The 144179-nt window shown below is 36.3% G+C and overlaps 2 protein-coding genes across 3 annotated transcripts; both read left to right on the forward strand.

Annotated features, from left to right (window-relative positions):
* The first annotated feature begins 3340 nt into the window (after positions 1 to 3340).
* On the forward strand, positions 3341 to 78636 carry LOC134653565 (connectin-like). 2 transcript variants are annotated; one of them, XM_063508949.1, is made up of 3 exons: positions 3341 to 3547; positions 65348 to 66403; positions 78198 to 78636. In XM_063508949.1, exons 2-3 carry the CDS (start codon positions 65371 to 65373, stop codon positions 78602 to 78604), a joined length of 1440 nt encoding a protein of 479 aa, XP_063365019.1. In that variant the 5' UTR covers positions 3341 to 3547; positions 65348 to 65370; the 3' UTR covers positions 78605 to 78636. The 2 variants fall into 2 exon arrangements, with proteins under 2 accessions (XP_063365019.1, XP_063365020.1); XM_063508950.1 differs by lacking the exon at positions 3341 to 3547 and having other exon boundaries at positions 65285 to 66403.
* LOC134653655 (uncharacterized) lies at positions 49244 to 52293 on the forward strand. Its single transcript, XM_063509049.1, has 2 exons — positions 49244 to 50132; positions 50561 to 52293. Coding segments are annotated over exons 1-2 (891 nt in total). The 3' UTR covers positions 50563 to 52293.
* Positions 78637 to 144179: the final 65543 nt, after the last annotated feature.

Here is a 144179-nt window from a genome sequence, read left to right on the forward strand (position 1 = left end):
TTTCGCGCTGTAATACTGCTGCAGTGGACTGTATTACTGTTGGAAACGTCCAATTCAATATAAATTTCTCGATAAAATGATTTTATTCACGTTTTCTGCAGCAATCCAGCCGACTGCCGCAGTAAATGCAGCGTGACATTACTGCCACAAATGTCAAAATCGATGTTGCTGCCCGGATTTATAACATTTGCGGCAGCAATGCAGTTGGCAGTAATGTCTCGCTGAAATACTGGTGTAGTCTAAATCTGAACGGTGCCTTAATGCGTATGCTGTCCCAATCCCCGGAATACAGAGTGCCGGAAATTAAATTAGAATAAATATAATTAAACAGTTGGGGCATTTGCTTCGACTTGCAAAATTACGGGATTTAAGGATTAAACGACGCCCTGATGTCGAGCCGCCCCGAAAATATATAATGCTTACGCATCTGAGTTATTTTTTTAATTAATTCATTTGCATAGGAACGGGCTACGTTCACACGGAATAAAAAATGATACATTAGGATTCCGGCGGAGAATTTGCTGGAGTGTTAGGCGAAATGAGGGGCGTGTTTATAGTAAAATATGAGGCTATTTTAATATAAATTCCAGTATTTCCAGTACCGTTTCTATGGAAAAATAGTAGGTATGAAATACGCATTATCCTTTTGATTTATATGTAGTTATACAAACTGATTTTATTGTGTCTGATCGTATGACCTGAGGGATGAATATATGCAGATTATATTAAATAAATTTTACTATGGAGCCAAACCTGAAATCGTGAAAAAAAAACTGGTGTTCCAGAGAAAATACTGACATCATTATATGATTCGCCGAAATGTATGAGACAGCAAGTTTATTTTTGTGTTTTCATTGTTGGCTCCATAGTTAAAGTTGTTTATTATGAACCACATATTGTGACCCCTCAAGGTATGGTCAAGTATAACAAAATCGCTTAAGGTTCATTCAAAGCGTCTAGAATTTTTGTGGGACTATATATGTATAGATTAAGACAAATCCATTAGTTATCTTACTAGATAAAATCTCTCATCCACAAACACCGTTGTTAACACATTCGCTGCGTTACGGGAAGCATTTGGCCGTATTAGATTTTCCGCCGGTGCGGCAGCTATCTGCGCTTGTCTTACCCCCGTTGCGGCGGTGGTTAAAATTCCCGTAAAATTAAGGATTTTGAAAAATGCCTATATCTTTTGGAATTTTATACAGATCCGCGGGCGACGGCAGCTGTATATACACAAGGATATAGTCTATTGATCAGAATGACTTTTAGTCCAAATCGATAACATTCCAGGTCTGTAGGGACCTTTAAAGTCAGAACATGGTACGGGAAAATGTAGGTCGTGCCGCAAATTTGGCTTTCTCAATACGGGAAGTATATGACTCGTAACGCACTGGCAGTAAGTTTGGGTTTCGCGCTGCCGTACCGAATGTGATAAACTGTGGCAACTAGATAGATGACTTTTTCGCCATTAGGCGGAAAAGAATCGCCTCCATGCTGAGACGGGTGCGCGGCAGCAGCAACAGTCTTCTCAGGGTGTTGGCCGAGCGCCTCGACTGCCCGGTTACAAAGTTTTGGGTGGAGGTGGCAATTGGGAGAGCTAAATAGAGCATGGCAACCTGTGCTCCTCGTCTCGCAATGGCCACGCATCTGCCAAATACGTGGCTTTTAGTTTTTAGTCATTAGTTTTTATTTTTATATTATATTATTAATTCGTTCTTTTATTTTTAGTAATTTATTTTATTTATTTATTTATGCGAGCCGAACCTAATTCTAGTAGACAGATATCATTAAGTTTCGAGATCTGTCCCCTGCTTGGAGTTTTGACATTTTCAGGCTGCAAGTGTAGATAATATATTCTCATTATTATTTCTTACTTGAACGAACACAATTGTGAATAAACCAACTGGGAAATAGGAATATAATTACTTGTCTAAATATGGCAACGGCTCGGCTGCTTAAATTATTAACGGCCCTAGAAATATTATATGTTTAGAATGTTTGAATTTCAGATTTCAGATATCATGTAACAGTTCATAATTGTGTATTGTTGCTGCTACCATGGAACAAGTTACATCATTTTACTTTAGTGTACTGATTATTGATTCTTGTAATGTGGTATTAGCTACAATAACATGTAGGCTGAATTGAAAGTTCCTGCTAGTATCTTATTGTAGGGCTTGATTAAAAAAAATGAATATAATATTGTCTTCGGTTACCGCGATTATAGTTACTCATGAAATAAAACTATTAAAACGGATTATATCGGGATGTAGAATCGATTCAATATACGCGATATAATACGTTTTAATAGTTTTATTTTAAAAAAATTGAAGAAATATATTTTACCGTTGATTTTTATTACTGAAATGTAGTAATTATTTCTTAAAAATGAAATAAAAAATGTAATGTGCTAAACTTCCAAAAATATATAATTACAAACATTTTACGTGACAGCCATTTCATATGAAAATGAATTGTCATAGGGTACACCATTCGACACGAGAATAATAGTTTTTTTGATCAGTCAAATAAAAATCACAAAGCTGCTCTCAAGCTATGCCCCTACGCACAAATGAAAAAAGTAATCGGAGTAAACAACTCGAATACGATTCGTAGAGATTTACTTGAAATAAAAAGTTGATCCCAATACATGACAGTTGTTTGACTTAAATGTCAATGCGTCCCACTCGCATATTTTTGCAAACATTTATTTCAATCGGTTTTGGTGTGAACCGCAGACAAACAAGTCGTAAAAACTGTCAGTTACGTATATTATTTTGTAAGGCTTTTTAGAATCTAACCTAAAATTAACACCTGTTAATTATTTTATTAATTTGTAGGAAATAATAACCGCCTAAATACACAATGAACTTTTACATTTTAAATTATAGGTAGGTACATACATAGTCATTTACACCAATAACCAACGGTAATTTTCTAACGAACATCTTCTAGGTTAAATAGACAATAATAACAATTTAAGCTACTATTCATTTATATTCACGGAGCGGGAATATTAAAATTTAACAACTAATCAGTCGTTAACTTACATACATATTTAAAGATACCGTGACCCTATAATTATTTCATTAAGTATAAGCTAACATTTACATCGAAAGTAATACTTTGTAATACTCGTTACATTACCGTTCATGCCTCCTTAGTTTTATCGTCAGGCGCAAAATAAAGAGCAATGTACTTCAAACATTACGATTTGCACGTTTCCGTGCGTTGCTAGGTTGCTACCCTGTTAGCTAGGGGTGAACGATGCAGACTAACCAGCTTACACTCGCTCTCATATTACTGATAATTGTTACTGATCTAAGGCCAAGATACGCTGGTTTTTAAGAGAATTCTATTGGAGTTTCCAATGGGAACAGTGGCCAGGGTTGACTCTAGTCAGTTGATCGCGAACTGTGTTTGGGCGAGCCCGCGCCCCTCGCTTCCAGTAACGGTATAAAGTTTCGCCAGTTCAGTTCAAGTCCAAATAGGCCCCAGTGAGTTGTCATACATCTTGGATATTTGTTCTGCAGCCATTTTTGTGGTAAGTTATTTAACTTTTGTATGTTGTTTTGCGCCAACTTTGAAATTGTGGTTGTGTTAAACTTTGAAACTGTTCTTTTTAACTTTTTGGAAGTATTGTCGGTGTTAGTAATATTTTATGGTGCGGTCGCGATTATTAAATTCTAATGTCTATTTGAAAGTATGTATGGTTGAAATATTATGTATACAGTAGGGCCTTGATAATCGTAGGTAGGCTAATCCGAACGTCGCTGTAATCCGAACTGCCGAGTGACCCCTTTCTCTGAACTGACGATGAGATTATAGCCCAACTTTCGCAAGAGACTGACGAATCTGGATGTGGCGAGTCTTTTATTGATGATTCTTCGGCTCTTAATGTAAAAAAAAATCCCCACTTGCAAGCTATATCGGCATTGACCACTTGTTTGGACTGGGCTGACGAATGATGCTACGTCATTTGAGGGACAAAGCCTATGCTCTGTAAATAAATAGAACCCGGACGACTACATTAGATGAGTTCTTAAAATGATTTGTTCACGATTATTTTGTGTAAAGGTACTTTATTGATTATGAAATATGTTTTTGTGGTATCATCTTGGGTCGTCCCATTCGTTTTTCGTCAAGTTTTTTAAATTAGTCCTATTCTGCTTTCGTCACTCATTCTACATTGAAAGCCACCGACGATTGTGACGAATGTAGAATGAGTGACGAAAGCAGAATAGGACTAATTTAAGAACTTGACGAAAAACGAATGGGACGACTCAAGATGATACCGTTTTTTTTAGAATATACCATTATTTTCTTTATAACATACTATAATCCGAACGCTTCGCCAGTCCGTACAGGGGGTATTTTTTTGAAGTTCGGATTATCGAGGCCCTACTTTATTATGATACGCTATAGCTAAAATGCAGTAAGAAAAAAAACGTTATAGTTCTTTATTGTATGTTTATTGTTTATCATTAGTTTAGTGTTCGATTCTGCGAAAAATTAGAAGTACCTAGGTAGATATCAGTCGTCAAGGTATTTTCATAGTAATGTTTTTATAGACTCGAATGATTTTCCTTTGAGTACCAAGTAAGAGTGGTTATTTTTGTTATAAATAATCTGATAATTTTTGACAGGTGTGTTGAGACTGTTATGTAAAAACATGATAAATTATGTAAACATTCTCTTTATCACGCGAGCAAACACCATTCTAAAAACATATGTTTAACGTATTTTTTTGTTGACATTGATGTACCAAGTTTTATGTAATATGTAAAAAATGTTAAAAAATAGAACGTAGGTACTACAAACTTTCTTATAGGGTCATCTACATTTCCCGAAATGTGAACACTTGCTGTTGGGCTGCTCCAACGGTTTACAATCTCCAAGGGAGCTATGCAAAAGGCTATAGGTACCGGGAGTCTCTAAAAGGCAGAATCCATAATGAGATGACCCTCGAAGCCTATTGGATTAGCGAGCTAAAGTGCCAGAGGGCCGGCCATCTTTGCCCCAGAATATAACCTGCGGTCAACGTGTACTTGGGTGGAAACGAATACGCAAGTGATGTTTTTCACCAGGTTTTTGTGTAATACGTCGCTGGTAAGGATAGCTAATTTAACTCAATAGATCTAGCAGAGCAGAGAAAGACTAATAATACTAGTCCCTCTCTTTTTAATATATAGAGAAAAGGACGAGTATTCCATCTCACGGGCGAGATACTGTCGCGCTTCTCTTGTGCTAGCCCTACGGCGGTTGGTAAAGAAGTAAAAAAGTTGCGCGGGGATTTTCTAGTACGTACAAGATAACTGAGTTTGAGACATAAACTAGTTTTTATAAATACTACATTGTTAACTACTAAACACAGTACAAAATCATCTTCAGCGAGTAAGAAGCTGCCCATAACAACTTATTACTAACCGCCTCAGTTAAACGGCAGATCTATAGTAAAATATCCTATAGGTATCATTTTAATGTCACAATGTAAGTGCGAATAGTCTTTTTAAAATCAATATTAGCTTCATCAATATAATTTAACCCGAAAATTTACATTTCAGCCGGGCTTTTTAAAATTCACGATTACCGGTCTGGTGAACAAGCTAATCAAAAACAATAAATAACGAGCGATGTACAATGCTAAATATTTTTTTGATGACAATGTATACCGGTGCTAACAAAGAATATGAATATTAATATGCCTGTCAGAGGGATTTAGGTCAGAGCTGATTCAGGCCAGCCAGAATTAATGCTTTATTGTTTTCTGAATTAGATTATCGTGTGATAAAATACGATTTTTAGTAAATGTCATCGTAAAATTTATCATGCTGAAGTGGGTATACGATATGACCCCCTAGCATGACTAACGTTGCGTTGTCTCGCGACTACTGCATACTTATAATCGTGCTTGACCTATGCTAATAACAATGAGTTACAGGTATGGAGTGTAGAGATAACGAAGATACTCTCAGTTAATGATAATGTGTCCGTCAAAAAACCCACAATACCTAGAATATTTGATAAAAAAAACTCAACTCTTTGACAGTGCACTTTACTCTATTAATAACAGCTAAGTTCATAGCTACTCTAGCGCCACTCTGGAGAGATTTGGAACTGTTATTTATAGCTGATAGCTGAACTTTTCTCCCATAAGAGAGTTTTCTCCTAACGTCTACCCTCCACAGTTGTATTAGGCCTGTTAACATGCCTAGTGCTAAGTCTTGTATGGCCCCTGCATCCATTGCCACCACCGAGCCGGTGAAAATTTTGCCAGTAGCCACTCGTAGCCAGCGTGTCGCCGCATTTCTCACTTTCATCAACCTTCCACTTATGTTTTGAAGAACCTTACACTTAATTCGCTCCAGAAAGCCTCGGCATCTAACAATGTAAAGCAAAGAATGCTTAAAAAATAGTCTGTCGTGCTAAGAGGACACACAATTAAGCGTGGAAGTAAGTACTATTCAGGTTTTTTACTGAGCGCTCACGGGCAACCAACTAATATAAAATGGTATTCGAGTTCGCAAAGTTATTACTGATATCGAGGTCAAGTTATACCTGGGGGATTACAATCGAGGCTAAAACGTTTTGTGAATTAATCTGGATTTTATACTGAATGCAATGAATGAATGTAAAAAGCTCTCCGAAAAAAGGTATTAGGTAAGCGTAATTTTATCTATAGCCCAGTCATATTACGGTCTCCAGAAATATTTAATGAGAATGTAGTTATACTAGAACAAAGGTAATCTGTTACATTATAAATTATTCTTAAACACTGCTTTACATATTTCTATCTTTGGGCCCGATTCGGATTTTGAATTAGATGTATTTATTAGACATCACCAAGATACGACAACGCCATTTTTAAGATGTAAGTACCCGGTCAAATTTGACATTTTCGCGATTCCGGAGATACTCTTGAACGATTTCCACAATGTCTAAAACGTCTCGTTATGTACTTATTTTTAAATCTCAGAACGATTTTCAAACGATCTTAGTACGATAATTTTACGTAAAAGTGGCATTGGTTGCCCGAATTGAGCTGCAAAAGATATTTAGTTGAAATCTAATATACCAGGTATCTAGTACCTATATATGGTATCGTTCTCTTCTCTAGAACGGATCTTGTTTTCCGAATACCGCGGTTTATACTGGTACCTACGACCAGTATAGACCCATAGACTAGGAATCCTCTAGACTGAGTTTAGAGCAATTATTTCATGAAACCGATGCTGCCAAAATACTGGGGTGCGGGGGACGAGGTGAGCGAGTCCCGTGCCGTGATTGGTCCATTCAAAGACACGGACGTCACACAAAGACACTTTGACTCGAAAATGTAGTTAAACTACCGTATATTTGTGGCAGACGGGGTAGCGCTACTATGCTCAGTCTGGAGGATGTCTTGTCTGTGTAGGTAGGTACCTATATAATAAAATAGTTTTCTGTCTCTAAAAGAATCTCCTTAAAAAGATTAGGCTTCTTTTTTATACTCTTTTTCCCTGTCTCATAATTACCTACAGCAGAGAATAGTTCGCAACAATTTCACCGGCGTCCTTAAAGCTGCGAACTGTCAAGCTGTCAGCGCCGCCTCGCGGATATAAGATTAAAACTCGGAGCTCAACGCCAGAGCTTCAGGCCGTGTACTTTAATATACACTGAAAAGATTTTCCGGCTAATATTACGAATGTACACTGAAATCAGAATGATAAGTAAGTACCTGAATTATGTGATTAAGTAATCGTGCGTCAGGCTCGCACCAACAATACAAGTATTTGGGTAAATCAACTTTTTGGGTGTTGTTTTCCTGTACCGGTGTCCAAGGGACAACACTGACACACTTTGTTAGAAGAGATGCTGCTGATGATGATGATCCTATTAACATATGCTTAATAGTAATGTAACATTAGCAATTTTGTTAATAAATTATTCTTATTCTTAGTGATGGCCCATTATGGAAATTGGTTATAGGTAATTATAATTATAACTACCACAAAAATGCAGATCGTAAAATGTTTATTTAACGTAAATAATACAAACTGAATACTTAAATACCTTATAAAATAAAATAACTAAAACTAAACCTAACAAAAATAATATAAAACCCTAAAACCTACCTTCTAAGCCTTGGCCCCTCGGCAAGGTGCCCATCGCGCAGGCAAAATGCATGTTTTATTCATTTACAGGATTTCAAGTCTTTTGTGCCCTGTACGGATATGATGGTCGTTCTTGTCTACGTGACAGCGTGATAAAACGGTGTCCGTCACTTTCTTTCCCACGGTGTTAAACAGTGACAGTTATTTTATCACGTGGATAAAGATGGATAAAGCTATCCATAATAGGCTGGCTGGAGAACTAATCGTAACCATGGCAACGCGTGAAGCTAAAAAGTTGATTCACCCATTTTCGTCAACATAAGTAGTTGACGAGTTTCCTAATTATTTGAAAGCGCGTAGGTAGTATCGGTAAACACCTAACTAGTTCCTCCTACAACCATTTCAGTATTCAAAAAGTTACGGATATATTATGGAAATGAGAATTTCACTACCCTGTAATACCAAACTTGAGATGATACGTACATATTACGTTACTGAAGTTTTTCGTACGAAACGAGACTCCAGCCAGCCTATTATGGATAGCTTTATCCATCTTTATCCACGTGATAAAATAACTGTCACTGTTTAACACCGTGGGATAGAAAGTGACGGACACCGTTTTATCACGCTGTCACGTAGACAAGAACGACCATCATATCCGTACAGTACGGATATGATGGTCGTTCTTGTCTACGTGACAGCGTGATAAAACGGTGTCCGTCACTTTCTTTCCCACGGTGTTAAACAGTGACAGTTATTTTATCACGTGGATAAAGATGGATAAAGCTATCCATAATAGGCTGGCTGGTATGCTCATTATTTTCCTGAGTAGAGCATGCACTGTCGAAATATTTCTCAAATTGCGAAACTTTCGTATGGAACGTTACAAAACAATAAAGGCGAATGCTTATCTCTTGCAATTCTTCGTTCAAATTAATGGGTTTTATACATGTACTTAAATAAGTCAACTTTTTTATGTTTCATTAAATGCATGTTTATAAAGATAAGTAAATATTACAAAGTAAAGTAAACGTGTCATTCTTCGAGAGTGTAAAAAGCGTGTGATATTTAATTTATTAACGCTTCATGAGCATAACCGCACTTATTTATTTCTGCAGTTTAATAATAATACTTAAATTTTAGATGCTTTTGGCTTTTAAAGCGATATTTATCAATGAAAAACTCAAATTAAAGCCCCTCAACTTATTCACAACCTCTATTGTCTTACGAGAAACAAAAAATACAAATCGCCGCGGAATCATGTCGCTGCTGCTACAAAATCGTCGTTAGCAACACTTTTTTCTATACAGATACGTCTTTTTGGAATCAGGATCAGAATCTGAGGGAGAATTTCGTTTAATCTTGTATACAATTGTCTAATACCGCCTTCCTTATAAATCAGACTGAGCTTAGCTGGACCTTTCGTGTCGTTGGCGGCCGTTTGGCCTGTACGTTTTAATGGCGGCTTATGGTTACGACGTACGTATTAGCAGAGGCATTGTGTGGAAAATATGCTGTAATTTGAGGAACAATATGGATGTTTATGGAATATGGAAATTGGGTAAACGTGTAGTCGAGGGCATTATATTTTAGTCATTAAATTATGAGCAGGCCCGATCAAGAGGTTATTGAGCTAGAAGAGCTTAGAAGGCCAAAAAGCTGTTTGTGAGAGGTCTTGCTATTCTGGTCATTTTTTTGCAAAAAACATGGTCGAGTTTAGTATCAAATGAAAGTGCTCGACTTACACTTTTATAATATCCTTTTTAAATTTACCATTTTGAAATAATTAGCAAGATAAAAATAAAATAGAATAAACATAATATATGTATTTGACATTTGAGAGGAAATATTTCGGCTTAGCACAGATACAGTTTATTTTAATCTCTATGGTGGTGACTTAAATCCAGGGGAGGGACAGCCGTATACGAATTCCTTTATTCGAAAAAATAGCGCCATCTATATTACTTAACGCTAAACTTGTAAATGGCGCTTCAAAATTGATGCAAAAAAGCAAATCTTGTCAGTAGAAAAAGGCGCGAAACTCAAATTTTCTATGAGACCATATCCCTTCGCGCCTACATTTTTTCTACTGACAAGATCTGCTTGGCCAACTATATTATACATACTACTCTTTGCTTAAATCAATCAGTTAAGGGCTCCACAGACCTTGCAATAAATCCACGCGATCTTTAATCCATTGCCGCGACATAAAATAGTAGAAATTAAATAAAATGGAACTCAAAAATGTCCATACTAAATTGTTGCCATGTGTAAGCATTTTACGTCAAAAATGTGACAGTTACGTAGAAAGTGGCGCCCTCATTTATTTTCTATTATTTTATGTCGCACTATACGAGTACCTAAGTAAGTAGGTGCAACAAAGTCAATCGCTATATAATTTTTGGTTAACCGCGAGTTCTCAGTTCGGGGCGAACTACTAGTATTTGAGTCAGGTTTAAGTATTCGGCCGTCATTGCGTGATTGAGTTATAAACATCCAAACATCAATAAACTGAGCAATCATATATTTTATTATTAATTTACTAGAATTCTTTATGGAAATACGCAGCGCCAGACACTTCTATTTTATTATTTACTCGATTCAATAAACAAACAAAAAATATTATTGCTTGCCATTAGGTAGGCTCAGGTGGGGTAAATATTATAAGACACGGGTAAAAATAAGACTAAGTTTTTACCACACAAAAACTTATTATATTTCATTCCTATTCCATTTAAAAAAAAACCTACACACAAGGCTTCTTTTTAAATGGAATAGGAATGATGTAGAATACGTTTTTGAGTGTTTAAAACTTAGTCTTATTTTTAACCGTGTCTATAACCTAATATATTAAGCCCCTTTTCCGTAGAGGAGAACAGCCGTACATACGATGGTAAGGTATCTGCGTTCTATTTTAAATGACTGCATTGCTGCAGATAACGTCAAAAAAAAGGTATTTTATCGTTTTTATTAAATTTCAATGCAGACAGTACCAATGTCGCGTCGCAACTGCAGCAGTAATGCTGATGTAGTCTGTATCCTTATGCTACACAGTCCGAGATAAAAGATAAAACTCGGCAAGCACTGTGTTAGACATCACTAAAACTGTTTCACAACTGGTAAAACTCAAGTCGCCAGGCGGTAAATAAAATGGCCGAGGCGTGGTACTTGTGGAGCAGTTTAAAAATGCAGACAAGACAAACATGTGCTCAGACTAGAGGCCAATTGTGTTAAAATATTTTTTTACATGGTACTTATTTTGACACGACCTACAGTAGAGCGACGCCATAATTGTGGTTCTACATGAGAATTTTCTGTTCACGACGATAACTTTTTATAATATTGTCCTATCAAAAATATATGAAAAGTAAGGATCTTGGGAATCTGTTTAAGACATCCCTCCCAAATGTTACGATTCTTTGTCAACACCATAAAAAGTTATCATTAAGAAACAGAAAATTGTCATGTCCGACCACAAGTATAGGTGGTGTTCCACGGTGCGACTTTAACTGCAGTCAGCGTTCGGCTCACGTTGATTGGTCCTCCCGAAATACAGGAGATCATTATATATGCAATGACTGAAGGAAGTCATTTCAAACTTACATTCTTCTTCCTCGCGTTGTCCCGGCATTTTTGCCACGGCTCATGGGAGCCTGGGGTCCACTTGGCAACTAATTCCAAGAATCAATTCTTGGAATTAGTTGTCAAGCGGACAACACATTATGATATTATCTAAATGATGTCAGTTCCGTGCGATGTGCATTTCGACGACGACTGAGATCATTTAGATATCATTTTGATGCCACAATGTAAGTTTTAATTTGTCTCAAGATCTTATCCAAATACGATCAAAACCGTTATTAATTTGTTGAAACAGAATTGGCCTCCTTGATAACATTACGTGGGTTATGCCTTGTTTAGAAAACTTATACGGATCTGAATTGAAAATTTAATACGTTTCGTGTTGGTCCATAGATTATTGTCTATTGATGGAAGATTCGTATCAGCTTAAGTACTTGTGACCATCGAGTCACTATCGAGTAACAGTAAAGGGTAAGTGTGGCTGGTTTTCACATAGGTTTACATAATTGATTAGGTACTGTTATTGCGAGTTCCTGCATTCGCCACTAAACTCAAGATGCAAGTAGCAGAGCGTTTTTTTTTTTTTGCCATTTAAATTTATTGTGACTTTTTTGCCACTTTTGTGTTATTTCTACTCAGAATCACCAGCTCTTTCGATCCTGGGATAGGATAAAAAATGTTCCAGAGTTTTTTTCCTAATGTGTTACCATTTCCCCATATACTTTTTATGGTGGTAACAAAAAGGAAAGTTTGAAAAATCTATGGATATTATATTCTATAAGGATATTAAGGATGAATAGGGCTCGCGATCCTGACTAGAAATAACACAAAAGTGGCAAAAAAGTTCACAATAATATTACACTTAGGTGCTCGTATGCCACACTTACCCGTATTGAACCTCTTTGAATTCTTACTCCATTTAACTCAAAATAGTTACCTTCCTTTTACGACAAAGTTAATAAATACCTACCTACTTAAGTGAATGTCATTGATAATAGATACTTTCTCATTTAATGACTCGCCGGTACCGTAAAATGGGGTGAGTAGGGTCAAAACTGAAATTCAAACCTCGATAACATTTTATTTTTACATATGAAAACTGAATGGTGTATATAATAAGTGTTCCGGACGTTTGTATTTTAGTTTTTATTTTATTTTGGGTAGTTCCATTTCATAACTTTGACGATAAAGAGGAAAACCCACCTCACCCCGTAGTCCCTGGTATTTGAGGTGAGAGGGGTTTTCATACAAAGGTGATTTTGGAAGATTGTTGGATCGATTTTTTTTATTATGCGTATTACTGTAGCTCCATTTTAAATTGGAATACATTATTTTTGTAGCAGTAGCCTTAAAATCCCTTCTCACCCCCCTCTCAAACCTTCTCTCCCCATTCATAACCCACCTCTCCCCGCGAAACCTACTCACCCCGTTTTACAGTACAGTACCTAGTACTTATTGCATCGGAGGCGTATGAGAAATCCAATGAAAGAAAATGGTACCGTATATTGCTACTTCTAGCATTACCAATGGACTTCCAATAAGCTTTTATTACAGAACTCGTTGCCTTTGATACTACCTTGGTATTTTGAAGCAAGACTTATTAACTTATAACGTTGAACTATTAAATAAAACAGAACTTAGATAAAGTTACCGGAAATATGTATACAGATATGCCGATTTAAAGTAGACCATCATTACTATCATGTTGTAATACTCAAATGTAATTGCGATATAGTTTTTTTTGACTCCAGCACTTCTCTATTCTGTCCTTTAAATGAAGCGCGTCGCGTGGGTTCAAATCAATAAAGTTCAATTGTTGTAATTGTTTTGCAAATTAAACTAATTTTAAAACCTAAATTTATTTAATCTTGTACCTATACTTAGGCATTTACTTTGATTTAATTCATGGTGTTTGCTGCTGCGGTCTTAGAAAAAATATTTTGTGCAAAGTTACATGCGAGTAATTAGGTCTTAAACCTTTTATTATGTAGGTACATACTAGGGCTCCCGGTATCCGTGTTACACGCCGAAACGAATACCCGTGTTCTTAAGCCCGGCGGTGCTAAGAACACGGTTTACACGGAACCGCCGGGATCCGGATACGTCTCCAATAAACGTTCCCAAGACACGTTTCTCAGATACGTATCTCCGTTTACACGGGTACTTAACACCGGCCCGAACGGATCCGAAACAGGTTGACCCAATCAATGCTCTAGGTCTGGGTATGTAAGGTCTAATATTGAATGTTGACTTCAGATCAGGGATGTTGCGAATATCCGCATCCGCATCCGCAACCGCGGAACTTCCGCATTATTTTCAACATCCGCATCTGCATCCGCATCCGCATAAAATCGATGCGGATTTAATGCGGATGCGGATGTGGAACAGGTTGGTACAGGAACGTCTTAGCATCGACGCAAGTGCTAGACTGCTAGGTAATTTAGTGATTAGCCAAAAAAACCTATTAGAAATGAGCAGTCAAGCGTGAGTGGGACTTAATGTACGGAACCCAGGAACGTGAGTCCGACTCGCACTTGTCCGGTTTTTTTAAATAAAAATTACTAAAATGTAATATTTGGCGTTTTTTATGTACCTATCTTGACATCCGCATCCGCGGATGTGAGCCATTAAAAATCCGCATCCGCGGATGTCAAAAAATCGGCATCCGCAACATCCCTGCTTCAGATGAACTCGTTTGGCGTACGATTTTTTTTTTAATTATTTGTGACGTTCCACGGCAAAAGGTACCTTATGGCAGTTGGCGCTTACGTCGCATAGCGCTGAAATAATAATAGCGCGCGGCGGCGGAGCGGCGTTAATAATAGCGTAAGCACCAACGGCCATAAGGTACCTTTACCCGTGGGACGTCACATTTATAACTGTGTTGATATAACATATTTAGCCAACTATACAATATATTAATCGAAGTAGGTGTCCCTATCCTATATTGTCTACTATTTTTAATTTTAAACCTACTCGTCCCTAGTTTAAAATAAAACCTTCATTTACTATTATTGCTTTTAAGCTAACATATTCATCATTAATTACATAATTAATATAATTCTATTTCAATCAAAGAAATACATTTTATACATGTATAATTGTGTAAGTAATTAAGTAATATAGTTTCGTGAAGAATAGATGTGCAGACAAATACTACCTATATTAGTTAAAAATAACAGATAATAACAGGTAATAAGTATGGATTACTTCGTGGTTATTTCTTATTATTATCAATTTACTGCTGAGCGAAAACAGCAAATCTGCCAACGACGCAAAAAAAGTACACACAAGCGGCATTCGAAACGAAAGATTTCAGACGAGAACCTTAAAAAAATAAAAACCCATGCTACTTTGGTTACCTAGCGATTATATTGTTAAGAACATTAAGATAGATCTCAAAATTGGTAATCATTCATGTTCACTTGGGTCACTTTCACACGAGTGTTCAGGTAATAAATGCCGGCCCTGGTGTTCCATTCATTAGAACGTGTTGTTTTCCAATACCCTTTTGTCTGATATCGCCGAAAACAAGTAGGTTCCCAAACCATTATCAGAACTGCCACAACCAATTATAAGCTTTATGTCGGTGTAATAAGGTGAACACGTCTACACAAGAAATTGTAACAAATGCAGTGGCACATGGTTTACTATAATACTTAATACCTAGATGCCTGGCTTACGTAAGTTAAAAAATAATACGATAAAAAAATATACATTTCTTATTGACAGAATATTTATTCGATAAAATATACCTGTTCGAGAAAACTCACACATAAATTGTAGGTAATATCAGTAATATGATTGATAATTGATTGAATTTTAATTATAATTATACTTATAGGACTTATATCTACAGATTATTAAAAATATAAGAGCTGTTTAATAATGTGCAATTGGTAAGAATATTGTATGTATACCTACCAGATCATGCATGGCCAGTTTTTATCGTACAGTCTTCTCTTTATACTCTTTATTGCTTTTATTTTTTATTACTAGCACTTTATATTTATTGCTATCAAATTATATAATAAACCATAAAGTATTAGTATTTGAAGTCTTATACAAAATACTATTTTGATAGTAGCATGTAGGTATACCTACTGTATTTCTAATTTTCTACTCGTATTGCAACATTGCAAGCAAAAACTACCTGCTCAGAAAAGGGTTTTGTAAACCGTTTAATGAATTTCGACTCTATGAACCACGAAATAAGGTTAAATATGACAGAAACTCCTCATGAATCTTTTCTCTATTCATTTGTAGCTCTTAAGTACCTACGCCGATTCGTTCCTTCGCTACTCGTCAAGGACGTCTCCGGAGCCACGGGTAAATAAGATCCGTTTCTTCGAATACCCGTTTATCCGTGGGAACGGATCTTAATTACACGTTTCTTAATTACACGTGCGGAACGGGCCAGAAAACCGTGTACGTGTTATTCGGAAACGGGTATTCGAAACGTGTAAACGAAACACGGACTCGACCGCGAGCCCTAGTACATACCTGTTGCATAAAATACAACAATATGTACACAAAAACTGTTGGTGCACAATTACTCAGTGGGGAGCAAACTAGGCACATTTTACGGTATCAATTCAGTTTCCGTCCGCACGGATCGAATCTATCAAACACCCGCAAACTACAGGCCGATTTGAACGTACACTGACATCGGAATGATATTTGAATCATGTTATTCAGCTATCGTTCATTTCGCTCGCGCATTACAAGTACGGACAAGAACGAGGGAAATGCATGCATCAGTTAGATGTCATTCTAATATCAATGTACGTTCGAATCGGCCTGCCTAGTCTATGAAATCTATTTATTTTGTCGCCCCTCTTTGATTGATAGCTCAATCCCAAATATATAGACCTATATTCAGTAAAGGGTAAAGATACTTAAAATAGGGTTTGCAAGCCTCTGGAGATAATTTATATCCGTGACAAGGTGTGTAATTTGGAGTGCTCACAAATCTGGGAGGTTGCTAATGATTTAACGCGTTAACCCACTTAATGCTTAGGCTATTTTAGAAGGACAGGTACCTACTTCACCTTCACTTCAACAAGACGCAGCAGGACGAAGAAAGGTTCGGAAGGGTTGTTGACAAAGCAAAGAAAAACAGCCATATTCTAACTTCGAACTTTAAGATCAAAAGAACGTTTTTGTTTGAAGAAACGTCACTTTTGACACTTGTTTGACACTGACATATCCAATCCATATCGTTTATATATCTAATATTTGACGTATCTTCGTATATAGCTGAAAGAGCCTTACCACGAGTATGACACTGGCTTGATACTGATATATTAGCTAGTTTTTCTCAGCAACCGAGAAATATTCCTATAATACCCAAACCCGGATCCCTTTGTTTGACATAATTATTGCAAGTCATAATATAATGATTGTCAGATTATCATTAGTCATAATTCTGGAATTAACTTTTCAGGATTCTCATAAAGTTACCCTTTGGATAGTTTAGGTTAGGTTAGGTTTGTTTTATGGCAATCCTGAAAAGTTACGCGTTTCTGAGACGAAATTAGGTAACGAAAATGCGGACAAAAAATACATTATGACTAAAAACTTTATGGGAAACAATAGAGACCCCCTCAAACCAAACTGAATACTCTACTAAGCCGGTATAAAGTTTTACATCCTTTTAAAATTGCTCAAAGACAATCCTCAAAGTAGGTAAGATTCTAGTCTACATTGTGTCTTAGCTGAAAGAGAGACTACCGAAATCCTATTTAAAAATCTCTCTTGCCTCGGCTTACGGTATAGTAAAATTTAGTTGGCCAATCTCATAAAAGAAGTAATAAAATAAGAAGAAGTAAAAACATAACCATCTTTGATTGATTAGGTTAAAACATTCTCAATTTTATTATTCAACGTGCGACAAATTTAAACATCAATGTCATTCAATGTAGGAGCCGAAATAAAGATGTAGGAACAAATTACTCATTTAGACATAAATAGCCCCAAAATTTAAATAAAGTTAGAACAGAAAATTAATACAATCGTTTTCATAAATTCTTTATGAATAGCCATTCAAATAGCACAAAGATACTGTAAAAACACTTCGCAACAAAGTAAGCACCAGAACAGTTGAATTCAGGTATTGAAATAAAGTTAAGAAAACTTCACCAAGTTGGGTCACGAACGCTGTAAATCCTAAACCGTCTGCGTCGGACCGAGGCATGTACTGTTGCGAGTTAAAATGGGTCACAAATTCAAAGTAGTTTTACAGGCGAATTCCGATTTTAATAACAGGTTATGAATTAGATCTAGATTAGTAAAGTTATAGATCTGATCTGTTAGTGTCAAAACTGACATAATGGTTGAAAAAATGTTAGTAATAATAGTTCAATGCTTTTAAAATGGCATTTAATTTTCTAATGTCAAAAAAGTATAAATCACAAAAACGAAGGAAAAGAAGATGCTATTTAAGATGCAATCTCGTATTATTGGACATGGAAAGCTCAGTGCCTTTGTGCCGGCAAGCAACATTATATATCCAATTGTTCCAATAGCTGCAACGATCGTAATCATGCCGTGCAATAACACTATTAGAACATAGTTGCAATGAATACCACTGGGACCATTCGACGGTCCACGGTGGGTGAAACTGTAAGTAACTTCGTGTAGCACATTATTATAGCTATAATGGACTTTTTATTGGAAAATAAATGTTAGGTACTATTTATCAATATACGTACAAATATTATAAAGTAAGAATGAAAACTTTTCACATTAAGAGGATAAGCCATTCTCCACACAAACGTAGTCCTCATTTTCCTCTCTGGATAATTGACATAATTAGAAATATTTTGACACAGTTGGTTGTATATCATCGACAGCTATGCCTCTATGTTTTTTTTTAAATCTTTAGGAGTCTTTGTTCGTCTCTAGGAGTCCTTTTAATCTCGTTGCCTTCCTTCAATCTTTACCAGGTTTAACAGAATTACTCTCAACAGAATCTTGAATTTTTCTTCAAACTTTATTTTTACTATGTCCTCAATTTCAGACACGGTCATAAAGTTCGTAAAACGGGGAGACTCGTACATTTTTCTTGCGGACTTGGTGAAATTAAGTACTCGGAAACAAAGAGAATTTGTTGTGTAAAGTTTTTGAGTGCTGTGAGTGCTTTAAAACTTCTTAAGATCATGCGGGCGATTGATATTTTAAGCTTTTTTAGGCCTTACTTTATTTAGGTTTAGTTTATTTTTAGGCCTTATTTGTAGTACCTATGTAACATTGCAGAATAGTTATTAAGTTTTTATTTGTCGGATCTTTTTAGGGTTCCGTACCCAAAGGGTAATAAAAAGCGGCCAAGTGCGAGTCGGACTCGCCCATGAAGGGTTCCGTATTTAGGCGATTTATGACGTATAAAAGAAAAACTACTTACTAGATCTCGTTCAAACCAATTTTCGGTGGAAGTTTACATGGTAATGTACATCATATATTTTTTTTAGTTTTATCATTCTCTTATTTTAGAAGTTACAGGGGGATCCCCAAGATTTAAGATAGGCCTAATTAAACAAGCCACCAAAATAATTGTTGCTGTGCGCTTAAATGTAAAGTGCTCGTCTAACTCAACTACACCAACTAGGTGAAGCAACTGTAACTAGTTTAGCTCGTCGTCTCGGTGAATAATGTATGAAGAGGTTTGATGGACGACATACGGAACTTACCTAGTTGATTCTAATTACTATACTTTAGAATAACATTTGATTACGGAATATTTACCTACTTATCATGGTAGATTATACCAGAAGGGCATACATTAACTCAATTTTCTGACGCAATTAATACCTATGTCTCCATACCCGTATATTTATGCTCATTATATATCTCGCCAGATATACCCTCAAATTTCAAAGAAAATAAACATTTCAAAAAGCTATGTATCAAATTTTATTGAAGAAACATACAGTTTGTCTTAGATTTTGTAATAGCGCACTAACCCTATGTAGCGAGCCGAAAGCGAAACTATCAAGGCTTAAAATAATTAATACAGTTATATAGGTATAAGTACTTACACATAGAAAACATCTATAACTCAGGAACAAATATTTGTAGGAACAAATAAACACAAAAAGAATCCCCTTACCAGGATTCGAATCCGGGAACCCCTGCTTCGTAGGCAGTCACTAACGACTAGGCTAGGAGGCCATTGAAACGTTAAGAGGCTTACGCCCGTTTTTATCCGACTGCCAAAAGGGAGTTATGTTTTTCAAGCGTATATTTCTATTTGACGTATGTCTAATTTTAATACGGGATACAGTCTAAAGTGTCATTCTGTGGAACTTGCTAACTATGTAAACAAAAATTCATCATTCAGAGACAATTCCAATATGGCGGTTTGTTCACATAGTTGGGCGATTCTCAGAGATGACGTTCGGTGCCTGACTTCGGTGCCGAATTTTATTTTTTACTTATTTGATACACGACTTCATTTCCTAAAATCTAGCCTTAATATAAAAAATATTGGTAGTGGAGGCCTCCATTAGAACCTTATAGTTTTTTTGATATTTGAGATTTAAAAAACACCGAAATCATGTGCAGGCACTGAAATCAATTTGCCTCACCGAATTCAAAAACGCTTACACAGAAATCACACTTCAATATTATATCTAAATTATATTATAATCTATTCATATTTTTCATTATTATTTGATGATAAGTGATGTATGGGGTTCTTCAAAAAAGGAGTGTACAGGTTTTTAAAAAAAGGTCGGCAACGCGCATGTAACACCTCTGGAGTTGCAGGCGTCCATAGGCTACGGTGACTGCTTACCATCAGGCGGCCCGTATGCTTGTTTGCCACCTATGTGGTATAAAAAAAATGTAGCGAGGCTAATGATATCGCATAGCTTACATAAATTTAATAGATAGTACCTTTGTTTACTCGAGATTTTAAAATAACCAAGTTGCGGCTTATGAAACAACATCTCTAGAAGATATCCCACACTAATTGACTATCCTCATACAATAGGGCGAAGTACGTATGGTCCCGAAATGAGTTTTAGACATGTCGACCACAAATTCGCACATACTTAAGTGCCATGAAAAAGAAAATGTTTGTTTCACACAATCCAACGGCACACTCATCAAAAAGAAACTTATGTTACCTACACCCGATAAACAAGATACTTTTGAGTGGTGTTCAATGCTCAAATTTTTTTAATGCACTTATAAAACAATGTAAACAATACGGAAAACAAGTATTTTGCTAGACTTAAAAATATGTAGTATTTTTGAATGACAGAGTTTTAAAGTGTGTATTCCCTCAATTTAAAACTATTTAAAGTTGTTGACTAATGCTTAAAGATCTAATCACCTATTCATTATGATCTCCTGCACCGTCAAACACTTGAGCTAAATTGTAACTCCGATATTTAGACATAAATACATCAGACATTGAGGATTGTTAAAACATTGGCTATGTTGAATTTGTGTTCATGGCTATGCTTTAGAAATATTGATCAGTACCTACCTACGTTCAGTGCCTTTGAAGCGATCTCGACATTCGAAGGCGACTTTATTTTTAATCCCTTGTTTTGTGGGTGCACCTTGCATAGTATGTAACTACACAAGTTATTTTAAACGAAGTGGGATCTAATTAACTACATTTATTTAAATTGGCTCAAGTTCAAGGTATCGTGGTGTAGGAGGGCCACAAGTGATACAGAGGACAAATTCACATAATATACTCCATTGGTTTGAAGAGAAATTAAGACAACAGCGGATAGAGAGAAAGAGACATTGGGTCTACGATTTTCAACATACGTCTTGTGAAAAAAAAAACTACTCATTGTAAACTAGTGATTTTGTTTACCTATACTATGATTTAATTTAAGTACATAGTTTTACGTTTATAAAACATATCTTATACTTTTTAGGTGTGATAAGTTGGAAAATAAAGTACAACAAACTAGTTTACAAAGCAGGATTTGAATTCGGTGATCACTTTCTTGATATCGGTGGTCAAAAAATCCACTGAAACCAAGGAAATCAACACCAGTGATGTCAAAATTAATCGCTTTTTAGCAATTACAGAAATAGTATGAATAATACAGAGGAGATGTAATAATGATGGGTTTACGTACTTTCGAGGATTTCTTAATCACTTGCGTAACGATAAAGACACTAAAACTGTGGGAGAAAATTGCACCACCGTTCTCAAAATAACATAGAACTAAACCCACCGAATGACAGAGAAACATTTAAAAAACTACCTTAGTATACTGTGACTGCACCTCTACTTTATTCAACGGTTAAGGCACAACTAAAGCATACTTTGTTTGAGCCACTGAGTTCCTGGTCTACAACTTTGTAAGTGTACCGACATGGTTTGTAAATTACACCGAAATCAGTCAGTAGCCCGGGACACATCGTAAATTTGGTTTTATTCAATGTGTTGAGCTAACACATTATTTTGATTTATAGAATATGATCATTTAACTAATACCTTATGCGTGAATACCGATAATAACTTCGATATAATTCCCCATCTTGAGTAATAATTTTTTGTTTCAAAAAATCTGGGCGCGGGACACGCCCACCGAACATCATTTTTCGCATTTGGATATTTTTTTCATGTATTATATAAATAACAAATAATTAGTTTGATAGTGTTCCAGACAGAATATATGCTGAAGATCATGCCTGAATTAATTCAGATTTATTAAACAGTAAATTCAATAACTTTTTGCCCCGGACACGTAAAAATGGCCCTCCTGAGAAATGCCCAGTTAGCAAGTTCCATAGAATTACACTTTACACCGTTTGACGAATTACAGTGTATGAGGTATTTGATTAGTTTCAGACGTGGGTGTGACGTAGGCATTACTAAAACTGCGATGCCTAACTACAGTCAAGTAATATAATTGCTTAAATTCGATTTGTTTCGTAACCTCTACATGTCAGACATTAATGTTATATAGTGCTTTAATTTAACTTGTTGTACACTTCGGGCCCGATTCGGATTTTGTAATAGATATCTATTAGACATCGCCAAGATACGATAATGATATGTTTAAGATCTAACCTGTCAAATTTGACATTTCCGTGATTCTGGAGATACTTTTGAACGATTTCCACAAGATATTACTTAGAGATCTAATAGATATCTAACACAATCTATCGTAAAAGTGATATTGGTTGCCCGAATTGCGCTGCAAAAGAGAACTAGTTGAAATCTAAACTATAACGTATCTAGAATGGATCTAGTACGTGTCGTCTCTTGTGAATATCTTGAAGTTCGAATACGGCAGTTCAAGTCCTTAGGCCGCAGACTGGATACAAGCCTTAGTTAACTAAGTTGGGCGGTACTACGAGAAGCATAACTAACGATATACGAGGTGTCCAACTAAGCACCGACTAAGTATATAAACGGGAAAAATATAAAAAAAGTTATTAAAATGCACTTGTTGCAATCTAACGACCTTAGTTACATATAATAATAATTTTAGTTATAAGATAGATATATGTATCATGATTTCTTTTTCTTGAACTCCCCATCGGCACACAAACCTCCTCAAGGTTTTGCCCACGATGGGTCCTGTAATATTAACATGCATGTAACTTGTATTATTCAATAAATTAAAAAAAAAAAAAAAGTAACATACTGGACGTCGTCGGTCAGTGAATAATGTATGCCCGGGTACAGAACTGAGCTAACCAAAGTACTTACAGCTTCAGATGTCCTACCGCCGACGAGAAAACAACTAGGGATCGATTTTCTAGCGCAAGAAAGGAATTCGTAGATGTATTATTCTGTGAAAGTAAAAATAAGGATAAAAGTTTTTATTGTTCTATCAATATTATAGTGCATTTATGAATGTCGCAAACTTACGACGGTTCTAACCCTATACCGTAAAAACGGGGTGAGTAGGTTTCGCGGGGAGAGGTGGGTTATGAATGGGGAGAGAAGGTTTGAGAGGGGGGTGAGAAGGGATTTTAAGGCTACTGCTACAAAAATAATGTATTCCAATTGAAAATGGAGCTATAGTAATAAGCATAATAAAAAAAAATCGATCCAACAATCTTCCAAAATCACCTTTGTATGAAAACCCCTCTCACCCCAAATACGAGGCACTACGGGGTGAGGTGGGTTTTCCTCTTTATCGTCAAAGTTATGAAATGAAACTACCCAAAATAAAATACAAACGTCCGGAACACTTATTATATACACCATTCAGTTTTCATATGTAAAAATAAAATGTTATCGAGGTTTGAATTTCAGTTTTGACCCTACTCGCCCCATTTTACAGTACCATAGACTCGAGAAGATAGCCGCAATAAACTCGGAGAGACACATTAAAAAAAAAAGATTATCCACAAGTCATATCAAAAATTATATGAAAAAATTACAGATGATTGATTATGACATTCATATTTACAAAATATTTTTTATAAGCCTGATTGATTGCCACGAAAGACCTACTTATACATAAAATATTTGATACGCTGCCTACCTGAACTGGGTCACCTATTTTTGTCTTCGCGACACAACACAATACATTGGATTTAATTGTTCCTCGATTGTGTTAACTATGATTAAAACGTTTAATTATCAAAAATGAGTAATTATAAAAAAACCGAAATGAGCAACAATAAAAACATGGTGCTAGTGCAGGGTAGAGGTAGACGAGTTAGGTCGGGTTGCACCGTCATTGAGACCAAAGAAATGTTGGATGGATTCTAATCTGTGCCATGTCCCACGGATACACATGCTGGTGGCTCGGATTATCAAAATCATAAATTTGAATCTTAGCCACCCCATTACTACACTAAGGGATCTGTCCCAACGGTCAGCGATGGCTTCACCGATTCTGTTATGTTTTCTGGTTGCGCAAAGTTGTGTGAGCTTAATCTTCCGAATGTCCGTGAAATATTTTTCTAAGACTGGATAAACACTTACCCGCAAGGAGAATACTTTTGCTCTGCTACCCTGCTTCACCCCGCTGTTACGTCTGTTTTTATGGCGTGCCGTACGCTTGTTTAAAATTATTTCAGGTGTTTTGAAAAGTTCAGTTTTAAGGTGAACATTTTTTAGAAAACTTGTGATAAATTGGAATTTTTGACCAAGTTTTAAAGTTTTGTTTCCTCCAATCATATTGCATAGCCTTCTTATGCCCATTGAAGCGTATTTTTCACATATAACGAAAGGGAAACCATTATTATTATGTAATAGTAGACGAGGACTCCATACTGACTCTTAATTTTTTGAAGAAAAGAAAAACTATCGACGTATCACTTGAAATACTTATATAATATATTATAAGTAATAATAAATTATTACTTTTAATGTGATTCGAGATGTGTTTTTTCCACTGTCGATATGATTGCGGTATAAGCACTCCTTTTAATTATGTTACAAGCTTTTATTTCACTTACAATGTATCTAATATGTTCGGGTCAAATTTTGCAAGGTAAATTAGACACTAGAAACCAGAAACACTTCCTATTATTCGATTGAGCGGAAAGTTCGCTGACGTATGTAAGTTGGGTGACAATGCAATATTAGGTTACCATTGAGCTGATCTGATGATAGACACAGGAGGTGGTGGATAGGGACTCTGTGATAAAACAACGCAACCTTTGTGTTTGGGTTTGTAAAAAAATTCTCGATGAGTAGTAATCCTGTTGAAAGAAAAGTACATTCAGTAATAAAATCTATCAAAATGAAATTTTTGACAAAGAACTTTTACATCTCTATAAAATCGTTTCTATGCCGCTACCCTTTAACACTTTGTTACACGTAAATAAAAGCGCAACTCGTCGTAAAATAATACGTGGAAAAACGGTAAAGGTAAAAAGCTGGCTTTTTTGCTAAACGTTTACTGTCATATGCAAATATCCTTTGATGCGAGGCGAGACGACAAACAACCGATGCGTGTGCCAACGGTCTGTTTGCACGGCACACACGTGGTACATCCGAGGTATACGCGGTGTATATTTGACACGGTGGAGTCACAGATTGTGGTGTAGGTACATAAAACCGGATAATACTGTCAGTTCTGTGACATGTGATTGTTAATCAAAAACCCTATGATATTTCATTTTTATATGACGTAGCAGTCAGCTTCAAAGCGCCAAAAGTACCTATCTGCCATCTGCTATTCCGGGAATACTTTTCCAAATATTGATAAGATAATTTTTAAATTAAATAAAAACAATCGCTCAATAGAAAAATATCACAAACATAAGTCTAAAACGAGAACCATTAAAAGTTGGGAACTATTTACCTATGTACATAAAATAAATTAATTAAAAATTAAAAAACACGACTGCAGTTTAAAAGCGAACTGAAAAGCTAAAAATAATTTTTAGTTATGTTAGTTACTCAACTTAATGAATGTAAAATATAATATATAAGTGTTCTGTCAGGGTCGTAAACAGCAAACGGAAAAGCTTAGGCTCATTTAGGATCGTGACTGTACCTGTATATTTTATTTCGATGCAGTCGGGGACCTTGATATATTGAATTTTTCCCATTCACAGGTCCCCGACTGCATCGAAATAAAATATACAGGTACAGTCACAATCCTAAATGAGCCTCAGCTTTTTCCGTTTGCTGTTTACGACCCTGACAGAACACTTATATATTATATTTTACATTCATTAAGTTGAGTAACTAACATAACTAAAAATTATTTTTAGCTTTTCAGTTCGCTTTTAAACTGCAGTCGTGTTTTTTAATTTTTAATTAATTTATTTTATTTTATACATTTTAGTGACCATACAAACCAATCACATTTTTTATATGATTTAAGGCACTTAAGTTGCTTCAAGGAGCTTTCATCATGTTGATATTTGATATGTTAGCATAAAACGTGCTTAAAAACCTAAATAGGCCGGACCCAAAAACCAGACGTATTGAAAAGTGCTATGGCTTAATATCTCTGCAACTACATAATTATTTCCCATTAGTTGGCTTTCAGCCTTCGCAATTAAGATACTTAGGGAAGCTGCAGAAAGCATGCACCTATCTTACGTTCCGGGCCTTCGGCCCTACGCGAAGCTCGGCCTTCGGCCTTTGCAATTAAGAATCTTGGGGAAGCTACAGAAAGCGCGCACCTTTCTTACGCTCTGGGCCTTCGGCCCTACGCGAAGGTCGGCCTTCGGCCTTCGCAATTAAGAAACTTGGAAAAGCTGCAGAAAGCGTGCACCTTCCTTACGCTCCGGGCTTTCGGCTCTGCACGAAGCTCGGCCTTCGGCCTTCGCAATTAAGATACTTCGAGCTGCAGAAAGCGTGCACCTTTCTTAAGCTCCGGGCCTTCGGCCCTACGCGAAGCTCGGCCTTCGGCCTTCGCAATTGAGATTCTTGGGGAAGCTACAGAAAGCGTGCACCTTTCTTACGCTCTGGGCCTTCGGCCCTACGCGAAGGTCGGCCTTCGGCCTTCGCAATTAAGAAACTTGGAAAAGCTGCAGAAAGCGTGCACCTTTCTCAAATAATTTGTACATTTCGATCACATCTTAGATTAATTCTTCTAATTCTATAAAAATTGGTATGCTGGTAAAGTACATGAAGCTGAACAATTTCCACCATATTTCCCAAAATGTCCAAGAAAGTTTGTATGAAACATTCCTTTTTGTTACCAAATGTGTAAGGAAATCTGGTAACAAAAAAGGATGTTTCATACAAACTTACTTGGACATTTTGGGAAATATGGTGGAAATTGTTCAGCTTCATGTACTTTACCATACCAGCATACCAATTTTTATAGAAATCTAAGATGTGATCGAAATGTACAATTTTTTTGAGAAATGCTCACCTAGTCAATCGTTCAAACCCATAGAATTAATATGACTAGAACAACTGTCAATCTTCAAAAGTGCGACCAAAAATGAAATGCAAGTGTGTGCGTAAATTGTCTATGTGAGATCAAAAATAGTGATGTCATGTTACAACATATTAACAATCTGTCGATGTTTGATTGCTTTATCGACTACTTCTTCAAATGTGTTATTTTAAACGTTAAAATGCTACGACATTATGACGTATAAATAACACTTGCACTGCGTGTGCTATCAAAATCGTTGCAGACTTATCTTAATGTAACTCTTACTGTGTTGGAAAGTGAAGTTTAAATTTACCGCTAAACATGAGCACCTTCAAAAAGGTATAACAATCGTTATTGTTTGAAGTCGGTTATAAAAGCTAATATCTTAATGATGTCTTGTGAAGAAATAATTATATATAGCTATTAATATACCGACAAGTTATCGATACTGTCATATGAACATTTTGTTAAGCCCTAGCGTAAAGTAACAGGTTATGTTTTTACACAAAATATTTTAAATTATAGACTAATATGATAAAATATTAGCACACAAAGGAAGAAAAACTTATAATGAACTTTATAAACCGTTTTCTTACACTTTTTACGCTGTTAATTTGACAAAATATCGTTATGAAAATTTCGCTCGGAATATCATAAATCCTCTGAAATGAGTATTTGCTTGGATTATTTGGCACTGTAACACTGAAATCCGGCACACTACAAGACACCATCTTCACTGAATTACTTTATTTAATACTTTTCGTCCTAATCCGTGTATATTTTTCAATTTGAAAATTACCGTGATACGCTCTTGGCCGTCCGCGGCCGTCGTCAAACTCAAAAGTGGTTACGTTTTCTCATTGGTAGTCTGACTTATTCGCACTCATGGGATGTTCATATACGTGATGGCTTCCCTTTCGCACACTTAAGCTGTCTGTCAAGCGCGAGCGCGAATTGTATGTCTGTGTTCAAACCGTTGCTTTCGTATTTGACACTTTCGCAATTGAAAATAACGTAAGCGCCACGTATGACGTTGTCGTATATAGCTGCAAAGAGAAATGTCATTAGCGCGATGTAGAACATTTCGTATTTTCTCTCCAACGATACAATTAAACATATAACTTATATATATTCGTATGATCGCCTTAAAAAATCCTTTCTTCTAATATCCCATTCAATAGATTTAGACAATTCATTTATCTTTGCGTTATACTTACATTTTGTAAAATCTAGTCCTACCAAATGAATAGTTTAAACCATATTTTGTGTACAGTTTTAGAATCGTCTTTCAAAATCCTTTATTTTAATACCCAACTCGATAGGTTTATAAGTTTTATTTTTGTTTCGGTTGCACAATTTGCAGTGCATAATCCGCCATATTGGTTTTGTGATGACGTCACATAGCCTATGTTACTCGGGATGACGTAAGGATTCCAATGACATCTCAAACACCTAAATCGGTTCAGGCACTTAGCTGTTACGGTGTAATAAAGAAACTTACATACCCACATACAAACATGAACCCTGAAAACAATACACTCTTTTTTTGGGGCAGTCGTGTAAAAAATGAAAATATAATTGCTTCTAAAAATATGTTATTTTTGATCGAACTCATTGATTACGTGACAGGGTTTTTTGTTACAAAATAACCAACAATATCAATCCAATAATAATGATGTCGGTGCCGGGCCCGGGCCCGGGCACGCCCGGCTTGCTCAGAGCTCAGCGAGCTGCGTTCGGAGAAGGACCAGCCGGCCTAGCCAACCTGACAATCGCTATCGCTTCGACAACGAAACGCTTTATCAGCCATATTCGAACTTTAAGATACGTCAAATACAAGATTTATTGAAACTACATGGATCGAATATGTCAGTGTCAAACAAGAGTTTGCATTTGTTTGAAGAGACGTCACTTTAGACACTTGTTTGACACTGACATATCCGATCCATATCGTTTCAATATCTTATATTTGACATATCTTAAAGTTCGTATATGGCTGTATGTCTCTCTATCATTCTTCCATATTAGTGCGACAGTGACAGTTGCGTTTTGATCGCTACGGAGCGTAAGCATTGGCATGTTGTCTACGTGTCCTGTGGGCCTAGCCAAGTGGTCAATCGTTTGCGCTGTAGCGAACGAAACGCTAATGTCTTTTTGTCGCTCTAATATAGAAGAGTTATAGCTGGTTCGTTCGCTTCGGCGCAAATGATTGGCATATTGGCAGGGCCCTCTGAACTCACTGCACCTTAATTGGATTGCTCTTGACACCAATCACGTTTTAATCGATCATAACCTGGTTTCTCTCAGCAAAAACTATCAAACGACACAACAGGCATATGATGGATGGCGTTAGACCTCGTTAGACAGACACGTGATAAAATATTACGTCTATTTTTAACATCTTACTATGGGACTAGGTCGGTCGGTATAATTGTCCTAATTTTGATTACTTATTTATTTATTTAATGATAAAGCAAATACCTACACCAAATCCTAATATTAGACTTATATCGACCGGGATATGAACCGTGATTAACTTCATGGTAATCACGGTTCATATCCCGGTCGATATAAGTCTAGTGAAACCACAGACAAGACATCCTCTAGACTGAGCATAGTAACACTACCCCTCTGCCACTATATACGGTAGTTTTACTCCATCTTCGAGTCAAAGTGTCAGAATCCCGTGCCGTGATTGGTCCGTGTCTTTGAACGGACCAATCACGGCACTGGATTCGCTCACCTCGTACCCCCGCACCCCCGTATTTTTGGCAGCATGGGTTTCATGAAATAACTGCTCTAAACTCCGTCTAGAGGATTCCTAGTCTATGAGTGAAACTAGCCATGAATCATTCAAAACTGTTAAATCTTAATATTATAAATGCGATAGTGTGTCTGTCTGTTGTATTTCTTCACGCTGAATGGATTTAGTTTAAATTTGGCATAGAGATAGTTTGAATCCTGGGGAAGGACATAGGATTATTTTTTATGTCGGAAGTCATCGCTTAAGAGGGTGAAAAGGGGGGTGGAAATGAGAAAGTTAATGAATTGCCTGTTAATTGGTGTAAGCAATTAAGCATATTATGCTCAAAATTATTGCCATTAGATTGTATCCAGGCACTGTACTTACTCTAACTGCTGGTATTAATTCCACGCAGACAAAATCGGTATCAAATACAGCGATGTAAATCAAATCAAGAATGCTCTGTCTCTGTTTACACACAACAAATTTGGCAGAGTGGGGATAGAATGAAAATTCACTCGTTTGGTTTAAACCAGGGATGTTGCGAATATCCGCATCCGCATCCGCAACCGCGGAACTTCCGCGTTATTTTCAACATCCGCATCTGCATCCGCATTAAATCGATGCGGAGTTTAATGCGGATGCGGATGTGGAACAGGTCAGTACTGCTAGGTAATTTAGTAATTGACCAAAAAAACCTATTAGAAATGAGCAGTCAAGCGTGAGTGGGACTTATTGTACGGAACCCTTGGAACGCGAGTCCGACTCGAACTTGGCCGGTTTTTTGAAATAAAAATTACTAAAATGTAATATTTGACGCTTTTTATGTACCTATCTTGACATCCGCATCCGCATCCACATCCGCGGATGTGAGCCTTTAAAAATCCGCATCTGCATCCGCATCCGCGGATGTCAAAAATCTGCATCCGCAACATCCCTGGTCTAAACCCGCCTTAAAACAAATTCTGTTTCGCTGTTTCATGCCGAGAATTAAAGGATTGCTCCAGTAATGTAACTTGTTCCAACAAAAAGTTTATTAAGCTTCCCTCAACTCAAAGCTTCGCAAGATTTAAAGTTAATTATTTACATAGAACCAAGGAACTTTGGCTGCAAAAGGTACATATTTAGTAGCGAGAAAGCTACATTTTGTTTATCAATTAATTATAGAATGGGAGGGCAAATCTTAAACGAAAACTCGTATTTAGTACCTAGTACTTATTCAAATTGGATTAGATTGTGCGCTTTCGCTGCGCGTACCATCGTCTGGTGCTATGAGAAAGATAACATTTCCAGAATAAGTGTATTTACTTTTTTTACAAGTCATAGTTCATTTTGGGTTAGTTCTACCTTGGGTTACTTTTTATAAATATCCAAAGTATCATATATAAAGAATTACGAGCACTATTGAATTATTGATTTGAAAAAAGAAATAGTCCTTGTCAATTAAATATTTAAAAAAGGTAAATATACTCCAACCACGCTAACTTTGCACAAACTTGGCAGTAAGAACGTATACGAGTATCCCTATAGCTCCATTGACGTAACACTCGGCACGAAAACATAAGGCGGTCCGAATCTACAAAGCTTTTTTTGAAAACCTGGGTGCTGTGGCCCATCTGGTCACTGGAAATAGTCACAAGATAGCAATAATTAGATCTCGTGTTAAAAGAGTGAAGAAATCTTTTCTAGGACAGTGTATACAGTTTTACAATAAGTTACCAAAGGAAGCACTGGATTTAGCATTTCCTAGACTAAAAAAATATGTCAAATCTAGTCTACTGCAAAAGGCATATTACACAGTCGAAGATTATATTAACGACAGAGATGCATGGCCGTCTATTAATAAATGAATTAATTATTATGAAATGTATTTGTATCGCTAGTAAATTGTAATTGTTGAATTTTGTATTTTGTAAGCTGTTATTTATTTTTTAATTTATTTATAATGTAATTTGACAATGCAAAAGAGATCGTAAAATCCTACTTGATTAAATGAGATTCTATTCTATTCTATTCTATCTACCGACGACATTAAATATAAAATTTTAGGCAAAAAAAAAACAGTAAAATTAAACGGTTTTCCTCCTTTTCCTTAGTGAATAATAAAATCACTCCAGAAAAGTAGGCTTAGGTACACGCATCTTCATTATTTGCCCAGTGTCCAAGGACGCTCAGTATAATAAGTAGAAGGCATTTTTTCCAGTCAGCAGTACATGTTTTTACCCCAACGTTAATTTTCATTTAGCAAACATCCGCTTCCGGCAAAAAAATATTAAATATTACTGCGCAAATTTATAAAATTATAAAAAGTCCGCTCGCTAAGTAATCTAATACTTTTGGAAGTGCTTTCGAAATGGAACTAGAATATGGTAATAGAGTGTTTTAGCAGTGCGCCCGATACATCTGGAACACGATTCTGATTTAAAAACTGGTTACGGTTTTGATCTTATTTTGATACGGCCTTGCAGATCGATCACGCTGATCGGTGCATGCGAAATGGAAGTGCGTGAGATGCGCGTCAAACACCAAACGGTCGTCAAGGTCGTGTCAAAACCAGTTCAAAACCTATCTATATCTAGATCTCCCTTTTGCACTCTGTAAAGGTCAAGTTTCAATTCCGACTGCAAGCAGAATTTCATATTAACTATACGAGTTTACATGTCTGAGTGTTATAACAATAGGACTCAGGGGAACGTAAACCATACCTCGTCGACTGTAATCGATACATCATAACTTTGTATAAATGGTGCTGTAAACTTACCGGTCTCCTTCGAAATATATGTTGCTCCAGGCTGTTGGCCTTACGCGGTGCTAGTGGTACTACGTACATGCATCCGGTGTACACAGGCCTTTACGGTACCGCTCCTTTCTACAATGCTGCGCCCGTAGCGTTACGTGGTAGCTTAGTACAACTTTCCCGCGTAGCGCAATTGTTTCGTAGAGTGTAAAGATAACGCGTGATAATGTAAGGCCAATTCGAATGTATCCTATGATATTTGAATGATGTAATTTAGGTATCGTGCGTCTCGCAAACGCCAATGTACGGAGTAGTACGAGCGAAATGCACGATGTCGATAACTGAATGACATATCATTTAGATGTCATTTTTCATATCAGGGTACGTTCAAATTGGGCTGTTTGTAGTTGAAATAAAATTACAAACTTGGCGTATCTTAACACCATAATAAGTGTAACAACATAATTATATAATGCCGGCGCAAAATTTTATAAACGATTTTTTTTAACCAGTTTAATCCGTAACTCATGATTTCCATTTAATAATTCAGAAATACGAACGACATACTGTCTAATAGAAGCTCGTACCCACTAGTGTCGGCCATTATTCCCACCGGCTGCGCAATACGCTATGCATTTCATTTCATTTAAAAAGCTGTGTAATATTATGCGCTTGAACATCCAACGCTTTAAAACTCCAGTTAGAGTGTTCATTTTGTGAAATTTTAGCTTGTGTTAAAAGTTTTTATTATTTTCCTTTTTTTTACATGCATTGTTCCCTTGCTTGCTTTGCTTAGCATGGAGCATAAGCAGAAGGACCCGAGTTCGAATCCTGATAAGGGCATTAATTTGTGTATTTACTCGTATTACAATTATTTTTATTTATTTACCTACCGATTTTAGTTTGTGTTTGTTATGTTACGAGTAAAACTTTAACAGGTTTTAAATGAGACACTGGTTCATATTTAGAACCATCTTAAGAAGTAGTAAATAGATGACCATCTAAACTATCTAAAGAAAAGTACAATTTTAAGGTGAATAAAAAAAACATTAATTAAATTAATTCGCATGTCCTCACGACTATTAATTACATTTACTTCAAATACGCCGTAAAGGTATTACATTTTTTCAAAAGTTACCTTCAAGATAATTAATTGCCTTTTAGTACAATGGAAATTTTCTTTCGAGAACAATGCCACCAGGAGGTGACAACCCTGGATCCGGATATTAAGCATTGTTAAAAAATGTTCATAACTTCTGAATAACACCAAATTGGGTTACGGAAACCACTGCACAAAAGAGCTGTGTTATTAACTACATTTTAGTAGCACACAATTTTTAGTGTTCCGTACAATAACTTTTTTCACGGAAGACTTATGCGATCACTTCGGTCTTGCAAATCGGTTTAATAAGAGCTGTGTTATTAACTACTTTTTATTAGTAGGTACACAATAGTATTCCGTACAAAAAATTTGTTCACGGAACACTTATGGGATCACTTCGGTCTTGCAAATCGGTTTAAAAAGAGCTGTGTTATTAACTACTTTTTAGTAGCACACACAGTAATATGGCAATTAGCCACTTTACGTGTTTAGCAGTAACACTATGGATTACTGCGACATAAACGCATATTGCTTGTGTCAGCGCAACCTACGTGTATACATATATAGGCAGGGATTTAAAGAATAAACGTTCTTAATGTTCTTAGACTATCAATATAAGGTGTTTCAATACATACTCCCTGCCTCTACTGGAAACATATATAAATATAACAAGTATAAATCTTATTTGAGTGACTGCTATTATTGCCCACTCTTAACAATAAGACTCCTATTGAGTTGTTTCTTTCTGATTTGTTAGGAGTGCCCTCTTATCTATCGAGGAGTAGATATATTTTTATTTTTCTTTGACTTAAATAATCAAGAAAAACAAGTGAAGAGCTCTTTCCATGAATTTGTATCGACCGGATGGACGTGTAAACAACACTGAAATAAATGTTTGCATAACAGTAACAATAGTAGTTTGTGTTACAAGGGATCAAAATGACATATTTCCGTCAAGGGCGTACATTGAATCCTGAGCGTAATGAGGGATTCAAGTGTTAACGCCCAAAACGAAATAATTATGATACCGTGTGACACATACTGCTTTTCACATCAACAATAAGGTAAATAAAAAAAAGTTAGTGTTGACACAATCTGATGCTTAAACAGATTATTTAAGCTAAAAAAATTATGTGCAAAAAATGTAAAAATAGTGTGCTAGAATAGAAAAGTGTTACTTTGATCCCTCCTAGCAGGGAGGAAAAGTGGCACTTTTCCTCCCTCCTAGCAGGGAAGAAAAAGCTCTTTTCTGAATAGGAGGTGTGAAAGATATATGGTGTAAACATAGGTAGGTACTTCCAACTTATATCCTTTCCCTAGCTAAACATTTATGTACCTAAACCTAAATATCCCTTTCCTTGAGCCCCGCACCAAATCTGTTTTCCGCGCCAGTTGTCCGCGTACGTAATCCAGGGGTTAACGAAACTACTGATTATTCCTACCAGAGGACCTAGCCAAGATACCAATGCCAGTGCAAACGGCACCGTACGCCAATGCCAATCGCTTGCACCGTACGAAGCGGATTGCATTCTACGTACACCAATAAGGATTAAAATTACATTGTGATATCTAAATTATGATGTTTTGTCCTTCTCCGTACATATATTGGCAAGAGTTACAAAATACATTACCAATCTAATCTCATGTAGGCACAATCGCAAAGCTCGAGAATAGACGCTGTCCGAAAACTTGTAATTACTGCTTTAGTTTGGAAAACGTTTTTGCTGTTCTGGTTTTGAGCAAAGTTTCCGATGTGGGCGGTTGCTTGTTTTTGAACAAACTTGTTTAGGTACCTTAGTTAGTTAGCTGTTTTTATTTACCTACCTATGTAGTTAATTTTGTATATCAACACTCGAAATTCTTAAAGAATTTTATTGTGTATTTAATATTGGATATCGTTCCGAAGATTCGTTTACAAGCAAAATCTAATTGTGCAAGCGGAAAGATAAGAATATTTTTCAAACGATAATTTTTTCACGTTCAAGCGGACCCCAGGCCTCCATGAGCCGTGGCAAAATGCCGGGACAGCGCGAGGAAGATGATGATGATGATAATTTTCACGTAATATTATCCTTACAACCATACCTACTTTGTAACAATACATAATTTAAATTTATGGCAGTACTGTTTAGCGACCTTGTACCTACATCCAGTCCCTAATAAACGTCAAGAAACAGACAGACCTCTATCTGTTGCTACATATATTCCAAAACTTTGCCGCCATAATGAAAACGGGGAATATTTTAATTAAGTTGAAAGGGCTCGCGTTAAATTAGTTTTCAACGTGAACCAAAGCAAAATAGTAATTATAGTGTGTTGGGTTAGTGTTATAGTCCTATATTTAGTGTAATAGTTTTATATAGTGACTAATACACGGCGCAGGGAAAGTCTAACCAAAATTGGAAAGTTAATTAGGCCCACTTCTACCATCACTAACCCGGGGTTAAGCGGTCAAATCGTTAACCTCGTGTCAAATTGTACTGGTAACCATGGTAACATCAGGTTTAATCGGTTAACTCGGGTTAGTAGAATGGTGTAAGTGGGCCTTAATGAACAAACCTTCCTTTTTAGGGTTCCGTAGCCAAATGGCAAAAAACGGAACCCTTATAGATTCGTCATGTCTGTCTGTCTGTCTGTCCGTCTGTCCGTCTGTCCGTCTGTCCGTCTGTCCGTCTGTCTGTCCGTCCGTATGTCACAGCCACTTTTCTCCGAAACTATAAGAACTATACTGTTGAAACTTGGTAAGTAGATGTATTCTGTGAACCGCATTAAGATTTTCACACAATAATAGAAAAAAAAACAATACATTTTTGGGGTTCCCCATACTTTGAACTGAAACTCAAAAATTTTTTTTTCATCAAACCCATACGTGTGGGGTATCTATGGATAGGTCTTCAAAAATGATATTGAGGTTTCTAATATCATTTTTTTCTAAACTGAATAGTTTGCGCGAGAGACACTTCCAAAGTGGTAAAATGTGTGTGTGTCCCCCCTGTAACTTCTAAAATAAGAGAATGATAAAACTAAAAAAAATATATGATGTACATTACCATGTAAACTTCCACCGAAAATTGGTTTGAACGAGATCTAGTAAGTAGTTTTTTTTTATACGTCATAAATCGCCTAAATACGGAACCCTTCATGGGCGAGTCCGACTCGCACTTGGCCGCTTTTTTATTTATTTACAATATCCAGTAACGAAAATGAGGACTACATTTGTATGGAGATGTGCTCGACCACAATCCTCTCCACATAATGACAGCATGAAATTAACTCCAATATTGCATTGTTTGTTCGATTGTACTAAAAGCCAGGTTCAAATAGTGCTAGTAAATGCAAATAGTGCTAAAAGTATATCCGTTACAGTCATATAGCTGATCAAATACTTTTCACTTGTTAGAGTTACAAGCGACGAAATAGCGTCAGCTTGTAGACGGTCTTACCAAATAGACGGTTTTCGCCACATTTTAAGTATCTATCGAGCTGCAAAATTTAAACGACTAAATGCATTCTCCATTCTGATTCTGATTTTGCAATCTAAACTGTGACTTCACTGTAATTAAAAACTGCCGAATTTACAAATGGCGATCCACAAACATGCCTACACAGAGAACAATGGCGATGAAACCGACGCGAGTAAATACACGACACAGACGGTTTATGATGCTTTTGGGCTGTGTTCGGAAACGAAAGCACAAGTGATCCCAAACAAATTATCAATCCAATATTTTATGCCAAAAATTTCATTTTGTTACATGCTTTTATCGCTGAATGTACTTTTCTTTTAACAAACAAGTAAAAGTCGAGACAATTTTAACAAATCCAAACACAAATCTGCCCTCCTAAGGTAAACGGCCGTATTTTCATATAGTGTTCTTTGAAAATACGGCCTTTTACCTTAGGAGGGCAGAAATAGGTTGCGTTGTTTTATCACAAAAGTTCCTATGGCTACTCAGGCTACTTAAGTCCATCATCAGACCAGCTCGATGGTACCATTTAATTGCATTGTCACCCAACTTACATAATATGTATAGGTAGGTATGTGAAGTTTCAGCTCAATCGAATAATGGGAAGTGGGTCGAATTTAGCTTGCAAGATTTGACCCGCACATATATACATAGAAACGTTGTAAGTTAAATAAAAGCTTGTAAAACAGAGAAACATATTTTTATATTCAGTGGGATGCTTGATATACCTATTCCAGTAACTCAACATTAGAGCAAGTCATCTACGTAGGTACGAAAGGTATTTGTTACACACTCGCATACATCATTTTCAGAAACGTATGAATATGTGTAGAAAATGTAGTTTACTTATATTGGTCAGTTATGATTCCGAAAAAAGCTGGGGGAACCTTACATGATTTTTCTACATGAACTCATATGAAAGATTGCCTACCGGGAGTAACGTAGAATGGGAATGTAATTCTGTGAACAGTGTGCAGTGTGAACACTACTATGAATAATGACAGAAATAATGATATCAATACTTACCAAAAATCCGCATAATTTAGGCAAGTAGCTGCGCTAGAGTGAGCATCCGCATCCAATACGTTTTCGATATAATTGTGATTCGATATACACATTCGAGAATAACTCCCCACTTTATGATGCTGTGCAGGCCGCATGCGAAAATAAATACTGCACCAAACGGCGAACATATTCTGGGCGTTTTATGACACGGCCAGCCGCAACTGACCACTTGATGGTCGTTTTTAGGGTTCCGTACCTCAAAGATAAAGATAGTTTATTCAAGTAGGCATAATTACAATGCGCTTATGAACGTCAAATAAAGCTAGGTAGACCGGCTCCAACCCTACACCTTTGCCCCGAGAGGATTTAAATCCACCCTCAATTGGAGGAGGGACAAACCCTCAAAAGGAACAAAGGATCACTTTGTTGTGCGTCCGTCCGTCTGTCTGTCTAGACCCTTTATCTCGGGACCGCGTGTAGGTAAGTATCGAGTTGAAATTAAAACCGTATACTAAGTTCTAGTCCCTTTAAGCTGTGAAAAATCAAGTGTATGCCGCAAAAAACGTATACTTTTACACTCAAGGAAATCAAAATTTATCGGGTAGCGTACTTCCCGTTGTTGACCTAGTACTATGAAATTTGAAAATATGAGTATTAGTGCACGGAAAGATCTGAAAAGTAATAAGTTTTTGGCAAAAATTCATTTTTGGTACACGCTTTTATCGCTGACTGTACTTTTCTTACGACAGACAACTAATACTCATAGAGACAATTCTAAAAACCCCTAACACAATTAGGTTGTTGTTATTGTTGTTTCATCACAGAGTTCCTATGGCCACCTCCTGTCTCCTTCATCAGATCAGCTCGATGGTACCATAATATTTGCATTGTCACCCGACTTACATTTTGTGTATGCACGATTTCAGCTCAATCGGAAATCGGGAACTGGATCAAATTTAACTTGCAAGATTCCATTACATAGTTACATACAGGTCGACCTAATAAAAGCGTATTAAAAATAAGTTAAAGTGGTGCCGCAGCCTCAGTTTCAGTTTCTTGTCCGGTTTTTCTTCTTGAACCTGTAAAACTTCGGTGCAGAAATTGAATCGATTCGTTGTGGAAAATCAATCAAGGGCAAACGCTGTTGTTTTCTTCGCGAGTATTTTACGATGCGATTTTCGCTCCAACAATAAAAAATAAATCATATATTAATAAAGGGCCAATTTTATTAATACTCGATTGAAAAAACTCCGTTGTCACAAACTCTTGCAATAAATTGCTTAATCCATAGATTAGTATATGTTATGCTTAATCCACCAAAATCGTACAATCGTACGAATGTATGAATCGATTTATTTAAAGTTTATGTTGTTTGTTATATAACACTTTAAACTCTCGCGTTTTGTACACATATTTAATTACACAAACGGGTCTAACGCGATATAATTTCATTGTTTTTACCTTTAATTCCGACGTTTCAGCTGAGTTGCACCAGCTGTGGTCACGGAAAGACTGACGTCTCAACAAATGTCAACGGAGATATTAATAAAACACCACTAAACTACCCGAAATTAGTTAATAAAAATGTTCGGGGTAGACAAAGAAATTGCAGCTACCCGTCAAAGTTTAATGCAACTGCAACTGGTGCAACTCAGCTGAAACGTCGGAATTAAAGGTAAAAACAATGAAATTATATCGCGTTAGACCCGTTTGTGTAATTAAATATAATTAAACTGTTTGTTGTTGAAAAATTTCCTTTTGTTCTTTAAGAAAATGGGTAAAAAAGGTAGGTTCTAAGAATGAATTCGTATTAATGTGATTTAATTGTATTTATAAGAGTCTGTGCGGGAAGAGAAGAGTCGTGCAATATCAGAGAACCAATACATTATATGACTCTTTTCTTTCCGCCCATACTCTAATAAATTTAAAATATCAGTAAACTTATTTTTAATTTCCAAAAATTAAATTATATCTATTAATCAACAGTCAATATTCCTGTTTTACACACGTTTACCTTAATTTACTATAAACCTTTTATTGAAACACAGCCTATAAATAAATCAATAACACCCACGCCACACCCACTCCCATTTTAACTTCCAAACGCTTTGATATGGGCTTTAGTTGTAAATTTCACAAACAGCACATAAGATCCTCATCAGCCTCCCGAGTCAACTAATCATTCAAATGTAAACTCTAACACCTGGATACAAAGCCCACTGGAAATGCAAAGTTATTTTTGTTTCTCTCTAGGGTTGCGATATCTGAGTATAAATCACACATATTAAATTTTGTGAGCCGGGCCAGTTGACAAGGAATTAGGACCCTTATTTTGGGCACATGTGCGTTCAAGGTCACTTCGGAAAACACGTGTGTAATACAATAAGGTACATGTTATTATTTGTTTTCCGTCTAAAAGTTATGCTATAGTTATTTGTTTTAAAAGGGAGTAAAGTTTTTGTTTAAGCCCGCCTCGTGCTAATATTAATACCCAGCAAAAATATTCCAACAGAAAAGTGGAATTTTGTGTGTTGCGAGGGTTAAACAACTTTGCTTTTGCTACCGAGTGAAACACAATATTTTCCACTACACTATCGCGAGGAAAATACTAACTATAAAACATTACACATTAAATCCCATGAACTCTTTAAAAAAAACTTTATCAATTTCGAGATCTTTAGCTTGATCGATTATCAAAAGGAGTTAAACAACAACTTTACCCAATTGCAAAACAAAAAACAATTTGACTATCGCGGACGTTTTCTATACCTACCTATACCTACTGTTTAGGTACCTGCATAATATAATGGGTAAATACTGTACAACACAGAGCTCTTTCAGCAAGTTTCCAGACATAAAAAGATACATTATACCTCAATGCTAGTAGAGTACAAGTAAAGTTCTAACACGTAGGCATGATGCGAGGCAATAATGTGGTGCTAATGCGAAACTTTCTATTACCTAACTCCTTTCAACTTTTATTTCATTCTTAAAAGCTTTGCAACTTTAAGCACCTAAACACTTAGACGTGAATATCTACGTTTATTATATTTATGGTTTATTTTATTAGGTAAGTATAAGTACTTAAATTTTGATGTAATGGAAATATTAAAATTAAAACTAAATTTTATAGGCTTAACTAAAAGTGAAGTTTTAAATAGGTAAGTACTTATCTACTTTGTAATAAATAATTTAGGCATTGTTTTTATTTCTTTGTTATATCGTAACGTTTTTTCATCATTGTGATATCTTAAAGACAGGGTAAATTAAAAGTAGAAGGTAAAAAACAAGTAAACAACAATTTAACCTACAATAGCGATGAGAACGGACGGGACGGAACTCCGAGACATATGACTCGCGCTTGGCCAAATTTTTGAAGTGAAAACTTCTTTAACGGCGCTGGGCACTTTTTGAGTTGGGAAAAAATTATAAACTCGAGACAGCGTAAGGCGATCACGTGACCGTAAGGGGCGTAAGGCGATCACGTGACCGTAAGCCCCGTAAGGTGGCCATTAATAATTTAAATGGCATTTAAATCAATAAGGAAAAACTCAATGTTATTTGACATTTATGTTGCGGACTCCTTTTCAAGACTCTTTACCTATGTTCAAATAATTTGTCGTTGTCATGGCAGTATGTAAATAAACATGTCAATGAAAAAATGTGATCTTATTTGAGTATGTATCGTGTTACCGGACGTCGATAACATAGTGAGGTGAGTTTTGACTTCTATCGGCACGCCCGGAGTGCAACCGTTGTTGTTTGTTTTACGTATAATCATATCAGTTCAAGTTTATTATTGATATGTTTTTTAGACAATACACAAACATCATTTAACCTGTCCGGAAACCGGTAAAGAGACTGAATGTAGGTATATTATAAGTAAAAATTAGTTAACGTAGTTTTTAAATGATGACTTAGATAGATAAGTACGTAAAGTTCGGACGGTGTAGATAATGTAGATTTAGTAGAGTAGACCATTGAGACAATTCGGGTACGGAGACTTAAAAAGGTGTTAATATCGATTTTCCTTACAATCCCAATTCCAAAGAGATATTATATTACCAGCCATAATATAATAAAGACGCGACTTTAACTTATTATTCATCGCTATCCCAAATTCCTTGTAAACGCCACAGCCGTAATCCAGCTAATGAAAATATTACCCCCCACGTCTCGAGGCAATTGTACAATCCACGTCAAAAACATATACACATTTCATGCCTTATGACAACGGCTTAAGGTGCAAATTCGTAGAGATATATTTGACGGCGTGCACATTTAGTCTAATAAAGGGAACAGCCTCTGTAGGTAATCTCCAAACATTACTATATTACGTTAAGTGAGGCTTAGACGTCGACGTAGACAAATATACTTTGCTCTCGAATTTGTAGAAACGGAGCGAAATTACAGTAAAATGTGCCAACTTTGCTCCCCACTGGGTAATTCTGCTACAACAATATATTTGTATATGTACAGGAAAACTATATTGCATCAAAATCTCATTTTAGTGTTACATCATAATAGTAGTGATGGTCTACTTTAAATCGGCGTAACTTAGTATAAACCAAAGCAAAGTAGGCACATTTTACTTACGGTAAGTATTTAAAATTCCTATTTTGCTGATTAGGTATACTAATAAAGGTAATTACCAGTGTAATTACCATGTAACAAGAACAAGACCGCTCTTTAACATGACAGCTAAAAAGGTCTGAAATAATAAAACAAAACATACTATGGTTTGGGCCTTCTCATGTGTATAAAAAAAATTAAACTTTATTTTTCTATAGAACATAAAATTACACTATATTAACTTATATGTTTAAGGATATCCTTCATTACAATTATTACCCCCGCGACGGTTTTCCGTCGCATGTTTCGGACGCCGCGCCATATCTTTTGACCCCTTCTAATTTCATAGCTTTACGCCTTCCCTTAAGTAAATGGATATACTAAGTACATGCAAAAGTGAATAACAGGCTCTTTAAACGACAAAGTTGTATATAAAGAGCTAAAGCGACTGTTTTCAACTCAAAGAACTAGTTAAGCCTAAAAGTTAAGACTCCGTGATAAAGCACAGCGTTGAGATGCGCAAAATGACTTGAATAATATTTCTTAGGTTACTTTTAACTTCAGCAGTTGTGTAGAAGTTGTGTAGATAAAGTAAATGCCGTTATTCATAAAGGCATATTAACTCTAACAAGCCCTTCATAATCGTTTTTCCTTATCATTTTGACATATGTGACAGAATTTAACAAAGGCTGACTAAGTTGTATGAATACGGGCTAAGATTATAAAAAAATACGGGTAGGTACTGTTACATGGCCGGTGCCTCACAGTCACTAAGTACATAATACCATACTACTTTTATATTTACAAATATATATATTAATACATTTCATACGAAATCGATATCGAGTTTAATTATTGATGTCGTACATTTTTTAAATACCTTACGTGAATTCAGTAAATTTGTCGAATTTTGTAACGTGGCTCACCTGCGTCAAATCCGGTAGTTCTGATTTTTTTGCAGACTTATTTATGATGTTGGCCCAATTAATAATCCAGGTTTGTGACCTCGAGCGCCGAACGCAACTTTGTCAAAAATCGAAAAAACCGGGAAAATTTCGGTTTTCTTTTAGATTTAGGCGATAAACCTAAAATACTAGTTTTTGATAGTACCTTTTCAGGGCGTTTTTAAAGAAGACTAAATTTGCTACAATACGACACTATAATTATCTCTATAGATTGAATAGTTTTCGAAATTAAGCCTTTCAAAATAAGTGAGTGCAGTGAGTATGTGCCAAGCGGTATGGCCTGAGACAAAAGTCTCAGGCGATGCCGCTTGGCACGATTGTTCCTAAGGTCAAACAAAGCTGATTTGGCCCGGTAGCCACGAGATCGTACCGTGCCTACCCACCAAAAAGGGAGGGGAAAGGGTTGGATCCCCAGGTCTAATCTACCTATGCTATATTCCTTCCTGCTCTTAGCAACTAGGGCACGTTATATATCATTTTCGTATAATTAAGGGATTCATTTCAATTAAGGGATTTCAGAGACGACCTCCTGAACTCATGGTTAATGTAGCCTTAGCGATACCTACGACGATGCGAGGAAGCAGGAGACCACCTGCCACTTGGTTGACGACGGTGGAGAAAAGCCTGAGGGAGCAAGGCATAAATGACGCACACCTGGCACTAAATCGTGCAGAATGGAAGAAGAGGACAGGGAAGGCCGACCCCAAGTAAATGGGATAAGGTCTGGGAAGAAGAAGTATAATTAAGGGATTCCTTATTCTATAAATAATAATAAATAATAAATAAATAAATATTAATGGACATTTTTTTACACAAATTGACTAAGCCCCACAAAAGTATTACTTTAAAGCAGGCAGTCATACATTTTTTTGTAAAAATATGTACCGGATTGAGTGACGATTTCCATAGAAATGTAATTATAGCCAAAGTCAAAGATTATTAAAAATCTTAAAAAAAAATACTTAACGTTGCGTTTTAAAAGTGTGAATATAATGTTTTCATCCCTAAGTTATATGAATATGATATATAACTAACCCTAGTTCCTAAGTTTTTGTTTGAAGAAACGTCACTTTAGACACTTGTTTGACACTGACACATCCGATCCATATCGTTTAGATATCTAATATTTGACGTATCTTAAAGTTCGAATATGGCTGTCAGGCCGTGAGTCCAACCCAACTACGATCTCAGCCTGCCGTCGAACTGTCATCATCATCATCATCATCATTTATTTATTGCACCATGGTTACAACAAGAGATGTTACAACATTTATACAAGTAAGTACCTCATGGACCCTAAAAGGGTATGACAAACATTTCCTTAAACTAAGATTTATAATATTTACATATGTCATGCAATAAAGCACAAAAAGTAGCATCGTATTAAATTATATAAATAGAACTAATAAATTACATATTAAAGCTATCTGCGAAGAAATCATTAATAGAATAATACACTTTTCTCGCAAGGAACCATTTCAATCTTTTTGCGTATGTTGTATGTTATAAAGGCAGAGGAAAGCCTCTGCCTTTATAAAGTCTGGAATATGATTGTAGCATTTAGCTGCTGCATAAAGAGGGCTTTTCCTATATATTTGTAATTTAGGCGCGGGTAGCTCAAGTTTGTATTTTAGCCTTCGATTTGGCAGCTGTTTGAACAAGTGTATGTTTTTTTTGACATAAATACATAACTCTAAAATATAAAGACATGGTAGCGTAAGTATGCCGTGCTCAAAAAAATGTGGCTTGCAGCTATCGGGTTCTTGGATACCCACCAATGCACGAACGCATTTTTTCTGCATAACAAATATGTCGTGGGCATCTGTACTGTCGCCCCATATTACAATCCCGTAACGTAGCCAAGACTGTGTAAAGGCATAGTAAGCTGACAGTGCTGTACCAAAGTTTGTTGTCTTTCGGAGCGTAAAGAGTCCGTACAGAAACTGAGATATTTTCGTTTTAACGCATGCGATGTGAGTTTTCCAGTTGATATTGTTATTTAAAGTAACACCTAGGAGTTTTAAATGCTCTACTTCTTCAATTTCCGTGTTATCTAGTGATCATTCTAACTGTAGAGGCGTTCTTTGATGAGGATAAAATTGTATTAATTTAGTTTTATTTGTATTTATTGTTAAATTATGGTCGCGCATCCATTCATTTATATTATTTAAGGTTTGTGTTAGTTTTACATTGAAATTTTCCGTATTCCCATTCCCTGTTCGAACTTGTCTACCCCTTGACGGGCCTATTTTAAACCGTGCCTTAAGTTCTCCGGTTATCTGCGAAACGGGGGTATTTTGAATTATTAAGCCGCACTCGCCGCTAAGCTGGCTTATCTCTGTTATGGCCGCTCTGATTTTTAGGGGCTTTCGGCCTGCCGCAGACCCGGAGTTTTAATCTGTCGCGGAGTATTGACAGAGGTCGCGTACATGTGTAGGGTCAGGTGGGGTAAATATAACACACGGGAAAAAATGAGACACGGGAAAACTAAGACGGGAAAGCTTTTAGCACTTAAAAACTTGGATATGTCAGTGTCAAAAGTGAGGTTTCTTCAAACGAAAACATCACTTTTGACACTGACATACCCGATCCATATCGTATCTAGAGCTAATTTTGAATCATGTCTGTAAATATGTGCGTGCGTAAACATCTATGTGCGTGGTGACCGTAAGTCTTCTTAAATGCTTCATGCTTTGTGTTTGTAATCAAAATTATTTTTATTTATTTTACAAAATCAATATTCGCTTGTAAAAACGCTATTTTGCAATCGCTCTTATCCGCTGATATTGGCGCACTGGTACGCTACAAAAAACGGACAGGCGTGGCTCGTCACCGCTGATAAAACCACCCATGTTTGTGTTGCGTTGCGAATTCGTTGATGGACTCCGCTAAAAATAAAGCCTTATTTGAACATCTGTGGATTCCGACACTCAAATATTTAATTGCTGTAGAGCCTGTTAACGGCAATCAATGCAATCTGGTTATTGCAAGCCCTCTTTGGCACTTTTCCATTTCCAATTTTCAATAGAGTAGATTATTTCATTTATTGCTGATTCCGGAGGCGAGTAAGAAGTTTAAATCGAAGGCCTAATAACCTTCAGAAGGCCTTATTCTGGCCGTAATTTGTGTCAGATTAAAAAATATTTATGAAAATTTGGTAGGTGGAATTGGGGGAAATATTTATCAGATCTGTTGCTGTTTCGAAGTTTGCTGGTACTCACATTGCCCGAGCTCCAAATGTCTGAATAAACATACGTTGATAGAAGACGCGTCTAAATATATTATTAAGGAACATGGCCTAATCAAATTTTGTTAAAATTGACTCAATTTTAAAGATTTTTTGAAAAGCACTGCTCAAAATATTACTGGAATGAAAAAATTATTTCGTGTACCCTATTCACATATGACACACCTTAATATATTTCTTGTTTAATAAAGAAAGGTATACTAAAGTGGGCGAAAGTAAATATAAGTGAAGATTTCACTTACCTGACAGTAAAAAAGTGCTTCCTTTCTACATCGTCATCATAAAACTTGGCCGATTCCTTATTCTGTAGTGTTGGAGGGATGAATGCTTTATGAGAGTAATAAGCGCTGGATAGGGTCTGGATAGCCGGCAAAGTGGGCAAAAAATAGAATCCAGCCGCGCGCTTTTATCGGGGACGAGTCCTTCGGATCGCTGAGTCCGCGGAAGTAAATGAGGTTCTGCCACCTAAAATATAAGGGATTGTGCGATTAGTTAGGTTCTCTTATTTTAGAATATGCTACGTTGAAAGAGAGTGCGAATAGTAGATTATACAACAAGGCCGCAAGGGCGTAAAGTAATGGGCATTATGCCCGTGTTATACTCCGCTTTTCACTTGGGTTGCGATGAAATTATATATTTTCATCAAATATCAAATGGTTTTAATGAGTGTTGTTAAAATACGTAGATATTTTAAATTTTAGGGCGCATTGCACTGCACAATAATTAAACCAGTGCCCTGCTATCATCCCATACCTAGCGAACTATCTAGACAGTGGAAGTTTGCATGGTAATGTACATTATATATTTTTTTTAGTTTTATCATTCTCTTATTTTAGAAGTTACAGGGGGGGGACACATTTTACCACTTTGGAAGTGTCTCTCGCGCAAACTATTCAGTTTAGAAAAAAATGATATTAGAAACCTCAATATCATTTTTGAAGACCTATCCTAATTTTTTTGAGTTTCAGTTCTAAGTATGGGGAACCCCCAAAATTTACTGTTTTTTTTTTCTATTTTTGTGTGAAAATCTTAATGCGGTTCACAGAATACATCTACTTACCAAGTTTCAACAGTATAGTTCTTATAGTTTCGAAAAAAAGTGGCTGTGACATACGGACGGACAGACAGACGGACAGACAGACAGACAGTCAGACATGACGAATCCATAAGGGTTCCGTTTTTTGCCATTTGGCTACGGAACCCTAAAAAAGGAACTGGCTAAGGAACTAAAATTATCCGGTCAGGTTATTTGAACGATAATACCATAACTAATGATTTATTTAGTGCAACCGGCACCTAAGAATTTGATCTGAACTGATTAAATGAACGGCGATGGCACGATCATTATTTTTACAGATGTAGTGCATAATTATTTTCCATCGTATTTTCACGGATATTTACGAACGTGTATTTCTAATTCAGTCAGTCACGGTACAAAAGGTTCTGACTTTGGCTGAACTAGCATGACAAATAGGAACGTTGCCTATAAAATACGATGAAAAACAATTATGCACTACATCTGTACACGACATCTTATTATATCTGTAAAAATGACATTTAGAACCGATCTTCAAAAAACGTCTAAACTTATCCCTTCACAGTCGTCAATATCTAACACAATCACTTCAAATCAAATATTCCGCCAGCCTTCTAACAAGGCCTCGCAAACGCAGTTAAATTCAGAAGTGGGGAGTTGCGAAGTGTCTGTCCGCTGAGCAGCGTCGACGATATTTAACGGTTCCGGGTGAGGCGTCTGTCGGCTAGTGATGTACCTGTTACGTTATGGTAATAGTTTATGGTTTGAGTTTATGGTGGGTTTTTCATATTTGGAACTGGACGAATAAAGATGGCTTCCAATAATGTTGTCTTGTAATTTACGAATCTCTAAATTAACAAACATGGTGTCAGAAGTATAAAATAATACATGTGAAATACGAAAATGGGTGAGTCAAATCCGGCAAATTCGCCGGCATTACAATGTCCACAAAACAAGCAAGGATATGCCTACTCTTACGTACGACCATTAGAATTCACGGATTCTATGGAAGAGAATTGGAAATTGTGGGTCCAAAAATTTAAAATATTTCTTCTTGCCGAGGACCTTGAAGCAGTTTCCGATGACCGTAAAATAGCTCTGCTGCTCCATAACATGGGTGACAAGGGTGTAGAAATATACAATTCGTTTAATTTAGAGCCAAAGCAAACCTTTGAAGAAGTCCTAAAGAAATTTAATGCATATTTCATTCCAAAAGTTAACATCACGATGCAACGCCATAAATTTTTTACAAGGGCACAAGGACCTAAAGAGTCCTTCGACGATTTCCTTACTGACCTTCAGAACAGAAGTATGACATGCAACTTCAGTGACAAGAGAGAGGAACTCGTGAGAGACGTTATCGTCATAGGTCTAGCTAATACCGCTATGAAGGAGAGGCTTCTGCGCACGGAGGATCTGACTCTGCAGAAGACCATCACCATGTGCAGAGCTGCGGAATTGTCTCAAAAACAAGTTACGGAACTAACGAATGAGATAGCTGCGACCTCCGTGCTCAACGTCAGCACTGTGCCAGTACATAACGTCAACAATGTCAATACTTCAAGAACAAGAAGCGTCAAGACAAGAAAATGCTATCGCTGCGGAAATAACTGGGATCGCACGCATCAATGCCCAGCTATAGGTTGCAAGTGCCAGAAGTGTGGTATTCCTAATCATTTTGCGAAGGTTTGCAGAAACAAACAGGTTGCAGCCATAACAGAGAAGCAGGTTGAAGACGACAGCGAGGAGTCCTTCTTCGTTGGCTGTATCAACAGTGAGTGTGAATGCGAATGTGAGTGGATTGAGTCTATGATTATAAATAATAAGTCTATAAACGTCAAACTAGACACTGGTGCTCAGGTAAACTGCATGTCCTTAGCTACTTATAAGTCATTGAACCTTGATGAGAGATTTATAGTTACTAAGCGCATTAAATTAGTGACACTTCATGATAAGTGCATACCTGTCAAAGGTGTGTGCACCATTAAATCCTACCTCAAGAATGGAAAGTGTGATAACATTGAATTTGTTATTGTGAGCACAGATTGTATGACAATTTTAGGCCTAAGATCTTGCATGAAACTAAAATTAGTTACCAGAAACATGGTTCATACTATAAATGTCTCAAATAACTCTGACACAAATAAAATCATGGCATAGTATACTAATTTGTTCAATGGTATAGGCTGTTTTAAAAAACCCTATAAAATTGTTTTACAGGAAAATGCAATTCCCAGAGCCGATCCACCTCGTCGGGTCCCTATAGCACTAAGACAGAGCCTTAAGGACGAGTTGGACAATATGGTGAGACAGCAAATAATCACCAAAAATGAGGATCCGATGGAGTGGGTCAACTCAACTGTTGTAACCAAAAAGAAAAACAATAAAATACGCGTATGTATTGACCCTCGGTACTTAAATAAATTCATTATTAGAAAACACAAGCAATTGCCAACGGTTGATGACATACTAGATAAGTTATCAGGCTCTAAGTATTTTTCTAAATTTGACTGTAGCAGTGGGTTTTGGACAGTACAGCTTGACTCAGAAAGTTCAAAGTTATGCACGTTTTCTACTCCATTTGGTAACTACTCCTATAAACGATTGCCATTTGGACTTTCTGTGTCAACAGAAGCATTTCAGGAACGCATGGAAGAGACTTTTAGTGATATTGATAATGTACAATTTTATGTCGATGATTTAATAATTTATGCCAGCACCGTGGAAGAACATAATAAAGTGTTACTAAATGTATTGAAAAGAGCTCAAGAATGTAATGTCAAATTCAATAGGGAGAAGTCCCAAGTTCTGTGTAAAGAAATTTAATTTCTTGGCATGATTGTAAGTGACCAAGGGGTTAAACCTGATCCAATTAAAGTAATGGCCATTTCCGAATTAAAATGCATTCATGATAAGAAAAAACTTGAACGATTTCTAGGAATGACAAATTACCTGTCAAAATTTATCAACAATTACTCGACTATTACAAGCCCGTTGCGCGAGCTTCTTAAAAAAGACATATTATTTCAATGGCTTCCTTCTCATGAAAATGCTTTTAATAAACTTAAGGAGGCATTAACGAACGCTCCCACGCTTAAATTATTTGACAGCAATAAAGATGTAGTCGTTTCGGTAGATTGCAGCTCGGAAGGAGTAGGCGCTTGTCTTTTACAAGACAGACAGCCTATTGCATATGCTTCTAAGGCGCTAACTGAATGTCAGAAAGGTTATGCCCAGGTTGAACGCGAGATGTTTGCTATTGTATTTGGATGCATCAAATTCCATAAGTATATTTTAGGAAAACATACCCTAGTTGAAACTGATCATTCGGCATTAGAAATTTTATTTAAAAAACCCCTGTCTTTAGTACCTGCAAGACTACAAAGAATGATGCTTAAAATACAAGGGTATGACATTACTGTTAAGTATGTACCTGGAAAACAAATGTATATATCAGATTTTCTCAGTCGCTCTTTCCTAGTTGACAAGAATGATGAGACAAAGGAATTTGATGAAGAGTTTAACAAAGAAATTATTTGTCATGTTGAGGTCATGATAGATTCGTTGCCTATTTCAAGTGACAAGCGACAACTCATTGCCATGAAAACGAACGAGGATGCCACATTGTCCTGTTTATAAGATTATATTCATAATGGTTGGCCAAATTCTAAGAACAATCTAAATGAATTAGTAAAACCTTTCTGGAATTTTCGCAATGAATTGTCCCTAGTCGACCAAATAATTTTAAGAAATAATCTTATTGTGATACCAGTAGCATTACAAAAAATGATGTTAGAAATTATTCATGAAGGTCACTTAGGATTAAATACATGTCTTCGTAGAGCTAAAAACGTTCTATTTTGGCCTGGATTGACAAGTCAAATTAAAGAACTCTGCAACAACTGTCAAACATGTGCCTTATTTAGGAAAAACAATACTAAAGAACCAATTCAATTTCAGGACATACCTAGACTACCATGGCTAAAGTTAGGCACTGATCTTTTTGAATTTAATAAACAATACTATCTGGTTGTTGTAGACTATTACAGTAAATTTTTTGAAGTTGCTCGATTAAATGACTTGTCTTCAGGAACCATCATCAATCATATTAAGTCTATGATAGCTAGACATGGTTGTCCTTTAGAGATTATAAGTGACAATGGTCCACAGTATTCCTGTAAAGAGTTTAAAGAATTTGCGGATGCATATGGATTTAAGCATATTACTTCGTCTCCTGACTACCCAAAGTCGAACGGGTTAGCGGAATCTTCTGTCAAAATTGTCAAATCCATATTTAAAAAATGTAAAGAGGATAACACAGACCCTTATATAGCGTTATTAAATTTCAGAAATAGTCCCAAGGAAAATAGCCCTTCTCCAGCTAACCTTTTGTTCAATCGAAACTTAAATAAGACTTAAACTATTATTACCTACTTTAAATAGAGATCTTTGTAGTGGTTTTTTGTTTAGAATTTTTTTTTTTTAACCCGCATAAATGTCAATGTGGTTCAGTGAAGGGGACGGACTGAAAATCAGCGCTGCGCAGGCAATTTGTAATGAAATGACTGACGCAGCGTATGCTGAGCCCGTTCCTTTTGCCGCACAATTATTCTTATTTTTTCAATCCTTATGTTTTGTAACCTGTATGCTTTTTGTGTTGCAATAAATGGTTTCTTATTCTTATTCTATTCTTATAAATAACCGTTGTCCTGTGTCTGCAAATTATTTAAAGCCTAAAATATATACTAGAAACTATTTCTTAGATAAAGAGTTGCAACATAAGGTAGAAAACCACTACAATAAAACTGCTAGGCCTCTAAGACAATTAGAGATAGGTCAGGGTATCATGTTTAAGAAAAGGATGTCTGATGATCGCTGGCAAAAAGGAAGTGTTGTAAATAAGGCTGACTTCCCTCGTTCCTACATTGTAAAGGATGAACAAGGTCGCCAATATAGGAGAAACAGACAACATTTGCGTAACATAAATGAATATGAGTCAACTAATTGTACTGAAAATGAGTCTGTTAATCCTAACTCTTATGTTATAAACTATGATAGTAATGATAGCGACTGTGAATCCTTTTATGAAGCAGAAGAAAGTGATGATCAGGAGCTCATTGATACAAGTGAAGTGAGTCAAAGCAATACTGGAATCAATGATACTCCGGAACCAAATTTTGACTTGTATAAGACGAGGTCTGGACGAATAGTCAAGGCTCCGTCGAGACTAATTGAATCTTAGTTATAGTTGTTAGTTATAATTTTATTAAGGAGAGGAATGTTACGTTATGGTAATAGTTTATGGTTTGAGTTTATGGTGGGTTTTTCATATTTGGAACTGGACGAATAAAGATGGCTTCCAATAATGTTGTCTTGTAATTTACGAATCTCTAAATTAACAAACAGTACCTACTGCTGGCTTTGGATTGGTCTTTTTCTTGGCCAAGATTTTTGAAGTGAAAACTTCTTTAGCGGCGCTGGGCAATTTTTGAGGTGGGGAAAAAATGATAAACTCGAGACAGCGTAAGGCGATCACGTGACCGTAAGATTTAGAAGGCCACTCATTTAAATGGCATTTAAATCAATAAAGAAAAACTCAATGACATTACATGAAAAAGGTTCTAATCAGTATAAATACCTAAATAAAATGTAAGCTTTTTTCGACATACCTAATCATAATTTTGACATAGAAACAATGCAATGTAATATTAAAACTAACTAGCTAAGATTATAAAATTGATGTACCTTAATTTTTTTTTTCCAATGACTAGAAAAAAAGGCTTTTTTATTTATTTTATTTATTATTAGGATTTAGAATACTAATTTAAGGTCTAAAATCTTACTGCAGATATTAAGGCGTGGCGCAAGCTTATGAAGGGCAAAACCTCTGGGGAGCCTCAAGACAACAAAAACAACAAAGTTTTATCTTTTAAGGAAACTTTTAAACATTTAGATACAACAGGGTAATTGAAAACCCTCCAACATTCCCCTGAGCCTGAAATATTCTAACGGGACATCACTACCAGTAGACATTGTGTGGCCTAAGCCAGGAGATTTACGACCAGTTGCATGACTTGTGTTTACTTGTGCTTAAACTAGCTATAGATAAGTACTGCGAGAGCTGGCTGTGTTAGATTTCACAATTTTGTTCAACGTCTATATTTAAATAGGTATTCATACAGCCATGACTAAAGGCAGGTTGTCTTTAGTTAGCATCCATATTTTTCCGTACAAAACCGTCCTTTTTAGGATTCCGTAGCCAAATGGCAAAAACGGAACCCTTATAGATTCGTCATGTCTGTCTGTCTGTCTGTCTGTCTGTCTGTCTGTCTGTCTGTCTGTCTGTCTGTCTGTCTGTCTGTCTGTCTGTCTGTCTGTCCGTCCGTATGTCACAGCCACTTATACTGTTGAAACTTGGTCAGTAGATGTATTCTGTGAACTGCATTAAGATTTTCACACAAAAATAGAAAAAAATATTTTTTGGTGGTTCCCCATACTTAGAACTGAAACTCAAAAAAAAATTTTTCGTCATACCCATACGTGTGTGGTATCTCTATGGATAGGTCTTCAAAAATGATATTGAGGTTTCTAATATCATTTTTTTCTAAACTGAATAGTTTGCGCGAGAGACGCTTCCAAAGTGGTAAAATGTGTCCGTCCCCCCCCCCCGCCCTGTAACTTCTAAAATAAGAGAATGATAAAACTAAAAAAAATATATGAAATATATGAAATATATGATTACCATGCAAACTTCCACCGAAAATTAGTTTGAACGAGATCTAGTAAGTAGTTTTTTTTAATACGTCATAAATCCCCTAAATACGGAACCCTTCATGGGCGAGTCCGACTCGCACTTGGCCGCTTTTATTACCATGGCTCAGCTGTATTTCTCATTATATAATTATATATTTTACACGCACGTGCTTCGGCCAGTTTTAATGAAAACTTCACTCTGACATGATATAAAAGGGTAAACCGGGTGACTTTGAAAGACAGGGGGGACTTTAAAATTTCAGTTTTTAAGCCATAACATATTTTTATACGGGATCTTTTTGGTAGTACAACAATTCATATTAATCTAACTTGTTACAAAAACATATATAGTTTTAAAAGTATGTAAGTATTAAGTAACCCCAACCACTCCTAAAGTCGCCCCGCTTTACGTAACTTTTTCCTGACATTCAGGTATTAAACTCCTAAAAGAGATATTTTTATCCACATTAAATAACAACACAACTTTTCATAGAGCTAACTGAAAATAAACCCCGCTTAAGGTAAAATAAATACTACTATTACTCAGTGGTCTACACGAGTGCTTTATTAAATGCACTGCACCAACGGGCTACACATAAAATGCGAGTACTACATGACAATGACATTCTTTTGTCCCGGACCACAGAATAAATAATAGTACTAAGTACAGAAGTCTCACTCTCTAACAAAACGCGTCTGTTACGATCAGCACAGATATGGCCGCTAGGTGGCGACAGCGCCACGCGCGGCTTATGGCTTTCCCCAAAATTGGGGCCGAACGGATGTACTTTTAGCTACCTGTAGCAAAGCGACGACATCGCGGAGTGAGACACGCCTGCCCTGACCCGCTTTTCTTGGATGTTGTTCCAGCCTATATGTATTTATGTAGTAGGTACTTAGGTAGTATGTTTAGTTTGTTGTCTAAATTACCTCAAAGATGTCGTTGTTCTCGGCACAAAATAGATAAGCTAGTCTTTCATAGAGCCTATATAAGAAACTGTCACATATCGGAAAAAATGATTGGTGACGTAGCAACTTGTTTAAACAGATTTTGTTTGTTGTTCTGTATTAATTTATTTTAAAACTAATGTAAGTTTTATATCTGAGCAGGTATAGTTTTTATGAATCTTGGGCTCATAATATATTGGTTTGTTTGAGACAAGTGGTAGGTAAGTGATGGATTTAACGCCAGTTGTCTAGGATGTTTAGTTGCCCGCTATATGTTATAACGTATAAGCATTTATTTAATCCTTTCACTGAGAGTAAGTATACATTATATTCTTGACTTGTTTACGATATTATTTATCTAAATGTAAATATTATGAATATTGTGAATATTATGAAGATAGAGCGACAGAGATAATACGTATTTTTAAATAGGACTTGAGAAGCTGAATCCTAGTAGGATAGTTTGTTTATCTCTAGTCTACTGCCTTGACTGCGACATAATATTTATTACGCTATATTATACTTTGATACATAGATTTTCTCTACTCGAAATTAAAGTTTTTATATACATATATGATATTGTTGCCTGTCTATAGCCCGGATGGACGTGTTAACAATACTAAAAGAAAAGTTTGCATAATAGTAACAGTAACAAAATATTTTGTTATTACTTACAGAAAAAGCGGCCAAGTGCGAGTCGGACTCGCCCGTGAAGGGTTCCGTATTTAGGAGATTTATGACGTATTAAAAAAAAACTACTTGCTAGATCTCGTTCAAACCAATTTTCGGTGGAAGTTTACATGGTAATGTACATCATATATTTTTTTTAGTTTTATCATTCTCTTATTTTAGAAGTTAGGGGGGGGGGACACACATTTTACCACTTTGGAAGTGTCTCTCGCGCAAACTATTCAGTTTAGAAAAAAATTATATTAGAAACCTCAATATCATTTTTGAAGACCTATCCATAGATACCCTACACGTATGGGTTTGATGAAAAAAAAAATTTGAGTTTCAGTTCGAAGTATGGGGAACCCCAAAAATTTATTGTTTTTTTTCTATTTTTGTGTGAAAATCTTAATGCGGTTCACAGAATACATCTACTTACCAAGTTTCAACAGTATAGTTCTTATAGTTTCGGAGAAAAGTGGCTGTGACATACGGACGGACAGACAGACGGACAGACAGACAGACAGACAGACATGACGAATCTATAAGGGTTCCATTTTTTGCCATTTGGCTACGGAACCCTAAAAATGGGACTTGCGAACTATGCATGTATGTATTTACCTATTACAAAATGTGTTTGGTTTTTTTAACAATATCTGTGAGGTTAAGGCCGCGTTTTGGACTGCCCGTGTATTTAAAAATACTGCCCCTCCGCTTTTAACGCAGTAAAGACTTGCACTCTGAAATGTAATGTAACAATGGAAAGCTGACTTACAAGGTAAATAATATAGTAGACTAAACCAATTACGCGCTAGGATTACACAAAAAATGCATTTTTCACTTCTGTTGCCGGTTTTTTTTTTAATTTAACAACCTGGCTACAGCGTTGTCGGCTTAAAGGATTTAAAAATAGAAGTTCAGAGTGTTCAGACCCGCCTCGGGATTATAACTAGTGCATGGTGAAACAATTTTAAAGCAGAACATTATACAAGTTTTTATCCGCGTTTTTTAAAACTTTCTAAGTCTTAAAACTACAGTTCAGAATTTCTTTTTCATTTAGCTATACGTTCTAGTTACTGAAAGTTTTCATAAGCTACGCTTTTTAGAAAGAAAAATGACGTCATAAAGGCGTGTTATTAAAATAAGCGTGTCGAAATTTTAACACTTAAAATTGGAAAGGCCATATATCAGGGTTAAAATTTATAAATTGTTAGTTACCGCGTAAAGTTGCGGTTAGTGTTCATATTTTTATAGTTTCTGGTGAGTTTCTGAATATTAGAGACTATATTTGGACCGTCGTCGATCATTTTCATTTAAGTCGTTCTTTAAATCGCGACTTAAGTTGTGTTCAGGTCACGTCTGTCATTTTTCTGACAAAATGTACGGCGTTTGACATTGACCAGTTTTGTGACGATTACTAACAGGCAGACTATGTTTAACCGGTTTATATAAATATGTAGTTCCAGGCGAACCATACCGTTTAGTTTCCTCTTCTTACCGGTAAGGAAAGAAAAGTATTTTTTTGTTCACGTACCAATTAAACGGTTTCTGAATGGACGAAATAATATAACGGTTTTATTGGAACGATTATTAACAAAGTACTCTCATTTCAATACCGGTTCCGAGCCCTGATTGGTATAATATTATTCACGAAAACGACGACTTAGAAGGAAAAAAGTCAAATATGTAACGCAAAAGTAATATTTGTAATCATTTTATTTTCCTTATACAGGCAAATAAGGTTACTAAAGTAAGTATAATTATATTTTCTTATTACTTTTCTGTTTGACTGGAGTTGTTAGCTCTCCCATTTAAAAAAGTAGTATCTCAGGACATATCTTTAGTCACATACGACCTTATTGTACGTGAAACAGATTTAAGGGCCTCACGGACCGGGATTATGCCATCTGATTCATTACAGGAGCTCATCTGGTGTAAAATACGGGAAACGTAATTAATTATCTAATATATTTCAGTCAATGTACAATATTTTTAAAGAAATGTATTTAATAAACAATAAATTAAGGTTCCTTCGCTAAAGAACGCCCGGTTCTTAAGTTGACCTACTTTCAATATTTCATACTTTTATAAACGTAAAGGGATTCAAATTTTACATCCATATTCGCTAGCACCATAGACAAAAATGCAAGTTCATATTAAACATTACCGGGGATTGGATGTTTTTATTTTTACCGGGAAATCCATGCTAGCCATGTTATCGGCTACGACGTAGCGTTACGACCGTAGCTCAGCAGTGAATGTGACAGCGAATGCCTTGCATCTATCCCTTTTAGTTATGTAACCACTAACATAACCGTCACTCTAATTCTCCCAAGCCTTTCGCATTTTGTTGAAACTTAGGCCCGTAAGCACCTTAATGTTTCTGCTAATGCTTCTACTTCTACACACAAGTTTTATTGTGTAAGTTGTGTAAAGCGGCCATTCCGAGTCGAAACCAAAATGCTGCGGTGTTGGCAATTCCAGTTGCTGACCGAGTCCTACGCTTGAAATCCACATTTACACGTGTTCTTCTCTCTCACTGAGCGTAAGCGTGAGCGAGATGGATGTGCGTGCTCGAGATATCATGTTTTTGAATTTTAATTTGTTTAAAGTTTAACGAAAAAAGTAATAGATGAGTTTGAGAGAAAAAAAATTGCGCATTTTTAGAAGCTTATTTAATTGTTACAAACTAGTTTTAAAGTGCGTGTTAGACCTATGTTCGTCGTATTTTTTTTCTATAGAGCGAAAGTCAAATAATCAGGATTCGAACTCTTTATTCAGTGTATCAGAGAATCCATTGTTACCGGTTCATATTAGCGACCGACTCGCCAGCACGACTCTAACCGGTTGGAATTAGATACCCAAGCTAGAAACTTGTCTCCATGCTGGTGCAGTGACATATGTGCAGTTTTACTTGTTTCTCACGTGACATGGAAACGAGGGCCCTGTTTCATGAAAAATCTCATAAAATAAGAAACTGACATCATTTTAATTATAGTAGTTTATGTGTCTGGTGCATAATGAAAGGCATTAAAATACGAATGATGGTTTATGAAACGGCCTGAAAGAGTGAATGAGTTTACACGCCGGTGAGTGTTTTTTAATGCCTAATTATACCGTTACATCTATTGAGTTACACTACACAAAGAAAAAAAGTGTCCCAAGTTTTTCATAAAAAATTTGGGTGCCAGTTTTGTGACTCTCCATACAAAAAGTATGTGAAAATGCGTCACAAATCTGTCATTTGTATTTGACACTTTTTTCTCCTTTTTAAATCGAAAATGTTCGTGCTTCTCAGTAGCAATAACCCAAAAGTAAAAAAAAAATGTTAAATTTTTAACCGAAAATGCTCTTCAATCATCTCACGGAAGTAACAGGTACCTCATTACTATTTCGGAACTATATAAGTTATACATTTTATACATTACATAATGCATAAAGTTTTCGATGCATGCTCCCTACATCGATTACCTATCGATAAAGTTTGACTCGATAAGTTATGCCGCCCGAGGCAAACCTGGTTAGCGACATCAAAGGCGCAGGGAATTTAGTTCCGAGGCTACATTTTGGTGGCGTTCTCCTTTACTTGTGGAAGTGTTACAATGTGGTTAGCGTGCTCTTAAAAATATAAGATGATTGCGGACAGAGTTGATGGGCTGTATTTAAATAACTGCTGCATGACTCATATTGTGCGCAAGAATAGGTGAGTGGGCGGATTTTTTTTATACTGCTCGTTGAGAGAATCTGCCTATTCATATATTTATTTATGAGAAACAATTTTGTAAATAGTTAGTTGTAGATCATTTTGTATATTATACTAACATTAGCCTTAAGATAGATACTGTCACTAACACATTGAATTGATCCAAGTTGGTCGCAAATAAATGAATTTATTATTATTATTTATAAGCCGATTTTTATTTCCTTGTCCTTTCTTTTTAATTAGACGAGCTCCTAATTTTGGGTCAAAGAAAATGTATACCTATTGTTATTTTCATTGCATTGACATACGGTGACATTGCATTTATATTGTACAGAATAGGTTGTCTCAAAGAGATCGCTTTTTAGCGATAAGACCTCCTGTTGTTGCCTGTCTTTATATACATATTATGTATCTCTCTGTATTTTTTTAGGTTAATAAATAGGATTGTATTTCATTTCACTTCATTTCACTTCATTTCACTTCATTTCACTTCATTTCACTTCATTTCACTTCATTTCACTTCATTTCACTTCATTTCACTTCATTTCACTTCATTTCACTTCATTTCACTTCATTTCACTTCATTTCACTTCATTTCACTTCATTTCACTTCATTTCACTTCATTTCACTTCATTTCACTTCATTTCACTTCATTTCACTTCATTTCACTTCATTTCACTTCATTTCACTTCATTTCACTTCATTTCACTTCATTTCACTTCATTTCACTTCATTTCACTTCATTTCACTTCATTTCACTTCATTTCACTTCATTTCAATTCATTTCACTTCATTTCACTTCATTTCACTTCATTTCACTTCATTTCATTTCATTTCATTTCATTTCATTGTATTGTATTGTATTGTATTGCATTGCATTGCATTGGAACTCTATTTATTCACCAAATTTCCGAATTTCATCTTATTACCGATAAGTTACCCATTGCCCGAGGCAAGCAAACACATTTAGAGACACCAAAGGCTCAGGGAATTTAGTTATGACTATCACGTTGTAAGTTATGATACAGATATACATATATGTAAATATAAAGCTACGGAGCACAATTTTATTACCCAGTGGGGAGCAAAGTAGCCACATTTTACGGAACCTACTTATTTATAAATACAAATATTATACATAATATAAACGCTCGAATGCCCTATCGTATCTATCAATTTGCTCAAGTTACGATAAGATACGAGTTAGTTACGTAACCCGAGGCAGGCCAACCAGTATAGTAACATCAAAGGCTCGGTTTAGTTTTCTGGTTACATTTTGGCGGAAATGGTACAATGCGGTTTGATGGATGACAAGACAGTGTTATTTTTAGCTTGTAAATGAAGTAGCTAAATTGCTTTGTCACTAAAGACGGGGATTGTTAAAAGCGTTGGTTTAATTTTCAAAACCAGCGTCCCTGTTGGGTTGTTCCGTACCCAAAGGGTAAAAACGGGACCCTATTACTAAGCCTCCGCTGTCCGTCTGTCTGTCACCAGGCTGTACATGAACCTTGATAGCTAGGCAGTTGAAATTAGGCAGGCAGATGATGTATTTCTGTTGCCGCTATGACAACAAATACTAAAAACAGAATATAATCAATATTTAAGTGGGGCTCCCATACAACAAACGTGATTTTTGCCGTTTTTTGCGAAATGATACGGAACCCTTCGTACGCGAGTCCGACTCGCACTTGGCCGTTTTTTTTTAAATATAAATTTAGTTACATACCAAAGTACCTATGTCTTATATTTTCTGACAGCCTAGCATGACTTGCGCGAGTTACTTTTACTCACTACTTGAAGTTGCGAAAGACAACGCAAGGCAAGCATGACGAAGCATGATGAAGTGAGGCATGAAAACCGTCAGATATTTAGTATTACACCCTGTTTATACACATATATTTTGTACACTTTGTCATGATCATGAAAAATACTTATTTGGTGTAAAACATGAAACTTAATCTGTAAAACATCTTATTCTAACACCAAAATTACCTAATGCCGTTGCTCGTTTTACATTTTTAAAGCTTAATAAGGTTATTGTGAGGTCTATAGCTCACCGAACCACTAGTATTTAATACATCTATAGTGTAAGCAGGCTAGATTATAAACACTAAGAGGTTATCTGCTATCGAAGGTTCTAAGAACAACACAACGCAAACAAATTAATTTTGCTAAAATCACTCTCAGAACAAATATACCTAATTAAAAAAATTTAGAACAAATTTTTATAGCAACAAGACGAATTTAAGCAAAAACAAACATTATAGGTAACCTCGTTCTAAAAGAAAAACAAACAATAGGTACGGCGAAAACAAATACTGAAATGGAAAATTTACTAAAGAAAGGCTGAAGATTTTTGTTTGATCTATACTAAGCGGAATACCTAAACTTTCCAGATGGGGAACACAAGGTCGAACGTTTGCTCGTTTTTTGCAAAAAACGCCGAATCACTTCCGCCGTAAAAGCCTCAAGGTTGTATAAAAAATGGAAAGAAAAACGTTTAAGTTTAGGACAATGACAATATAGGTAAAGAACTGGTAAATAATGGTTGTAGGTTTGGTGATAAACGCCGTTTCAAGTAATTTACCTTCCTAATGAATACCTATTATTATATAGTCGATGGAGAGTTAGTCGTAAAAAGGTAGGTTTTTTTTCTTTAATAAATGTAACACCTTGAATACTCGTATCGTGGACAAAGAGACACCGGTAACCAATAATTTAGAAAGCCACAAAATGCGTTTAGTTAACTATTTCTACCATTATCAATTGATCCCAAGGATCTGCTCGCAGCTATTTATTGCTGCAGATGAAACTAGCAGGCCAGCAAAAGGCTTTCTAAAACTACCGATAAATACTCGCCATGAAGACGAATTGATGGGTACCTACCTAATATGCGAGTACAACAGCCATATTCGAACTTTAATATACGTTAAATATTAGATATCTATTAGACATCACCAAGATATGTCAGTGTCAAACAAGTGTCAAAAGTGACGTTTCTTCAAACAGAAACTGATAGATATCTAGTTCAAAATCCGAATCGGGCCCCTGGCGAGATGCATATAGAAAGTAAGTTACGTAGACATGAGCGAACATGTCAATGGGCCGTATTCGGATTTTGAACTAGATATCTATTAGATATCTATTAGACATCATCAAGATATGTCAGTGTCAAACAAGTGTCAAAATTTACGTTTTTGTTTGAAGAAATGTCACTTTTGACACTTGTTTGACACTGACATATCTTGATGATGTCTAATAGATATCTAATATTTGACGTATCTTAAAGTCCGAATATGGCTGAATGTCAAAACAAAATTGGTAGGCAGGTGTCTCTCGTAATAAAGTCAATTCGTCTCATTTTTACCATGCATTCATTAAATTCCATAGCGTATGTTGAATCAGTTAAGGGCTTCATATGAAGCGAGCTCCCTAGGGCGAAAGTAATTTGATTGACTGACAGTCGAAATGTCGGTAAATGATTTCACTTTGCCCCGGCTCCAAATGTCGAGAGTATTATCTTGCCTCCATCAGAATTGGAAGGGTGTTGACAGTTTTTGTCATACGTTGCTTTGACAGTTATCTAATTTTCAGATTTTCGATATCCGGTTGAACTTCAAAATGGCGAAGTCGTCTGGAGAATGTTTTTCTTTTGTTTTTTTTTCTAGCTTTGATAGCTAACATTGATAGCTTATGCAGTAAACTAATGTGGAAGTGTGCAGCTAATGAAAAATTTATGTTGTAACGCGTTTAATAATTGTTTAGTCAACACCTGGCAAACCATCGTGGATATTTGTAAAGTCCAGGGGCCCGTTTCTTAAAAGCTTGTAACTCGTAATACAAGTGGAAGTCCCTTTCTAACAAAATCTGTCAAAAAGTGACATCCCCACAAAGTGACGGGCCCCAGTTATCACTGTACACAACGTCATGTTCAATGAGCACACTTTTGATATTGGCGAAATCGTTATATAAAAAAAAACATACAACCGAATTGATAACCTCCTCCTTTTAGATTTGGAAGTCGGTTAATAAAATTGATCTTTCAACCTGAACGCTGGCAAAATTGTTCCACTAGACCATAAAGAAAAAAATACATAGAGTGCTCACTCCATACATCAGTTTTAGTACCAAAAAGACTATTAGCATCTAGCATCGAGTAGCGGAACTATCAGTACTGATAGTTCCGCTACTCGATGCTAGATGTAGACACTGAAATTAATAGTCTGAACTGATGTATGGAGTGAGCACTCTTGTCTTATTTATTTCTCTATGACTAGACAGATGCCTTTATTTCTAATTGAACTGTTGTTGATCTCATATTCACTTGGTATTATGAACCTACTCTTTTTGCCTCGCGCAGGTATAAAATTAGACTGATAAAATAATTCGCCCAACTCTTTTGAGTAATTAAAAAAAGAACTGAACTTAAGTAATACTTAAAACAATAAAATTTGATTCGTATTCTAAAACCGATTTTGTTGTTACCAACACCTGTTAGCCGGTGTAACACATAGTTTGGAAGTTCCAGTTTTTGTATAAGTATTAGTAACAAAACATTCTAGTACTGTTACAAAAACATAACTTTCAGTGTAGGCAGACAAGCGAAACCGATATGCCAATTAGAGTAATATCATAACATTATATTATTTTTAACTGAATGCCGCTGCTGTTTTTTTATTTATTTAGGTAAACTAACAATCACTGCAGCAGATACAACAATATATACAAGTAGCCAACGCTATTTGCCACTAAACGTACATACAACATATTAAGGCATTTACAATGATGCCTACATTTTAGTATTTTTTTTCAAACACCTTCCCTCAATTACTTATTTTCCTTTAACGGAACAATACAATAATTGCCTCACATAAAAACCTCAGCCCTTCGTCTTCACGGTTATTATGCAATTAACAATAATTCATTGTTACAGGTAACAATAAAACCGGTATCGAAATGGAGCAGATAACAAAACACCTCGTAATTATGGCGGCGCTAACGATAGCCCAGCCCGCCATCACCGCCAAGGACGACCACAGCATAGAGTATTACCACATGCCAGTGTTCACCAACATCTGTGACATCGTCGACAGGAGATCCCTAGTCCACTGCTACTGTGACAGCACCAAACCAAAGATGGCCACCCGAGCAGACTGCTGGATATTCACCGGAGGAATCGCCCCAGAAGACCCCATCTGGCCAAACTTCTCCTCCCAGTCTGAATTAGAACACTTGATGTTCAACGTTCGATCAGATGAAGCTCTAACCTTCATACCCGCCAAAGCCATCGTTAGACTCGAAAGACTCAAACACATATCTATACAATTTGGAACGATACAAAGTATACCACCTTATGCGTTCACCAACTCATCTACTTTAAGACAAATCAGCTTAAGATCCAACAAAATATCAATCCTGGAGCGACATTCATTCGCACAAATGATGATGCTGTCCAATCTAAGTTTGGACGACAATCAAATCACGGAACTTAGACGCGACGTATTCTTCGGACTGCCTAATTTACATGTCTTACATTTATCAAATAATAATCTAAGTTTGATCCACGAGGGATGCTTCAAACATCTGAACAATTTAATAGAGTTGAAACTGGATTTGAATTCCATATCAGTTGTTACGAGGGAAATGTTTGAAGGGCTGGAGAATCTGTCTCGTTTAAATTTGAGGAGCAATCGTTTGACTATGATAGGTAATTTGGCGTTTAGTGAGCTCTGGGGCTTGAAAGATCTAATGCTGGACAACAACGCTATCGAGTACGTCTCGGAACGTGCGTTCGGAGGTCTGACGCAGCTGCGGAAACTTACAATCTCCGGAAACAAATTGACGGCTTTCTACGAGGACATTCTCGAAGATATAAGGAGCCTAATAGTATTAGATATGAGGGACAACCTCCTGGAGTCGATGTCTTATGAAACCATTAGGCCGGTCGTCGAGAACGGGAAATCCGCTTCGAAAGCGGTTTACTTGGACGGTGAGTTCAAATTTTATACTTTGGATCTTATAAGGATAGGGTAATCTTACTTTCATTTGCATCCTAGAGTACAGTATTGTCACATCTTCTTCCTCGCGTTATCCCGGCATTTTGCCACGGCTCATGGGAGCCTGGGGTCCGCTTGACAACTAATCCCAAGAATTGACGTAGGCACTAGTTTTTACGAAAGCGACTGCCATCTGACCTTCCAACCCAGAGGGGAAACTAGGCCTTATTGGGATTATTCCGGTTTCCTCACGATGTTTTCCTTCACCGAAAAGCAACTGGTAAATATCAAATTATATTTCGTACATAAGTTCCGAAAAACTCATTGGTACGAGCCGGGGTTTCAACCCGCGACCTCCGGATTGAAAGTCGCACGCTCTTACCGCTAGGCCTTATAGGATTAGGTAAATCTATTTAAACATGTGAGACGCTGAAAAAGGCTAGATTTGCTCTAAAAGCCTGAAAGCGTCCTTAAATATCCTAATCTATCAGTATACAAACAATTGACGAAAAGATTCAATCTTATGCGAATATATACAGTAAGCATTTAGGGTAAAGCAGTAAGTTACCGCCTACTTATAATATGTGTTTTTGCTCTTCGATAGTAATAAATAATGTTAAGCTACAATATTTTATCGTACTTCAGACGAATACATAGTAACCGATATGTGTTTTTGCTCTACACATGCTTAGATAAAATATAATATATTTTTGGAAGGAATATCATTTGGTTGGCGAGACTAACTTACGATATTTTCGTGACCTAAGAATACGAGTAGGCACCTAAATACGCGCCGCCGCTGCCAGCAAAGTTAGGTAGGTTAGGATAAACGTGCTTAATATTATTAAAAAAAGTATTTAAATATACAGATGTTTAAAATATGAATAGACTTTAAAAACGCAAATTCTTGTTTGCACGTTTTCTTTTAAACTTTCAACACATTTGAGTAATGACTTAGTTCACGTTAGGACAAAAGTTAAACGTAATTTTGTGAATAATTCTCGCTTTGTTTTATTATATGGCGAGAGCACAATATAATTTGTAAGTATTTGTTCTGACTGTGCTAATATAAGCTTAACATGGCAAAGAATGCGCGTAAATATAATCCAGTTATTCGGTGCGGTGGTTGTCTCACGATAAATCACGCTGCGGGCGAGTAAGTGATGTTCCAATCCTCTCCCGGGATTATTCCCGGAAAATTGCTCATATTGCCGAGAACTATAGGTAAATGTACATATTGTATTTTATAGAAACATCATTGTAAAGTAGCATTAACAAATTAATAAATAAATATTATGAGAAAATCTTATACAAATCGACTTCGTTCCACAGTAAGCTCAATTAGGCTTGTGTTGTGACTAGGCGAGGACGAAAACTTAAATAAATAGAAAACATCCATAGCTCAGGATTAAATATCATAATAAACACGCAAATAAAATGTCCTTCGGACCTGCGACCGCCTGTTTCGCAGGCAGGGTAACTAAATGACAAGAAGTGTCCCGTCCACGTATGCATTTCATAGTCACCATCTATCGGCCCAATTCGAACAATGCTTATAAGATGTCACCGTGATACGATACCGATATGTCAGTGTCAAAAGTAACATTTCAGCACAATATAATAATTTGAAAAAATAATTAAGAATTTAAAAGCAAGGTTTGTAGCAAAGTAGGCACCATTTACGACGGGTAAATCAATCTGTTTGCGATTGGCAAACGGCCGTCAGTCCCAAAGATACCGGCAATTTCCCAATGATCCCGTAACTGCCCAGCCCTGGGTCGGATCGTTCCTATATTTCACAAAGAGTCCCTATAAATTTTCGGGCGCCATCGAGTAGCGTTTTATTCGTAAACAGCGTTTCTTTATTAGCTGTTTCACAGCGTTTCTGTTGGTTATTCATGAATGAGCGTCCGGGTTTGGATGTTTAAAATTAACGGAGCATCCTTGGCCTAGTTCTGTCAAGTTTTGTGCTGAATGTATGTGATGTTTTTTAAACCTTTAGCCATATTTTGTTAGGTCATACTGTGGGACTAACACCGAAATCACAAAAAAAATTGCTGTTTTATATGGTATGCTAGTCAGATGTAGATATTTTGTATGGTAGAGCCAAGAATTTTCCGCGATATCGGGGTTGGTCCTATAATACTATAGTAATAGTAGTAAAACACTTTATAGTACAAAAAAGAAAAAAAAACAGGAAAACACTAATCATTAGTACAAAGGCGAACTTATCCCTTTAACGGATCACTTCCATATTAACAAAAAAGGAAAAAGGGAAAAAAGAGGGATAAGGGAGGGACGGGGGTTAAGGGATTCCATAGTAACAGTTGCTCAGTAGGTATGACCTATTTATTCACTTCGCAAACTGTGGAATGAAAAAAGATTCAGTATTTTAGCTAGTACCTATAACAATCATACTCTTCAATCATACCAATGAGTTTTACGGAACTTATGTACGAAATATCATTTGATATTTACCAGTCGCTTTTCGGTGAAGGAAAACATCATGAGGAAACCGGACTAATCCCAATAAGGACTAGTTTACCCCCTGGGTTGGAAGGTCAGATGGCAGTCGCTTTCGTAAAAAGTACTGCCTACGCCAATTCCTGGGATTAGTTGCCAAGCGGACCCCAGGCTCCCATGAGCCATGGCCAAATGCCGAGACAACGCGAGGAAGAAGAGAGACTCTTCCACGTAGTGTTTGTTATACAACTTATTTTAACCTTTGTGATGTGAAAGATATATTTCTTACTGTTTATTTGCTAAGAAAGTTAAACGTTTAACTGTTGACTAGGTCTGTCTCGTGGGCTCTGCATAGTCAGAAATACCAGAATATGATGCATGAGTTTCGTAAGTCGAGACTAATGCCCAAGAAACACTACGGAGAAAACTTATTAATAAGTAGTTTTTGCACGAAATTATTTATAACCTTATTTAGGGAACAAATCAAATTATTTTTATGAAATATTAAATATTGTGTTTTTAAGTAGTCACACAAAAAAATTAGCTTTTTCTATTTTGACTGTCCTTAACATTTTCTATGGGAGAGTAAATTTTTGTTCCGCGTCCTATAATAAAAGTTGCTCAGTATGACCTATACATTCAGCCCATAAATTATTGCAGGCGACTAAAAACAAATATCCTGTATGGTCTTGTTCCTGTTAAAAAGCAAGATTTATCGATATGACTTGGAAATCAAGTTCCTTACACGGTATTAAATCAGTTTTATTTCTAATGGCACTAAAGGAGATTTACGTTTAGGCATGAGCCTCGAATATTTATCATTCTTAGCGGGGTTACGGAAGTGAAGACGAATAAAAACTGAAGCGAGGGTCGGACGTACAGACGGGGCCCTTTTACATATATAATTATGGAAAAAAAAACCGGCCAAGTGCGAGTCGGACTCGCGCACGGAGGGTTCCGCACCATCTACAAAAAATAGAGCAAAACAAGCAAAACAACGGTCACCCATCCAAGTACTGACCCCGCCCGACGTTGCTTAACTTCGGTCAAAAATCACGTTTGTTGTATGGGAGCCCCACTTAAATCTTTGCCTGAGATACAGCCTGGTGACAGACGGACGGACGGACGGACGGACGGACGGACGGACGGACAGTGGAGTCTTAGTAATAGGGTCCCGTTTTTACCCTTTGGGTACGGAACCCTAAAAATCACTTCCTCGAGCGGAATTCGAAGCTGGCGGCCTAGCCAAGCTGACAATCGCTATCGCTTCGACAACGAAACGCTTTGTGTCCCTCTATCACTCTTCCATATTAGTGCGACAGTGACAGTTGCCTTTCGTTCGCTACGAAGCGTTAGCGTTTGTTATGTTGTCTACGGGGCCAGGCACCCTTTCGAAATACCAGCCGGATCGCTCTAATCGACTGCGCTTTCGAAATTTCATAGACTCCTATGCTTGTTTTGTTTTTTGTTGTGGTTGTGACATTAAATTTTTCGTTACAATTAAAGTTCAAATTATACGAGTACTTTATTCATGTAGGCCTAGAAACAAGCACTTATGAATAGTAGGTACTTATTACATATAATTATAATACAGATCAAATTCAATACCACATAACTAAAATAATAAAAATGATTCTGGGCTACTGGGCTATAACCGCAGAAATCGAAGTTCGTCAATTGCAGGCATTTTGCTCTGTCACTCTCATTACAATGAGAGTAAAAGAGAAAGATCCCCGCTATTTGCGAATTTCGATTTTCGCGGTAGACCACCAGTCCAGATGTTAGGGCACGTTCGAGTTGGCCTGTAGATCAAAACATGAAATATTCGCATATCAAACAATCAGAGTTAGATTGCTTCAATAACAATCAAACTGATTGTATGTCAATATTATAATAGGTATAGCATCTAAATGTTTACAAGGGAAATGGGGATCAAAAACTTTTCGAATATTCCTTTATAAATAGTAAGTATAGTAAATCCATTTGTAATGGATTTCTTGTCTGAGATTGGTCTGAGCTCTTTATCGTAAAATATACGCATCCATAAAATAATATCTAAAATTGTCTGATGTAAATCTTTTAAGTTTATAACAATACCGACATTTATTTTGTTCAACTTTGTGATGACTAAAATACCTTGCATTTATTTCAAAGAGAAGTGAAATAATTCATCCCTTGAGGGCCTTGAGCAAGTTTTGGGACTGGGACTTAGACTGTCGCTCTTTTAACTAAGCCTGTCATAACCTAATCAGTTAGGTACTTATACTGGGTGGCGCCTGTAACACGAGCAAATAATTAAAACCTGGATTATACTCCTCAACGGTGACACTTTTGTTAAATAAATAAAATATCGTTCCGTGCATTAAGTCCGACTCACGCTTGACTGCACATTTCTACTATATTTCCCTGTCATCTATGGGTAAAGAACTATTTTGTGATTTGTTTTGAAAATTTTTAGATCTAGTAGTTTCGGAGATAAAGGGGAATAGTCGGACAGACAGACAGACAGACAGAAAGACACACTAGTGATCCTATAAGGGTTCCGTTTTTTCCTTTTGAGGTACGGAACCCTAAAAATACCTCTCGCAGTGTCATTGACCGCTGGCATCATGGGCGGGACAGCATATTATCACGCCAATAGATAGGCCCAGGTGGGTCAATGGACGAAAATCCACGTGCTGAGTGTCCTTACTTTAGTAACTAAGGATCTAAGGAAGGAGGAAAAGTAGCAAAATTTGCATCATAAGTATTTAAAATTAATATTCAATAAAATAGTGGCTCTTAAATTATTATTTTTTTCAGGCATTTACAACCCATATATGTGTTAGTAACATACAAAATAAAAAGTAAAAATTAATGTTAAAAGATTTACAATTACATAAAAACCTAACATCCAAAATAACAAGGTACAGTGAGCTGCGAAATCGCATGGAGAAAATTATGAATGAATTCATTGATACAGTCGCCATGCACTTTTACGGCTGAATATAGTACTTTACTCTCGTCGTAAAAATTCCCAATAGATGTTATTTAGCGAAAGTGAAAGCAAAGACATTTCGCCACATTTTTATCTTGAACCACGAAACTTCCAAAGCCGCAAATACGACTTTTATGCGATCATAAATCATAATCCCTGTCATTGCGCCGGAATACGGACGGACGCGGCCGCGGGTTCGGATAAAACCCATTTTTCTTAGTTCAAACTATCTTGCAGCACTGCGGCAAATGTTTCTAGGGCTGTCGCGAGCTTTCAAGTAGAATAACTGGGTTGGAAAATTTGACTATGGACAGTTGGTTATGGACTTTTGATTTGAAAGCTTCTACGGTGATTTTTTTCGAATATGTGGGTTAGAAAATTTCACAGTTAAACGTTTTATATAGGTACTTGGAATGATCGGTGATTTTTGAAGCTTTTACGACTATCAACTTTAAGTGTCATTTTAAAGATACCGACGAGACTTATAAACACAGATCGGCGGGGGTGAGCTATTTTCCTTATAGGTAATATGACGTAAGACTTGTCAAATTATAAGGTAAATAGCACACCCCCGCCGATCTCTCAGATATCTCCATAAAAATTAAAAACGCGTTCTGACTAGATAGACAACACGCTCTGATATAGAACGCCATTATTGATTATTTGATAACAATGAAAACTGTTTCTAATAATACCTACATTATAGTTCTATTAGGTACCTACACACCCATTCAAATGTACAACTGACATCAAATTGATATCTGAATTATGTCATTTAGTTACCGCGGGTCTCACTCACGACAAACCAAGCGAAATGCACGATAACTAAATGACATCATTTGGGTGTCATTCTAACGTCAGTGTTCGAATTGGCCTGCTAGTGGAATTAAATGATGAAAGTTATAGCAGCTGCATTGCGCTGTTTTATTACCTAGCTAACTCCTCGGGAGTTTTAAAAGAAGTAATATCATAGACAACAATCCCCGAGCAACTTTGGATAAAACCTACTTTTCTTAGTTCGAACTATCTTGCACTACTGTGAATATTATTAGGGATGTCACTGACAGTTTAAAAATTGTTTTTTTTTTTGCGACGCTCCTAGTTTTATGCAATAGACTGTCATAAAAGTCTGACAAATCTAACAAACACTTGATAATCGTTTGTCCATATTATCAGCCATTTTGATTGCTAAGTATTAAAGAGGTCGTTAGTAGAACAAATGGTGACCAATGACTATATTATGCATTCGAATTTCTATATTTATTTGTTTGATAAACAAGAGATGTTTTTAATGAATTCTAGATATTTTCATTGCATTAAAAATATATTTGTATGTCTTTATGGGTCTACTTTAGTACGATAATTCAATTAAATTTGTCTCTCATTTGATTACTGATTTTGGGAAAACCTAGGAACCTTCTAGGAATAAAACTATTAAAATATTTGAGCAAAAACCGTTATTTTTTTATCCGTCTCATTTATTGTCTGACACAGCATGCTTAAATATAGCATTATTAAAATACATTTATTGCAGTTAATCTGTATTTACAAACACAGACAGGTATTCGTTACCTTATAAAAACGATATTGGATATTGATAACTATGATAATTATGTTCACAAAAATATTGATATGAGCTTTCATGAATACCGTCAACAATTATGTTGCTGATATTTTTTTTTACTGCAGTAATATTTTGATAGTTACGAGTATAAAAATGTACGCTGAAAGCACCAAACTGTGGGGGAGATGAGAATCTTTGACTACCACTATAATTAAATAACAAAGTAGGTACCTAAATAAACCATCGACGCTACTGACTCGAAAACCGACCAAACGCTTCAACTTTATACAAACCTTTTCCATCGGTGGTTAAAAGTTTCCTTTAATTTTGAACGAGAAGTTAGAGTGAGAACTAAAATAACTAAACAACCCGCGTCTAGTGTAACAATGCTTAAAGTTAGAAAAGCTAACTTTACTTCCGAAAAAACAAAAACTGAAAACATCGACAAATGTTATCAAAATCGATGTTGCTGTTCGGATTTTTGACAGTTGCGGCAGTAATGTAGTCGGCAGTATTGTCGCGCTGCAACACTGCAGCAGTAATGATAATGATGGTTTAGTCTGAATCCGGGCGATACATTTAGTCTCAAACTCGCTATTAAGGCATCTTAAGCTTTTATTTACTTATTTCTCTATGCACAACTAAGACCCCTTTCCTTTTAGAGAATGTAGGTCTGAGTAAGTAATATGTGAGTAAGCAAGTCTGAGCAATCCGTATTGCAGGCACGGAATTGTTTAAGGATGGGCGGTACGTTTGGCAGCCCTAGTTCGTAACGGTTCTGAACGCGCCGGAATTCAAATGAACGCCCATTAAAATAGTATTAAGCGCGCATAACTATTAGTTATTTGGTACGTGACTACCGGTTGTTTGCAGTTAATTTAGGTTTTAAACTAATTAGTAGGCGTCGAATACTGGAGTTAATTTAAATTGTAGATTCTTAATTTTTGTCGTTTGAAAATTTACACGGAGACGGGTAAAATGCACACATAAGTATTTATAAATCCATACACGATATATCGTCCTTATTTTCTTGGCGTTGCCCTGGCTTTTTGCTAGGTACTCGTTTTACACCACAAGAGTCCGCTTGGCACCTAACCTAAATCCTCAGAATTACCGCAGCCACTAGTATTTTCCAATACGGCAAATATATGGGGCATTATCTATGAAAAGGGACCTTATTGTCGATGGTGCTTACGCCGCACAATTTTTTTAACTCTCAATGTTTTTGGGATTACTCGGGTTTTTTCACGATGTTTTCCTTCGCCAAAAAGCGCCTAGTACGTTTCAAGTGGGAAACTTATAGGTCCAAGATTGGCGGGTAAAAACTAAATGTAAATTCCTACTAATGTTAACTAACAGATACGGCTGCAAACGATAGATACTACAAATTATGAAAGGAAAAATGCAAAAACTCAGCCGTCCCTAAGACGTGTAAACAAAGGGAAGGAATGGAAGAATTCGCACGCTTCAGAGGCCTAGCACATGATTGGCACGATAGTATCTCGCGGCGATATTTCGATGCTATCGACTACCCGTCTTTTTTATGTTAATAAAAGAGGGACGATATCATGTACTAGCCCGGCTGGTAAGTTTTAGTAGTCAGTTAGTCAAGAGCGATTGGATCGGTGCTCCAAAAGATCGCAAGTTCGAATTTTGCCCGATGCGGTGATTTTCTCAATTTTCCCTTTAATTTCAAAATTCCTTAGAGTGGCTGGTACCTATAGTTATTGGCCCCTCCATAGTATTCGGCCACTCTTAACAAATTAGAAATAACCAAGGCAATAGAAGTGTCCACAGCCAATGACTATAGCATTCACCCTACTTACTGGTGCTGAAGTACCTATTTTATTATAAATGATACCTTCAAAAAATCATTTATTTACAAACAAGATATACAATACAGTGGTATCTAAAAGAAATTATAAACTAACTTAAATCTAAAATAGGCCCTTGAGGCATGCATTGTACCAAGGATGCTGGCGACATTTCCTCGCTGTATCGCAATGCTGATAGGTACGTTGTGCGAGGTAGCCGCCAGCTCTATAAATTATACCTATTTAGTAATATCATAATTAATTCAATGATACCTATTAAACGTTTTTCCCAATATTTACATTGGCGTTGTGATTGGATTACTTATTATGATCAATTTTAATTAAATTATTTTACAACACGAAGTGCCTACCTATTTACATAGGTACTTACATTTGTATAAATAGACCAATTTTGGTACACTCGTAAAATAAATATTGGTTTCCATTAGCGATAAAAGCGAATACCTACCTTTGAGTATCCATGGGCCGATTCAGATTGAAGAACGTGTTACGGATTTGATCTTATTTTGATACGAGCTTGAACATCATCACGCTGATTGATTTTATAAATCTTATTAACAATATTATTTTATACTAGCTCTTGCCCTGACTTTGTCGACGTGAAATTATAAAAACGATTTATAAACAAGCCTACCTATACCCTATATGTCAGCTGTATGCCTGTCTGTCTAACTCTTTAGTTACTTTCGGATTTATAATATTATATTAATAAGTATAGACTTTCTTCTCTTGCCCAGAAAAAATATAGGTAATAAAATTTAAGCCTAAAATTTAATTATTTACTCAAAAGACCAATTTCTGGGCCGCGTTATCTCATGGATCCCTATTATTAAGGAAAGGGTAAAATTACCATTCCTTCGCTGAATAAACACTGCGCAAAACCAGCAATGTATTCCGACCACTTACCGAGCCAGGAGCAAGATTCTGATTTAACAACTTGTTAAATTTTTAATTTTGGGGTCCCTTTGTTTCCCATAAAGTTTGAAGTCATAATGTATTGTTTGTCATATTATCATTAGTCGTAAAACCGTTAACTTTTCAGGATTTTCCTAAGGTTATCCTTTAGATAGGTTAGGTTAGGTTTGTTTTATGGCAATCCTGAAAAGTGACGCGTTTTCTGAACCAAGTGAATTATGACTAACGAAAATGCAGGCAAACAATACATTATGACTTAAAACTATTTGGTAAACAATAGAGACCCTTTGATTTTATTTTGATACCTAGTAGATCAGCCACGCTAAGCTAAATTTTAAATCATATTTTTGGTCACTCGCGCGACATGTTTCGGAGAGCCTAGTCTCCATTTTCAAGCACTTGCTGACAGAGCAGTGCATTATTTAGTAGCGTTCACGAAATAGTAAATATATTAAAAACGGGTCACTCACATGTCGAGCGTTTTTCGACTTAAAATACGTGAGTGACCCGTTTTTAATATATTTACTATGTCTTTGTCTCACGGAAGTTTTGTTATTAAAGCGTTCACGAAAGCTGCGCGCCTCGTAGTTGTCCTGTGAGTGACTAAAAATACTTGAGTTAAGCCGTCGCGTGAGTGACTAAAAATACGTGAGTTAAACCGTAAAATTAGTTTAATGTAAAATATGAAGTAAAACCTGGTAAATATGAAGTAGTATACATCCCTTAGCTTGAAACTCTCTAAATCATCTACCAATTATGTTTCGTCAATATATATAAAATCAACAGTCTACCCAAGTACCCAACCACTGGAACTACAAAAAATATCACTAAATGAGATCTAAATCTCCGTAAAACCACTGACACATCACAAAGCAACATTCAAAGGCAGTAAACTAAAAGTTAATATCCATTACCGCAATAGGTCCTTATGTCACACGCGTCGTTAACTACACGACCGGCATTTCAAAGGGATTTTATTGCAAGTACTTAGCTGGTTTTAAGATGGTTTTAAGTGACTCATAAGGCAGTCGTAGCATCAGCGTGCATTTAAAGCACGGAAGTGCTCAGTTAGTAACAAAGATTAAAGGTACCGTTCGAATTAAGACCAATATTGCTGTAATCCTGCAGCGCAACATTACTGGCGACTGATTTCCTGCCACAAATGTCAAAAATCCGGGCAACAGCATCGATTTTGCCTTTGCGGCAGTATCTAATGCAATCGGCAGCAATGGCGCGCAACAATATACTGCTGTAATCGACTGCATTACTGCAGCAAATGTCAAATTTAATATAACATTATCGATAAAATTACCTAGTAATTTAAACTTTCTTGCACAAAAGAAAAACTTAACGTACAAAAGGCGACCTTAATGCCATGAGGCATTCTATACTGGTCATCGTTACGGCCTTTTAAAGAAATCATCACTAAAAGAAATTGAGACCTAATACACATTATTTTATTATACATATAAATATGTACCTTCCTATAAATTGACTTCTTTTAAAGTGCAAGATTTTATGTTCAAGTTTCGTGTCCCCCTGGGAACAGGAACGGGAACTTCTTTGAGCGTCCTAATCTATCGGATAAAGTATTTGGAAGTAAAACTGTTTGGAAAGATCCATCTCTTAATAGCTTTTGGGCAAACTGGAAAAGGTTCTCCAAGGATAAGGACGATTAAGGGAATTTGAATTATCTATTAGTCAGCGGGTTCAGCAAATAGAAGACTGATTTAATTCTGTTATAACTATAATCCACCTCAAAACTCGCGCATTATTTTAGAACGTAATAAAATATGATAACATTTCATGGCAATATATTGCCGTTTTATTTATTTTGTAAAATGCAAACGAACGCTGTATTATGTGTCTGTACTATGTAAATATGAACAAGTGATAAATAATCAAATATTACTATATATTTAACATCGCAATAAAAAATCCAAACCTTTGTTCCAACCTTGTCTGCGCAAATATTCCCTAAAGTACCTTTTGATTACACTGTACACAAATCCTAATTTACAATTTCTTTCCAGGCAACCCTCTTCGGTGTGATTGCCGGCTCTCCTGGATATACCTTTTAAGAAACGAGACCAAAGACAACACCCTGAAGCACGCCCTCGAAAAAATATCGTGTCTCAGCGATACCGAGAAGCGACCAGATAAAGCCAATGAAATAGATGACAACACACTTGCCGATGAGAATTACGGCGAAGAATATTACGATAAAAATGAGGATTATGTTAATAAGGAAAAGTTAAAAGGGAAGTTTACTAAACTTACAGATATTCCACTAGAAACGCTTCCATGTCCGAAAGAGCTGCAGGCTGTTGATGAATCGTATGGGCATCCGATTCAGAATGAAATTAGATTAAAAGCGTTCTCGAAAGGGCGCAGCATCGCACCCAGCTTGATACTCATTTTATTGGTTAAGCTAATTTAAATTATAAGATAAATTCATGGCACTCTAAATAAAATTATGGCTAGTATGTGGAAATCGCTACAGTTGTTTGGAACGAACTTCATTAGAATTTGTCTTGATTTTTTTGTGAACTTGAAATGTTTAATCAAAGATTTGTCTCGTTCAAAGCCTCATACACTCTTAACAAAAGCATTCTTTTAGGTCGCAACTTAACAAAAGTCGTAATTACTTCTTTAAAACAACGCGCTTTGAATAAGTTAAATACGATTAAGAATAATAGATCAAGTGCAATAACAATTCTGCAATCATCATTGTTTGTACCAATATTCCAAAAGGAAACAAAACTAATTGTGATATTAGACGATATTCCCACTGTTCTTGCCCATTTTGATCGTTAAGGCGTATTTACACTGAATCAACAGCCTTATTCGACGCGGCACGAGTATAACACGCCATTAAATATCCGGCTGAATGAGTTTCCTGAATGGAAACGATTTAAGCCCCCCTGCCTCACTGAGCAGCGTATTGATGAATATCAATGTTTGTAATCATGTAGGTGTAAATCAAACGTGTCAGATTGGAACATTGTCCCCATTTTTGTGTGCAAAATGGCTACGCATCTATAACGCCCACTGAAAAGAAAGTATAGAAAGTGAAGTTTTTTTTTAATGCGTTATTTGACAGGATCTCAACTAAACCTAGACCAGTGTTTTGCTTATTTTTATTAAGTAAGACAAAATATTAGCATCCGTATAATTCTAAAAAGACATTTTTCGTTTATAAGTACCTTCAACAACGCACCGCAATTGTTGATCCTTTTAGGGTCATAGTTACATTGGTTCTTCAATACTTACTCTAAGTACCCAATGTTAAGTATCTAATTTAGCTAAAACCCTAAATACCTCAACAATCACGGTGCGTAACTATACAATGTACTATTATAGTCAGGCAAAAATCACTTAGTGAAAAAGTCACGCAGTGGAGCAGAGGCTGAGAGAATCATACTGTCTTTTATTATCCAAAACATGTATATACCTATGCTTTTTTTCCATTTTACTGCTACTGACAACATTGCTTTGACAGACCACAGTATTTCGATTATCGTAAAGGTGACAGTCCATTTCCAACCGCAGCTGCACTTCTGTTTATTTTACTATGGAAATTGACAGTAACAGCGACGCCTTCAGTACCAGTAGTGCAGCTGCGGTCAGAAATGGAATGTTACCCTTAATCTCAAAATGACGTTTAACATTATACAGTAACGTGTAGTTCAAAATCGCTCGAGCGCCCGGCGGATTAATCCATCATTGACTGTTAGCGGTGCGGTGTCGTAGATATAATCTACCTTTGATGGCAACAACAGATTATAACATAGGTTAATTAGTTCAATACCTTGGTCTGGAGACCGATTAGGAAACTAGTTCTCATACAATATGAGCGATTAATGATCATCGCACTTATCCGCCACGGCCTGGCCACATTAGCCCCCGTCTAGACAAAAGCTCGTAAAGGGGCCCACTGATTAACAGTCCGCCGGACGGTATCGGCCTGTCAGTTGTTCGGAACCGTCAAAATTTTGTTCTAACTGACAGGCCGATACCGTCCGGCGGACTGTTAATCAGTGGGCCCCTTAACAGTATTAAACCTTGAAGTAGCAGGAACCGGCTCCCGGACAACTTACGTTATTTAAATTTGAAATTTGATTAATCAAAATAAAATCTAATTTCAAACAACTCAAAAATGACGTATGAATAACATAGTTTCACCTTGAAGTTTGCAATGGCTGTCGGGCTCAAATGGGGACATAGATTTATGTGTATAAATCACTTGTTAACTATTGTAAATATTAATGTTAAATTCTATGGTACTTATAAATAAATATTTATGGTAATGTTAGGAATGTTAATGTTTTCACTGTTGATTGATCCGAATTTGGCTTCATTTTATTAAAATTAATGTTATTAATTATAAGCATTTTTATGTCAATCGAATGTTATTATCATCACATTGTTGTATAAGTCGTGCTCATTACACATCATGCATGAAAGTTAAATTCAATTGATAAGTATTACATCCTAATAAAAGTTCCATTTAGGTGCAGATATTCCGATTAGAACTTATAAATATTGATTTCATTGATCTCATTTTGACATTCGCTGTGCTTTTTACTCATACAAATCCATTGGTGTGATTACATATCTGCGAGTAAATAACATATCAATAACAGGTTTTTAATCTTTTGAACGCCAAGAACGCCTAAAGGCGTACCTAGTCGTGCCCACAATATCAAACCTTACAAAAAAAAGTCACCATCAGGACAAAAGTGCCTAATGCAATAGATTGATGTTTCTGCCTAATGGATCCATACACCACCAAATGTACCTAATTCAATTTACCAATAATTTCTTAATACCATCAATGTATTTGTATAGAATGTACATTTCGTTAAATGGTTTAATCGATTAGATTTCGTGTAGCATATCAATTCTCATTTACCGTGTCATGTACTGTGATTCTGTTGTAATAAATATTTCTACCTGTAACCGAAGTTTTGTTTGTACCTATTTATTTACATTAGTCTTTTACATACAACACTATAAATTTTTCACCACACCAGCTCGAGAAGGCTGCTTTATTCGTCAAAAACTGGTTGGAATGTTGAATTTTATCCACACACCTACATGTAAATTTTGAGTTCGATTCCTCATGTGGCTGTGGCTGGTGGAATTGACTGTTGAGATGATTTTACTTGAAATATTTTACAGTTACCTAGTAATTTTCTCGCATTGTTGTGGTGTAATAGTAGGTGTATTACGATACAAGTGCGAAAAGTAGGAAATGCGCAACGAGTGACGATTAATTAAAACACGACCAAAGGGAGTTGCGAGTCCGACTTGCGAGGTGGGAGACACGAGTTGCGAATTACCTTTTCGCACGTGTATTGTACAAGTACATACGGCCCTTTAAATTTTCGACATACGCACATATAGTGCTAGTTACCGCACTAGGGCGGTAAAGTAGCACCATAAAGTACTGTAAAATGTGTTACACATGGTAGCAAAGATTTAAATTGCCTGTTCAGGTATCCCAATTATCTCTCAGCTATAATTAAATTTGGAAACATGATTTTATTTCTTAGATATATTAAAAAATATATCTTAACTCAAGTTAAATTGATCTGCCCTTTAGCTACATGTTCTTAACTCAACTACCCAACGTTAATATTTAGATATTCATAAAATATAATACGAAACAAGTTCGTGAGTGAAACTGCCCTTAGGGCACTGAGAGAATATGAAAAGTTTTTAGGCTTCCACGCGGCCGCTCGCTGTGAAAGAAATTTAGAGTAGGTAAGCATATTAAATCGCTCGTTTATAAGTTAGGTAAGTATTGAAGTTTGAGATACGCTTATCTTGTTTGAGATACGGTACATTACCTACTCATCTTCCTCGCGTTGTCCCGGCATTTTGCCACGGCTCATGGGAGCCTGGGGTCCGCTTGGCAACTAATCCCAGTAATTGGCGTGGGCACTAGTTTTTACGAAAGCGACTGCCATCTGACCTTCCAACCCAGAGGGTAAACTAGGCCCGTATTGGGATTAGTCCGGTTTCCTCACGATGTTTTCCTTCACCGAAAAGCGACTGGTAAATATCAAATGATATTTCGTACATAAGTTCCGAAAAACTCATTGGTACGAGCCGGGGTTCGAACCCGCGACCTCCGGATTGAAAGTCGCACGCTCTTACCGCTAGGCCACCAGCGCTTTTTTTTACCTACTAAGGTACATTACCTACTAAGAAATATAATATATAGCTTATGGGTTTTGAGTATGGTAAGTATTATAATATGTGATAATAATAGGTCAGATACTTACGTTCCTACATATAGATACGAGCAAAAAAAAACCGGCCAAGTGCGAGTCGGACTCGGGTTCCAAGGATTCCGTACAATTAAGTCCGACTCACCCTTGACTGCACATTTCTAATTATGTTTTCCTGTCATCTACCTATAGGTAATGAACTATTTTGTGTTTTTTTACATGTCCGTCTTTGGGTCACTAATTTGCATATGTGTACAGTGGTTTCCGAGGCTGTGACAGGCGGACAGACAGACGCACGAGTGATCCTATAACTGTTCCATTTTTTACTTTTAAGGTACGGAACACTAAAAATACTAAACTTAAAGAAACTAGGGAAGTAGCCAAGATGATAAATTTACATCGGCAAAAACCAAACGAAAAGTAAAAATGTATCGATGACAGCTGATGAAGAGTCACGTGACAATTTTCGTATATTATTTAATGCTCCATTGGCGTGTTATACCAATAATTGCCATCTTGGCTAGGTCTCCTGGGCAATATCCAGTTACTTAATAGGCCTAGGTTCACCTCGACGCTGAAAGGTTAGATTGCGACATACTGTTGAAGGTTTTGTAAAAATTAATTAGACTTCAAACTGCTAGATCTATTTGTATCAAACATATATCTAGATCTAGTCTAGCTAAGAACTATCACAAAGAAACTAGCTTTTACGTAAAATAAAATCGCATCGGAATCGGTCTATCCGTTCGTGAGCTACGATGCTACAGACAGACACACAGACAGACATTAGTGTCTGTCAACCATATATAACACCCCTCTTTTAGCGTCGGAGGTTAAAAATGAGCACATTGCGAGCAGCGAGGAACAAGGTTTGTATTAAACAGGCTGAAAATATAATATAACGATCTCACACAGCATTCCTTATTCTGAACTTTTTATAGCAAGAGATTTAAATATTCACTTGAGAATAGCTATTAGACATGATTCAAATCGCTAGATTGAAGCGTTGCCAAACGCGACTGAAGTATGGCCATTTAATAGAGAAAAGTAAGACACTTTCACATAACCAAGCTCTTAATGGATGTGTCTGGAGAAACGCACAGTTGAGGACTGGCAACCATCTAAGTAGTGAAGATGGAATACGAAATCATCGAAAAAGAATCGTGATTCTGAGTAGAAATAACATAAAAATTCCCAAAAGTAATAAAAAGTGTAGTGTACAATTTTATAAAATGTTCCATAAATACAAACCATGGAAATGTTTAAAAAATCAACTGAAAAATAATATTTTGATTGGACCGACCGACCACAGCACACTTTCTTACTTTTCTATATTAACTATAGCACACCGCTGAACCAAGAGTTGGAAGTATTCCTAAGTATTCGCCTGGAAGGAGCCCAAATATGCTGATATCGCGGTAACTGCTGGAAATCAGCGCCGTATTGAAAAAAGATGATAAGAGTGGAGGTTAGGTTAGGTCCGCTTTTGCACATTTAGGTCGCCAAGACCTGCGCTCCACGATAACAGCGGAGGCGACATTTTTATTATTTTATATAGGACACAGACAACCTCAATTTATAGGCGGAGAACATAAGACAATTTTTTTTCAAATTTAGTATGGGAGCGCCACCGCTTATTTCATTTGCGCCCACAATTACGACCAGTAATGTGCAATTTAAAAATCTACACAAAAATTTAGCTTCGAGGCTGTACCTAATTGGGCTATTATAGTATATAACGGTGTAAAATACAACTCAGTAGTGTTGCTGAAATTGCAGCATTTTACAAGTGAAAAGCGTGCTTTTCGTAAAATATTCAGAGATCTTAGGACCAACAAAATTCTGTGAAGCACGATATAACTTTCAAATAGGTACATTTATATATCTTAAATCATTTATATTTCTGTTGGCCATGGTAACACATAGTTCGCAAGTCCCAATTTTTTTGTAAGTAAAAACCGAATAGTTTGTTACTGTTATGCAAACATTACTACTCGTAGTTCGTGTCTTCTTTCAAGATTCTTTTCATTTTTCACCAGCAAACTATCAATACGGTTCAAATGTAAGCCCATTTGGTCGGAAAAATATAGCCCGCGAGGAAACGAACCGAATAACATGTGCGGAATTCAAATAGTGTAGTTAAATATTGAGGAACTCATTCAAATAGAAATGTAGACTGACATTGGCGGTTAGCAACCAACGTAGATGTTCATTTCTAATATTACCTACCTGCTTCTGAAAAGCGTATGATTTATCTATTTTGTAATGGTCTATGAAACGTGTCCTATTAGCGTGGAGACCAACAAAAAGGCCAGATCACAGACCTGCAATCAGATGAGAGTATGACAATGAAAAGATTGCTGTGCAGGCCCACTCTGGAGCAAAGAAGCAGCAAATCGGGCTGCTTGGAGGAAAATTAGAGAGGCGTATGCCCAACAGTGGGCGCATCGCTGAAGAAGAGAAGATATTATATTATATTATGTAGATACTTAATTCCAAGTAGAATGAAAAAGTACATTATGGTGTATAGCCATTTTAACGGTCGTTTAATCGTAATTAGACATCAATAATTAAATAGAACCGTGAAATTTGAAAATCTGCAATAATATTTCTACTAAATTTTATAGCGGTTAAGATAGGATCGACTATTTATTGTATTGTCAAAAATATTTGTTAGAAAGTTCTTCTAAGAATTTCATCAGTGTAAAAGATCAATACACTCATTTTACGTGATATTGCTCTTCAGAACGCCGAATTACCATCAATGAAATAACGGAGATATCAAAGGAAAATCTTTAATAACAATACAAGAGTCTCTTCTGTCAACAAGACTTAAGGTCGCTCGTAATTCCTATTAAACTATGGATAATCCGACCAATTTGCAACGTAAGATTAACGTAAAGTTGTGGCCTGATTTTGGAACCCATCCAAATTGGCAGCACCGCTGGATAGCGACGAGGTTTGAGTTTTTTTAAGCGCCCGGATTAGGGTTTTAGTCGGATTGGGAATTTTGCCGACTTTTTTTAACGAATGTTAGTTATCGATAAAAGTTTATGCTAGCTTCAAAATACAAATACAATTTTCTTTATTGTCAGATAACAAATGGTCCATTTATTGTTAGTATAGGTGCAATAATTGATTTAATCCAAATATTATGGGACAGTCAAACCAGCCAGCTACAGTATTCATAATACGATTTTTACTGCCCCGCAGTTTGCTTAACAGTGATGCTGTTTCCTGCTTTCGCTGGATCGCTTGAAAATCGCGATCCAAAAATACATTTTTTTGTTAAAGCTTTCTTTCATTCTGACTTCAATCAGAAAGTTTATGAATATTAAGTATTCGAAACGGAACCCTTTATAAGAAAGTCGCAATTATGCCAGACTCGGTTTACATGCTCATTTATGCTTCGTTATTTCGCCAAATGCGCTCCAAAAGTTGATAAAGGCAAAGAATATAAGTAGACAATAGAACACCTGACAATAACGTTTTTGTTGGAGACCTTTAAAAGAAACTAAACAAGTAAACAATACCAAGATATCGCGAGTAAAAGGGAGACATTCAGTGAATCACGGGTATTTTATCGAGGTCGACCAATTATTCATTTGAAATAAGTTTCTACCTCGAAAGTCCTTTTATCTGAATGAAAGGTCAAAGGAACTTGGGTCATTAGGAAAATCTTTGTCCGTCTCCTATCGTTATAAGATATTCGAAAGGATCACTCTCGGATTCTTTATAGTAAGGCGCCAAATAAAGGAAATTCTCACACAAACGCCTGCATTCGGCAATAGTTTTTAATTACCTATCATCCGCTTATTAGCAGTATTTTTCTTAAAAGTGTTAACTTAAATAGAAATGAAGAACATAGATTTGTCATAAAAATCGAATGTGATTTTAGCAGCAAGTACCGTAAAACGGGGTGAGTAGGTTTCGCGGGGAGAGGTGGGTTATGAACGGGGAGAGAAGGTTTGAGAGAGGGGTGAAAAGGGATTTTAAAGCTACTGCTACAAAAATAATGCATTCCAATTTAAAATGGAGCTATAGTAATACTCATAATAAAAAAAACATATCCAACCATCTTCCAAAATCACCTTTGTATGAAAACCCCTCTCACCCCAAATACGAGGCACTACGGGGTGAGGTGGGGTTTCCTCTTTATCGTCAAAGTTATGAAATGGAACTACCCAAAATAAAATAAAAACTAAAATACAAACGTCCGGAACACTTATTATATACACCATTCAGTTTACATATGTAAAAATAAAATGTTATCAAGGTTTGAATTTCAGTTTTGACCCTACTCACCCCATTTTACGGTAACAATGTACATAATAAGTAGGTGTGATAATAGAGCAGCAATGTATTTTAACATTTTCAGGCAAAATTTACAACAGCTTCAATCGAATTTAAACTGTTGTGAGACATAGTAACATTGAATAATTTTACGGTTTAGACTCACTTAAGTCACTAGTGCTTGTTTAAGTGCTAGTGTTGTCTTATGAAGACCATGGAACACTTCAAAGACAAGAGATTTTTAAAAGTGCTCTCGCCCGTGACAGTGAGTTTTTTTTTCCTTTATTTCTAAGCAGCATTGTCAGATCAAAGTTCAAGAATGCGTCCCCGGTTTTCGTTAACCCGGATACTGTCCCAATTAAGCACTCAAGGGGTCAAAATCTGTTGCCAAACTAACAGCTGAGACGAGTAAAAAATAAAGACTGCCGTTAACGGTATACACAGTTTTTTCCTTATTGTTATACTTTTTTTCTTATCGTTACTATAAGCGGCGCTTAGCCAGGTATCAGTTTTATTTTGTAAGGCGCTATTGACCTAGCCACAGATTATATAATAGTTCTTACGAACAGATACTTATCACTCAAAGAAAACGCAAATACCTACCGTTTTAATACCTACACTAAAATACAATGGAATGACCTTCAACGCGCCGCCGCGCACCGGCGCAACGCTAGGGTTGCCGACGCTTAGAAATGATTTACTAATATAAGATACCTACCTACTAAGGTAGGTACAAATATAAGTTTTAATTGTCAAACTAACATTAGAACTGGTCATATAAAAGCATAGCGTAAAATAACCATGAGCAAGATAAGTTGCAATAAGTAATTACAATATTCCGTTTATGCGTTTCATTCCGACGAGTGACTGCGAGACATTTTAAAAGGTCATATCTCTCTGCAGTAAACGCAGTGTTTACGCCGTTTTATAAACCGCGCATTGAATCAATAATTCAATACCACCTAAGTAGCTTGTAGCTTGCAACCACAATTGAAACTATCGTGAAAATAAAACCAAAAGTACTTGTATTGAGAATGTCTACCTACCTTTCCTATCTATCGGAATAGCAAAAACGGTATTTTTTATTAGTTTTGTTGTTTCTGCATTCATCCACACTACAAGTAGTGTTATTTGTTCATTGGTTCAAGACATTTCTTTCGCACACATTTTAGCATATTCGAGCGCGCGGCGACGCGACGTGCGTGCGTGAGCGCGCGTGGCAACCAACTGGCTTGCTTTTCTACCGTGAACGGGAACGGATTCGTAGGTATAAAACCGAGCTCGCGCGGAGAGTTCCATAGGCCGACCTAGCGAAAGTGGAGGTCTCCGTCCCAGCTTTGGTAAAAATGCTTTCGTATACATGTCCGGATGTTTTTCTCTAAAGGTTTCTCAACCGATACCTACGCGCGAGATTTTATGAGCAAGTTCGAAACTAAAAACAATTGTTAAAATGCTGTGTCCATCATCAGATCAGATCGATGGTACCATAATATTACATTATCACCTAACTTACATTATGTATGTGAAGTTTCAGCTCAATCTACTAAAATAGGAAGTACCCGTATACACAACACAAACATAATTACCTATAAACATATTATAGTTTTAAGTCGCTTAGTCTCGCGTGGTTTGTACACAACATACTAATTATGTGCCAACTTGACAAGATGTGTACAAGAACCAACAACTGTATTTTATATGGAGATAGAAATTTCTTATTTTATACTTGGTTTATGCTAACAGTAAGGTAACTGGCGTATCTTTAACGGGGATTGTTAATTTTTTTGGCCAATTTGCTGCTGGCGCGGGGCCAGGATTCGAACCGGGATCTGCGCGATAAAAAACGAAGATTCTCGGCTTACACGAGTGTGCCTGTGACCGTTATGATGGTGCTTTACGAGCGCAGAATACACAGACACCGCATTAAGGATGACTCACGCTAGACCGGACCGGGGCCGGGCCGGAGCTTCCGGCGCTTTGTATTCTATGGAAAGCACCACGTGATCACCGATCAGCCATCATACAAAATGACATGCCAGACGCCTCGGCCCGGCACGGCCCGGTCTTGCGTGAGTCATCCATTATGAATCGTTTACTAAGAGATCGTGGTGAACACACAGGCGCAGTTTTACTTGTAAAATGCTATTCGAGCAGCACAAGACAACTGAGTTGTATTCTGCACCATTTTATACTATAACAGCCCATACCTCCAATCTAAACCTTAATTTCGTCGTCAAGCGCAATTGAAATATGAAAAATCGTGCCGTTTTTGGTTTTCAAGATTGCGGGCATTGCAGCTATTCTATTACTATGCTATGTTATTTGTTGCTGTTCTACTATCTACATGTCTATTGTTTGTTTTTCCTTGATCGTTTTTGTATTCTTGTATGTGTGTGGCAATAAACAATTTTTATTCTATTCTATTCTTTACAATTGTATTTGCTAATTGTATTAGTTAAGTAGGTAATTAAGTATGTAATAGTTTTAAGGCAAAAATGTGCAATAATTGACGGACATAAGTGTATCTTGTATACCTACATGACAAAATAAATTGAATTGAGTTAAATTGAATTAAAGCGACTGTGATAGAATTGCAATTAAAATGTAAACCGTACTTTTACCGCACCTCCCCCTGATGTTAAGCAGTCACCGTTTAGCCTATGGAGGCCTGCAACTCCAAAGCTGTTACGTGCGCGTTGCCGACCCTAACACTCCGCACCCTCGTTTAGCTCTGGCAACCTTACTCACCGGCAGAAACACAACACTGTGAGTAGGGTCTAGTGTTATTTGGCTGCGGTTTTCTGTGAGGTGGATCTACCGCCAATGGTTCTCAATGACGTGACCCAGAGCCCATTTCAAACTGACATTGTGGCATCAAACTTACATCTAAATGATGTCAATCGCGCGTGCATCTCGTAGAATAGAATAGAATATATTTATTTGTATTAATTGTACATCGTCAGATTCAAACATTATTTACAATGATTATAAGATTGTAATAATGTAATGTGTCTGTAGATATATTGGCGCTAGCAAGACGCTCGGGTGTTTGACATCGTTTACATCATTTTGATGTCATAATTTAAGATTGAATTGTCCTCCCAATCCCATATAGTCAGAGCTAGGATGCGGGTAATCAAGTTCGGTCGGAGAAGCTTCAGAGAGCTAGATGCGATCATCGGCCTTAATATATAATCCGGTAATGATGGCAGTAGATTTTGGTAGAATAATTGTTAACATAACATAATAACATAGCAAAACAAGCTTAAAATAACAGAAATAATATAGCAAAATTTAATTTACATGCCAACTCGAACATACTCTGGTAAATAAAAGTTTTGATCGGCTAAAACAAAACTCTATATGTCTTGCGCGGCATTACAAGTTTTCGATTTAGCCACATTCTGGTGTGACCATCCAAAGCGCATGGTGTTTATTATATTTTACTAGCGACCCGACCCGGCATTGCGGGTAAACAAATAATGCATATACCTTCCTCTTGAATCACTCTATCTATTAAAAAACGCATCAAAATCCGTTGCGTAGTTTTAAAGATCTAAACATACATAGGTACAGACAGACAGCGGGAAGCGACTATGTTTTATACTATTTAGTGTTTAGTACTCAATATTCGTTAAGTTTCCATTAAAAAAGAGAACCTTAACATTACAATTTAAGAGCTTTTTAAGTCAATTTGTTAGCCAGTACATAGCAACGATTCATCCTCTAAATTGGAACCCTTTCTGCCATTACCTAAACGAACCCGCAAAAATTGGTAAGATTTATTCCCTGCGGACGATTTTTGCTATTATAAAAACGTTCTTTTAAGACGATGTCCGAAGCCTTTATTCTTGCGTAAAGAAACAACTTTGAAAGTCTCTAAGAGCGTACAATTTTTATCTCTCCGTAATATCTCTTGAAACTCATAATACGAAGCGATAATTTTTTTTGAAGACTTAATTCAGTTTAGATCTTAATTGAAATAATAAAAATATATAGTTACAATAGGTAGTACCGCAGAAGTAGGTACCATTTGTGACCCTTTGTGTGTTATCGAAATTTATTATAACGTACAAGAATAAGTAAAGTTAGAATCCATCTAAGCTAAGTTTTAATATAATAAATAGAGGGAATGTCGTTATTAACGTCATATAATCATAGAAATTTGAAAATGAAAAAACATGAAAAAAAATATATTTGAAACAACAATCTTAAAAATAACAGATATTAAATACCTACTATATAACATAGTTTTGTAACTTGTTGTATCAAAGAGAATACCACTCAGCATATGTCGGAGCACATAGTGAAACGACGCTGATTTTTGGACCATTAAACTTAAACCCTATATAAACCTTAAATTTGACATTAATAATAACATTGCCACACTTAGTCATTGCAAATGCGGTGCAAAGTTAGCTTGGTCTGACTCTATCCTATCATTGCGCTTCTATCATTTAATCTATGGTTTTATGTTACACGTGCCCAGTCACAATATTTACATTATTTACCTTTCATATAATAGCCCATACCCTAATATAACATTCCTTATATTTTCGTATAGCAATAACGAATATTTTTTGTCATACCATTATTATCGGCCGCAATTAGGTATCATAACATTTCTCGAGTCAAATTACTGTTAATATACATCATTACTGTCACAATAACATAACATTCTGTCGTTGCCATGCAGCATCCGACTTACGAATCCATGTAGAGAAAATACCAAAATAATTATACGGAAGAGTAAATGATGGCCACAGTAGACCGGGCTGGAGCTTCCGGTGCTTCGTTTTCTATGGAAAGCTCCACGTGATCAGCCGTCATAGAAAATGACATGTCGGACGCCTCGGCCCGGGCACAGTCCGGTCTAGCGTGAGTCATCCTTTACATGGAAGTGTAACAGCAGAGCAAATTTATCACTTTCAACAGAAGTTCCATGCGAAATGAATGCCATGAATGTGAAAATAATTCATGGCCAGTCTTTATCTTGGAAGTCTTTACAACTTTAAAATAAATATATGTCATAGGTATGTTTATTTTTAGGTACATACTTGTATTTATATAGTTAACTGACAAACAGACCGTTGTTAACATACAGGATTATTTACTGGCCAAAAGCTTTAAGTAGGTAGGTATTTCCTATGAATATAATTTCCATTCCATGCAATTTCAGTTGATTAATATTATTGAGCAAACTGTAATTTTGCAATAAACCACAGCCTGGATTAAAGGCGGTTATCACACTGATGCAGTTTTCAGATGCGACGCCGGTGTGGCAACCGCCTAAGCCGTCTTTTTGACAATACTGACATGCGCTTTAGTATAGAACATTACCTACTTTGTGAAAACACAATTATATGACACGACGTAGCAACGTGATACGACGTCGCATCGTACCACGACACGAAGACACGATACAACGTCATGTCGTGTCACGTTGCAACTTCTTGTCGTAGAAACCTACTACGTAAACTGTAAATATTATTTTCTGTTTCTTTCTGTCCTTTATGTGACTTCTTAATAACAGCAGAACAAGAACACTTATGTTGCTGTCCGTAATTTAAAGATAACATTCCATTTCCAACCGCAGCTGCACTACTGCTCCGACACTACTGCAGTGGCCTGAACGCGTCGATGTTATTGTCAATTTCTATAGTAAAATGAATGATACTGCGATATTTTTTTTATATTTCTACGTCCTAGTAGTAACGTGACATAAATCGTACTAAGTACGATACGATAGCGTATGAATCAATCAATGCACATTGTAGATTTCCACGTTATGACGTCCCATCGTGCCACGACATGACATCGTATCGTGTAATCGTGTTTTGGCTCTTAAGGCTTCTTATATGACTAGCTTTATCTAAAGTGCAAATAGATTCTCCCTTGGAATAAAATAGCATTCTATATTCATCTCCGAGCTCAGTTTGATTTGAGTAGCGGCGAGTAAATAAACAAATAAACTCTATTGGATGACCCTATCGGGCGTAAATGCAAATATCGATTATATGAAAGGGGACTATTTACCTTATAAGTAGAATATGTTTTCGAATTAGATACGATGTTCAAGTAGTTTTTATAGTAACAAGTAGGGTTTGCACGAAGTATCCGAAATGTATGGGAATATCCGCGGATCCGGATTATTTCATACATATCGGATCCGGATTGCAAACCCTAGTAACAATGACTTGTTACTAGGGTTTGCAAGGGTTTGCTATACTATTTGCATACACCGCCTTTAAAATGAACAGAAAAATTATAACTATAATGAGAAAAAAAATACCTTCTACGCATTATGCAAAAAAAAAATGCCAATATTGCCTTTCAAAATGTTGGAAGATAACTAGTAATACTCTTTAAACTGCTGGATCGATAAGTATCACACATTGCTAAGAATCACCGCAAGGAAAATCGCATCGAAATCGGTCCATCCGTTGGAGAGCTGCTATGCCACAGACAGACAGACATTGGCGTCAATATACTACACCCCTTGTTTTTGCGTCGGGGTTTAAAAACTAGTGTTTTCCCTTTTATTAGCCATAAGTCATAAACTACTACGAATATTACGTTTTTTTAATAAACAGAAATTTGTGACACAATAAAGACTTAAATACCTACAAATAAATAAAAGCTTGTTACAAAAAATTTAAAAACGAAAGAATTCTTCAACTGTCGCCTCAGCCCTCGCCGTCTCCACCATCCTCCATTTAGCATTTTTCTGAGAGTACTCGACAAAAACTCTTTTAACTTAATTTCCTTTGAACGTAAGCGGGCAAGTTGAAATTAATTCATTTACTTGACTTTTGGCCTTTGCACTCAAAGACCTTGCCGTGTGTTCACATCGCTTACCTAGATCTATATTAGACTAGTAGCTAGGTGAACTGTCCTCGCGAACCGCCATGGATCCGACATTTTCAAAATAATCCAAAAACTGAATCGACATAGAAATCCAGTTTTAATCTCACAAAATTTCACGAGAATCGGTTGAAAATGCAACCTAGAGGAGAACATCCGGACATACGAACGCATTTTTGCCCAAGCAGAAACATAACCTAATATACATAGTATAAAACAAAGTCGCTTCCCGTTGTCTGTCTGTCCCTGTGTATGCTTAGATCTTTAAAACTACGCAACGGATTTTGATGCGGTTTTTTTTAAATAGATAGGGTGATTCAAGAGGAAGGTTTATGTATAATTTGTTAACCCGTGCAAAGCCGGGGCGGGTCGCTACTGTCGCTAGTTAGGTATAAGGGTCGATTAACTATTTCTTTTTAGTCTAGCAACTGAAATTTGCTTCTTTTTCAACATACGCATGAAATATAAATCTACATGAAGACATTTCTGTAAGCCATAATACCCATACGAGCGTGTCTCTGTTATCTCATTGACTTCCAGTTGAAAGCAACTTGCGGTACTTAAGTGAGCGTGATCGAGACGTGTGGGTGACGCCAGGGATTGATAGGCTTAAGGACATAAAGATACTCTAAGCTAGCGGGAATTTTCTTGCTTTTCCAATTTTTTACACATTATTATACCTACTGCATATTTTTGGACCCATATGGTTCTTTTTGTTTTGAAGCGATTATTTCCGAAAATATTCACTTTATTATCTTAGATGGTTTAAGACGATCCTTATTTGTTTTAAAAGATAGGTCTTTTGGATAGGTCCAACGATATCCAGCACTAGGTATAGGGTTAAAGTGAAAAAAACTTGGCCTCACTATTATTGATTGGCCTCATTATGAATCAAAACTACTTACAAATGACATCAAACAGATTAAGCCCGATTCAGATTTAACAATTTTTTACGGTTTCTATTTTTATACGATTTTAAAGATCGCTCTTGGCCCTTGGGTCATGGGAAATGAAGTGAACGGGTTACATGTCAGAATACCGAAAACTGATTTACCTAATGTTGAATCACCTATGCTCGATTTACCTATCTTTTTAAATACCTAATGATCAATAAACCTAAGCTCATAACACCTAATGAACGAATTACCTAATGCACGTTTCAACTACATTTGTTTTACCTATGCTCAGAGCACCTATGGTCGATTTACCTAAAGTTGGTACATCAATCACCAAGACCATCGACAAGGTCGTATCAAAATCATAACAATTGTCCTCCTTGCCTCTTCTAGGCGCTTTCACTAACACTCGCAAAGCTATTTGCAAATTAATCACCCAACAAATCAGGCGCAACAACGGAGCCATTAGCAATGCAATAGAACACGGAGCTCTCACAAAGCGGTCTGTGAAAAAATATTATAAAACCGTGAATGAACGAGAATGAAAGGAAAACATGCTTCGAAAACCGGATTTCGTGGTTTAACTTTTTAGGGACGAGGGGACGACCTTTTTAATTTTTAATCGCAGGTTTTTATAGATAATGGATTCGTAAATTGTGTACAAAAAATGGTCAGGATAAGTGTGTTGCTCTTGATACTAAGATATTAGGGTCATACGCATTTTAGTGTGTGTGGCACCACACACTAGCGTCTTTTGAGCGTCGGCGTCTAGTAAGCGCTATGGAAAAAGATGTTACTGCGCAGTTGCGCCAACGTTGCGTCGAGCAGCAGCCATAAAGTTGACTTGTAGACGCCGACGCTCGGAAGACGCTAGTGTCGGCTGGTACTAAATCGTTCGCGTCTTTTCTGTAGATGTTCCGGTGTCTTGTTAACGCAATAAGTAGTATTTAGAAATGATATTTCGGCAAATTATAATTTGGTTAAAATAGTTTGCGATGTGACGCTTTGGAAAATTTTAATAAATTAGGTACCCCAACTGTCTAAGTAGCGGTAAATAGTATCTTAATTAAATTTATAACAAGATACATAGTACGTACAAGAAGATTGGATTTCCAAAAAAGTGGATCTTAATGGCTGAAGTAAAATTAATATACTAAAATCCGATCCTTCTCAGAAAAAACGATGCTATTACTACTTTAAAAGTGGGTCCTGAAATTTTACAAGGGATTTAATAAAATGTTGTTCCCAAGAACCAAGCGTTTTACGTAGGTAATAACAAAATAATATAAGACGATGAGTAAACGACTTAGTAGAAAAATATTTATTGTAAAAGATTTATAATACTTAAAAAATACAATGAATTACAAGATTGCAGTAAATATCTCTATATTTCACTAAATATTTTGAACTTGTTGACTAGAATATTGTGTGTATTTGCGTTTGACGGCCTCAGCCTAGTGTAGTGATCCTGCCTACGGAGCAGGACGTCCCGGGTTCGATTCCTATTTCTGTTTTTTGACGATAATATTTTATTGTCCTAACAAAAATCTAAGTAGGTATGAAACTTAGTCAAGATCTTGGAAATCAGCTCAGGACTATTTGTCCCAAATTTTACGATTTCTTGTCAACACCACCATCAAAAAAATGTAAGTACTTAAGTAAATTCTTATGTCCAACCACAAGACAAGTATGATGTCATTCCATAGTGAGTCGTGGTCAATTTTAATAAATATATGTATTAAGGTAAATGTAACTACTAGTGCTCGTCACGGTCCCAGAGTACCTACATGTCATCTTTAAACTTAAGTAATTGTCAATAGAGGTGACAGCAGTGTGTCATCTATTGGGCAATTAGCATGTCGAGCACAGGAACGTTTACCTTACGTCTTAAAATGATTCTTCTCTCAAATTCGAAAAGCCATTTTCAGCTTATTTCTAAAGATCGTCAATACAGTCTCTGTCAAATAATTTTCAACTTTATACCATATCTTCATAAGGTGGGATAATTTATTTGTGTACATATTTTTGGACGTATATCAAAGTCTTACTTGCGGGGATATTTAATCCTCCAATTTGGAACTGAACGGACTTAAGTTATTTATGTAAACGAGTCAGTTATATCGTTATTTAATGGCAGTTGCGTTACGTCGAATTTAATCGGAAGAAAGTACGTAAAAGGAAATAAAATAGTCTTTATCGGTAATCGGCTTATAAACTACAGAAAGTTTCTGGGATTAGGCACCTTCAGCGGTCTGCTGGATATTTATCTTCGTTTAGCTTTGAAATTCACTTTTATATTCTATTTATTGCGGAAAATCTACTTAAGATGTCAACATGATTCAGAGCAGAAATAGCACTTTTCAATACATTAAATTTAATAAATACAGTGTATTTTTCAACCATAATTCATACTACATAGGTTAGAATTCCATTAGGTGGAAAAACAATAATTTATAAGATTTATAAGAGGTCTGGAACTTCCAAAACGTACTGAAATTTCCTTCAGTCCTAAAGAAATACAATTTAGCAGTAATTACTTCTCCCAATTTCCCAAATCGGCCGCACGAAGAATATTGCCGGCCCGGTCAGAAAGTATTTTTCACGGTCCCCGTATTTTCGATAGGTATTTCACGGATTGTAGACTCTCGAGAGGCCAATTCGAACGTATGTACATTTTGATAGCTAAATGATGTCATTTAGTTATCATTCACGCGTGCATTTCGCTCGTAGGTACATGTATTGGCGGTACGAGACGTATGGGCAATGATAACAAAATTATATAATTTTGATGTCAAAATGTAAGTCGAATTGGTCTAAGTCTGTTGACTTCCCGTGCGTGCAGGGCGTGAACGTTGCTTGAGCGCACTTCGACAATGGCGGATATCTTTTGTTACTAAACGTAACAGATAATTTAGATGTTGCCGTAATTGAGTTTCGAGAACTTTGTGAGAAATAACGTGGGACTTTGTTGGACCTTTGCCGCCCCAGGGACCTTTGCGGACATTGTTTGCGGTGGCGTTGTCATATTATAACGGTTAATTAAGTAGTTCTACGAATACGCTACAGTTGGGTCATTGTTTTTCCGTGGTGTATCAAGGCTCTTTAATATTCTTAGGGCCACCATACACAAAAACTGCCAGTTAAATTTGAAATTAATGTGATAATATCTGGGAGACCGAGCTTGGCTCGGAAAACATATAAAAACTCAAAAATGCGCGTTTTCCCAGAGATCGATGTTTCGCCCCCGAAATCTCACATATAGCAAATTTCATCGAAATCGTTAGAGCCGTTTCCGAGATCCCCGAATATATATATAAATATATAAGAATTGCTCGTTTAAAGATATTACATCAGATTACGTGAGCTAGATTTAGGTACTTGCTCGTTCTCGGTCTTCACTCTCGGCCAAAATGGGCCGAGAATCTCTGTCGCGACTGAGACTAGCAAAGACAGCAAAGAGTTATGACTGTTATGATTGGTGAATTTGAATTTACCGCGCACGGGAGTCCGTTTCTAAGCCACCCGTTGGTTGCATCACCGATTGCTGTGACGTTCTTTGTGATTGCGATAGGTGTCGTACCACACTTTACCATTTACGATACAACCGAATAAATAAATTGGAAGGCAAAATAGGTCCCCGACCAAATATCTTTACAAAGTTACGCTGTTATTTATGTTTTTACTTAACTTTATCCTTTTTCCAATGCTCAAAATACGCGAATTTCAGTTTCTGTGAAAACTACAGGTATTATTAAAAAATAGCTATAAAGTCAAAATTAAAATATATTTTTAAAATACAAATGCTGTACATTTTATACTGCTAGTGCTAAATCCGTTGCACCATTTATTAATTTCTGAAACATTATTAATTTCGGCGTATACCAACTTCATATAAGCAAATATGAAAGCTTTTACGTACTATGAATTAATTTCCCAACATAATTAATTTACCAGAATCTATATTTCAAACCAATACCTTTGAAATGTGTGTGAAGTATAATTTGGAATTCCTTTTTCCATATAATACTGGTTGAAGTATACTGTAATCGAAAATGCAATTTTCTAAGGATCAAGTAAAGAAACTATTGTATTGAGTGAGCACTAACCTTACCTATTTCTATATACACTTAGAGAATATCAAAATTTCAAAATTCCACGTACACGAACCCGTGAAGAGTTTCATTTTCTCACCTCTGAATATTCTCAAAGTATTGTATATCCATGTTAATTAACCGCCAGGCTAACAGTAATTAATTCGTAACACCACACGGTACGCTTGTCACATAAATTCCTCAAAGTTCGCATGTGGGGTGACAAGGCTGTGCTAACAAACGGGACGGGTCCTTGTTCGGGGAGTTGTGACACTTCATGTAGAACGAGCTTTGTCTGATGTGTGCGGATAGCAGTGCGTTGGTTATGAAACTTGTGGAACTAGGCTGCACTTAAAAGGGGTATCAGATTGTAAAGGATTATGATGTCACAAGATCATTTTAAATTATTTGGTTGAGCTAACCTACTTCAATACTTTTCTGTGAAATGGAAGTATTAAAATTATTAAACGAAATTACCTTAATTCATACGGAACTACTGAGAAGTGTACAAACGTGTATAGGGATGTGTTGTTGGAGGCGGATCTAGATTTTTTTATTTGAACCAAAAATTAATCACGCTGGAATTCGTTCTAATGAGAAATCATTACATACCTACCCTGCTATAAAGCTCCCGGGAGTCAAAATTAAAATCAACTTGTTTAGAAAAGGGCGAACAGTATAAAAAATTAATACGGCCTAAAGTTTTATATTTAAATGAGAACGAAAAAAACCATACACACAATAAAATTAAGATTATCATTATTCGCCAATTAGAAACGATTTAAGTAAACGAATTTTACGGAAATTTTAAAAAACTGGTGTTGGGTAAGTCAGGGTTCAATTGGCTAACCAAAAAGCTTTTTTATCAAACAAAGACTAAAATCTATTTAAACTGTAGTCAATATATCTATTTTGTTTTTCAATGATCGACAAATATACCTACTTTATAAAATAGTCTGTCATAAATTAATCGAAAACAACAAAAAGTTTTGAAACAGTAAGTAGCAACAGTTAGCCTTGTATTTTATTAACGGAGTAACCTAGTTAATTACACTTCGAAACAAAGAAACTTGATTAGAATTAATTAAAAGTAAATTCTATTTAACTTTAAAGTTGCCGAGTAGTTTGTATCGGAAAGCTAAGTGGTTTCAGAGGAAGGACTTTTAAATAACAAAAAATAACAGACGTATTCTTTTCGAATTTCGAATCCGGAAAAATTTGATCATGGATTCTGTAGGTAAATACACACTTAAGTAGACGCGCCGAGTAGGTATATTTTATTCACATGTGGTCGAAACCAAAGTTTTTCTTCTGACGTAGATACAAGCTACCTACTTAAACAAAACAAAAATGAGAAATGTACCTATCTCAAGATATACCTAGAAGTCAGATAATAAAATCATGTTTATGGGCAATCACAAGTTACCCTAATTATATAATTTCAATTGTTCATACATTATTTGTGTACTTATACTAATTATTGTTCATGAACATTGAACATGGCGGTACGTGGGGCGTTCTTTCAGATACATATCTGTGATGGAACCATTTTGCGCAATTACTAAATCCTTTAAAAATACATGACATAAAATGAGCGTTTCATTTCATTTTTAAAAAGAGATCGGGAATGTCCTTTTAATTATGATAAATCCTGGCCAACCTAGCTATAACCTTGTACCATAATATGTATACAATTCATTAAGCAAATACGCTATAAAGTAACTCTTAAGCTCTTCGAGTTAAGGTCTAACGTTCTGTGATTATTTTTCAGGAATTGTATATTAATTTGCTGTATAAGTTCCGACGTATCTCGACAGTTATGGGTGTGACGTCAGTGGAGATGATGAATGTTACAGGATACAATACTAATGGGGCATTGGTGTGTTGTAGTCAATTATATAAGCGGGTGTGTGTGTAACACCCACTTGAATGTTAACTTAATGTGGGTTAGCCAGGTTAATGGATTTTGATTCTAGTTAATTTTAAGGACAGAGTCTTGTCTAATGATTATTACTAAGGCTAACTTGTTACCCTACATCAAAATACGTATAATATGATAAATTTACTATACTTAACTTTAACACTTTAATAAAATGATCGCAAAAGAATAGCTTCCAAAATTGCCAATGTAAATTGTTGGCAATGGAAATATTCCAATATTTTTTTACAAGTATATTGAACGACGGCGCATCACTAGATTCCCCGCAAATGGAATTCCTGTGTTACACAAAAATAGCTTATAATTACTGTTATAAATACGGTATATTGGTAGTGTGGCTAATATTACAAAAAATCAATAGGCAGGGTTTATACCTAAGGTTTACAATCCCAAAAATTATATAATGTTTGCATACCATGTTTGCATACCATTCCGTTTAGCTCCGATCGTTTTGCCCCAACGAACATTTTATTTAAATAATTAATAAGATTATAAACAGTGCCGATGTCTACAATTCTACATCCGTACTGTGCCAACGGCGCAAAAAAAGAAAATAAAATAAAACAAGCAACAACGGTTGCACTCCGAGAGAGCCGATAGAAGTGAAAACTCACTATGTTACCGACGCCCGGTAACACGATACATACGTTTAGCGGAGGTATTCTATTTATTTATTATATATTATTATCATTCTCAAATAAGATCACACTTTTTCATTGACATGTTTATTTACATACTGCCATGACAACGTCAAATTATTTGAACATAGGTAAATAGTCTTGAAAAGGAGTCCGCAACATAAATGTCAAATAACATTGACTTTTTCTTTATTGATTTAAATGCCATTTAAATTATGAGTGGCCACCTTACGGGGCTTACGCTCACGTGATCGCCTTACGCCTCTTACGCTGACTCGAGTTTATCATTTTTTCCCCACCTCAAAAAGTGCCCAGCGCCGCTAAAGAAGTTTTCACTTCAAAAACCAAAAGTTTCTAGTTTACTCATAATATTAGAAGTCCTTTATTTGCAGTAGACGTCATTCAGCCTATTTGTCAACTATGAATGATGATATTAGTCGTACGTAAGCACCTTCCCTACACATGTAAGCATAACAGGTACTCCAATTACGGAAACCTCTTTGTGTCTGCCCAAACAGCAAAGCTCACAACATCGCTCTGACGCTATTCCAATACGAGTTTCATCTATCAAAATGAAATTATGAAAGTATATGTTAAGGCTCCTCTGGGCGTTTTTTTTTTAAGTTGTCCCCTACACATTTTTTTCAAATTTGGGATTTTTTATGTTATTTCTACTCCGAATCACGAGCTCTTTCTATCCTAATAGGAGAAAAAAGTGTCCTAAGGTTTCTATTTCCATTCCGTCACCATTTTTCATAGACTTTGTACGGCGGTCGCGGAATGGAAAGATCGAAAAAAGTATGGAAATTTTGGGACACTTTTTTTCTCCTATTAGGATAGAAAGGGCTCGTGATTCTGAGTAGAAATAACATAAAAAATCCCAAATTTGAAAAAAAAAGTGTTGGGGACAACTTTAAAAAAAAAACGCCCCTCTACACGATGGGCCAACGCCGGCCACTCCAAAGGACGCATTATTTTATGCGATAGAGGGAGCAAGTGATATTGCTATCTCATTCTACCGCATGGCTGCGTCCCTTGGAGTGGCCGGCATTGGCCCATCGTGTAGAGGAGCCATTATTTATTTTTACCATAAGAAGTAGAAATTTAATACTACTAAATAGCCCCGATGAAAATTAGTTCGTCTAGTTCTACACAACAGTTTTGTTTATTCGAATAAATTTTACATAGTTATGAAGATAAAATGACCCAGTCTTGGGAAGTACTTCTAAATTTTTCTGATACTTATTGGAAAAATGGAATTTAACGTTTCCGGCAAGACTCGCACATGCGACCTTTCGGAACACAGGTCCGATCGCTTTTAACCAACCTGAGCTATGGTAGCTTCCCTCACTATTGTGGAGCATTTTTCAAATATGGACCGGGGACCCTTTATACTGGCATAGAGAAATACAGTAAGCATAGAGTGCTCACTCTATACATCAGCTTTGGTACCATAATGCCTATTATTTTCATAGCGGAATAAAATTATCAGTACCGCTTCTTGACACTAGATGTCTCGAGTGTCGCGACACTCGCGACTCACGAAAAGTGTCATATTGAACAACAATTTACTACTAATATTATAAGCAGAAGGAGTGTAAATAGAGTTCCGGTTAATCCGGTTATATTAGCTGAAAATTGTTCAGCATAATACCTTTCGGTCGTCGCAACATCTATTATTGTCATGTAGCAGTACTGATAATTCCGCTACTCGATTCTAGATGTAGACTATACAAAAATAATTGGTGGCCTACCAAAACTGATGTATGGAGTGAGCACTCTATGATTAGTATATTTCTCTATGATACTGGTTAGCCTGAACATTGGTCTCCGCAAGGGATCGTAGTAGCACCTCCGCCTTTTCCTCTCACGATGATTAAACCGTTCGGCGATTCTTCAATTTTGAACACGCCCGCGGACTGGAAAGTCAATTTGCGGACCGTTTGATTGGATTGCTATTCTTTGTATTGAAATAGCATCATTCTTATATGCGGTGCCTGTGCAATAACTAAGTCAGAACAAACTAGGTTATAACGAACAGCTTTTAGGATTGCGTAGTGAGCCCAATTTAAATGTAATAATTTGTTACGGTTCTGATCTTATTTCTTACGACCTTGAAGATCGCTTACGCTGATTGGTGCATGCGAAATGGAGTGGAAGTCGTGTGTAAGACGATCGTCAAAATTAATCTTATACTAAGTAATAATGGTCACTCTATGACTTTTGATCTTACGCTGTATGGAAAGCGACAAGACGTCGCATTTAGTAGGGTGACCAAATTGTATGCAAAAATGTTTTTTTCTACTTGTCATCTGAAAAATAATCATCATTATTGGTGATAAACAATAATTAAGAAGCCGGTATCGATTTTAGTTGCAAAAATGTAAAATTGATAGATTTAGTCGATGAAATTGTGCACCTTTTGTTACGTAATAGAAATAACAAGTACTGGTATCTATTAGCACGTCTTCTTATCTGGCATTTGTACAGATCATTTTATTGAAAACTGACTCACTAAATTAGTAATGATTTTTTTTCCGACGGACGTTTAGGTAAACGCGCGTAAAGCACTGATTTAGTCGATCTTATTTGTAAATATCGTAAAGTTTGGACTGCTAAAAATGGTAATTTTGTATTACTCATATCCTGTACTCCAACTTGCATAGACTACATTTTTGTTATATGATATTGAACAAGAGTAAATGAAAGTTAGACGAAATCAATTTTTACCAGTAATTACTTCAAAACAAGTGAACATTTTTCGTGAAAATCGGCTTAATTTCAACGTAATTTTGATACTTAAACAATCTACAACATTTCCTGAAACTGTTCTTATACATCATTTTTTATAATTTATAACTATAATTTTTGATGAATTTTTAAAAACTGCCCCTTAGCGTCATATATTGCCGTTGACGCACGCTCGGGACCTTATTATTAAAAGACAAGATGAGAAGACGTGTTAATAGAAACCAATACTTGTTATTTAGATATTACGTAACAAAAGGAGTGCAATTTCAAAGACTAAAACTATCAATTTTACATTTTGGCTCTAAAATCGTTAACGGAGCCTTAACAACATCAAATACAAAATACAAATATCATTAGGCTGATCTTTGAATTCTGTATATATCTTGTTCTCCTGCTACACGACTCCGAAATCATCCTGTATATCGGAAAGCTGACTACATTTTAAGACAAAGTATACGATCTACGGAAAGCCATTCCAGACGTGATGAATAGTTATAGTTCGACTCATGGGGGAATTCGCAGCTCGCAGCCGGACAGCGAACTCTGAAGGATTTGACAGTCAAATTATAGCGGGAATACGGGTCGCGATTTCTACACCAGTCAACTAGGTCACTTAAACAATACCCGGAGTGGGTTTAGTGGATAGGGCCACATCCCCCCCCCCCCTCTCACTGAGGGGAAAGCAGCGGCGAGTCCCACACACCGTGCGTAATTCCCACTCCGTCAAAAAAAAAGGTATGCATGATTTACAAATCAGATTAGTTAGTTTCTATAGTTGTATCAATTAACTCAGGCGGTTGCCGAAGTCTTGGCTGCATAAATCTAATTTGTATTTTTGTAAATATTAATATATTTATAAACTATTTCTAGTCCCAAAACTTCTCTTTTACATATTAGAAAACCACCGCACAACTAAGATAAGTGGTAAACCTAACTAAGTTATAGACTTCGTCATTTATAAATTGATCAGTTTCCACCCACGCCACAACTTCTGCGTTAACTTTACGAGTAAGTATCCTCGTGCCTCGTAGAGGTCATTAACCGATGTTAATTTGTATTAAAAAGCTGTTATAGCAGTAACTTTTCCAACACATAGGCTCAAAACTACAGTTCGAAACTTAAAAACGTATGGGGATGACACGAATCAAGTAGAATCAGGATCACTAAACAACACAGGTTTTTACAAAATAAGAAGGATGTTTGTATTATAGTTTGAAGTTGTCAATAGTCCTTGTCGCCTTTCATTTCTCCTGTGTTGCGTCGCGGTTGCGTCAACGCCAAAATAGTTGGCGGCAAAATGTAGGCAAGTGTAGAAAATACAAATTTCCGCCGCGAATGACATTTTGACCAGAGTACTTATACTTAACTATGGAGGCATAATTTGCAAATGCTAAGATAATTATTAAAGGAAAAATGGAAAACTCACTCGGGCGAAAAACAGAACAAGTAAGGAGTAAAAAGTGTTGTAGTCTTACAGTAGATGTCGCCAGGCACCTCCCTTAAGACGAATGTGAGAGATATGGTGGAAATTTTCGCTGTCATCGTAGCTCAGTTAGCAGAGTGATTGGCTGGTATCCCAGAGACGCGAGTTCGAGTCTCGCCCGAGACAGTGAACTTTCCCCTTTTCCTTAATATCTTAGTACTATGGTATCCTTTGCAGACATTTCTGCTTAACAAAATATTAATATTATTTGCAAAGATCGACCGCCTCGTCGATCGGTCTACAAACTGCCAGGACAGTGTGGTAGACGCTTATGCAATTTGTGAGCTAAGTACACAGACTTCATAGTTAGCAACTTGAAGCTGATTGGCTTAGCGAAGTAACGTGGCACCAGGTCGTTTGACAGGTGAGAAATTCTCATAGATTCGGACTAAGCTAACTCTGCATTAATTAAAAAAAAAATATTTTCTGTAAGTAGGCCAAGGGCTCTTTCATACATTTACAGTAACATGAAAATACATAGCAATATTTACAAATACAACAGTCAATACCTAGGACCTAGGTAAACACCACATTATAAAAATCTTAAAGTAAATAATAACTATAGGTACTTACACCATGAAGACTGTACTATCAAACATTAAATTTGGAGATGTATAAGGTCCCCAATGTCAGAGTGGCCGTTTATGTGTGTGTGGTGATGGTGACTTCGATGACAAAATATGTGCTCCGTACAAATTTTGTGATCGCTTATTTCAGTTGCGCTCACAATTACAACCAGCGGCGGTATCATGGTCGCATTTTTATCACTTGTCATGTCATGTGTCACTTTTGCACTTACATACTAGTTAGAACGTGACAAATGATAAAAAACCGACCATCGTAGCCATATAGTGTAAATTTAAAACAATAATATAATTTAGTTTTGGATAATAGCTTTGGGCTATTATAGTTATACTTAGTAGGTATAAAATGGTGTAAAATACCACCCGGTTGTGCTGTTCAAATCATTTTACAATAAGGCTGCTAACACTGTAAACGGCCACACACGGAATCTACAATCATATCATGCAATGCCGCTATTTCCACGTACAGTTAATCGCAAAATCGTTACATACTTGACAACGGAATCTGTGTACTCGACCTTTGTTACTGTACGTGTTTAAAAACAGCCTAAGTGCCGTGCAGAAAGGTGTCGCTTACGTAATCTTTGTGAAAGGTGCGATACAAAGAGCCGAGGGCGGTCGCTAAATATTTAATCAAGCCTGGAATAAAGAAAAGGTGGCTTAATTTTTTTTTTTTCATTGTAATAAAGAAAAGGTGGCTTAATGTGGGCATTGATCGCGTTGGTGTCTCCATCTATTTTTAGAAATAAGAACTTTTGCAGCATTTGTTTTGTAGTTTCTAAGTTACTTATTCCATTAATGGACGGACTAGACAGACAAACGAAATGCCTCCTTATTCATAAAACTTAGTAACCTCTTACAAACCTTTTTTAGGGACAAATGATTATCGACGGTTTGTTAGATTTGACAAACGTTAATAAATAGGTAACTCCAGAATGATTTCAAGTTAATGCAAATTAAGGGATTTAAATTTTAACCAAAACCTTACACAAGACAAGTAAAATCAAAATGCACGCGCGAATTATAATAAAATTTAAACGAGCAATTCTTGTTTATTTATATATTTATTTATTTATTTATACATATATTTCGGGGAGCTCGGAAACGGCTCTAACGATTTTGATGAAATTTGCTATATGAGGGTTTTCGGGGGCGAAAAATCGATCTAGCTAGGTCTTATCTCTGGGAAAACGCGCATTTTCGAGTTTTTATAATAATATATATGTTTTCCGAGCGAAGCTCGGTCACCCAGATATTTATAATAAAATGACATCATTTTGACACCTAAAGTGTCATTCTATGGAGCTTGCTATGTAAACAAACCGCCATATTGAAACTGGCAAAAAATATGAATTTACTAGTGACTTTTGTTTATATGCCTTCCTAAACCTTGACGTTGGCGGAATCATCGACAATATCGATGGAGCCATAATACCCAAAGATTGATTGATTGTTTACATAGTTAGCAAGTTCCATAGAATGACACTTTAAATTATAATGATACATATCATGATGTCATGTTTAGAGAAGTACGACAGATATTACTTAGATGTTAGATTGTAAGTTAGAATTGGCCTGCGGGTCATAAATCGTTAATTCACCATGTCCATTATCCACAATCACTCGGGAACATTGAGATTAGGGAACATTCCCCATTACTAGTTAACATAATAAGTTTAGCGGAACAAAGAGCGCGATCGGCTCGTGGTAGGGTTTGCGTCAGGAACGTCATTTGACACCGCTTTCTTACTAGTCAACATATAATATAATATCAAATAAAACTATGTAATCGGATTATACGCCGTATAATGAATTTAAACACATTCCGACGACGGTTTGAACCCTTTACAGCGATCGTGCTCAACAAGTGACTGAGAAACAGATATATAAAGTGCCAATAGAACTTGCTAACTATTTAAACAAACCGCTATACGAAAATTGACACTCAATGTCAATTTACTAGTAACTTTTGTTTACATAGTTAGCAAGTTCAATTGAACCTTTGTCAAAGTTACAATGTGCAACATTTTAAGGCTGGTTATACATGCAAAATTTAAACAATAACAACGAATCTGATACAAATACTAAACTAAATGAATAACTTAAATCTTAAATAGGCTCTGGACCTTGAGGCATTGTACCAAGGATGCTGGCAGCATGCCGCGGCATTTCCTCGTTGTATCGCAAAGCTGCCTTGTGCGAGGAAGCTGCCAGCTCTTCGGTCATCAGTTACGTCAACCAGACGCTTCGCGATTTCTGCAAAAAACTTGTACTTTAGTACCTGTATATTTAATGATGTAAATAAATGTTTTTTTAAGTGAACAAAAAAACAAATGCGATACTTCTAGATCTACATGTACACACGTAAGCTCAGCTCCAATGGATTGCTTTAAGATTCCGTTTTTTCAGAATGACAGGATGTCATGTCACAAAACGTCTTCGAAATAAGCCGAATTTCCGTTCAGAGCTAAGGGAATTATTGAACAATGAGCAGAGTAGGCTTACGCCAGTAAGTCGAGGCACAATAGGAGAACGATGAAGGTAATCCCATTTTAAACGGGCTTGTGTTCGAGAATAACTTGCTCCAAAATTTGCTAACAAATCTGACCAATCACCAATCTGACTGACGACATAGTGGAAAAGCGGCCATTAGTGTCGATACAAGCAGCTTATATATACCGGGTATGGCCTGTATAACACGATCAAAAAATTATACTGTAGGCTGTACTCTGCTGGCTGGCTGACCAACATTTGGTCAGCGACTTTTCAAAATTATGAAGTATTTAGACTTCCTATTTTTCATGCAAAATAAATATTATATCTTCAATATGTAATACGCCATTATCATTGTGATTAACGTTGAAATTCGCAATACATTGCGTCTTTCAAGTGTATTAAAAATCAAAACACAAGTTATTTCTAAAAGTCGCTGAACGAATGTTGGTCAGTATGAGGAGTACGTACAGCCTATTTTAATTTTTTGTTCGTATTATAGGCCACACCCGGTATAATGAGGCATACATTACATAAACTACAATTCCGTTTTTCGATACAGTAAAGACAGATTGGAATCTCTGAGTCTAATAAATAGTAGGGCAGTACGTCTCCGCCCTAACAGAGCCTACATAACACGCGTAGCACGCACCGTGATTGTGTAAGTTAGATGGGGCAACTTGCCCCGTATAAATTTCAGTTCCAGCCCATCGGCTCGTGTCTATACGTGATTAGGTTGAACTAGTTACTATATTTATGAACCATTGGATTCTCGTATGGGATTAGAGTTTGGGGCGTTACACTTGGTTAATCTCCATATGTCTATGTGATGGAACGGAATTAACTTGAATTCGAGCCGTTTGGGGAGCCAAATTGAACTTGCTATGTACCTAAATGGGTGACATTTCGGGAGATTGTGGGCGTCCGCTAGCTGACGCGGTTGCACGGAGCGGGTTAGCGAGCGGTTTAGTAGTATGAGCAACGCTAACTGGCGCGGACTCGTGCGTCGGATCGCCTGATTTTACGACATTTTTTAAGAGCCAACAGGAGTGGTCATTTCTCCATACAAACGTACTCGACTGTTTCCTCCGTGGGTTTTGAAGCTAGAGCAATGATTTTTTCAACACAGATTAACATTGTCAATATCTGTGTCGGACCGTTTTGCTTTTTTTGATATTTTTGTTTTTTAAGGCGCTAGAGCCATTCAAAAAATGGCCAAAATGGCCTAATTGACTATGCCGCAATGAGAGGCGTGCTATTCAAAACTGATATCAATTAGTCAAAAAAGCAAAACGGTCCGACACAGATAATGTCATTATCATTTAGATTTTGAAATTTGGTTACGATTGGATAAGTTTTGGAGGAGGAAACAGTCGAGTACGAAACCTCGATTTTTGAGATTTTTACGCAGGATTTTTCGCCTTGTCCTTATCGCACTAGTTTTAGGAGCCGCTTCTGTTAGCGAGACGGGTATATTTACCTAAAATATTTAAATCTTAGCTCCTGTTGGCTCTTAAGCCCTGAGCTGCGTTTCCACCAGAGATATGCAAGGATGTGTATGGCGCTCAGAGCAGCTCTAATAGAAACTATTGATTCTTAACAAAGACATACCTCGCTAGTCGCTAGCAATATGCCAAAAGGAATTTTCAAAAATTGTATAGTTGCCATGAAATGTTCCCGGTATTATTTTCTGCACGTTTATTGCCAAACCTTCTTACAGTGAGTTTCGATTTCTATGACGCCAAACGTTAACTTAAGAACATTGAGTAATAATAATAATCCCTTATCTGAAACTTTTTAAGCGGAAACTTGCATGAGAAATATCTCATAAAAAATTCCAGGAGTTTTAGGAAATTTTGAGAATATTCTACAACTTGCACATTGCTAATCCTCGAACATAGCTGATGGAAACGCAGCCCAATTCTTCCATTCGCGCCTAGCCAATTAGGATTCAGCAGGCGCCACGCATTACTTACAGCGAGTGGCGCAGAATCATTTTGACAGATGCTGCATTTGTACGTGCCGTTCATTTGGACGGCAGAAATATGTACACAATTTTCGCCTTATTACAAGGGATTAAGGTTTAAAAGTGCGAACATGAATATAATGTTGGCGGTAAGTGCGGTGAGATTATTTGGGACGCAGGCAATTCCCGACGGGAGTATTTGGAATGTTTGGATCGCTAGTCGTGTCTAAAATGTGGATTAGAATGAGACGGCGATACTGAATAATACATAGATATATTATAAGGAAGCGTTCGGATTCAGACTACATCAGCATCAGGTACTGCAGCAGTATTGCAGCGCGCCATTACAGCAAGTCCGCATCCGGGCAGCTGCGATTTCGACATTTTCGGCAGTAATAGGTATGTTACTAGTAATCTATGTTGCTGCCCGGATTTCAGAAATTTGTGGCAGCAATGCAATCGGCAATAATGACGCGCTGCATTACTGCTACTGCTGCTGGTGTAGTCTAAATCCTACCTATATTTTAAGCCGATAGCAAGGATAAAAATATCAAACAAAAAATTTCAAACCGTTGTTTCTTTTCAAAACCGTATCTTTTATTCGGTTTTTAGATGAGTATTAAGTAGTCCTATTAAAGGTTTTTTTATTTTTCCAGGGGGTCTAGCCAAGATGACAATAGTTCATCGAAAAACGCCAAACGAATGGAAACAATTTTATTTATTTTCACGACAGAATCTACGAACTTCAGCGCTCTTAAAACTAAAATAATTAATTCTACATACCAGCGATCCTTCTAACGTAACCAATACCACCGTGACAAATAGCCGCCCCGCGCCCAACTATCGCGATGAGCGGCAAACTATTTCATTTGTCCGGTTTATAGCTCATAAACGTACGACAGCCGGCAACTTTCACAACCTTCTTACAGGAACCCTGCCATTGAAGACACAACCTTATGCGGATGGAATAGAGTTGCATTTAAAACTGTGTTGATAAAGATACGACGATGGGAAAGATTTTTCAGACCGCTTTCAGTCTTCGTCACGATTATGAGATCCCGTCCAAAGTTCTATGTATGTCAGCGTTTGTATGTATATCTCTAGGCTATTGTTCTGGTAGTAACGTATTACATTATTGCTCTGGATAATATTATTAAGGCTCAGAGAACGGAGTTTTTGAAAAGTCGTAGCGCTATTTAGTTCACAATACTGTGGCGAAGATTTTAATTAGCAATCTTGACACAATAAATATTTCTGATTTCTGAGGCTTTCGTCTAGGGACTTCAGCGATTCGAATCCTGAGTTTTTGATTTTTGCTCTACCTATAGCAAAAAAATCACGAACATAATTTAAATTTCTAAATTGCAATTTAAATAATTACCTATAAAATTTTGCACAAAAACTAAACATTTGAAACTAAAAATGAGCAAAATTATGCTTGAACTCAGCGATTGCTTTTTTTTAATAATTAAAACACTAAAAATTATAACTCAAAAACATGATATCTGCGGTCTCGAGCACGCAGTTCCATCTCGCTGGCGCTTACGCTCAGCGAGATTTAGAGAATACACGAACCTACTAAGCCTTAAAAGCAAAGTATCTTCGTAAATAAACTTGAAGTTAAAATCTTAAAGCTGGTTGAAACTCAAACTTTGTTATTTTCAAATTCGATTTCGTTTCAAAAGGATTATACTTCCAGATTAGTCAAATTTAATTAAAAATTTATCTGAATGATTGGATTGGATCCATTAGGAATTTTACTATTATTATAATAATTAATTTTTAATGATCTCATACGATTTTACTTATCTAAGTACGAAACTCGGTTTGAAGAAAGCAAAAAATAACTTACGAATCTTTGTCATAACTAGTAGGTACCATCACCAACCTATTCTAGGCACATTTCAGCTAATAGGGAGGTAAATAGATACCTACCTACGTAGTCATTGAATACAAGTATTTGTGATGTTTTTTATTCTTAAGAATATTAAGCTTCAATCTTAGCTTAACATCGGTGAAGTTTAGGTTTCGTAAATGAAGTAGATACCTAAAAACAACTTTTATATACAAAATTAGTGTAATAAATTGTTAATGTGATTTAATGTGTGTTCAAAAATGTGTTTTACTGTATTTTAAATGTAGTATTTTAATTTGTATTTTTCATCTGAAATGTTAGTAGTAAAACCCTATGTATACAAACGAGCACAAACGTACTGTAATTTGTCATAAATAATGTAGGTAATATTCTCCGACCGTCCTTAGTCTGGGACCGGTCTGAAAACCAGCGCCGGGCACCTAGGCCCGGCACACGCTGAGACTGGAACCCTTTGCCTAATACAAAGATCTTCTCACTTTTGTTTTGTATATGATAACAACTGTTTTATTTTATTATGTAAGTAATTCTAACTCTATTTTATGTTCATGTATGTGGCAATAAACAATTCTTATTCTTATTCTTATTCAAAACGCGAAAATTTCATTTTTACGTCCACACTACCTGATTTCATCGGACAATTTAATCAAATTGGGCGAAAATTGTACCGTCTGGACTGGCTTCTGTTTGTTAATCTTTCAACCTCAGCTCTCCGGACGACACCTATAGTGTCACAGTCCAAATAGTGCAAACAAACGTTGGGTGAGAATAAACAGACCCGCCCACCGCCACTCAGTCTTCGTTGGTACAAAGTTATAAATGGAATGCGTAGGTGTACACCACAATCAATTTGTCTCTGGTGACAATTTGCTGTTCCATTTTGAGCCGTAGTAAAACAGCCTAGAGTTGTTTATGAGTTGGTGTAGTTGTAATGCGGACAGTGTAATGGGTGCTGAATTAGTGCAGGCATAGAATGGAGGCAGGCATTATTTTTGTCTGTTATTTATATAGGACTTACTTAAATAGAATGGTATTTATTGTATTATAATTATAGTGACGCTAATTGTATTTAACTATTTTTTATTTCTTTGTTGACTTTTATCTTTATTCATCATATGACAGTTATTTATTTTATTTATTTTTATTTCCACACTTACAACTATCTTTACAGGTAAACCTAAGACAACGTAACTATTAACCATACATATCTAAAGTAAGCCATTACGTCTATAACATAATATATTTAATGTTGATATTGTGAATTCAGTCAAAGAGCATGAAAATATGTCAATATTTTCCGCTATTATATTGAGGGTCCGAATAGCGCGCGTCAGTGGCGCCAGACCTAGCAGGTCGGTGCGCCCGCGCGACTCGGCCAGCAGAATTTATATTAGAATAAGCTTTATTTGATGATATTTGATTCTTTATTTTTAATTATTATTGAATTTTTAAATGTTTTAATGTTCTAATTGTAATTAATGTGAAGTGTTTTCGTCCAGCACTGTATACTTGCATGTGGTTTTAAAATAAATAAAATAAAATAAAAAATATTTTTTTTTATTCTACAATACACTTGCATATTATACATAGTACGTCGAGAAATCGACTCATGTCTCCGTGTTTTTTTTATTAGCTCTTGTAAAGCGATAGCTGGACTTTACAAGTAGCACGTGGACGACCGGCGGTCGACTTCAAAATGATGGCTAAACGCGGGTCATGATTAATTATCCATTCACTGCACACAATCACATTAGTTTACTGTATAATGAGCTATCGATATTACACTTTAAACAATATTAATAAGCAAAAAACAAGGGAATACGAGGCGTGACTATCAAGATGGCGCTCAAACCGGAAGTCCAGCCAGCAAACCATTAAAATCAAATCTATTTCTAAGTGTCAATTGCAATTAACCCATTTTCCATTGTGTGGTTTTAGGAATGACCCTAAAGCACCGTAAACCATTATCCACCATTCATTTCGGAGACAGTGGGCGCTGACAGTTGAGTATTTATTGCAGCGGCCATCTTCTGCTGCATACAGCTTGATTAATTACTCTTGATTAACTCCATGAATAATGCCTTTAACAACACTTATTAATTTATAGAAAGACTGACACAAGCAAAATGGTTTTTCATAAATAAGTTTTTTTACAAAAAAAAAACATTTTTGATACAAGTTTTAATCGCTGATTATACTTTTCTTTCAACAGGCAACTCTTTTATCGAAACAATTCTAGCAAACCAAAACACAATTAGGTTGCGTTACTTTATCACAGAGTTCCTATGGGCACCTCCTGTGTCCATCATCAGATCAACTCGATGGTACACATAATATTGCATTGTCACCCAACTTTCCATAAGTAGACAGTAGTTCTATCATTGGTCTCCAGGTTGTAAAAATCGGCCTTCATAAATCTTTTCCGTATACAATAAAACCGAACACTTATCTATTAACGGAATATTAACAAAAAGGCCTATAACATTTTATTTATTACCAACACAATAAAGACTAATGGTTCCCAATACATAGCTATCATAATAAATCAAAACTATCATTAATTATACGTATATGACTTGGCCGTGTGTAGAAGTATGGATTCTAAGGACAGTGATAAATTGGTGTCTCTGAGATTCTTTAGACAATATTTCGCCTTTTGTGAAAGTAATTATCACTGGAATGTATATAATAGGAAGCCTCAACTGCGTTGTCAAGGGGCATGAAACTCATGAAATATTTGAATGGTAAATATTGTACCTATTTCGTTTTGAGAGTGATTTGAAGAACAAAAACCGGCCAAGTGCGAGTCGGACTCGCGCACGGAGGGTTCCGCACCATCAACAAAAAATAGAGCAAAACAAGCAAAAAAAACGGTCACCCATCCAAGTACTGACCCCGCCCGACGTTGCTTAACTTCGGTCAAAAATCACGTTTGTTGTATGGGAGCCCCACTTAAATCTTTATTTTATTAAATATGTTTTTAGTATTTGTTGTTAGCGGCAACAGAAATACATCATCTGTGAAAATTTCAACTGTCTAGCTATCACGGTTCGTGAGATACAGCCTGGTGACAGACGGACGGACGGACGGACGGACGGACGGACGGACGGACGGACGGACGGACGGACGGACAGCGGAGTCTTAGTAATAGGGTCCCGTTTTTACCCTTTGGGTACGGAACCCTAAAAACGTCACTTTTGACACTGACATATCGAATCCATGTCGTATCTTTAGCAAAATTTTTACGTATTTTAAAGTTCGAATCAGACCGTAAGCCTTTATTAGATAGAATGCTGAATGGGTAATGAAATATAATACTAGATCAGTTCAGTAGAAAATCTGCTTCACGGGTCTGCTGTTACAAATTAGCTGCATTTAAAAATAAAACCATATACCTGCGAGAACTGTCGACAGTTTTAGTCCCTCAAATCGCTCCAAAGTGTGATTAGGTTGCGTCAGGTCGTCGAGTTAACTGTCAGCAAAACGGGAGACCATCCTTAAAGCCGTTTAGATAGGAAGAATGGGTAATGAAACGGAATTCCAGATCCACTCAGTGGCGATATACCCTTTTAAGTAATTAACTACCATCATCTACATTTGAAAACGAGCCTATGTTACGTCAGTCATGCGTAGATCTAAATCTAGGTAGTTAACCCATTCAGCGCTAATCACGACACGTTGTCGTTTTGCCTCTACGAAGCATTTCCGCTACATACCGGGAAATCCGTGTGATTGGCTACGGTCGTAGCACAGCGGTGAATGTGTTAACTAATCGCGTAGCATTAAACAGTTATGGTGTAGGGGCTCTACGACATATGGTAGTAGGGAGAGCCAGCAGCAATAGTGGAGAATGGGTACTTGTTCGTACATGTATTTGCGCGAGCGAGACGCACGTGGGATTAATAACGAAAAGACATCACATAGATATCATTTTGATATCAAAATGTATGTTAATTTTTGTAGTTCAGTTCGAGAAGATTGTGTATGAAAAAGAAAGGGAAAACAACACAGAAGCTAATGCCTAATAAACGCGACTCATTTTCTCATTAATGCAATGCTACTGTCATCTAAACGAAATTAAAACAAAAATGTTTTCTTTAACAATGACAATAAACTGCTTTCTGCCTCTTTTTATTAATCTAGTAGCAGTGAGTGCCGCTATAAGCTTCCGAAAGAAAGGTCCGGTATAAAAACGGATTCTTTGCTTAAGAAAGTCGCGGAGGAAAAACAAAAGATATTTAATGTAAATGAAAACTGAAAGATAATGAGAGTTTTAACTTGGAAATACAGTAAGCTGGGCCTGTGTTCAGCGAATCCTATTCAATTAGAATTATTTATTTTAATCTAATTAACATCTGAAGGTTCTGGAATAGAATAAGCGGGGTTTGCACAGGGTTATCCAAACTTACATTTTATTGTACCTAAGTATTTCATTTAGTTATCATTTAGGAAAATTATAACTAAATGAAATGATTTTAATGTCAAAGTGTACGTTCTAATTGGCCTCCTGTCCTAGTTCCAAAGCTAGACATGACCTTTTAAACGTTTGAATTACTAATAGTAGTAGTACTGTACCTACTACCCAAAGGTTGTCTGGAAGAGATCGCTTGTGGTACTTATAAACTTTTGTAATCGTAGAAAAGCTTACCGATTGGTTATAGGTATAACGATATTGTAAATTAAACTAAGGAGAACACCAAAACCCGTATAAAGACAGACAAATACGTAGAGTAGGACCAAAGAAAGTTTGCAGCGCAATAATTTGACAGCGAATTAAAAAAATATATATGGCAATGTTTTTTAGCAGTCAGTAAACGTCATTCACTATGGTATGTGTTTGTCAAAATCGTTATGTTTTGTGATAAACGGAAAAAACATGGTGAAACCTTACAAAACCGGCGTGCGGGAGTTACTTTTCCGCATGACGAATAATTTTACACTAGTAAAAAATCAGCACAACGCAGTCGAGGCAATTCAAGCTCAAAAACGACAATGTTTACAAAATTTGGAGTTGATGACGGGTAAGTGGAATGGGACATCTTAATACTTGCACCATATGTACTTAGATAATATAATATTGGTTTAGACTAGGGTTTCACAGCAAATTGAACACACCTAATAGATATAGGCATACTTACCTTATGAACTTCCTCTAACATTTCGAGAAACTCATTGGTACTAGCCGGGTTTCGAGCTCGAACCCACAACCTCCATGCTTATGCTCACGGCATGGGTACATATACTAGTTAAAGCTAAAATTTGTTTTTAATATATGTTTATTGTTTTAATGGTTTATTTACTTTTTCCGAAAACCGAAGTTCGCAAATTGGGGGAAATCTCTTTGTCAATCTAATTACGCCTTAATGGGAGTAAAAGAGAAAGATGCCCGCAATTTGCGAACTTCGGTATTCGCGGTAGGCCCTCTAACTATTTACCATTAGGCTGTCGCAGATATTACAAAAGCTCAATAATTTTGATGAAGCCAAATGTCACATTCTCCCAATATTATTTATCAATATTAGTATATGTATACTTATTAATAGTGACATCTATTGTTGGAATTAAATTTATTTTGCCATAATGCATAGCTTAATTTTTTCATAGACGGTAAATATGGTAGAAATTTCACAAGTATCAAGACTATTTAATCCATTTTCTGTGGTATTGTCACATACTGATTTTTAAAAACTACTTTTAATCTAGCGCTGCAGACTTTCTTTGGTCTTACTCTAGTACCTATATCCACTTTTATACTCACAATGGATATCTGGACATGCCTTCAACGTTTTAAGCGAATTAGTTTTTTTTTATAAACATATGTCAATGTTCAAAACATGTTCATTACAAAAATAATAATATGTGCTGAGTGAGTACCTACGTTATAGTTAATAGTTTCTCATTTCCTTATTTACTGGTAATCGCAAACATATTTGGTTTCGTATTAATAATATGCAGTGATGTACGCGCGGATCAAATATGTCCAATCAAATTGAATTCGTTGAATTCTGACGCGAGATTCCAAAACAAATGACACAGAGGGTTCACATTCACATACCTATTTAGCTATTTAGGAACATGCATGATAAGTTTTAGGTCTCATTTAGACGATGCGAGAACTCGCATGCGAGTTTCATTACATTGCGGGTTTGGATCGGTCAATTGAATTGGACGTAACCAATACGAGATACGTACGAGCTGTAGTAGACGGAAGCTGCTCCGATAGCATGGGCATTAACGCTGGCGTCCCGCAAGGTTCTGTGCTATCCCCAACGCTGTTCTTGCTGCACATCAATGACATGTTGTCTATCGACGACATTCATTGCTATGCGGACGACAGTACTGGGGATGCCTTTTACACAGGCCGTGCCAACATCCCTCGTTCTGTGGTGCTTGAGAGTCGTGAAAAGCTTGTGTCGGACATTGAGAACACTCTATCTCTCTAGTGGGGTCGGGACAATTTAGTCCGATTCAACCCCACCAAGACACAAGTTTGCGCCTTCACCGCTAAGAAAACCCCATTTACTGTGGTCCCACAGTTCCAAGGCACAGCCCTTACCATGTCAGGGAGTATTGGGATCCTTGGTGTCGACATCTCCAGTGACGTCCAATTCCGTAGCCACCTGGAAGGTAAGGCTAAGCTGGCATCGAAAAAACTCGGTGTGCTCAATAAAGCGAGGCGATACTTTACTCCGGGGCAAAGACTGCTGCTTTATAAATCGCAAGTCAGACCCCATATGGAGTACTGCTGTCACCTTTGGGCAGGAGCACCTGGATGCCAGCTTGGACCCTTCGACTCAATCCAAAGGCGCGCTGTACGAATCGTCGATGATCCCAAACTCACAAGCGGTATTGAACCTTTAAGTCTGAGGAGAGACCTTGCCTCCTTATGTGTGTTCTACCGCTTGTACAATGGGCTGTGCTCTGAAGAATTGTTTGACATGATGCCAACGGCAGCTTTCTATCACCGCACCGCTCGCCATCGGCAGGGTGTTCATCCACACACCCTAGAACCTAAATGGTCGCGTACTGTGCGGTTTAAGAGGAATTTCCTCCCGCGGACGCTCCGGCTGTGGAATGAACTCCCTTCCGAGGTTTTCCCGAGGGTCTACGATATGGGGTTCTTCAAAAAAGGAGTGTACAGGTTTTTAAAAAAAGGTCGGCAACGCGCATGTAACACCTCTGGAGTTGCAGGCGTCCATAGGCTGCGGTGACTGCTTACCATCAGGCGGCCCGTATGCTTGTTTGCCACCTATGTGGTATAAAAAAAAAAAAAAAAAACCAACAGTCCGCAATGTAAATAAAATCGCATGCGAGTTCGCGCGCCGTCTAAATCAGCCCTTAGGGTGTTACCACACTAATCTATCGATAAACTTCGAAACAAATTAAAAGTGGAAAAATTCACTGTCTTGGGTGGGACTTGAACCCACGACCACTGGATCACTGCCATCTGAGCTACCAAGACCGTACCCAATTCAGCTAATATTTCCACCATATATGAGCCCTAGGGGGGCTCTTAGCGACATCTACCGTAAGAGTCCTAGACCTCCTAGAGTCCTAGTTAATAGCATCGGTCGCAGATGTTTCTGCTTAATACAAAATTAATCTATCGATAATCAAAAATCAGAAATTGTATTTGCTTAAAACATGGTCAGTACAAAGGTATTTACAATAGAGGTATTGAGTTCCACATGCTTCAGTAAAGATTTGCAAATATTTTATTCTAGTATAACTAAACTATTTTCACGAAACCATAATCAATACATTAAATAATAACATATGTACTTAATAGCTACGGGCAATTTCATTTCTCTTCAGGAATCGATATAATACAAACACAAATAAAATCTCCTTATCAGAATTCGAATTCCTGTTTTGTTTACCTCCGCCTCCTACATTTTTGCATTAATTCGGTTGAACGTGTTTATTGAATAAACAAAATAAAATATTTCTCATGCACGTGCGTAATAGATTAATTTTTATTCTTCCTCAATGCTCCATCAAATTAAAAACATTTTTAATAATAAAGTACCCTTAAGCCGCTTTAAATTAGACGCGTATTTTCGGAATTGTTGTGCTCATTTTCAGGATTCCGTGAACAAACACGTATGTGGAACGTAATAATGCTCGCGGTATATTAAAAATTCAGTTCAACCCTCTCCCGGTATTATCGGAAGGTATCTGTCACAGAATACGTAACAAACAGTGCATACTCAATAACAATGCCGTAATTTACGATTTAAACTAATTTAAAGGGCCGGGACGGGCCCCGAGGTGTGTAATTTTCTATGACGGCTGATAGAAAACGAAAACGAAGTACCGGAAGATCTGGCCCGGTCTAGCGTAAGTCATCCTTAAAGCTAACATAGTCAGTCCCATAATAAGTAAGTATCCTACATAGTATAAAACAAAGTCGCTTCCCGCTGTCTATCTGTCCCTATATATGCTTAGATCTTTAAATACGCAACGGATTTTGATGCGGTTTTTTTAGGGTTCCGTAGCCAAATGGCAAAAAACGGAACCCTTATAGATTCGTCATGTCTGTCTGTCTGTCTGTCCGTCTGTCTGTCCGTCCGTATGTCACAGCCACTTTTCTCCGAAACTATAAGAACTATACTATTGAAACTTGGTAAGTAGATGTATTCTGTGAACCGCATTAAGATTTTCACACAAAAATAGAAAAAAAACAATAGATTTTTGGGGTTCCCCATACTTCGAACTGAAACTCAAAAAATTTTTTTTCATCAAACCCATACGTGTGGGGTATCTATGAATAGGTCTTCAAAAATGATATTGAGGTTTCTAATATCATTTTTTTCTAAACTGAATAGTTTGCGCGAGAGACACTTCCAAAGTGGTAAAATGTGTGTCCCCCCCCCTGTAACTTCTAAAATAAGAGAATGATAAAACTAAAAAAAATATATGATGTACATTACCATGTAAACTTCCACCGAAAATTGGTTTGAATGAGATCTACTAAGTAGTTTTTTTTAATACGTCATAAATCGCCTAAATACGGAACCCTTCATGGGCGAGTCCGACTCGCACTTGGCCGCTTTTTTTAAATAGATAAAGTGATTTAAGAGGAAGGTTCATGTATAATTTGTTAACCCGTGCGAAGCCGGGGCGGGTCGCTAGTGTACTTATAATACGAGAATTGATATGTGTGTCACAAATGTGATCTAGATCTAAGTGAGAAAGCGGACGACGTAGTTACAATCAGCTAAAGGGACATACATGTCTATACTACGTGAATATTTGTTTTAAAATATCTGGGAGACCGAGCTTTGCTCGGAAAACATATAAAAACTCTAAAATGCGCGTTTTCCCAGAGATAAAATCTAGCTAGATCGTTTTTTCGCCCCCAAAAACCCCCATATAGCAAATTTCATCGAAATCGTTAGAGCCGTCCCCGAGATCCCCGAAATATATATACATATATATAAATAAATATATAAATAAATAAATATGCAAGAATTGCTCGTTTAAAGGTATTAGATACAAGTATACAACTTTATACAATATTGCACCATCTGCTTGTAGCTTGCGTTACGCCCGTATCGGTAGGAATCTATGATGAACGCACCGCGGCCGCCGGCGATGACTAATGAAATTCCACACAAATGGTGCGATTCCGTTAATGCTTTCGAACCCTGGACACACTGGATATAAGGGAATTTTCTCTTTACTACGTTACGACGAGATTGTAATAAAATTGGTAATGTAAACAAGCAAAGTACTGGTAATTAAATTGGTAATTAAATCAAGATTAGATTATGAAACTTTTTTGATTATGAAGCTTTGATTAGGTATGAAAATTCGCTTCAAGGTTTAGGTTCTTCAGAGCATGTGGTGGGTGATCAAAAGTGACTTAGGTACTCGTAAAATGTAAAGTCGTAATATTAAAATATATTACTAAATTAATTAAATTTAACGGCTCCTATTTAGCCTAGTCGGTAGTGACCCTGACTACAAAGCAGGACGTCCCGGGTTCAAATCCTGGCAACGGCATTTATTTGTGTGTTCGAATATTGGTTATGTTGTGAATACGAGTTAAGGATGTTACAGATGTATGTGTGAATGAGTTAAAATTTTGCGTCCATGGTCTCTTAGTACCATAGACAAAACTGCAAGTTCATATGATACATAAGAAAAAAATAACGATGGGCCTTCTTTGTACCTTTACGGTACCTTTAGTCGTAGAAATTACGGCCTACTTACCTTAATACGGGCTGACATTCTTTCTCCCTTCTTGCTATCAACTTCCACACAATGCGCGAGAGAGTGAACTTTAAGTATTTCCAGTTAGATAGAGCTCTTTGTGCCACCTACTTTACAGCAGTTCCCAAAGATCGCCGGTAATTTGTACCGTCCGTCTCTTCACAAAGCATTTTATATCCGTCTACGGGTACCGTAACACGAGTAAAAATTTAAACTGTAGGCTTTACTCCTCAAACTAACCAACATTTATTCAGCAACTTTTAGAAATTATGAAGTGTTTAGACTTCCTGTTTTTCATTTTCTGCGCTCGCTGGGCAGACGACGCGACGTAGAGAGAGTGTCGACCGACTGACTCACAATATGCAATGGATTAACCTTAATAGATAGTAAATAAATAAATCGTTTTAGTGTTTACGTGCGCATGATATGGCGGTCAATTCGAACTTATATTCCTATATAGTAAAAATTATGTTATCATTCGTATCATCTTGGTATCATTCGTGCGTGCACTTCGCTCGCCAGTATGTTTTACGCGAGTGACACGCAGAATAACGTAACTATTAAATTTAAACTTCAAAAAAACCCTAAATGCTATACGACAAAAAACTCCATTTTATGCCAAAAATACCTTACATCAGTTTGGAAATGAGCTGATACTCTTCAAACTGCTGGATCGATTTCTATCCAACATATTTCTTAAAAAAAATTTAATTCGATCTAACCAAAATGTTTTGAAGGAACTGTCATAGGGACCATCATTCGACGAGTGAGCTTTAAGGTTTGTGAATAGCTCTGTTGCGATAAAACCCTTCTAATTAAGGGGTTCTTACGGTGTATAAGAATAGACACGTACGTATTGTGAGAGATAGACGCTAATTGAGGTGATTAGCCTAGTTAGAATAGACGTTTATTCAGACCCCACATTATTACTGAGATATTCTAAGAGCGACTCAGGATCAGGGCTGTGAGGTTCTCTCAGTAACAGGTACAGCCGCCGATAGGCTGTTGCTCGTTTAGCGCCACCCGGAGGACACGTGCAGGGTAACGCTACGTCTTACGTAGGCGAACAACGCGCGAACGCCGCGCGGCCGCCGCGCCGCTTCGCGTCTAAATCGCTCACGTGCGAGTAGGACATACCTATACGTATCAACGGTTTGTTTCATCCTCGCCGCGCCGCGCCGCGCCGCGTTCGCACGTTGTCCGCCTACGTAAGCCGTAGCGTTATAGTGGTAATTCCTGCGGATTTTATATGTTCAAGTGCGGGTGGCGAGACTCGCCAGAGTGTGACTGCGGAGCTCCAAAGCAAACTATCCACCACATAACAGTCGACTGCCCTAAGAGAAAGTTTATTGGCAACCATGAAGACTTGCTCGCTCCTAGTGCAGACGCAGCCCTATAGGCCAAGACATTGGATATAGTTCTTTAATTATGTATTACTTTCTAATACTTTAAGCGACTCGAATCTTGCCATACAATTAAATAAAAAAAAAACTGAGATATTTACATGAATAAATCAAGAATTATTACTATGACCTCCCGTGAGAATCAAACAGTATGATTATTCTGAAAGGGTTTGTCACGTATCAGGTATAAGTCGAATAAACGCTCGACATGTTTCGATACGTTTTTGAGGATCTTCGTCTAAGAACACCGACTGATCGACCATGCAACGTCCATGTGTGACGTGTGTAGGACACGCGAGTAAACAATATATTTTGTTAAAAGAATGCCTATATTTAATACAAACAAAAAGTGGAATTTTAGAACAAACATCCATATCATGCTTAATACTTTGCTATTTTCGTGTGTATAATGCTGCTGAAAGTTGTAATTAAAATAGTTATAGGTAGATAGGTAACTAGATAAAAGTTTCTAATAATATTTAAGAGCAGTTTTAACTAAAATATTATTATAATACCCAGAAAATTAATGCTAATTTTTCTTCATCTATTATATTAGGATACTCGTATTCATTTTATTTAGTTAAAAAAATACTTAGGAGTAGGTACAATATAATATATTCTCCAAAAATAAGACAGTTGGCGAGTAGAGAGTAGACATAATTAGTACTGCAATCATAAATGTTGTACCTATACCTAATAAATAATTGTGAATCTATGTATTGATTCTCATACACGCAACTAAAATGTTCCAAATTATTTGTTACTAAATGTTACGTCTTTAGTAGATTTCCTTCGTAACTGTTCTTGCGTGACGTGACACAAAAAAAACGGGTCTCAAGTCCAAAAATGTTATCAACTCTGAGTCGGAGGACAAAAAAATGTTATATTAAAAGGGTTTTGAGACAAATATGTGTTTTATGAAAACGCCCACATAGAAAAATCTCATCTCCCACCCATTTTGTTGTTCCGAAATTATCTCCCTTACCCATGTAGCGCATTTCATTATGAATACAAATCGAGTTAAGTGTTATACATACTTAATGCTCATATTATGTGGCCGTAGATTACTCACCCGCTAGATGGAGCTTTATAAGATAATCCGTGCTTTAAACCGGCGGCGGCGTGCACAATGAAAATGTAAGCATAAATCAGTTCCCGGATGCTGTAATCATCATGCACCTGGTCTAGTCTGTAATACTGTCTGTTATACACATTCTTCGCTGCAATGTCAGTATTTTTTTGTGTAAATAAAATAATAATATATTGTGTATTAAGGACGGTAAAAATAATTTACGAATAATTTCGTAATTCCTGTACCGCACGTGGCACACACTTGTGAGAAAAAAAGGGGAAATTACAGCCCTAGGTATTACGAAATTTAGGAATTACGGACCACATCGCCCACGAGTAATAACACCTTTTACGAGGAAGTGTGATGAAAAATAAAATAAGTGTAATGCTGACTCTACAGGAAGAAGTCTAAGAGTTTGGCAAACCTTCACCTTCTTAAACGGAAAAGGTTTCGCATCTCATTCAACCGACGCTTTCCCTCCGCAAATAAGGTAACGTATTGCCTGTTACGCGAGATAATGGGCTAAATATGGTAAAAGGATATGAAGAACCTCACGATGTATACACAGGTTCCTTACAGGGCAATTTGAACTTTTGTTGACATTATAACTTTTTTAATAAATAGCTGACATTAGCTTTAGACGGAGTATGGGCCCGAATCGGATGTTGAACAAGACATCTATTAGACATCACCAAGATATGACAACGATATTTTTAAGATCTTAGCCTGTAAAATTTGACATTTCCGCGATTCTGGAGATACTCTTGAACGATTTCCACAATATATTAAACGTCTTTGTCTCACGGAAGTTTTGTTATTTCCACAATGTCTAAAACGTCTCGTTATTTTATTCTTAGATCTCAAAACAATTTTGAAGCTATCTTAATACAATAATTTAATGTAAAAGTGACATTGGTTGCCCGAATTGAGCTGCGAACAAAAAAAGATATCTAGTTGAAATCTAAACTACCAGGTATCTAGTACATATCTTATCGTTCTCTTCTCTAGAACGGATCTTGTGTTCCGAATACCGCGGTAGATCTCTCGGAGTACTTTAGTTAATTTTAATGTTATTGGAGTTACAGTAGAGTCCAGTTATAACGACGCCCAAGGGACCGTTGATATTACGTCGTACTAACCGGACGTCGCACTAAACGAACTGCCAATTTTAATATATTTTTTTAATCAAAATAATGACAGCATTTTGTATTTATTAATACTTATGCGACAATCAACGAAAAAAAAACATTTTAATTAAAATATTCATTTACGTTAGTCTTACAACACTTTGTCTTAAATGCAGAGACTTGTGTGTTTAGAAGAAGCCACTTTTGTAGGTTCGCGTACTCACTCATCATCCACAAATTACTCGAATCCCGTAAAATAAACAGTCGTAATTTTTAGGGATCTAATCAAGGTGACAATCATACATCGACAATCAAAAAATAAATAAGTTTTTTGTCAAACATTTTAATTTTGACTAAAGCCTCGCGGACTTTATTTTGTTTACTTTTGTTTCAACAAGCAACCTATACTCAATTGAGACAATTCTTACAAACCCAAACTCAATTAGGATGCGTTGTTTTATCAAACAGTTCCTTATGGCCACCTCCAGCTGAAAGTACCAAAATATTGCATTGTCGCCCAACTTACATAATTATGTATGTGAAGTTTAAGCTCAATTGAATAATGCGAATTGGGTTTTATTTAGTTTGCAAGATTACGAAAAGTCACAGTTTTTCATCTTGCTGCGTATAGGCAAAGGCGGGAGGGGAGTTGGGTGCGCGGGACGGAGTAAGCTTCTTACCAACAATTTATTTGTAAAAAATACGTCGCTCGTCGTTGTAACCGGACTTGACGGACGGATTTTGTATCAATTTTCGTCGTTAAAAGCGGTCGGTCGTTATAAGCGGAGTCGTAATAAACGGTTGTACTTTCATAGTAGCTCATACTAAAACCAAACAAGTGCTTATACTTACGTCGCTATAAGCGGTTGGTTGTTATATGCGAAGTCGTACTAATCGGACTTTACTGTATTTTATTTTATATGTAATTATATGGAATTTTTGTTATGAAATTAATTATGTATATGTATTCTAATATGTTATATGTATTATGTATGTATTATATCTATTTATTATTTATATTCATTGTATTTGTTTAGTTGTGTAAAAGTACCTACTTTGTTTTGTAATTACAACATGATATTGCACCGCCTACAAGTTATCTGCTTTGCCCGAAGGTTGACTGGTAGAGAATGCATTTTAGCATTAAGTCCGCCTTTTCTACATTTGTATTTTCATTTGTGCAATAAAGATTAAATAAATAAATGAATTAGCGATAACTGCCAGTGATCGTGTCAGATAAGTGTACGTCATATGGACCGTTTTTCGAAGTCAAAAATGTACCAAAGCTTCGTCTATATCATTGAATTATTATTACTATACTACAACTGCTGTAGGGACGACATACCAAATAATGAAGTTGTCGCAATCACAATCTGTACGACCAAGACGTCGTAAGCGCCGTAAAATTCATGGCGCTTACGCGTTTAGGTCGCGAGATTCACGCTCCGCTTCTATGGTTTGATGCCAAAACGGCAGCAAAGCATGGCGCAAAATACTGGTTCTCCGTGCCGGTTGTACAGTTAGTAATAATAGTTCAATGGTGTATATATATTCCGTCGCTGACTACACGTACACGTTTACGAGTAACAAGCAACTACCTCCACCTAGGTCTAATACACGATGTGCTCATATGCCTACATTATGTATAGCATTATCTCCCCGTCCCATTGAAGCCAGTCAGCTCCTTTGTTGCGCACAATACAACACGTGCCAGGATTGGGTGATGCGCTGTTTTCAGGTTGCCTATGTATACACCTGCGGACATTATTGATCTGAAGCCGGCCTATAACTTTTATTTTACTTTGTATTATGAGAGCATGTATTACGAATAAATACTGTACACCGCGGTATTCGGAAAACTAGATCCGTTCTAGAGAAGAGAACGATACGACATGTACTAGATACCTGCGGGCTCAGCACGGTTCCATTTTTATCGACTATCACTAAGTCCGTCACTTTCGCACTTACATACTTGTTAGAACGTGACAGGCATGGTGATAAACGATAAAAATGCGACCGTGCTACTAGGGCTGGTAGTTTAGATTTCAACTAGATTTCTTTGCAGCTCAATTCGGGCAACCCATTGGTTGGAAGTGACATTTCACTTTTACGTTAAATTTTCATATTAAGATCGTTTCAAAATCGTTTTGTGATCTAAAAATACATAACGAGAGGTTTTAGATATTGTGGAAATCGTTCAAGAGTATCTCCAGAATCGCGGAAATGTTAAATTTGACAGGCTAGATCTTAAAAATATTGTAGACGTATCTTGGTGATGTCTAATAGATATCTAATAGATGTCTAGTTCAAAATCCGAATCGGGCCCACAGTCTCTAACAGATGTAAGTAAGTATGAAAATAAAAATACAAACTGCCGCCTGGGAACTCCACGTCTTTGTTGCATATTTAATAATCTAGAAGGCCAATTCAAACTTACATTGTGACATCAAAATGATAACATTCGCGCGTCCTTGGGCCTTCGCGGGTAAAAACAGGATCTTTACTAAGACTCCTTTGTCCGTCTGTCTGTCACCAGGCTGTATCCTCATGAACCGTGATAGACAGTTGAAATTTTCCAGATAATGTATTTTTGTTGCCGCTATAACAACAATACTAAAAAGTACGAACCCTCGGTGGGCGAGACCGACTCGCACTTGTCCGGTTTTTCCGTACATGTTTTGGCGCGAGCGAGACGCACTGGCGATCGACGTCATTTATATATCAATTTGATATCACAATGCAAGTTTGAATCGATCTGTAGAATGCATGGCGTTTTGTATTCTAAATATTTGAAATACGTGCACTATACCTAAGTGCCTACGAAACAGGAGGTTCCGCCCGGGTTCGAATCCTGATAAAGTCTTTACTTGGTCCTAATTTATTGATATTATGTATCTATATCTAACTATTGTTATCGTCGTTTGGTACCCACAATGTAAGCCTTATTGAGCTTATTTTGTTTCTAGGTTGATTTGTGTAAGATTGACCCATAATAATATTGGACGCGGACAAAGTCGCGGGCGAAGGCTAGTTAGATGACTATTTAACTATTAACAATACTTAAGTAAATACTTTAGAACCTGAAAACATTACCGTTAACCCTTCAATCGCGCCGATAGCACAACCCACCCCCGCCCCACCTCTCCCCGCCCGAGATAACTGCCCGCAGTTTATCACGATCGCTGTTCTTTTAACGTTTTTTCCGCGGTAAACAAAATGGCTGCCGATCCATAAAACTGTAGGCTTTTATTGTATTGCTTAGCGAGCACTCGTATCAAGCAAATCTGTATTAGCTATGTTTTTGACCGGTCTGGCCTTGCCGGTATTGTATTTTTAAATTTTTTGAGTAAAATTTTATGAATCTTCATTTCCCTTAGACTAATCAGCGTGAGCGATCTTCAAGGTTAAATCCGAATCGGGCTCTAGGGCTAGGCTCTCTGGCACTATCACTCTAATATGGAAGAGTGATAGAGGGACACAAAGCGATTCGATGGTGAAGCGCAAGCGATTGTCACCTTGGCTAGGCCACCTGGTCAGCTTGGCGAGGCAACGGGAAGCGATCGGAACACGTTCCAGGATTACTCGGATTTTATTACTTTCCGTATAACGCGCGCAAGTTTAGGTTATTTGATTTTTTTACAAGAGAATGTTGTTTTCAATACATCGGTTGAGTCATAAAGGGTTAAGATTCATACGAACTTGCCTCCAAAAACCGCTCTCATACAAAGTTAGGATTTTGAAACTTGGCATGAACATTTACGTAACATAGAGGTAAATAATTACCTATACACATCTAGTACGTACTAGTTTTTGTTGATAGAAATTGTAATACAAAGAAATTAGAGTTGAAGTTTCCTCGCGCTATCCAGGCTTTTGCCACGGCTCATGGGAGCCTAGGGTCCGCTTACAAATGAATCCCAAGAATTGGCGTAGATACTATTAAGTAGTTTTTACGAAAGCGACTAACCTTCTCACCCAGAGGGGAAACTAGGCCTTATACAGATTAGGCTGGTTTCCTCGAGATGTTTTCCTTCATTGAAAAGTTCCGAAACACTCATTGGCATCCCCTGGGTTCGAAGCAGCGACCTCCGAATTGAAAGTTGCACACTCTTACAGCTAGGCTACCAGCGGCACTGCGCTTACCGTTAATTTTGTAAACATAGATACAATTTATACAATATAATACGTGCAATATAAATACATATAGATAAAATACAGTACCTAACTATAAAATTAAATGTAGTATTAGTAATTAAATTTCAACGTCTTGACATTTGTTTCAAACAGCCAAGTCTGTAAATCACTTTCCTAGATTGCGAGCAAAACTTTCGCAGCAAAATTGCAAACGTTAAGTAATTTAATCATTTTAAAACGCATGCAACAAGTTCTGTTTCGCTCCGCAGCTCCGGTAAATGACATAAGACTATAACTTCAGTTACGGTAAACCGGGGTTAAAAATACAAAGCATGTTTTACAAGATTTAAGTGTTTTATTATGTTTCTACCCATTTGTGTTTTACTTAATAACTAATTATACGAAGAGAATAGGTTTTTTTTTAAGTGAAAACTTCTTTAGCGGCGCTGGGCACTTTTTGAGGTGGGGAAAAATGATAAACTCGAGACAGCGTAAGGCGATCACGTGACCGTAAGGGGCGTAAGGCGATCACGTGACCGTAAGCCCCGTAAGGTGGCCACTCATCATTTAAATGGCATTTAAATCAATAAAGAAAAACTCAATGTTATTTGACATTTATGTTGCGGACTCCTTTTCAAGACTCTTTACCTATGTTCAAATAATTTGACGTTATCATGGCAGTATGTAAATAAACATGTCAATGAAAAAGTGTGATCTTATTTGAGAATGATAATAATATATAATAAATAAATAGAATACCTCCGCTAAACATATGTATCGTGTTACCGGGTGTCGGTAACATAGTGAGGTGAGTTTTCACTTCTATCGGCACTCCCGGAGTGCAACCGTTGTTGCTTTTTTATACTTAAATATGGTTTGAATATTTTCGAAAACGTTAAGTTCAAAAATATATAATTTTAAACCTAACGTAATATTTTATCCCAGATAATAATTATATTTAACTTACGGCGTTCCCTTCTTTGGGACCACCACTTTGCTACGACGACAATATTTCTGCGTAGCTCTAAAAAGACATAAGTAGTAGAAAAATTAATAGCCCATACGTCGTTCTATAAGGTAACAAGAAATCGACTGATTACTTTTCCTTTAAAAAGTTGTATTGAAAAGTGAACCCTGTGCTAAGCAGGCAAGTATTGATTTCATGAAAAACGATTGAAGGGATGAGGTTAGAGATTTTGCAGGTGAATTTTAAGAAGTTTTCCGTCGAACTTGGACCGCATTTTACAGTAATGGCCCTAAAGTGATTGGTCTAGAGCATGCAATAGCAGTATTGTTGGTAAGTCCTTTTTGTTAGAGCTTTGGGGTTAGATTTTTTTAACGTAGCCCTATGTGGTATATTTATTTATTACTTATATTTAACTTCATGGAGAAATCTTGAACATAATATCGCAGATCCTTTGTCCCTATGACATTTCCTTCAAGTATCTTTCGGTTGGGCTTAATAAAAAAAAAATTAAGAAATACAGTAAGTCAATGATATTATATAACCATAGATAGGTTATTCTCATACTTGAGGAGCACAAAAAATACTTCCCTATTTATTTCTGTGCCTGCGAAGAAATATGTTATTTTTGATTAATTTTCTCATTCCATCCATCTTTGTCACACTCGTTGTTAAACATAAGGTCGTCTCTTTCTCTTTCGGTGTGCGGGAGCTCGTTACCACGTGCACATTTCTCGCTTGTCCAGCCGCGTCTAAAGGCAACTTGTCCAATTTGTCACAAGTTAAGCGCTTCAAGCCAAGTCTGTAAATCACTTTCCTAGATTGCGAGCAAAACTTTCGCAGCAAAATTGCAAACGTTAAGTAATTTAATCATTTTAAAACGCATGCAACAAGTTCTGTTTCGCTCCGCAGCTCCGGTAAATGACATAAGACTATAACTTCAGTTACGGTAAACCGGGGTTAAAAATACAAAGCATTTTTTACAAGATTTAAGTGTTTTATTATGTTTCTACCCATTTGTGTTTTACTTAATAACTAATTATACGACGAGAATAGGTTTTTTTTTAAGTGAAAACTTCTTTAGCGGCGCTGGGCACTTTTTGAGGTGGGGAAAAATGATAAACTCGAGACAGCGTAAGGCGATCACGTGACCGTAAGGGGCGTAAGGCGATCACGTGACCGTAAGCCCCGTAAGGTGGCCACTCATCATTTAAATGGCATTTAAATCAATAAAGAAAAACTCAATGTTATTTGACATTTATGTTGCGGACTCCTTTTCAAGACTCTTTACCTATGTTCAAATAATTTGACGTTATCATGGCAGTATGTAAATAAACATGTCAATGAAAAAGTGTGATCTTATTTGAGAATGATAATAATATATAATAAATAAATAGAATACCTCCGCTAAACATATGTATCGTGTTACCGGGTGTCGGTAACATAGTGAGGTGAGTTTTCACTTCTATCGGCACTCCCGGAGTGCAACCGTTGTTGCTTTTTTATACTTAAATATGGTTTGAATATTTTCGAAAACGTTAAGTTCAAAAATATATAATTTTAAACCTAACGTAATATTTTATCCCAGATAATAATTATATTTAACTTACGGCGTTCCCTTCTTTGGGACCACCACTTTGCTACGACGACAATATTTCTGCGTAGCTCTAAAAAGACATAAGTAGTAGAAAAATTAATAGCCCATACGTCGTTCTATAAGGTAACAAGAAATCGACTGATTACTTTTCCTTTAAAAAGTTGTATTGAAAAGTGAACCCTGTGCTAAGCAGGCAAGTATTGATTTCATGAAAAACGATTGAAGGGATCAGGTTAGAGATTTTGCAGGTGAATTTTAAGAAGTTTTCCGTCGAACTTGGACCGCATTTTACAGTAATGGCCCTAAAGTGATTGGTCTAGAGCATGCAATAGCAGTATTGTTGGTAAGTCCTTTTTGTTAGAGCTTTGGGGTTAGATTTTTTTAACGTAGCCCTATGTGGTATATTTATTTATTACTTATATTTAACTTCATGGAGAAATCTTGAACATAATATCGCAGATCCTTTGTCCCTATGACATTTCCTTCAAGTATCTTTCGGTTGGGCTTAATAAAAAAAAAATTAAGAAATACAGTAAGTCAATGATATTATATAACCATAGATAGGTTATTCTCATACTTGAGGAGCACAAAAAATACTTCCCTATTTATTTCTGTGCCTGCGAAGAAATATGTTATTTTTGATTAATTTTCTCATTCCATCCATCTTTGTCACACTCGTTGTTAAACATAAGGTCGTCTCTTTCTCTTTCGGTGTGCGGGAGCTCGTTACCACGTGCACATTTCTCGCTTGTCCAGCCGCGTCTAAAGGCAACTTGTCCAATTTGTCACAAGTTAAGCGCTTCAAATTTTAGAACGTCTATAACCTATCTTGAGTTAATAAATCATTGCAGTAAGTATGATTTTTAAATCGTGAACAAAACTAACGTGGAGCTCTAATTCAAATGACAACTAATTAGCTACTTAATTTAGTTTTTTTTTTTTTTTCGTATGTCTTAATTTAGTAATAAATTAAAAAAAACCTATTTATCAACATTCATGGTCACGCGACTTAATTGCAATGTCAAAATCGATCATCGATTTTTGAGGAAAGGGAGTTAGTTTTTGAACGCGTACTTAAGAATGGTATGATATGGTTGGCAATCTAAGCAGAAATACTACACGATGAAAGCATCAGAAACGAATTCCTTATTGTTTAAAAATCGACGATGAATGCTACCCCACTAATCAAAGTAACCGTAGTTTACGGTAGCTGTTTATACATTAACGTGAAACAAAGAAGTACAAAAATAGTATTTTATGCAACCGTTTTGTTTAAGAGAGGTCAAAAAAAAGCGGCCAAGTGCGAGTCGGACTCGCCCATGAAGGGTTCCGTATTTAGGCGATTTATGACGTATAAAAACTACTTACTAGAACTCGTTCAAACCAATTTTCGGTGGAAGTTTACATGGTAATGTACATCATATATTTTTTTTAGTTTTATCATTCTCTTATTTTAGAAGTTACAGGGGGGGAACACACATTTTACCATTTTGGAAGTGTCTCTCGCGCAAACTATTCAGTTTAGAGAAAAATGATATTAGAAACCTCGATATCATTTTTGAAGACCTATCCATAGATACCCCACACGTATGGGTTTGATGAAAAAAAAATTTTTGAGTTTCAGTTCGAAGTATGGGGAACCCCAAAAATTTTTTTTTTTTCTATTTTTGTGTGAAAATCTTAATGCGGTTCACAGAATACATCTACTTACCAAGTTTCAACAGTATAGTTCTTATAGTTTCGGAGAAAAGTGGCTGTGACATACGGACGGACAGACAGACGGACAGACAGACAGACAGACATGACGAATCTATAAGGGTTCCGTTTTTTGCCATTTGGCTACGGAACCCTAAAAAGGCGAGTGGCGTGAGTAACAATTTGAGGCGAAGCCGAAAATTGTTAATAAAGACGCCACGAGTATTTTTTTGACTCAGTTAAACAACGTTGCATACAATATTTTTTCTACGACCAAGCACTTACTTTGAAATAAAATTGTAAATTTAACAAATCTTTTTAATTCAAGAAGTAGCAAAAATGGAGGGTACGGGCGGGAAAAGAATGAATGTATGAATGAATGAAATTAAAAAACAAAACATGTCTATGGTTCACTTATTTGTCAGAGATGACATTTAAAATAAGGCTGGCAACACTGTATTTCATTCTATATATTTTAAGTGGTCATTACACGAAGCATCGTAAAATCGCCAAAAAGATACTGCGTGTATGCACAAATTCTGTTTTGGGGAATAGACTAAAGACTTGTCTTGACAACTATAAGGTAGGGTTTTAAAGGTATGTGCACGACTCTTTAAATGACAAATAAAAGTACGGGAGTGGAAAAAAGATTTTCCGTACAGTGCGCCGTTTAATAGGTACCTATAACATTAAATGCCGGGTTAAAATATAGTAATTTCTCTCAGCCGCCACCGCTTTCAATTCTTATCTATTTATTTCTGTTCACATCGCAATTTTCACCCAGTACGTTACTTGTTAATCCAATCACTTAATGCAGGAATTGTCAAGGCGACCTTTCGCTTTGTTATGTCAGCGTCAAGGAAAATATCTTCCCTGATTTTCTCGTAGAGATGGGCCGAATATTCGGTTAGGGTCTCCCCAGATATATCGACGCGGAATCGGCAAAAGCCGATAGGAAAAGCTTTACTTACCTATTTCTACGCAATAAGATTGAAAAATACGTGTCGGCAGGCGTCGGCGAGCCGAACGACGACTTTTTCGCTCTTATTGCGCAGACATAAAGCTTTTTCCTTTCGGCTTTTGCCGATTCCGCCTAAATATATCTGGGGAGACCCTAATTATTCGGTATTCGGCGTATTCGGCAAGTTTTCCAGTGCTCGTATTCGGCCGAATTATTCGGTTAAATTGCCGATAATTCGACAAATATTTTTTATTATGTCTTATAAATAAATATTATGGGATTTATGAGACAATCTTATACAATTCGATCTAGCCCCACAGTAAGCTCAATAAGGCTCGTGTAGTGGAGTTTGCCGAATAGGTATGACGTTGGCCGAATATTCGTATTCGGCCAACAACATATTTGGGCTATCTGTAGTATCTCGCATGAAGCGAATTACTTCTCTTATTATACACGCTTTTATAAATACGTAGGCCAATTCAAACTTAAATTTTGACATCGAAAAGATGTAATTTTGTTATCATTCGAAACATCTCGACAGATCGCGTTCAAAAGTAGCGGCAACAATTAAATTATTATACGAGTATATATATAGAGACATGTCCCTTTTTGTTCAGCTCTCAGAGAGTAGTAGATACTATACACGCATAGTATGATACCGTAATTTTGATGCTGACTGTACATGAATTGGCGCAAGCAAGACGCACGGGCGAATGATAACAGACAGACATCACTTTGATGTCAACATTGAAAGTTCGAATTGGCCTCACATTATATAGAAAACCTCATTACTCGTTGAAAGAAATGTAAATTGACAATTAATTTGAAATAAATTAACACGCGAATGTTCTTTATTGCTGTAATAAGATTTACAAAAATAATTTGGTAAATTATGCTTCAAAATTATCTTTGGAGCATGTTTTCCATTTGTTAACTTAGAATGGCTATAAAGATGTTTTATTTAAAAAGTTAATTAGGTAAGTACAAACAGCAACATTACACTCCTAATTGTACATCGATGGACCTTACTACAAAACCACCACGTCCCGTTTTTACCCTTTGGGTACGGAACCCTAAAAATAGCTAAAAAGTGCACGTTATTTGTAGAAGCTTCATGAAGACATAAATAAATGATTGTTAATAAAGTCTCGGTTCAGAACAGCAATCATAGCATAGCGTTTCATCTTGAATATTAATATTCACACTCGTGTTTGCGACTGAGAGTTCCTGATGCTTGCAAAGTGCTTGCAAAGCAAGAGTGACGGGCAAATTCGAGTTTTAGTTATGCGATCTGATATGTCAGTGTGAAAAGTTACGTTTCTGGTTGAAGAAACATCACTTTTCACACTGGCAGAACCGATCCGTATCGTATCGAGATAACATTTTTGACGTTTTTATGGTTCCGTACCTCAAAAAGAAAAAAACGGAACCCTTACAGGATCACTCGTGCGTTTATCTGTCCGTACGTCTGTCCGTCTGTCACAGCCTATTTGCTCCGGAACTACTGGACCAATTAAGTTGAAATTTGGCACACATTATGTAAATTTGTGACCCAAAGACGGACATGTAACGTAAATAAATGAATTTAGAATATAGAGGCCACTTTTGGGGGGAAAATGAGCAAATTAAAAAATGAAGTTTTTCAAACTATATCGTGTTACATATCAAATGAAAGCGCTCATTCTAAGAATCTCAAATATTTTTATTTTTCATTTTAAATTAGAATTAGGCCTCCTCAAGTTAGGTAAGTAGGTACCTACTTATATATGATTTATGGTGGAATTATCTAAGTTCAACATTTTTAACTATGTAAGTACCTATTAAAATTATCTTACACAATACTACATTAGTAAGTACTCTTCGACAAAGACTTAGGAATTACTCGTACCTTGGATAAATCAGTTGAGACATTTATCTGCGGGTCTACCATGAGTTCGCATTTGACATTTACGTTAACGACTGCGGGAACTCGACTACTGAACGGATTTTCATGGGTTTTTCACCTATCAATAGAGTGATTCCTGAGGAAGATTCAGGTGTAACATTTGTTAAGATTTTGTGTAGCCCGTGCGAAGCCGGGGCGGGACGCTAGTTCAAGATAAAATCAAATTTTTAATATTTATCTTTACTTTAGTTTGTCGACTAGTTAATTACTCACTTTCGTGCTCTCGTGCATATGGCAACTGAAGTTACCGTACATTTTTATATTAAAAATAGCACTCAAAGTAAAGTCTGCAAACGAGTTGTTAGACTTGTTAGCTAGCGTGACTTTATACGTTCTACACTTTATTTAATTTTACTTGCTTGCGATGTAAGTTTACATTACGTTTATAAAAAAGGAGTGCTCAAACCGAGCATACTGTCCATTAGCGACAAAAAACCCAAACTTAATAAAAATCATAAATATGTATAGTTTGATGATTTTTATTAAGTTTGGGTTTATAACGGCCAAGTAGCCAAATACGTCAACTTTAAGCTAACCTAAGCAGCCAAAGGTGGCCAATAATTTGTTACCGGTCCCATATTGGGAAATCTTTGATTATTTCAGTGCAACCAATTAGTTCAGTTAGTTTCGCGATAATATATCGTCCTCATAAAATGTAAACCTACTGAAATCATAATTTCTCATAAAACGTTCCACTCCACCTGTCATAAAGCTGATATTTACAGTATTCCCAAGTTAAATAAACATGGAAACAGAATAAAAAGGCGGGTCGGATCGGGCAACTAACGAGGCACTTACGGAGATTTATAGAGATTCGGCGAGACCCGCGTCTCCCCGATAATGGTGCACATGTGCTTTACTGCAAATACTAGGCTTTCACTGCGGTATTCAGGTAGTAAAATCTGGTTTAAAATGGCGGAAATATTAAATTCATAAATTTTATAAGGATAAAAATAGTTTATTATTGAAGTAGGTATATAACACTAAATACAAATACCTACAAATGCGCTTATAACGTCAAATAAAGCTACACCGGCTCCAACCCTACACCTATGCCTCGAGAAGATTTAAATCCCCCCTCAATTGGAGGAGGGTATCCAATATGGGACCGGCAACAAAGATAGCATACACCAGGGAATTTGTTACGGGTACCGCCGTGGCTGGTGGTCTAGTGGTCAGGATAACGTCTTGTCAATAAGGCTTTTTTCTTTTATTATTATACGTGTAGCCCGTGTAGGTCCTCGTTTTCACTACGGGCGGCCTAAAATTATTACTACTTTGTTACAATCTTTCATTTTCATTAATGTATTACTTATTATGTCAATAAGGCTTAAATCAAATACCTACCTAAACTTCGGTTAACTACGATGTAAACACGTAGTTCACATAGAAACAACCCAGCTTTAAATTATGTCCGTAACATAATACACGATGAGAAAAGCCTAACAATTTACTGAAGAGTTTCCGAACGTTCGACATTTTTCCGGTAATCGGTGCTCAAAGGTATAAGGTTGTGGAATATTGGGGCGGAGTTCAAGACTGACAAGCTTTATTCATTAAATTCATTAAATCAGTTAAAAAGATTTAAGAGCAAGAAATTCAACAATTACTTAAAAGTTGAAAGGAAAAACTATTTACTTTGCTATCGATAGATTACTTGTAGTTCGAGATTTTCAGTTGTCTACTTAAGTTTTGAGAATTGAGAAACCTTTTTTGGAGAACCCCTTTGTAATGAGAGCTTACCGTGAAAATCGAAAATCGTAATTTCATTATCATTATCACTTATATATTCGAGCCATACAGAGACCTATAACAATGTTAGGTATAACGAAATTTCGATCTTCGTTTTTTGCGGTAGGCCTTCTTATATGTGTGTTTGGCTGGTGTGGTTTTTTTCCCTGTGTGTATGAATATGTAATTCATGCCGCTCAAGTATCAAACTATGCCTATCGCCAGTAAAGAAATTTCACGTGAAAACAATCCATATTTCTCGAAATATGTGAAAAACCCAGTTAGTTTTAAAGGAAATTCAAAATAGTTAACGTAGGTAACTAAATCCGTTTGCATTGCCCGTTCCCAATATTTCGAAACACGACACGAGCTGGTACTATAGATTTTGTTCCAATAAATTCAATGCTTGTAATATTAAACAACCTCTTGTCCTTTATTGCTGTTCGCATTCGAGCTAAAAGCATTCCTCGAAAACAAATAGAAATAACACGTGAAACCTGCCAAAACACTACAATAAAGGATTCCATTGTTGGTTCAGGCGGAGTATGTCACTTTCTTAGGACGTCACATTCTGAGTTCGTCACTTTCTGACTTTGTCACTTTCTGAGATCGTCACATTCTGAGTTCGTCACTTTCTGACTTTGTCACTTTCTGAGATCGTCACATTCTGAGTACGACACTTTCTGAGGACGTCACTTTCTGAGTACGTCACTTTCTGAGAACGCCACTTTCTGAGGACGTCACTTTCTGAGTTCGTCACTTTCTGAGTTCGTCACTTTTTTAGCATAGGTACGATTTAACAGTATAATATACCTGCACGAAAGATGTATACTGCCAGCAACCAGATTAGCTGTTCGACATACGGTCGCTTTTATATCCTACATACCAATACCAATCAGTGTTTGCCTTACGCCTGACTGGTAGAGAATTCCATTTGGCAAAACGTCCTATGTGTCGTACAATAAAGTGAAAATAGAGAAATAAATAATAATAAAAAACAATGTAATTATGTTTCAAGTATTTAATTCAGAATAAGTACCTACTTAGGAACTACAAGCACCAAAACATTTAGCCACAGATTGGAGTTAGGCCGGCAACAGCTTCGATTCAATACACACAAATATTTCGCACAGTAGGAACCATGATTTTATCATTCGCCGCTGTGATTAGCTCGTGAAGGTATCACAGCAAGCTCGCTGACACCAGGAGAAGGTCATAATTCCAACATATTTACATTTAAACGGACTGCCGCTCCTTTTGTGACAACATGTTCTTCAGCATACCGCGTCTTCTGTCATGTCTCCATAAACTCAAACGTCTTTTTTTCTGATGATAGTGTAAATTTTGGATACCTATCTGCGTATAAAATCAGCATTGCAGTTTTGTTTCAGACAATATTTCTTCTCGTGTCATCTGTGGAGAATAGGCGTCAATGGATTTTTTCTTCAAAGCGTTGCCGAATTTCAGAATATATGTTCAGCCATCAATCAATTCTGCGTATGGAGTGATCCATACTCTCATAGTTCTCATGTTCTTTATTTGTTTGTTTTCTTCCTATATAGGTTACACGATGAATTTTTAAATTATTATTACATTATACTTTTAGCCTGAAAATAAAAATCTAGCATGTCGCCGATTTGACATCGCTGATTTTTTTTCTATTTAAAATGCGAAACTACAAAAAGGTTACATATTTATATATAGTTTGTCAAAGGACTGTCTCATTTCAAACATAGACAGAGATAAATATACTGTCTTTGTCTTACTCTAGTACTAGCACCCAAAAGAAAAGCATGAGTATAGTTTGTATTGTTCTTATTTAATGACAAATTGGTTTGACGAACTATACTTACAGTCCATTAACTCTCAGAATGAACTTCGTTTTTCGGGTAAAATCGGACGTAGTCGCGTAATAGAAAATGACAGCGTCGTACTGCACATTTAGTTGCAATCCAACACTAAAACTATACAGGGTGGTCTATACCACGACATCCAATTTTTTTTTTAGATTCCTCATATCGTGGGCTATTAGAATATACCCTATGTACCTTTTTTTTTTGTCGATGTGGGAATGCTGTTACGCATCGTCCCCCTGGCCCCGACGTGGGCCCATAATGGGGGGTATGTGGGACTCTCACCTCCCAGCTCTTTTCAGTGTATACCCACTAAACCCACACCGGCGTTTCCCACAATATGCCGTTTGGGGAGGCGTCCTGGGATCGCGAACATTCTACCAGGACGATACCCTATGTACCTATACTATAGTACACCAAACGAACACCAAACATTGGAAAAAGGAAATTTTATATGGATTACTTATGTAGTAGAACATTTTTTGCTACGGGCCACCGTTCAAGAGTTATTTACGAAAAACTCTAAAAAGGGACCTTAACACCATAATAACATCATAATTTGACAGAGTTGCCGGTCAAAGGAACCGAGGTGGAAACTTCCCAAATTATAGATGGTCAACCAAATCTTGTCAGTAAAAAAAGGCGAGAAATTCAAATTTTCTATGAGACGATATCCCTTCGCGCCTACATTTTTCAAATTTGCCGCCTTTTTTCTACTGTCAAGATCTGGCTGACCAAGTATAGTAATCTGATAGCCCACGTAGTGAAGAATCTAAAAAAATTTTTGGACATCGAGGTTTGTACCACCTTGTATAGAGTAGTTAATACCACCATAACCAAGGACCGGAAAACCCCTCTTTACGCTTAATCCTATCCATTCGGTAACCCAATCAATTCGGTTACCGTATCATTCGGTAACCCTATCATACTGTTACCTGATTGTAACGGTAAGCTTATTGAAACGGTAACCTTAACCTTTAACCGAGTTAATCTCAAAACCCCATCGCGTTAGGGTTTTTGTTAGGGGTTTTTAACCGGTTTTTATTCAGTTATGGTAACCTTTATTATCGGTTGCTTATTGGTTTGCTACATTCGTATTTAGTGATGTGCCGTCAGTCAAATACCTACTAAAAGAAAAAGTTAATTTATTAATAGAACTAATAGTTTATTTTGTCATTTTTGTATTTTTTTTTTTAATTTTGCTTATTTTAATGTTTTGTTTATTTTAATGTTTTTGTTTTATTTTACTTATTTTGTCTATTTTTTTATTTTGTTTATTTTACTTATTTCATTTATTTTATTTGTTATTAATTTTGTTAATTTTATTTATATAATTTATTTTGATTATTTTGTTTATTTTTTATTTTTTATTATTTACATCTATTTTATTAGTATTGCATTTTAGTTTTTATATAATATTATAAGTATTAGTTTATTTTTTAAGTAGGTTTATTTTAATTTTAGTTTAGGTTTTAAATTTTTAATTCATAGATAGTTGTAATGTTTTTTTATTATTACCTTTTAAGTTAAATAAATGTAATAAAATAAAAGTAGTTAAATAATGTATGTATTTTTTATTTATTTTTTATATTTTATATATTTATTGTATTCATTTTATTTATTTTATTTGTTTTATTTGTTTTGTTTGTTTTATTTGTTTTATTTTATTTTATTTTATTGTTATTTTATTTATTTATTTTATTTTATTATGTAATTTCATTTATTTTATTTATTTTACTTATTTTACTTATTTTACTTATTTTACTTATTTTACTTATTTTACTTATTTTACTTATTTTACTTATTTTACTTATTTTACTTATTTTACTTATTTTACTTATTTTACTTATTTTACTTATTTTACTTATTTTACTTATTTTACTTATTTTACTTATTTTACTTATTTTACTTATTTTACTTATTTTACTTATTTTATTTAAATTTATTCATTTTATTCATTTTATTCATTTTATTCATTTTATTCATTTTATTCATTTTATTCATTTTATTCATTTTATTCATTTTATTCATTTTATTCATTTTATTCATTTTATTCATTTTATTCATTTTATTCATTTTATTCATTTTATTCATTTTATTCATTTTATTCATTTTATTCATTTTATTCATTTTATTCATTTTATTCATTTTATTCATTTTATTCATTTTATTCATTTTATTCATTTTATTCATTTTATTCATTTTATTCATTTTATTCATTTTATTCATTTCATTCATTTCATTCATTTCATTCATTTTATTCATTTTATTCATTTTATTCATATTATTCATTTTTTTTTTTATTATTATTTTGTTTATTTTATTTATCTTATTTATTTTATTTATCTTATTTATTTTATTAGGATAAAGTTCATTTATTTAACTTAAAAGGTAATAATAAAAAAACATTACAACTATCTATGAATTAAAAATTTATAACCTAAACTAAAATTAAAATAAACCTACTTAAAAATTAAACTAATACTTATAATATTATATAAAAACTAAAATGCAATACTAATAAAATAGATGTAAATAATATAATTTATTTTATTTGTTTTATTTATTTCATTTATATTATTTGTTTTATCTATTTTATTTGTTTTATTTATTTTAGAAACTTACAAAATTAAAAGTAGTAGTATGTAACTACAAAAGTTAAATTAATTCAGAATAACATTCTAATTGAATAAAACGTTATCTATATATATATAAATGCAAGTGTCCTGACTGACTGACTGACTGACTGACTGACTGACTGACTGACTGACTGATTCATCAACGCAGAGCCGAAACTACAAAAGATAGAAAGTTGAAATTTGCACACTAGGTTGCATTTATAAAGTGTACAAGAGATAAGAAGCGATTTTGAGAAATTCAACCCCTAAGGAGGTTAAAAGGGGGATGAAAGGTTGGATGGGGTACAAGTTTTATTTTAAGCTAGGAATTTGAAACTTTGTAAAAATGTATTATATTAAAAAACAAGAAAACTCATTTCAGCGTTTTCGAAAATTCATCCCCCAAAGTGGTGAAAAAGGGGTTGAAAGTTTGTATGGAGATCAAATATTTTTGTGAGTGTGGGACTTGAAACTTTGTATATAGGGAAATTATTATAAGACAGGAAAAGTAATTTCAGCGTTTTTGAAAATTCATCCCCTAACAGGGTTAAAAAGGGGTTGAAAGTTTGAATCCATTACAAATGCTT

The sequence above is a fragment of the Cydia amplana genome, chromosome 13 (assembly GCF_948474715.1).
Source record: "Cydia amplana chromosome 13, ilCydAmpl1.1, whole genome shotgun sequence".
Taxonomy (NCBI): domain Eukaryota; kingdom Metazoa; phylum Arthropoda; class Insecta; order Lepidoptera; family Tortricidae; genus Cydia; species Cydia amplana.

Coding starts and splice junctions, on each gene's coding strand:
- LOC134653655 (XM_063509049.1), top strand. CDS start 49,244: ATGGGTGAGTCAAATCCGGCAAATTCGCCGGCATTACAATGTCCACAA.
- LOC134653565 (XM_063508949.1), top strand. CDS start 65,371: ATGGAGCAGATAACAAAACACCTCGTAATTATGGCGGCGCTAACGATA. Junction 66,404..78,197: donor GAAAGCGGTTTACTTGGACG/GTGAGTTCAAAT, acceptor ATTTCTTTCCAG/GCAACCCTCTTCGGTGTGAT.